This window comes from Silene latifolia, chromosome Y, assembly GCF_048544455.1.
Source record: "Silene latifolia isolate original U9 population chromosome Y, ASM4854445v1, whole genome shotgun sequence".
Lineage (NCBI taxonomy): Eukaryota > Viridiplantae > Streptophyta > Magnoliopsida > Caryophyllales > Caryophyllaceae > Silene > Silene latifolia.
In genome coordinates, this window is record NC_133538.1 from 27,419,120 (window position 1) to 27,563,298 (window position 144,179).

Below are 144,179 nucleotides of genomic sequence, written 5' to 3' on the forward strand. Positions count from 1 at the left end.
ATAAGTTAATTACCCTAACCTCTTAGGACTCAAAATATAGACTTCACTAATAATTTGACCATAATTAACCCATATTTACAAAATTGTTCATAAATGGACCAAAAATTATAAAAATAAGCTATTAAACTTCAAATAAATCCAAAAATTTCAAATAAATTCAAAATTTGAAATTTAAATTCATGAACATTCTGGAAAAATTCCATGACACTCATAATGTTCAAAATCTTTAGGTTAAAAAATTCGAAAATTTACCGGAAAAACAATGTTGCGGTTTATCGATTTATAATAAAATAATCATAAAAACATGGAAAAATAATTTTCATTAACTTTTCAATTTTAGATCTGAAAAAAGATAATAAAATTCAACATTATATGTTTTTCCTAAGTCATAGATTATGTTTTATTAATTTTCACTAATAATGTCACTATTTATGCTATTTTTCTTCAAAAATTCATAAATCATGCAAAAAGACTTCTTTATAGCCAATTATTTTACACACATCTTGTAAAATTGCATGTGACAACATATTAATTTTCTATGACCAGATTCGAAATTTAACTCATATTAACCTATTTTTCACTTAAATCCGAATTTAATAATGAAAAATTCATTTTTCGAGCATAATAAGTCCAAAAATTATGAAAATTTACAGGTTATCTCAAAATAATATATGTGACAACATATCCAAAAACCAAGTGAAAATTCGAAGTATAGCTATTTTTAGACCAAAAATGACATTTTTACTCATAAAATCACATTTAAATGCCATTATTGTAAATTATGAACAATAAAAATCCGAAAAATTAACCAAAATATCCTAAAACACTTTAGGACCAGAAATATTAACATGCATGTAATAATTTCGTGATATATCATAATAACACAAATTTTACAAGTTTTATTTGTTATTCATATAACTTGGAAAAACTTTTAACCAATTTGCATGCAAACAACCGTGGCTCTTGATACCGATTGAAGGAAATGTAGATTCATATAGATACTAACATACTCATATATGTCTAAATAAATTTGTCATAAAATAAAACGGATCTTATGCATGCAAACAATAATATAAATAGAGGAGAAATCATGTCCTTACATACAATATTTCGGTTATATTGGGCACAAGAGAGATCACCTATCTCTCTTGTTCTTGAGCTTTTCCTTTATGGATGAACAAGATCTAAGTATAAGATCTCTCTCCAAGCTTTATACCCAAGGCTCCTCTTAATTTTAATTAATATTACAATACTAGTATAATATTAATCAAGGTAGAAAATTGAACCAAAAATTATTAACTCTTGAATATTTCGGTTTTTAAGAGAGAAGAAGAGAGGATTTTTCTTCTCACTAGAACTCTATTTTGGATGAGTGAATTAGAATGAATAATAATACACTACACTTAGTGTATTATTAGGTAAAATTATAGAGAAAACAATGATCATTTTTGCTTCCCCAAAACCGTGTAAGAGGAGAGATATAGGGGAGCCAATGCATGGAAAAATTGTTCTTCACAATGAACAATAGGCTTGCATGGCTAGGTTTGCTTTTAATCATTGTGTTTTTCCACTAATTACAAACAACTTATAATTAGCTTAAATCCTTCTAATTTTCGGCCCACTCTATAATATGGATTCCATATTATTTTTGTCAATTGTCTATATGTTACATGTCACATGTCACATATATTTGTTATGTATTTTTAACATATTAAAAATCAACGTATTTAATAAAAATACGTCACATACAAAAATTGACTTAGTAATTTCATAATTACTTGTGCCAAAAATTTTACCAATTTATAAATCACAACTGATTGTATTTATAATAATTCATTCAATTTAATTGTTACATTAAACAATTATTTCATCCGAGTAATGATACAATTCAATTACTCAGACCGTATCTTATTTAATCACATTTCAATATGATACGTAAATTTTACTTCCAAAATCGTCCGTCAATTTTCAAATAATTTAATTAACTCGTAACGTTATACGATTAATTAAATAATCAATTAAGAGTGTTGCCCTATAGGTATGACCTAGGGGGTCAATCGATCACCACCGTCACACGACAAAGAATGTCAAACTCTAGTCAGCCAATCATTACCCATATATGTTGACCAGTTGACAGTAACAAAATTACTTCCCAATTGTATTCTTTAAAATGAGATTTAATAATGATATTTAAATCATGTTATCGCACTATTGTTGAGGACACATTTCCCAACAGGGGATACTTCTCTCTTATTGCAACTTCAGCTTCCCAAGTAGCTTCGTCAACATTATGATTAGTCCACAACAGCTTAACCAAAACAGTCTCACCATTCCTTGTCTTTCTCACCTTTCTATTAAATATCTCTTTAGAATCCTTGACATAGGACAACTGTTCATCCACCTCAACTGTCTCAGCTGCTAGCACATGTGAAGGATCACTCACACATCTCCTTAACTGTGAGATATAAAAAACATTATGGACTCTGTCTAAAGCTGGAGGTAGTGCGAGACGATACGCTACTTCGCCAACCCTATCCAGAATCTCATTAGGCCCCATATACTTCTAACTTAATTTTCCCCTTTTCCGAAATCACATCACCCCTTTCATTGGTGACACCGTAAGCAACACCTTGTCCCCCACAACAAAATCAATATCACCCATTTTTAAATCTGTATAGCTTTTATGTCTGTATTGAGCAGCTCTCATCTTCTGGCGAATTACATGAAGTTGTTCAACCATCTCCTGAATCATCTCTGGCCCCAAAGTAACCGCATCAGATTTGTCATCCCAGCACACAAGCCTCCTGCACTTCCTCCAATATAATGCCTCAAAAATTGTCATGCCAATACTAGTATAGTAGCTATTATTATAAGAAAATTCTATTAAGTTCAACCTTTCTTCCCACGATCCTCCAAACACCATCACACAAGCTCTAAGTATATCCTCAAGGGTCTGGCTCGCACGCTCTGTTTGCCCATCAGTAGCAGGATGAAATGCCGTGCTCATCTTCAAAATTGTTCCATCAATGTTTGTAGTGTAAGGTTCATATACCTATTATTATACTCTTCTAATAGTGAACAAATTAATTTGTTAATAATATGTTCGTTAGATCTAGTGCATGCATAAAAAAAATGAAGGATTTATAAGAAATCGATGCCCCTTACATTGTTAATTTCGGTTTATGGGCACAAGTAAGGTCTCCTACCTTCACTTGTTCTTGAGCTATGATGAGTAATAGGATGATCCTCCAAAGACCTCAAGTATAGAAGTCACTCCTCTTGATTGCACCCAAGATTATCCCTTATCCCCACTAAATAATATTTGCTAGATATTTGTTTAGTAGTTTACCTTAAAATTGATTACTAATACTCAAATATTACACTAATAATATTAGTAATCTCATTGAACAATTTGAATCAAGATTTATCAAATTTATGAGAAAGATGAGAGAGTAGAAGAGAGAGGTATGCATGTTATTAACATAAGCATCTTTTTAGAGAATAAGAGAGAAAAATATGAACAACAAAAGTTTTGTCTCTTACCTCTTGTGGTCCGACCCTTTGCTCTTAATAAGAGCAATTTTTTCTTCTCAAAACTCTTTTTCAAATGCTTTATTGATAGTCTCATATGTGGTAGAGTGAGCATGACAAGTGTTGTGGTTGTCATAAGCTTTTAGACAAAATAGAAGACTTAGGACAAGTGTCCTATATGCTCCCAAAAATCGGTGCCTATGCACTTATCATGGTCCATTTTTTTCTTATAATATTTGTCCCACAAATGCTTATAAGTCTTATGTTTAATTATCTTAAATAATTAAATATTAATTTGATCATACAACAATTATGACACAAATTAATAAACATATATTCACTCAACTTATTGAGTAATATTTTATCATTATATCAACATATAATGGGTCCCATAATAGCTAGTTAGTTAAATTCACAACCTCTTGTAAATGTAAATAACTAATTACCTCTACCTCGAAACTTTTCTAAAACCTCAACATAATTTAGTGAATTAACATATTAATCCACTAAATATGATCTTATTTAATCACATTATAATAAGATACATATTTCCTCTCATAAATATAAATTGTTCATTTTTAAGGAATTAATCAACTTGTATCAACATACAATTAATTAACTTTATAGATAAGGGCATCATCCTTTAGGTGTGACCTTAAGGGATCAACTGACCACCACCGTCCCACGATAGTAACGTCAAACTCTAGCAAGCCAACCGTTACCGATTAATGTTGATCAGTTGACTATATAATTGAATCATCCCTTATGTATTCTTTATATGAGATTTAATTATGATATTTAAATCATGTGATCGCACTATTGTTGAGGACACATTTCCCAACAATCTCCCACTTGTCTTCGACAAGTGTGCGTCACCAATTCTCTTGTCCTATTACAATCTCCCACTCAATGTAAGGTGTCTTGCAGGTCGTACTTACACTTGATCATATCTTGAGTGGTTTTCTCGATCCGAGATTAACGTCTGACCGGAATTATCGATCGAGATACCTTCCGAGCGTGGCCACGCATTTCCAGTTAACTACTCCTCGAGTGGCCTTGAGATTTCAAACAACCCTGACAAGGGGTGGACAATTCCTATCGCCCTATTCCCTTCGTTCAGCCACAGTCCATCATAACCCAAAATATACCCAGTTTGACCTCATTTACGAAATCGTAGAGTATAAATCAAAGCTAATCAGAAGTTGTGCCAACTTGGGCGAATAGTCTCTAGTCAAAAGAATTGACTCATAAAAATACTATAGTAGCTCTTGCCACGAATGAGCCTTTTTATGAATTACCGAACTCTATAAGCGGTCATCGCCCGACGTATTGTCCCATATAGTCTGCCTATGTGATCGACTAGTCATCCCATATGACTCTATGGCACTTGAACTTGCCATCAATCGCATCACACTCTAGTCACTTCGAGACGTCACCTCATATAAGTAACTAGGGGCGAATACCATGTCAATCCAGTTCACTTTAATGGGGTTCAATTTGTCTCTACAACCCATTCGGATACGACAAGGTAGCAGGTGAGTTCAATAAAACTCAAACGATAAATGTGATCATCACATATGAATAGTCAATACACTATTACTACTTCATATTCTATAATCTTTAGTGTATTATTAACACTAGTTAGAATGCAATACAAGCTTGGCAAGTGGATATACCCGATATCCATATATTCCAACTTTATTAATTGCTATTTCCTTTCATTCAATGTCATATCTAATGACATGAATTTCTCTAAGTATATGTCTAGACTTCATACTAGACCCGAGCTCTTTAACTTGAAAGAAGCTCCCACTGTTATCGCATAACTTGTGATAAAGTCATTTGTAGAGGGATTCACCCTTAATCCCTACGTTGATCATTTAATCACTATTTACTTAAAATCCTTTTGTAGAATTTTTAATGCGCGAAACTAAAACACCTTTCTTACTCTCTTACTCCTTTGTCAATAAGACATCCTAGGATTTCAACAAATCCCTTTTGGTTTGGAAACTAAAGTTTGCGTATCCCTTTAAGACCTAACTTAGTTTATCATCCAAACATGTGAACGACTCCTTCCTTAATTCTTCTCAAGAATCTCAAGGATGTTCTTTAAGGCTCTCACAAGTCATATCTAATGAATTAACTTATTATTGATTCATAATGTACCTAGCAATGGTACACCACAGCAGGTGCGTCCGTTGGCATACATAATCGTTCTAATGGCGGAAACATTAGTAATCGATTTTATGTAATCAACAACTTAATAGGTTCAGTGAACGACTATGATTCCATCATAGTAATTCCACTTTCATCATCATGAATAAGCCATTCAACTTTGTTGATGTAAAACAAATACGAAAGAACTTATCCTCATAAGACTCTCAACTTTATGGCAATATTCTCTCACATAGATTCAAAATCTAGAATACTTTGCACCCCTTTCCAAGTCTTCCAATTTCTCTTGCTAGAAGAGAGCATTGGTACATAATACTCAATAAGTAATATGTATTCAATGTATAAGACATGGAAAAATAATTTTAGCTCCCACTTAACTTCATGTATATCATGATTCTTGAATCATGTGAATGAAACAATTCACTATAATCACATGAACGAAAAGTATAATCCTTTAATGCTAACTTAAGACCATCTTGTGATCACTTAAGATAGCTATGCATAATATTTTAGGATTCTTAGATCTTCATCTAAGGTTTTGTGTTTTAAACACTTCCTTCTCTAAATTTCCATTTTAGAAAAAGCGAATTTTATTTGCCATTTTTCATTGAAATGCGGCAATTCTTAACACAATTTATCTTGATCAACATCTTCATGTAAATCTTATGCATTTGAGTACTTTAGAGCTCTTTTTACTTTTGAGGAGACCCGCGCCTTAAAGTAAATCTACTCATGAGCAACAATTTTCGGATTGTAATGCTTCGGCTCATATGTAGCAAGGTCATGATACTATCACTTTCACAAAGTAATATTTTAACAATAAGACATGTGCGATAAACTCCCACTGAACTATGCTCTCATACTATCTTCATAGATAATAGTTCAATACCAACTCCCACTCTATAATTCAATTACTTTCACAAAGTAACATTTCAATTATAAGAGAGGTTTGTGACGATTCAATTTACTCCCACTCTATCTCTCAGAAATATATCAATATTCATGGGAGATAGCTTTGTGAGTCACAAACATATATATTTAACGGAGTATTAGGAGTTTACTTAGACTATGTATTAGCATTCAAAAGGCCATCCTAACATGGCAGCTTGATAATATACGAGTCTTATCCATGTCATCTGTTTAATAGACTCTCTATTCTATGTATCTCATGGTTGACCATCCGTTTAGAATTACCTGTCCATTTTGGATTGCAAATTCCCAAAATTTAGTTCATCAACTCAAACCGACTCAAATTAGTTTGATCTTATGGGTAGTGACGCTAGGTCATAATCCATCTTTAATAAATCAAATTTATTACTTAGATCTTTGCCACTACGATTGGGTCGTAATGCTTAGAACTTTATTCAATTGGTTCTCTACATCATTTTAGAAATTTCTCAAATTTCTCAAATACTTCACCTTTTAATTGATTAAGTAAATATACCCTTATCTACTTGAATCATTGGTAAAAGTGACGAAGTAGTCATAAATTCCCTTTGCGGTGATGCTCATTAGAACACATACATCGGCATGTATTAGTCTCAACAAATCACTTGCTTGTGTCCCTTTACCACTAAAGGAAGTACAAATTATATTGCAAAGGAGACAAGATTCGCATATTCCATATGATTGAAAATCAAATGGTTCAATAATTCTAGTCGACACTAGCGTTTAATGCGATTCTCATTTACGTAACTTAATTGAAAAATCAAATGTACAAATCATTTGGATTACCAGTTATGAGTCTTTTGGTGCGTATTATTTAGATATCTTTACTTGAGTTGGAACTGTCTAAAACTTGTGTATCATAGAGATAAGTTACATGGCTCACATCCATGTCTATTTTCAATAAAATACAACAATTGTCTTTGAAGGCAAAATATAAATCCTTTCATGTCTCACATGAAATAATGTTTTAGACTAAGTGGGTACATAATAACAATTATGTAAATTTTAACTCAAAGCTATTTGCTAAAACAAGTATATAAATTTCTCTTCAAATGGCGGCTACCTGAGCTCCATTTCATTGTCGGCGATCCACATCACCCTTGTTTAGCTTCTCCACATTTCCAAGTCCCACTTGGAGTAATAAGTCCAACTTGATATCTTCCAAATACTCGGGGCAAATATGCTTCCATTGGCCTATGACATTAAAATAATGATATTCATGGTAGGATTGGATACCCATCTTGGTTTTGTGGTAGTCTCACTATCAACTTCCAATTCACAATCGGATTTGGGTTTCTTACCTTTCTTTGCTTTTCTTTTATTAATACCAATACTTCATACATTTGCAAGGACACTCTTGCTAGAACTCCCACTTAATATGATATTTCTCCTTGTTTCATCAAACAAGGATATCTTGGAATCTGCGAGATTCCCCTCATATGATCCTCTTATCTGAGAGGTAGGCATGAGTATGTGAGTGGGAGGTGAAGAAGTAGTAAAAAGACAAAGATTTCCATCCTTACTAAAGCCAACGCATAATTCTCTAATCGTATCATTGTCACAATCAGAGCATTTTTCATCGAATGATTGGAGCCATGTTTCAACGGTGATTGGTGTAGGAGTATTAGATGAATTCATTGCGTATTATTTAACTACAAAAATGAAAATGAAGGAAATAAATATCATCTATCGTTCTAATAATACTCGTAAATTTAACTACAAGTATTGCATTTATATAGTGACCTCCACCCAACTACATAAATGATTCCGAGATCCAAATTCATATCAATATGGGTACGGTAAGCCGAGTCATCCCTTATTAATATAACTCGGTGGATTAACTCTTTAATCGATTATACTTTTAGAACTCTCGGTCGATAAAAATTACTCTAATTCTCATCTTTAGCCCGGAACACATGAGACTACGGTCAACAATACTTCTGTTGAGCTCAATCCAAATTTCGATGTAATAACTTTTTACTACCCCACTTCGCCAACGTAACAAGGTTTGTATTACGGTAAAGCCGGCTCAACTCCCTTATGAAATTGGTACTTCGTGGGTTTCTACTATTTGGTAAGGCTTTTTCTCAATTTTTAATATGTGAGAGGTCTTGTCAATTTATTATCTATCACGTTTTAAGTGAACTAAAGCGGTGAACTACGATAATGATAATTGACACGGTCGATGACTCGAAATGATATGCATGTGTTGTTATGGCGATTTGGCAATGCATGCAACATATTAAAAGAAATGCAAAGCAATAAATAAAATTCCTAGTATGGCCTTCCTAAAATAGAAAATCAAATAATCTATTACATATTCAGAAACCAACTCCTTTGGTCCCTTGAATCTTCAAATGGTACGCCTCCCAAGACACCGTCTTTGTCGGATCACCTTTCCGAATGGCACCGTCTTTGAAGATGCTCCATAATTACAAATAATAATAAAAAAATACAAAACTATTCCTATTATACATTTGTAAAATGGAAAAATCAATAAAAATAAAATAAAAGTGATTCGAGATCACATTAAATTACAACCGAATCAATATTCCCTTTCATTACGGGTAATATTAATTAAAACTAAGGCCATACTAAGATAAAATTACATAATTCAAAATTATATAAATAAAAGACATTCAACAATTGAAATATGCAGCATTATAATATGTATTTATCATGCAAAATCATGTGCCTAATCGCCCTATTTAACTTATGTCGTACATATAACCCGGTTTAATGGAAATGCGTGATAATAACCTTTTAAAATCACTAATTAACACTTAAATCACATCTAAGCTCAAGTTAATTATCCTAACACATTTTAGTACTCAAAAATCAGTCATCACTAAATTTTTGACAATAATTCAACTTGATTTAATTTTATGCTCATTTTTGACCTTAAAAACACAATATTTATGAAATAAATCCAAATTAAATCATAAAAGTTTCAAAATTTGAATTTTAAATTTTTGAACATTCTGGAATAATTCCATTACACTCATAATGTCAAAAATCATGGTTAAAATTTTCGAATTAATTTTGAGAAAATATAGTTGCATTTTTATCGTTTTTATCTCATAAAATGTATAAAGTATACGAAAATTAAACCAATAATTTTTACAACTTTAGATCTGATTAGTGGGATATTAATGCAACTTAAAATAATTTTCTCAAGCCATGCAATACGTTTTAGCTAATTTTTGCTAAAATAGTCACTATTTATGCCATTTTTACTCAAAAATCCATTAATCATGCTAAAGAAGATATCTTAATCTAGAAATTTACATACAATCTTTAAATCTTGCATGTGATATCATATTAAAAGATCATTACTTAATTAAAGATTTAACTAATTTTAACCATTTTACCTCTTTTAATCCATTTTTATCTCATAAAAATCATAAAACATGCATTATTAATCAAATTAACACGTCCTTTTACACACAACTTGTAAAATATGCATGCGAGGTCATATAAAATTGCCAAGGTCAGAAACGAAGTTTAACTAATTTTAGCATTTTAATTCCCATTTTAGTCAAAAAAATGTAATAAAATGACCAAAAATCCTTAAAATGAGCAATAAATTTCCATAAATCATAAAAATGACCTAAAAACATTTTAGGACCAGAATATATAACATGCATGGTGATTTCGTGGCTTATATTTACAAATCACAAATTTTATGTTTTATATGTTAACCTTTTAACTCGGAAAAACAATAACCGATTATGCATGCAACATCCTTATGCTCCGATACCACTTGTAAGGTTCATATACCTATTATTAGACTCCTCTAATAGTGAACAAATTAATTTGTTAATAATATGTTCTTTAGATCTAGTGCATGCATAACAAAATGAAGGATTTATAAGAAATCAATGCCCTTTACATTGTTAATTTCGGTTTATGGGCACAAGTAAGGTCTCCTACCTTCACTTGTTCTTAAGTTATGATGAGTAATAGGATGATCCTCCAAAGACCTCAAGTATAGAGTCACTCCTCTTGATTGCACCCAAGATTATCCCTTATCCCCACTAAATAATATTTACACTAATAATATTAGTAATCTCATTGAACAATTTGAATCAAGATTTCTCAAATTTATGAGAAAGATGAGAGAGTAGAAGAGAGAGGTATGCATGTTATTAACATAAGCATCTTTTTAGAGAATAAGAGAGAAAAATATGAACAACAAAAGTGTTGTCTCTTACCTCTTGTGGTCCGGCCCTTTGCTCTTAATAAGAGCAATTTTTTCTTCTCAAAACTCTTTTTCAAATGCTTTATTGATAGTCTCATATGTGGTAGAGTGAGCATGACAAGTGTTGTGGTTGTCATAAGCTTTTAGACAAAATAGAAGACTTAGGACAAGTGTCCTATATGCTCCCAAAAATCGGTGCCTATGCACTTATCATGGTCCATTTTTGTCTTATAATATTTGTCCCACAAATGCTTATAAGTCTTATGTTTAATTATCTTACATAATTAAATATTAATTTGATCATACAACAATTATGACACAAATTAATAAACATATATTCACTCAACTTATTGAGTAATATTTTATCATTATATCAACATATAATGGGTCCCATAATAGCTAGTTAGTTAAATTCACAACCTCTTGTAAATGTAAATAACTAATTACCTCTACCTCGAAACTTTTCTAAAACTTCAACATAATTTAGTGAATTAACATATTAATCCACTAAATATGATCTTATTTAATCACATTATAATAAGATACATATTTCCTCTCATAAATATAAATTGTTCATTTTTAAGGAATTAATCAACTTGTGTCAACATACAATTAATTAACTTTATAGATAAGGGCATCATCCTTTAGGTGTGACCTTAAGGGATCAACTGACCACCACCGTCCCACGACAGTAACGTCAAACTCTAGCAAGCCAACCGTTACCGATTAATGTTGATCAGTTGACTATATAATTGAATAATCCCTTATGTATTCTTTATATGATCGAGATTTAATTATGATATTTAAATCATGTGATCGCACTATTGTTGAGGACACATTTCCCAACATGTAGCTCCCTTCAAAACTTAGAAATGAATCTCGAATCACGATCAGATATTATATCCTTGGGTATCCCATGAAGCTTCACCACGTTCATTATATAACCTTGGCCAACTCCGCCTCGCTCCAAGTATCTTTTATTGGAATAATGTGAGCTGACATAGTCAAACGATCCACAATCACCCTAATCATATTATTTCCCTTCTGAGTCTGAGGCAAGCCAACAATGAAAACCATGGAGATGCTTTCCCACTTCCACTCAGGCACATCTAAAGACTGTACCTTACCTTGCGGTCTTTTATATTCACCTTTCACCCTCTGACAAGTCAAGCATCTCGAGACAAAATCAGCAGCTTCCTTCTTCATCCCAGGCCACCGAAATGTCTTCTTTAAATCCTTATACAACTTATCCCCTCCTTGATGCACAGAATAATGTGTTGAAGGTGCTTCAACCATAATCTTTCTTTTTAGTTCCTTGTTATCAGGAACACACCACCTCCCATCAAACCGCAGACTCCTATCTTCCTTCACGGCAAACCGCATCACCTCGTCTCTTGTCACGGCCGTAAGCCACCGTGACATTCTTGGTTTGTCTTTTTGTTTCTTCTTGATCTCAGCATACAACTTGGGTTCCACCGTCAAGTCCCCAATTGAGTCCCCTTTTCTTAACACAAAAATTCCTATTTTCTCCACTTCCTCGTGTAGTCTCACGCGTGACATAGCTGAACATAGGGCATGAATAGACTTCCTACTTAACGTATCTGGTACAACATTAGCCTTCCCCTCATGGTAAACTATATCCATATCATAATCCCCAATTAACTCTATCCACCTCCTTTGTCGCATATTGAGCTCCTTTTGTGTATAAATCTTCTCTAAACTTTTATGATCATAAAACACTTTAAATGCAGCCCCATACAAATAATGCCTCCCAAATTTTAAGGCAAAAACTACGGCTCCTAACTCCAAATCATGAGTTGGATAATTTTCTTCATACGGTTTCAGTTGTCTTGAAGCATAAGCGATCACCTCTCCCCTTTGCATCAACACACACCACAATCCATTCTTCGAAGTATCAGTATATACGTCAAAATTCTCACTTTCCTAAGGTAAAGCTCGGATAGGAGCTATAGTCAAGCGCTCCTTTAAGGTCAGGAAAGCTGTCTCACAACTCTTATCCCATCTGAACCTGTTCTCCTTTCTAATTAAGGCAGTCAAAGGCTTAGCTATCTTAGAGAAATATTTCACAAATCTCCTATAGTTGCCAACCAATCCCAGAAAACTCCTAAAATTACAAATATTTTTCGGCCTCTCTAAGCTAGCTACTGCTGCAATCTTAATCGGGTCCACTAACACTCCCTCCTTAGACACCACATGACTAAAAAAGGCTACCCTCTCCAACCATTACTCACATTTACTTAGTTTACCATACAAATTGTTACCCGTGAGGTCTACAACACCATCCTAAAATGTTTCTCATGTTCCTCCTTATCCTTGGAATACACTAGAATATCATAGATACAGACAACTATGAACTGATCCAGATAGGGGCTAAACACTCGTTCATCAGGTCCATAAACACCGCCGGTGCATTAGTCAACCCAAATGGCATAACAACAAATTCATAGTGTCCGTATCTATTCCTAAATGCAGTCTTAGGAATATCCTCGCCCTTAATTCGCAATTAATGGTAACATGATCTCAAATTAATTTTAGAAAAGACCTCCGCGCCACTAAGTTGATCAACTAAATTGTCAATCCGAGGGAGAGGGTATCTATTCTTTATCCTCACATTATTCAATTCCTTATTATCAATGCACAACCTCATATTTCAATCCTTTTTCTTAACAAATAACACAGGTGCTCCCCAAGGTGATAAACTCGGTCGTATGCAGCCACTATCCAGTAACTCTTCCAATTGCTTCATTAATTCCCTAACTCCTTAGGTCCCATCCTATAATGTGCCTTAGAAATAGGTCATGTCCAGGTTTCAACTCAATACTAAAATCCACATCCCTCTTAGGTGGTAACCCTGGAATCTCATCTGGAAAAACATCTTGAAACTCACTTATTACTGCAATTTCCTCCGCTCCTTTTCCCGTGTCACGAAGGTCTTTTAAATGACACAAGATCAATTATTCTCCCTTCATCACACATGATTTTAAGGTAGTTTTTGATATAACCTTCACCTTAGGTTTTACTACAAATCCCCTATAGGACACCCTGACTGCCTTTTGTCCCCTCAAAGACACTTTCTTTTGATGACAGTGAATAAAGGCTCTATTTTTACTTAACCAGTCCATCCCGAAGATAATCTTAAAATCACCCAAAGGAAAGTCAATTAAGTCCATTGAGAACAAAACCTCCCCGACCGAGATGGTCAAATTTTTATGCATCTTAGTACAAGGTACTGACTCCCCAGAAGGTATTTCTACCTTATCATTTATTAATGTTGGGTCCGCTAACTCTAATGTCTTATCATGGTCTTTAGATATGAACGAATGAGTTGCTCGCGAATAAAAAAAAACATAAGAGGGTTTTAAATGATTCTGAATGGCACCGGAAGACTACTAGCTGACTCGTGGTGACTCATCCCCAGCTAACCCGCGCGCATCCAAGCCATACCTGCTAAACGCCGCTCACCATCCCCAAATGGATCACCACAGTTTTAAAAACAATTAAACGGGATTAGTTACTGCATACACAATATAAGAAAAAACAACAAACATATGAACAACCACAATCCTCCAACACCGTCACATCACCAATCATCTGGCTACACACTAAAGTGTGTAGCCCTGCCGGAATATCCATCGCAACAGATTTTCCACACCGCCAGTGGGGGACCCTAGCCATTCCCACCTAAGCCCCGCTCATCTCCATCGAGCGAACAACAGGTTCTATGGTTTAATCCCAAAGGGCAAATCAAGGGCGTGAAGCCACTCCCACAAGTGACTCCACTCAGCCGAGAACGCACCTCGCGAACCACAGACAATCAACAACCAATTACAATATTAACAATACCAAAACCAATTACGATATATTCACATGTCAATCAACCACCAACCATCTCATGATCATGTATAAAATAACTGTGTAGGGAAACTCTAGCTGGAATGCCATCAACAAAATCAACACAAGCAGCGGATCAAAAGCGTTCCTCTACGAAATAACCTCCTATCAACATATATTCATACTATTACAATCTATCATCAACAATACTCCCAAACACCCCCAATTCACCCAATTAGGGTTTAACCAAAACTAACGAATTAACATAAAAACGGAACAAGGATCTTACCCACAATATGACGGTCTCAACGGTATACAGAACACCGAAATCGGACGACTCTAGCCCTTGGATTTGATAGCAATGAGAGACAAAGAATCGATGTTGGTTTGTTTTCTTTATAAAAACTTTAGATTTTAGTTAAAAGGTAAACACAACTGATGTAGGTAGTTTATATATCCTTTCACGCATTGCTATTAAAACCTGGCAAAAACCCGTATAAACCAACTTACTCGATCGAGTAACTGGGGTACACGATCGAGTACCGCTTACTCGATTGATTTCCCTCACTCGATTGGGTATCCATCAGGCAGAACACTCTCCAGAACGTAAAACTAACTTACTCGACAGAGTAAGCCTTACTCGATAAAGTACCCAACAGCTCATAAATCTGCAGTATTATAGTCTTCCCTCCTTAAAAATGAACTTCGTCCCCGAAGTTCAAACCCATACCCAAAAACAAACATACTAACTCAACTACGACTCAACAACACAATGAAAACTCAATACCAAAACCCAAACACAACTCATTATGACTAAAAAAAACATTAACTTTACCTAAACTTATACAAAACCGTACTAAATCTTATGCGATCGTCTCCTACCGCCCCTAAAAAACATGGTTACGTCCTCGTAACCAGACATACCTGATCAAAAAGAGACAGGTAGCGGTCCCTTATAGCTTCTTCCGCCTCCCAAGTTACTTCCTAAATGTTGTGATTAAACCATAGAACCTTTAGCAACACTATGTCCTCAGATCTAGTTTTGCGAACCTTGTGATCAAGAATCTCTTTTGGCACCTCTAGATAAGACAAGGATTCATGCAACTTGATGTTCTCCACCTCTAACACATATGAAGGGTCACTCACATACTTCCGTAACTGAGACACATGAAACACATTATGTACACGATCCAAAGCTAGTGGCAGAGCTAACCGATAAGCAACCTCTCCCACACGATCCAAAATATCATAAGGGCCAATGAACATTTTCCTTAACTTCCCTTTCTTACCGAACCGCACTACCCCACGCATAGGTGACACTTTCAAAAGAACCTTATCCCCAACCTGAAACTTGATGTCCCGACGATGTAAGTCCGTATAGCTCTTTTGTCGATCCTGGGCCGCTTTCAACTTTTGCCGAATAACTTTCACTTGTTCTATCGTATCCTGTACCATCTGTGGTCCTAAAACCACTGCCTCCGCACTATCATCCCAAAAAATCAGACTCCTACATCTCCTCCCATACAAAGCCTCAAACGGAGCCATCCTAATACTCGTATGGTAGCTGTTGTTGTAAGAAAACTCTATCAGATCCAACCTATATTCCCAGCTACCACCAAACTCCATCACACAAGCCCTCAACATGTCCTCCAAGGTCTTGATTGTCCTCTCTATCTGCCCATCTGTTGCAGGAAGAAATGCAGTACTCATCTTCAAGGTAGTTCCCATCAACTCGTGCGACTCTTACCAAAACCGAGAAATGAACCTCGCATCCCACTCTGACACAATGTCCTTTGGCACCCCATGTAGCCTCACTACTTTCTTCCTGTAGCCATTTGCCAACTGCACCTTACTCGACGTATCTTTCATTAGAATAAAATGAGCTGACTTAGTCAAACGGTCAACGATCACCCATATCATGTTATTACCTTGCTGGCTCCTCGCTAAACCTACTATGAAATCCATGGAAGTAGATTCCCATTTCCACTCAGGTACCTCAAGAGACTGAATCTTACCTTGCGGTCTTGGCTGTTCCCCTTTGACTCTCTAACAGGTCAAACATCTAGCCACAAACCCAGCTGTCTCTTTTTTCATCCCAGGCCACCAAAAATTCTTCTTAAGATCCCTATAAAGCTTGTCACCACCCGGATGCATTGAATATGGAGTGCAATGAGCCTCTGTCATGATTGTCTTTCTCAAGTCCTCATCCTTAGGCACACACCATCTCCCATCAAGCTGAACACTCCCATAAGAATGAATAAAGAACCGAGACACTGTCCCTTTCTCTACTCCAGCCCTCCACTCATGAATCTTAGAATTAAGAGCCTGCTTCCTACGAATATCATCATAAAGATCCGGTTCCACTGTCATGTCTCCCCTAGTATCCCTCTTTTGAATCACATGTATCCCCATCTTACCTACCTCATCTCTCAACCTCATCAACGATACACTACAAAAAAAAACACGAAAAACTGACGGAAATAATCCGTCAATAAAGCCCTTTTTCCCATCAGAAACACGGGTTCCTGACGAAAAAACCGTAAGGAATCAACCGTCGGTACGATTCGTCACGAAAAACGGATTCCTGACGATTTTTTCAGTTGGAATATGTGTCCTCCGACAATAATGCGATCACAACTGTTGATCATGATGATCACTTGTTTAAGTCTCATTTTATAGAATACAATTGGGAAGTAATATTTTACTGTCAACTGGTCCACACATATCGGTAATGATTGGCTGACTAGAGTTTGACATTACTGTCGTGCGACGGTGGTGACCAGTTGATCCCCTTAGGTCATACCTAAAGGGTAACACTCTTAATTGATCATTTAATTGATCGTATGACGATACGGGTTAATTAAATTACTTAAAATTGACGGACTATTTTGGAAGTAATATTTACGTGTCTCATTGTAATTTGATAAGATACGGTCTAAGTAATCGAATTGTTTTATTACTTAGATGAAATTATTGTTTAAGGAAACAATTGCATTTGAATGAATAAATTATTATAAATACAAGATGTTGTGATTTATAATTGGTAAAATATTTTGGTACAAGTAATTATGAATTACTAAGTCGATTTTTGTATATGACGTATTTTTATTAATGCGTTGATTTTTAATATGTTAAAAATACATAACAATTTTATGTGATATGTGACATATGACAAATTGACAATTTTACAAAGATAAAATGGAGTCCATTTTATCCATGTAAACCGAAATAATGGGGAGTATTAGAAAATTATTATGTTTATTTAGTGAGTGGTAAGTGTTGGGAAATGTGTCCTCAACAACAGTGTGATCACATGATTTCAATATCATTATTAAATCTCATTACAAGAATACGGAAGGGATAATACATAATATATATAGTCAACTGGTCCACACTTATCGGTAATGATTGGCTGGCTAGAGTTTGACATTACTGTCATGCGACGGTGGTGATCAGTTGATCCCTTGAGGTCACACCTAAAGGACGATTCCTATAATTGAAAAGGTTAATTAATTGTATACCGATACAGATTAATTAATTCCTTAAAATTGAACAATTCAATTCGTGAGAGAGAATATTGATATCTTATTGTAATGGGATTAAATAAGATTTATTTTAGTAAATAAAATGCTTTATTACTAAAATTGTTTATTGTTTGAGAAACAATAAAGATAAGAATGAATGGTTGATTATAATTAGAAGATATTGTGAATTATAATTATATGACCCATTTTATTTATGTGATCAAGTATCACGAGTCAATTTGTTGAATGTAATTTAATTAATTTATAAAATGATATTTATGTGATAAATATGCATTTAATTAATTAGTAACATGTATCATACTACATGTGACATATTGTGTGACAAATGACAAATTGACAAAAATAAAATGGTAGTCCATTTTATAAAGATGGACCGAAATAAGAGTGTAAAGGGAGTTAGTGGGTGAATTATTTTATGACATAAAATAAGCTAATGATCACTGACCTACAACTAGCCTTACAAGCCTACAAAAAGAAAAGTGAAGGACCATATATTGGTCCCTTTTGCCTCACCAAACCGTGTGGCCTCTCTTCTAATTAGAGGGCTTTTGTTCTTTTATTATCATCACACTCCACCATTCAAAACACATGCAAAAGGTTCATGAATTATTTCTCTCTTTAATCTTCATCAAAAAGGATGAATTTTTGATTCAAATTTGTTCAAAAGATTACTAAAATTATTAATGTAATATATGAGTGTTAGTAATCAATTTTAAGGTAAACCACAATATAAATATCTAGTACATATTAGTTTGTGAGTTTGAGGGATAGTCTTGGGTGCAACTAATTGGAGGGCTTCTATTTTGAGGTCATGTATGTTCATCCAATATTGGAAAGCTCAAGAACTAACAAGAAGGAGAACTTGTTGGTGCCCATTTAACCGAAATTCATATGGTGAGAAAATGATTTCTTCACTTATTTATTTTAGTTTGCATGCATAAGATCTAGAATTTATTTTATGATTAAATAAATTTGAAACATATAAGAATATGTTAAATAATGAGATATAGATTTATAACAGTAAGCATAATGATTTACCTAAAACTAGCCATGCAAACCTAGTGGTCATTGTGAAGAACACTTTGTTCATGCATTGGGCATCAAAACCTCCCCCCCTTCCACCTGGTTTTGTGATGAGAAAAACCATGGGTTTTTCTTATTACTTTACCTAATATACACTATCAAATAGTCTAGTGTATCATTCATTCCATTTCATCTAAAATTAGAATTTTAGAAAGATAAATCTTCCTTCTCCTCCCTCTCTCTTAACCGAAATAATAGAGAGACCAAATAATATTTTGGGTCATTTTTAAACAAAATTAATATTGTTCTAGTAATAATAATATTAATTTTATTAAGTTGTTATCTTGGGTATAAAACCTTGGGAGGGATTCTCTTCTTGAATCCTTGTTCATCCATTAAGGAGAGCTCAAGAACAAGAGAGTAGGAGAAATCTCTTGTGCCCATATAAACCGAAATCCTCAATGTAAGAATGAAGATTTCTTCCTTATTTTACTTATAGTTTGCATGCATAAGATCATCTTTTAATTTTATGACTAAATTAAAATTATAACATTATGAATATGTTGAGTAAAGAGATATAGATTTATAACAAGCGGTATCAAGAGCCTTGGTTGTTTGCATGCAAATCGGTTATAGTTTTTCCGAGTTATACGATTAAGATATAAAACTTGTAAATTTGTGTTATTATGAAATATCACGAAATAACTTTATGCATGTTAAAGTTTCTGGTCCTAAAATGTTTTAAGGATATTTTGGTTAATTTATGTTTTTTTTTATTGTTCATCTTATATAATAATGGCATTAAAAATATGATTTTATGATTAAAATGTCATTTTCGGACTAAAATTAGCTAAACTTCGAATTTTCCAGTGATTTTTGGATATGTTATCACATGTTTTAGTTTTAGATGACCTGTAAATTTTCAAAATTTTTGGAGTTCTTATGCTCGAAATATGGATTTTTCATGATAAAAATCGAATTTAAATGAAAAATAGGTTAATATGAGATAAATTTCGAATCTGGTCATAGAAATTTAGTATGTTGTCACATGCAAGTTTGTAAGATGTGTGTAAAATAATAGGCTATATTGAAGTCTTTATGCATGATTTATGAATTTTTGATGAAAAATAGCATAAATAGTGACTTATTTAGTGAATAACTGCTAAAACATATTTCATGACAAAGGAAAAACGTCACATGTTACATTTTATTATCTTTTTCAGATCTAAAATTGAAAAGTTGATGAATATAATTTTTCTCATGTTTTTATGTTTTCTTTGATAAATCCGATAAACCGCAACATAGTTTTTCTGATAATTTTACGAAATTTTAACCTAAGTTTTTGAACATTATGAGTGTAATGGTATTTTTCCAGAATGTTCATAAGTTTAACTTTCAAATTTTGAATTTATTTGGAATTTTTGTGATTTATTTGAAGTTTATAGCATTTTTATTGTATTTTTAGGTCCATTAATGAACAATTTTAAGAAATATGAGTTAATTATAGTCAAATAGTTAGTGAAAACTAATTTTTAGTCCTAAGAGATTAGGGTAATTAACTTGTGCATAAATATGAATTTATGTAATTTTTTGTGATTATAAAACGTTGAATCACGCAAATCCGTAAAAACCGTGTAATATACGATATTGGCTCCTTAAAGGCGATTTAGCATAAAATTGGGCATGTTCATACATATTATAATGCTACATTTTATTTATGATTGTCATAATTTTATTTTATGTATTTTTTGAATTATGTATTTTTACTTAGTATGGCCTTAGTTTTAATTGGTATTACCCGAAATGTATGGGAATATCGATTCGGTTGTAATTTATTGTGATCTCGTATCACCGTTTTATAATTTAATAGATTTGTTTTATTTTAATTACATATGTATAATAGGAAATTATGTAATTTGTTATGTAATTTATTTATTTATTTCGAAGTTCCATGAAGAAGTGTCATTCAAGAAGGCGATACATAAAGACGGTGTTACCTCCAGATGCGTGCCACAAGCGAAGTTCAAGGGACCAATGGAGTTGGTTTCCGAATATGTAATAGTTAATTAGATTTTCTATTTTAGGAAGGCCATAATAGAATTTATTTTATGTTTTGCATTTTATTTATATGTTGCATGCATCGCTAAATCGCCATAACTATAACATGCATTGTCTTCATAATCGACTTTATTGACCGTGTCAATTAGAATTATCGTAGTTCACCGTTTTAGTTCACTTAAAACGTGATAGATAATAAATTGACATGACCTCTCGCTAAAATAATCAATTGAGACATAGCCTTACCAAAAAGTAGAAACCATGAAAACCTATTTCGTGAGGGAGTGCACTCGGCTTTACCGGGGTACAAACCTTATTACGTAGGGGAAGTGGGTGATAAATGTCTACCCACCGAATTTATAAAGATGAGGGTTGTTTTCGGCTTTACCAATGCCCAAGTTGATGTAAGTTTGGATCATGGACACATTTATTCAAAATTTGGGTTGAACTCAACGAAAGTATTCTTGACGGTTGCCGGATGTGTTTCGGGCTAAAGATAAATTTTAATGTAAATTTATCGACCAAGAGTTCTAAAAGTAGAATCGATTAAAAGGTTAATCCACCGTGTTATATTGATAAGGGTTGTTTTTCGGCTTTACCGATGCCTAAATTAATATGAATTTGGGTCTTGGAATCATTTATCAAGTTGGGTATAGGTCACTAGATAAATGCAATAAAACTTGTTTAAACTTATTTTTACAAGTATTATAATGAAAACGACATATGTTTTATTCCTTCTATGTTTTGTTTTGTAGACCGCTCTTATTTCTCATAACAAATGGCAAATCCAAACACCAACGCCACGCCTCTCACTAATACTTCTTGGCTCCGATCCTTCATGGATCGATGTAAACATGAAAAGAATGGGTCAAATTTCTCCGATTGGGATGCCCAACTAAAATTAGCCGCCCAAGGTGACGACAAGCTTCGTTACCTCACCGAGGCCTTTCCACCCGAACCTAATACTAGGTCGACCGCCGCCACTACGGAAGCATATGAGGCTTACCATAAGGAGTCCGCCGCAATGAAAAATGTGTTGATCTTTGCAATGGAGGCGGATCTCCAAAGGAGAGCCTTTAAAATGGGCACCGCTAATGAAATCTACTCCAAGCTCGTGACAATGTTTTCACAAACTCCGCGGATCGTCCAATATGAGGCGGCCGCGGCATTCTTCGATCTCGACTTCAAAGAGGGCCAAAAGGTTAGCCCTCATGTGCTCAAATTAATGGAGCTAGTTGATGCGTGTCTTTTATATGTTGTTTTACATCCTATTTTCCACGCATTTCAGAGCTCATTCGCGTAGTTTAAGCTGCCATTTTCCCTATTTCCGTCTACTTTCGTGTTTTTGTACATTATTGCAGAAATGTGAAGAATTCAACGGAAATTGAGCTAAATCCATCCCCGAGTATCCTGCATTGCATTTTGATGTGAAGTATTTACTTAAGGAACGAGCTTGGTGCACAATTCAAGGCCCAAAAGACAAATACACGAGAAATTGGAAGTCAAGTGTCAGCTACTTCAGTCGATCGACCACTGCCTTCAGTCGATCGACAACCTTGCGGGTTCCAGAAGCTACTGTACACTGCTACTCAGTCGATCGACCGCCACTCTTAGTCGATCGACCAAGCCGCTATCCCAGACGAGAATTAAAAGATCGAGGAAACTAAAGCCCATTGTTTTTAGGTTTTGATAATAAGTGTTACGTATATTTTCTATATAACGTAACCTAGAACATGAGATTATATATTCAGTTTTTACTAGTTCTTTAGTTTTCCAACATTCAATAATTAGGGTTTTAAATACTATTTCGTACAATTACTCTCGCATTCGGATTCTGGATCTCTTGCTGCAATTCCAATCGGTATTCTTCTGCTAATAATTCAGTTTGCTTTGTTATTGCTTTGTAGGATAGAATTGCTAGTTAGTTTCCCAAAACCGATTCATCGTTTATGCTAATTGTTTGTTCTATTATTTCAAGCATGAATTCTTCTGTCTATTTTATTAGTTTTATTGTTGTTATCGTTCTTAGTATGAGTAGCTAAATAGTTTGTGCTAGGATGTAGGGGAATTATAGTGTAGGCGGCAATATAATGAACACGGCCTGATTCGCGTGTCAGTCGATCGACTGACGTACTTTGTCGATCGACTGACCTTGTGAGGTTTTCCCTCGTTTTAATTGATTTAAATGTTGTGTTTGACGAATCGAATGCATGGGACTAATTGAATACTTAATATTTGACTGACCCATTAGATCGAAAGAAGGGACAGTTGTTAGATCACCAATTAAAATGACTAAACTATGCTGAGATCGAAAGATAGGTAAAGTTTAGACCGTTAGTCACTTTTCAGGACGAAAGTTAGTATTAGTGATATTAGGGACTTATAGCGAGATCGAAAGATGCTATTTGTTATGAGTGGACCGAGAGGACCTCTTTATTTCCCGCCTTATGTGTTTATTTAGACCTGTTTAGTATGCTGCCGCCGAAACTATAACGAACTGACCATCCTAGTACCCCTTCTCTATCTGTTTTATCTGCTTATTTAGTTTGTTGTCCTTTTATTGCTTTTAGTATAAACCAAATTAGTTTTAAAAGGAAATTATAAATCTTATTTTTGGTACTCACAACGACGGGTATCAAATTTTGGCGCCGTTGCCGGGGAGGCAATTGTTCTAATTTTTAGTTGTTTTTTATTTAGTCTTTCTTTAGTTTAAGGGACTTCCGTTCCTTAAACTTTTCTTATATTCTTTTTGTAGTTTCTTCTTATGCGCAGGTCACAGGGTGGTGAAGTAGTACCATTCAATCCTGAGATCGAGAAATCCTTGTGCGAGTTGAGACGATCACAAAGGGTATTACCGACAGAGGAAGAGCTGAGTACTCTGTCAAGCTACTACGAGAACGCTCTGTTCAAAGAAGATCCACCTACATCTCCTGCTTCAATTTCTTCACCTGAGACAGTCACTTCTCCAGAAATTCCAGTCATGGCTGAAGACGCAACCATTGCCAGTCACTCAGAGCCGACATCTGCGAATCTCTACAAAGGATTCGAACTACCTGGGGAGGCGAGGAAATTCGAGCCGAAGCCTTTCTATATTAACCTGGTTGAGAGAAACCAGTTCGGGGGAGCTGCAAATGAAGATGCAGCCAAGCATATGGAGATTTTTATTGATTATTGCTGCTCTATACCGCCGCCGACCGGTGTGACCCAAGACCAGATCAAGGAGACCATGTTCATTTTCTCTCTTCGTGATGCTGCAAGAGAGTGGTATAGAGATCTGGACCGAGCCGCTCATGGGATCACCGACTGGAATTCCTTAGCCCTGACATTCTATAAAAAGTACTTCTCTGCCTCGAAGACTAATGCCATTAGAGCTCAGATCACGAGCTTTAAACAAGGGCCTGATGAGAACTTTCATGAAACATGGGTCCGTTTTATGAAACTGGTGCGAACCATACCGCACCATGGGTTCGAAAAATGGAGTCTTTGCAATCAGTTCTATGATGGGCTATATGACGATCAGAGGGCTATTTTGGATGCTGCAGCCAATGGCCGATTTGCTGAGAACATGGGAGAGACTAAGGGGTGGAATATCATTGATGATTTGGCCACTCATAAGGCTGAATATGGGAATTCGAGAGGAAACTAGAGGAGAGCTGCTGAATCTTCCTCTGTTGCTGCACTAGAAGCTCTCACTGGAAGGTTTGACAAATATGAGTTGGGAGGAGCTTCTAAAGGAGGGATGTACCATGTTAATGCTATTTCAGACGGTCCTTTCGTCTGTAGAAGATGTGGAGCTGAGGGGCATGTCTCAGCGAATTGTTCTGTCCCTTTTGAATCTTGTGCTGCCTTTCAACACTATAGGCAGAAAAACACGTACTATGAGCCGAATGTCCACCCCAACTTGAGGTGGAGTAGCCAGAATGTCCTGAATCCGACTCAACCTCCACAACAGCAGCAACAGCAAGCCTATGTGCCTCCACATAAGCAGCCATATCAAAAGCCTCTGTATATACCTCAGCAGCAGCAACAATCCCAAAATTCCGAGTTCATCGAGTTGAAGAACTTATTGCTGAAGGAGCCCCAAGCTAGAGAGGTCGGGATGAAGATGCTAGAGAGCCAAATTGCTCAATTGGCTAGCAAGAGTACCACTCGAGCTCCGGGACACTTACCGACTCAAACTGACCAGAAAGAGACCCTAAATGCCATAACTTTGAGGAGTGAGTTCACCCTGGAGGGGCCTGCTATGGTCGAGGATGATGCTGCAAAAGATGAGGCAAAACCGAGTCAAAACAAAGCTGGAACGAGCAAAGGAAAGAAAAAGGCGTCTACCAGGTATATCAGTCGATCGACTGATATACCTGGTCGATCGACTGACGAAGTGCGGGTTACAGAGCTTCGGTCTGTTCAACTCAGTCGATCGACTGACATCACTGGTCGATCGACTGAGATCGCTGCTGATAGTGAGATTTTTCGTCCTCCGATGCCCGACAACTTGAGGGATCATTTGTTTCGGGGTACGATAGTCCCGAAAGTATTGGGGAAAGACCCGAGTGCTGATGGGTCAGTCCCGGCTCCGAAGTATGACCCGATGTCGATCAATGGTTCACATTTGAGACGATCTAAAGAGGGTTCAAGCTTCAACAAGGAGAAAGTAGTGGACTTCCAGCCTAAGTCCACGGATACCGGCATGCGCGATTTAGTGGAGAGGGCTAAGCTACTTCTTACAGCCCCATATCCGGAAAGACTAGTGCCGACGAAGGAACAAGTATCTTTCAATAAATTTGAAAAAGTTATTCGTAGCTTGAATGTACAAGTGCCTTTCCTTGAGTTAGTTAATCAAGTGCCTGCCTATACTAAATTCATGAAACAACTCTTGTCTAAGAAAAAGTCACTTGAAAATGTGCATACTGTCTCATTAACCAAAGACTCATGCTCTTATTTGTCTCACACTGCACCTCACAAGCTAGAAGACCCGGGTAGTTTTTCTGTTCCTTGCAATATAGGTACCTTCTCTATTGAGAAGGCATTATGTGACTTAGGAGCTAATATAAGTGTAATGCCCCTGAGTCTTGCTAGGAAGCTCAAATTGACTAAGTTCGCAGTGACAGACATGACAGTACAGATGGCTGACCGATCTGCGGTCCAGCCAATAGGAGTCTTAGAGGACATCCCCGTGCAAATAGGGAAGTTCTTCTTCCCTGTTGACTTCGTCGTACTTGACATGCCTGAGGATGCCCATATTCCCATTATTTTGGGTAGGCCATTTCTGCACACTGCTGGTGCAGTCATAGATTTTGGTTCGGGTACCTTGACTTTTAAAGTAGGGAAGCATTCCATTGTTTTTGCCCAACCTGCTACGAAGAAAGACCCCATGTGGCCTGTGACTTGCAATACGGTTTCTGAAAAGAAATCTTATTTTATACTTCCCGATATGCCTATCTCTAGTCCCATTCCTGTTGTAACCCCTCCGCCCAGATTGGGAGCAAATTGGAGGAAGATTTGTCTATTTCTGATATTGCAGGAGCTGGTTTGGGGAAGGAAGAATTGCAAGTTACTCCAGCAGCAAAGAAGCCAATCATCTCACGAGGCGGTCTTGGTTGCCTTAGCTATGGCACTGATGAGGAAGTTGATGACGAGCCGGTCAAGGTAAGGGCGTCCGACTTGGACTTTGATGAGCAAAAAGAGGTCATTGACTGGGGAGATGATGAAAGTGTTGATCCGTTGAGCCATACGGACGTGGAAGCTAAGAAGGGTGCAGCTGATAAGATAAGCACCGTTGAGGCTACCTCTAGTAGCCAGAAGCCGACAAAGTGGGCCATTCCGTGGCCGTTCTTGATCAACTACTAGTTGATCACATGTTTTACAAACATTTTATTTGCTTTTGTTAGACACTTTTTATTGCTTTTGTGTGCGCGAAACTTCGCATTTTATTTTGCTTGCTTAGGATTTTATATGCTTTGGGCTTTATTTTGGGTTTTGCGCAAATTTGGGCGCGTATTATTGTGCATTTGCAGGTTTTTAGACCTCATTAGCTCAAGTAATTGAGCAAATGCGAAGAAATCAAGTACAAAGAGATTTTCGATCGATCAAGGGGCTATATAGTCGATCGACCGGTCTGCCGAGTTTCAGAGCTACTGTTCCTTTCACCTCGGTCGATCGACTGAGTGATGTTGTCGATCGACCGACCTGCACTGCTGTATCTGTTACGACCTCTCTCCTGCTATGTTTAGTCGATTTGAGGAATTGAGGGAGTTTTCTACTCCACTTTATCTTCCATCGCTATTTATTTCTTCTATTTTTCTCAATTTTGCACATAATACCGCTTCATTCTTGTCTTTCTCGATTTTATGCATGGTACTTTGCTTGTCTTTTCAGGTACTTATTAGTAGCACTGCTGGCTACTGAAACCCCCCTAGCTCACGCTGGTTTGGGGAGGTTTTCTTTGCTGCGCTTAAAGTATTGTGAGATTCTAAGTCTTTACTTCATGTTTTATTTGTTTAAATTTCTCGCGAATTCCCGTTTCTCTTTTATTCATTACATCATTTTGCACAATGGGGACATTGTGCGATTTGGTTTGGGGAAGGGTTTTGCGTCGCATTTCATTTGCTTGCATTCACGTTTACATTTTCTGCTTGCATTGTTTTTTTTATTTCAAACTTATATACAAAAATCCAAAAAATTCAAAAAAATTTGAAAAAAATTCAAATAAATTGCACGTTTATTTTAGCATGTAGGTTGAGTCGGAACGGTAGTATTTCAATGATGACATTGTATTTGCACCTGTTTTTGCCTAAGCCTTGCTTGATTAACATGTTATTAGTAGAATCATATAAGTGCATACCTACGAGTTTTCGTTAATTATTTGCTGAACTTGAGACTTGACTTAGAATTTTGGCAAGCTACATCATATTTCTTAGATTTAGAGCCTATAACTGGTGACATCTATGACCGGTTTGTTTAGGAATGTGAGTAGTACTCTTTATGAGACATGTCATATCAATTTGCATAAATATGAACTTAATCTGCTTAATACCTATATGCATTCGGTTTGTGGTTAGTTGACACATGTGGTAGAGGTTTTCCTTTATTCATTTTACCCATAAGCTCCACACTGCCAAAAATATCTTTTTTGTCCTATTTACTACATCCTACATTTAGCCTGTCCTTTGTCAAGCTAGTAGTCTATGTTGTTGGGATTGTCACTTCGTTTTTGGTAGCCAATTGCTCTTATTTGAGATTTTGTTGGGAAGATGAAATGAAGGAGGAAAGAAAAGAAACAAAAAGAAAAAAAAATGATTCGAAAAAATGAAAATAAAAGAGTTCTGTACTGTTCATAGCAGTCGATCGACTGGAGTTCGAAAAAAATAAAAAAAAACAATTCGTATAATTCAAGCCTTTATCTTATGGCGATTTTTACTCCCATGTATTATTCATATCTTATGGGGAGTTAGTTGATTACTTTCATACTGGAGACTGTGAGATTGTGCTTGCTATAGCACCGTTTCGTTTGATTTTGAGCAAGAAGAAGGATGTTGCCATATGGTTCCGTTTTGGTACTAGCTTGATCACCTATACCTCCAATTTTCCATAAATGTTTTGCCTCTTCTTACCCATACCTCACATATCCACATATATACCTCGGCATGTGTCATGGTCTTTTGTTGGTTGGAATGCGTATGTACGGTTGTAGAGATTGTTTTCATATTATACTGCAGGCATGTTCTTATAGGTCGTAGTTAGGTGAGAGTCTCTACAAAAAAAGAATTCTTTCTATCCTTTTATATATTCACCTGTGCTTATGTGTGATATGAGCGACCCGTGAGAGTCCGATTTGATAAGTCTCTACAGTTGACGGTTCAGCGGTTTTTAACGACTACATAACTCGTTTGCCTGATTCGCATTACTAATTGATTGTTAGTTATTGCATTAAATTGGTTTAGGCTTTACATGTTGTAATTCGCTCTGAGATTGAACTCGTTCCATTGGGTTTTAGGATCGAGTCTAGTTCTTGCTTGGGGATAAGCAAGGGTTTGGTTTGAGGAAGTTTGATGCGTGTCTTTTATATGATGTTTTACATCCTATTTTCCACGCATTTCAGAGCTCATTCGCGTAGTTTAAGCTGCCATTTCCCCTATTCCCGTCTACTTTCGTGTTTTTGTACATTATTGCAGAAATATGAAGAATTCAACGGAAATTGAGCTAAATCCATCCCCGAGTATCCTGCATTGCATTTTGACGTGAAGTATTTACTTAAGGAACGAGCTTGGTGCGCAATTCAAGGCCCAAAAGACAAATACACGAGAAATTGGAAGTCAAGTGTCAGCTACTTCAGTCGATCGACCACTGCCTTCAGTCGATCGACCAACTTGCGGGTTCCGAAGCTATCAGTGACATCACTACTCGGTCGATCGACCGCCACTCTTAGTCGATCGACCAAGCCGCTATCCCGCATTTAGAATTAAAAGATCGAGGAAACTCAAGCCCATTGTTTTTAGGTTTTGATAATAAGTGTTACGTATATTTTCTATATAACGTAACCTAGAACATGAGATTATATATTCAGTCTTTACTAGTTCTTTAGTTTTCCAACATTCAATAATTAGGGTTTTAAATACTATTTCGTACAATTACTCTCGCATTCGGTTTCTGGATCACTTGCTGCAATTCAAATCGGTATTCTTCTGCTAATAATTCAGTTTGCTTTGTTATTGCTTTGTAGGATAGAATTGCTAGTTAGTTTCCCAAAACCGATTCATCGTTTCTGCTAATTGTTTGTTCTATTATTTCAAGCATGAATTCTTCTGTCTATTTTATTAGTTTTATTGTTGTTATCGTCCTTAGTATGAGTAGCTAAATAGTTTGTGCTAGGATGTAAGGGAATTATAGTGTAGGCGGCAATATAATGAACACGGCCTGATTCGCGTGTCAGTCGATCGACTGACGTACTTGGTCGATCGACTGACTTCGTGAGGTTTTCCCTCGTTTTAATTGATTTAAATGTTGTGTTTGACGAATCGAATGCATGCGACTAGTTGAATACTTAATATTTGACTGACCCATTAGATCGAAAGAAGGGACAGTTGTTAGATCACCAATTAAAATGACTAAACTATGCTGAGATCGAAAGATAGGTAAAGTTTAGACCGTTAGTCACTCTTCAGGACGAAAGTTAGTATTAGTGATATTAGGGACTTATAGCGAGATCGAAAGATGCTATTTGTTAAGAGTGGACCGAGAGGTCCTCTTTATTTCCCGCCTCATGTGTTTGATTTAGACCCGTTTAGTATGCTGCCGCCGAAACTATAACGAACTGACCATCCTAGTACCCCTTCTCTATCTGTTTTATCTGCTTATTTAGTTTGTTGTCCTTTTATTGCTTTTAGTATAGACCAAATCAAATCAACCTCCACTTTCGTTCTCTTAGACTAAATTAGACAATTTTAAATTACATTCGCCTCCTTGTGGTTCGACTAGGGGTGCTAACGAGCCGAGTCGAGCGCGAGCCCAGGGGTGCTCGGCTCGAGCTCGAGAAGTGTGAAGTTGTGCTTGGCTCGAGCTCGAGCTCGTCGAGCTTCAAATGGGTAGGCTCGAGCTTGAGCTCGACATAGTTAATTTGGCTCGAGCTCGGCTCGTGGGCTCGTTTCGAGCTCTGCTCATTGGCTCGTTTCGAGCTCGACTCGTGGGCTCGTGAGCTCAGCTCGTGAGGTTCTTGAATTATATAGCTCGTGACAGCCAGGAATTCATTTAGATTTTTAACGCATTACAATTTTAACAACCAAGTCTCATGCTACAATACGATAAATTAATCGTTTGAGTACACATTTCCGTAGTGTCTTTCTACGTTATTTTGACCAAAAACAATAATTCCCCACAAAGTCTACTAAAAATGTAAATAAAAATTATATAATCCATAACAAAACCATTGTCGCCTCTTCAATCTTCTCATATCCCGTCCCGTCCCTTCTTCATCTTCTACGAGTAATACATTATGACCTCATATGTCTTACCGCATCTCCTACAACAAAGTATACATTACACAAATAAGTTTGTAACGAAAAAAAATAAGTTGAGTCCGGTAAATAATTTTGGTACTATGAAAAGTGTAAATAATATACAGCCATGTCCTCCACTTAAATACTTAACCTATGGAAGTGGGAGATGAATTTCCTTCGGTTGATCCTCGCTTTTGTTCTGAAAAAAAAAAAATATTCACAAATCAAACAACAGCTAAAATAAAGTAAATGAACCAAATAAAATAAAGATGGTTTTCGAACTTATAAGTTTATCACCTTATTCTTTCGTTTCAATCCATATAATGATCGACACCAATCTCCGGTGCATAACAACATTTCTACTGCATCCGAACTCAATGAAGCATGATAAGGATCAATAACTCGACTACCAAAGACTAAACGTCGCCTCGCAAATAAAGTGGTAATGGGAATGCGAGATATCACCACCGAGATAATATACGAAACTTCATGGATTTATCTTTCCACCACGCCAGGGCATCAAAACACTCATCCTCATGAGGAACATAACACCCCTCGTCAAGATAATCATCAACTTGAGATTTCCTCGACTCAATTGTATCCTCACTTCTCACCGCTCGTAAAAGTTCGATAATCCCCCGGAGTGTTGCTCCTTATACTCATAGAAGAGCTACCTTCGGTTTCATCACTCGCCCGTAGAAGAATACATGGTAACATATTCTTTATATAGCTCATACAAGGTCTCTCTTACCTTATTAACATTATCTCGAGCTAAATTACCATCATCAGAAGGGAACATCTTTGGAAAAGTAATCTCCACAACCTTCATTTTCAATCGAGGATCCAACATGTACTCAATTGCCATAAGCAAATTACATTGACCCCAATACTTATCAAACCTTTCTTTCATTTTTTAACTAATTTCTTAACAAATTCATCAAGTGACTAACTAAATGTATCCAACAACACTTTTATTCTATAAATTTCAGCCAAAAACAAATTAGAAGTAGGGTATTCAGATCCTGATATAATGTTGGTCGTATCATTAAACACTTCCAATATCTCGCTCAATTTTTCAATTTTCACCCAATCTTCAGCATTAGGACAATAAGTATAATTACGATCTTCCTGAGCTAGCCTTGCAAACACCTTTTTGAACTTGATTGCACAAGCTAACATTTCATACGTTGAATTCCAACGTGTCTTGCATTCAAGAACCAGTCTTCTTTCTTTAAGGTTGAATTGTTGTACTAGTTCAGTAAACTTTTTGAGTCGTAGATCACTTTGATTAATATAATCAACACTCTCATGAACATTAGAGATAATAGTTTTCACTTCTTTAAGACCATGTTGTACCATAATGTTCAGAATATGTGCACAACAACGAACATGGAACAACTTACCATCACAAACCAACCTTTTAGTGAGAGAGAAAGTGTCCTTGAGAACTTGAATGCAAGTATCATTTGCTGAAGCATTATCAACTGAAATACTGAAAATCTGAAAAATAAAATAAAATTTGATAAGCTATTAATATAAGATGTTCAAGTTATGTTCAAGTTAGTATGAACATGCTCAGTAGAAAATAAATCATAAGAAAAACGAAATATTATAAGGAAAAAAATACTTACTTTATTCTCTATATCCCACTCCTTTAGGCATTTGAATATGCAATTGGCTATGTCTCTTCCTGCTCGGGGAGGAGGTAAATGAACAAAATTCAAGACCCTCTTTTGGAGCTTCCAGTTAGAATCAACAAAATGACCCGTTAAGACCATATACTCAATCTTCTTAGGCTTTGATTTCCATAAATCCGTGGTCAAGGAAATTTTCTCAACACCTTTCAACAATGATTTTAGCTTCTTTTTGTCACTCTCATACACTTTAAAATAATCACTTCTTATGGTATGGCGAGACATACTTTTATATTGTGGCATTCCCCGTTTCATCATCAAATTAAAGCCCTCTTCCTCCACAATTCTAAAAGGATGCTCATGCATAAGTATCCAGTGTGCAATTCCCTCCCTCATCACTGACATGTCAAGTTGGCCATCATGTAAAGCACTAACTAAACCAGGTTGTGATGCACTCGCACTCGAATTAGATGGTAAAAAATTAATAAGCTTTTGCCTCTTAGAAAACAATGCTTTCTTAGCACATTTACTTGAGTGCCTATTAAAATGACTTGTTACCCCGGATTTTAAGTGAGATAAAGCTCTATCACAATACTTACACTTAGATTTCCATATACCCTTAACCAAAGTATGGTTTAAAAAATCCTTCCACACTTCGGCTTTTCTTTCTCTTTTGAAAGGATGGGGAGGTGGGCTTTCCTCAGCAAGCACATCTTCGGTAGAATTAAGATGAGGGTGAGTATCCTCCTCCGTTACTTGTGCCTCCATTTCTTCTTCAATTTCCATCTCATCGTCAACATTCACAAAATATTCTTCCACTATAGGACGAGTGAGTGGAGAGATAGGTTGTGATGGTTCTGCAATACATATAAGTAGACAACAAATAGATCCATGTGATTAAATAATTTACATTGAAATTCAAGTGGAAGACAATTAAACAATAAATAGAGAATTTACCAGTCATGATTTTCTCTGCTTCTCCGACTCTCTTATCCTATACATTAAGAAATTTAAGTATCAAACTCGATTCACAGAAAAATGGTCATATGAGTATAGAATAAATTATCACAGGAGTATAGAATAAACCACTACTACTTAATTCATAACAAACCCACACAGAGAAGAAATTGAGAATGGCCAAAGTACACAATTTTTATTCAGTGATGCTGATTGAAGCTCACAGATGACTTACTATGAGCTAGAACAAATGCATCCTCTTGAGCCTCAACACAAGGTTGTTGGACACGTCTATAGAGGGGCTCTACATCCCACAAAGCACCCTGAATTCCCTTTCTTGGTAAAGAATAGGAAGCTAAAAAGATGGAGCACCTTAAGAGCCTAAATGAAATTTTGTGAAATATTGCAAACTTCGTCTGCAATCTGCATTATCTAAATATGTTCTTGTTCTTGTTATTTTTTATAGGACGACGATTAACAAGTCAATTCCGTAAACCGGGTTCGTTGCGAGATTAACAATTATCAGATTCATGCTAAATTACTAAATGGAATCCAAAAATTAAAATTCATTTCATCTCGAATAACTTTAATCAATCAAACAAAGATGAATTCAAGGGATTGAAAATTAAGACGATGAATAAAAATGAATAAAAACAGGGGCTTATGAACTCCTTTCATATATTAGATGGTCTGTCGTCTGAGAACTCATTTACTCAATCAAAAAGCCAACGGTGAATGATCAATTAATGGAGTTGGCGATGATTAATAACATAGGGCGATGAACTGAGACCAACGAATATGATGGAATTTGGGTAAAAAAACATGACCCATAATTCCAGAATTTACTCAAAAGACAAGAAAGAATGAAGTCATTATCCATAAATAGAGTACCTGGCTTGGCTTGAATGTGCAGGCGTGACTCGTGAGTGCGTGAGGGTAAGGAAGAAGATGACGTAAAATTCTAAACAATTGGAATTTAGAACGGCAGTGAGCAGTTCAGCAGAATAGTAGAAGACGGTAGTTTAGGTTTTTTTACTGCTATATGTGAATTATTGGTAATTGGCTAATGGACTAGGGCCTTGGATAAGTGGAGTAGACGTGTAGTGGGTAAGAGGTTAATCAATTATATTGTATAACGAAAGATATTACTAAGAGCCTAAGCGGTTAATCAATTATATGATTTTTTTAAGAATATATATATTTCTACTATATTTTAAAAAAACGAGCCGTTCGCGAGCTTTTCGAGCCGAGCCAGGCCTTGCTCGGCTTGGCTCGAAAAGAATTCGAGCCGAGACCGAGTTCGAGCCGAGCTCAAACGAGCCAAGCTTTGACCGAGCTTTGACCGAGCCGATCTCGAGTAGCTCGCGAGCTGTCTCGGCTCGTTAACACCCCTAGGTTCGACCCTGTTACCACTAGCCTAGGTTAGTTTTAATAGGAAATTATAAATCTTATTTTTGGTACTCACAACGACGGGTATCACTAGTCGAGACCTTGAAGATTCAAAAGGTTGAAATCCCCAAAGAACTCATTGTAGATAGGATTCTACACTCCTTATCCAAGGTCAAAGCGTATGTTCAATTCCGGGTGAATTTTAACATGCAAGATAAGAACGTGTCTCTTGAAGAGTTGCACAAGCTACTTGTGCAAGCCGAAAGAGACATGGGGTTAAATGTCAACCCACCCAAGGATGTGCTTAACATTAGCACCAAAAGAAAGGGGAAATTCAAGAAGAATGGGAAGAAGGGTAAGAAGCAAGCTCCCACTTTCACCAAAGCTAAGACTTATGAAGCTAGCACTTCCAAAATCAAGAAGGGTCCTCTTGATAAATGTCATTATTGTAATGGTATTGGACATTGGAAAAGAAATTGTTCCAAATACCTTGGTGATATTAAGGCTGGAAAGATCACTCCAGTAGGTAAATGACTATCCTTTCTTTTATTTTTCTAATTCAACTATGGTATTGTGATACAAAGTTGTGATAATGTATCCCCTTTTTATTGTAAATAGGGTCTCCACCAAGCAAGGACAAGGGAAAAGAAAAGCAAGCTTGAGAAACCATCGAGAAGCTAGGAATAGCTTCCATGAAGCTTCGCTTTTTATTTTTCTATTTTAATTATGTTTTGGATTTTAGAACCTTTTGATTTCCGTGTTCGACATGGAAATGTATTTTGGATAATTGGTTGTATTTTGGATAATGGTGGCTTGGTTTGCAACCCAAGTCACCCGTTTTATCTTTTTTATCCTTGTTCTAAAATTCGTCTTTACATGCTTGCTCATAGAAACATATGATTATTCACTTAAAGTAATCTAATAGACAACTATAATGATGGGATTCATTATATGACCACAAGCTAAAGACTTGTGTATGATCATTTACAAAGTGATATTGAGTTAATGAACTCTCTTAAAGGAAAGTTAATCACCAAGTACACTTACGAAATCTAAAACTATTAGTCAAACTATAAGAGAGTTCTCCTTATACTTCAAAAATCATTATTTGTGTCTCATATGCTATCTTTGAATCACTAGTGTATTTATTCTAGAGATAGAGTGGGAGAAAAATGAGGACAAAACACCAAGATAAATTTGTGTACTTGTGTAAATGAGATCTACGCAAGGGAGAATGATTTGAATAAAGGTATATCTATTTAAACGGTATACACGAATAGATGAGATCTATGGTCTCGAATAGAACTACATGACAATAGAGACCAAGTGAAGTAATCAAAAGAATATTTTCTCATGATAACTACACGAGGAGACCAAAAGATAGTTTTGGAAGAAAAATGACTAATGTAAAGTCTTAACAAGAGTTTTGACTAGTTTATGATAAATTTTGACCAATAGTTTCAACATTGATATTTACTTCAGAGCCTAAATGAATCAAAGTTACATCCTAGAAAATAAATGAGATTTATGACTAGAAGTTGCAAATATTGATATACCGATATCTTCAATAGCTAAGTTTTAACCACGCTAATGTCATTACTTAACCTCATTATGAAAATAAATTGGTTAAACCTCCTTCCGAAAAGGGTATTTTGAAGAACGTGTATTAGGTATTATTCATATTTAAATAATGACATTACCACGAATCATTATAAAATGAATGAATTGGAGATTAAGATCTCTTTCCATAAGGTTGAGATTGAGACCTTTTCAAAATAGGTATTTTGAAAGGATATGATGGGAACATATATGGTTTCATCTTAACAACTTTGCGAAGCAACATATATTCCAATTCTTGAAATGTTTCGATTGAGTAGTCAATTTCGAAACATGTGGAATTAAGTGGGAGTTTGGAAATTATCATGTGAAGACATGGAATTTAGTGGGAGCAATCATCTTGTAAAAATTTACAACTCACTACTCATTGAGAATGACGAGCTAGTACTTTCTTTCACAAAGAAGTATTTGAGTTTTCAATTCTGGATGAAAATGGACTATGATGAATCCAATTACATCATGAGATGTTGGATAGGTATTGAGACATACACATCGAATCAACGAGAAACGTAGGTTATTCATGTAAATGAAAATGGAATTGCCATTAGCAGTCATGGTCGTTCCTTGAACCTAAGAATAGTTGATGACATGATTAAAGGTTACTAATGTTTCCGCCATTAGAATAATCATGCACATGTCCAAAATAAATCATATGCTCAAGAGCATGATGGATCATTGGGAAGCCATAGAAGAAACGTCATGAATTCTCGAGGAGAATCCGATGAGCGATTTCAGTGTTTGACATAAGACTCTGTTGTGTGTCAAGAGGTTGCACATATTGCAGTGCAAACACATGTAAGGATTTATGAAAATCCTAAGCTTTTCAAGCTAAAAGGAGAAATAGGAAGTTTGGAAAGATACTTAGTTGAATAAGAAGTTACTCAAAACTAATCTTTCCTAATATGCTAGGACTTGTGAGAAGTGCTACGCTAATCATCTTGACAATTGTTGCAAGATACAACAAAACATATACCTAGTGCATTGTGTGTGGGTGGAGTACTTGATCAGTGCAAGTTATATCAATCACCACAAATTCGTTTGTTATGTGATAATCGACAAAGAAGTTCGTTCATGAAAAAGAGCCGAAACCGAGGTTGTGAACCTAGATGTGTACTTGGTAAGGTTCATGCTATGATAGATAACATGAACGTAAAGGAAAATGCGATAAAAAGAAGTTTGAACACATGGACACATGATATGTTAAACTTCTATTGCAATCAACAAGTGTTTACACACTTACGATATGCATCACAAGGTTGAAATATGGTATTGACTACCCGAGTGTGATGTCGACATTTGTCGTTTGAGTTATTATTAACTCACCTTATACTTTGTTACATCCAACGGGTTGTAGAGACAATTGAACCTCGTTTAACTGAACACGGATTAGCATTGTATTTGCCCATAGTTACTTACATGAGGTGACGTCTCGAAGTGACTAGAATGTGATGCGATTGATGGCAAGTTCAAGTGCCATGGATTCAAATGAGAATGACTAGTCGATCACATAGGCAGACTGTTAGGAACATTTTGTCGGGCCTTATGACTGCTTATAGAGTTCTGGCAAATTTATATAGCCTGATCGTGGCGAGAGCTGCTATAGTATTCTAATGAGTCGATTCTTTTGACTAAAGACTATTCACCTAAGATGGCACAGTTTCAGATTAACTTTGATTTGTGTTACTACGACCTTCGTAAATGGGGTCAAATGGGCATATTTTGGGTTATGATGGTCAAGGCTATTCGAAGGGAATGAGTGCGATAGGAATTGTCCACCCCTAGTCAGGGTTATAACAATATCTCAGGGCCACTCGAGGAGTAATGAACTGGAAATGCGTGGCCACGCTCGGAAGATATCTATGATATATAAATCCGGTCAATCAATTATTCTCCTGATCGAGGAAACCACTCTTGATATGATCACTTGCAAGTACGACCTGAAAGACACCTTGTATTGAGTGGGAGATAGTAATAGGACAAGAGAATTGGTGACGCACACTTGTCGAGGACAAGTGGGAGATTGTTGGAATATGTGTCCTCCGACAATAATGCGATCACAACTGTTGATCATGATGATCACATGTTTAAGTCTCATTTTAAAGAATACAATTGGGAAGTAATATTTTGTTGTCAACTGGTCCACACATATCGGTAATGATTGGCTGGCTAGAGTTTGACATTACTGTCGTGCGACGGTGGTGACCAGTTGATCCCCTTAGGTCATACCTAAAGGGTAACACTCTTAATTGATCAATTAATTGATCGTATGACGATACGGGTTAATTAAAATTGACGGACGATTTTGGAAGTAATATTTACGTGTCTCATTGTAATTTGATAAGATACGGTCTAAGTAATCGAATTGTTTTATTACTTAGATGAAATTATTGTTTAAGGAAACAATTGCATTTGAATGAATAAATTATTATAAATACAAGATGTTGTGATTTATAATTGGTAAAATATTTTGGCACAAGTAATTATGAATTACTAAGTCGATTTTTGTATATGACGTATTTTTATTAATGCGTTGATTTTTAATATATTAAAAATACATAACAATTTTATGTGACATATGACATGTGACATATGACAAATTGACAAAGATAAAATGGAGTCCATTTTATCCATGTAAACTGAAATAATGGGGAGTATTAGAAAATTATTATGTTTATTTAGTGAGTGCTAAGCATAATGATTTACCTAAAACTAGTCATTCAAACCTAGTGGTCATTGTGAAGAACACTTTGTTCATGCATTGGGCATCAAAACCTCCCCCCCCCCCCCCCCCCTCCACCCGGTTTTGTGATGAGAAAAACCATGGGTTTTTCTTATTACTTTACTTAATATACACTATCAAATAGTCTAGTGTGTCATTCATTCCATTTCATCTAAAATTAGAATTTTAGAAAGATAAAATCTTCCTTCTCCTCCCTCTCTCTTAACCGAAATAATAGAGAGACCAAATAATATTTTGGGTCATTTTTACATAAAATTACTATTGTTCTAGTAATAATAATATTAATTTTATTAAGTTGTTATCTTGGGTATAAAACCTTGGGAGGGATTCTCTTCTTGAATTCTTGTTCATCCATTAAGAAGAGCTCAAGAACAAGAGAGTAGGAGAACTCTCTTGTGCCCATATAAACCGAAATCCTCAATGTAAGAATAAAGATTTCTTCCTTATTTTAGTTATAGTTTGCATGCATAAGATCATCTTTTAATTTTATGAGTAAATTAAAATTATAACATTATGAATATGTTGAGTAAAGAGATATAGATTTATAACATTTTCGTCAGGATTTCAAAACTCTGACGGCTTACTGATGCTAATTCCGTCAAAACCCTAATCTAGGATGGGCCAGAAAGTCAACATTTTGTTGACCTTTCTGACGGAAAAACCGTCAGGAAATTGGAATTCCTTACGGAAAATCCGTCAGGAAAGTCAGCAGAGTGTTGACTTTCCTGACGGAATTTCCGTCAGGATTTTCTAAAAGTCTAACGGTTTTTCCGTCAGAAAAGTCAACAAAATGTTGACTTTCCTGATGGATTTTCTGTCAAGAATATTATAGGCAGTGGCTGGAAACACCAGCTTGCTTCCCAGCCACAATGGGGAATTTGGATTGTTTTACACACCAAACCTGCAAAAAACCATATACAACCGTCGACCGCCAAGCGGGAATCCATTTTCATGTCGACCGTAGGTGCGGGAATCAAGAGTAGACAACGAAATTATCGATAGAAAAACGAACACGATTTGAAGAACGAAGTTGTTACATAGAAACTAAAGGTAAAATTTGTACATGTCACATATAACAATGTCTTTTACATACCAACTAAAATACTAATACACAATCATAAGTTTCTAACCTAAGATAACCTTAACATACTAACATAAGATAAAGACTAACATAATAACATAGACGACCAACCTAGAGGCTCAACTTTTTCACTACCAAAGCCATGCCCGTCATCCGCATTGTCGTCTCTACGAAAAGGGCGGGGGAAACCTGAGCACGAGAGAGGGGGTTAAGATTGCCGAATCTCAGCCAAAGCTTTTTCCATGGCTGCCATCTGCTCAGCTTGGAGACGGATTGTTTCTTGAGTGGTGCGCATTTGTTCCTCAAGAGTTTGTCGTGCGACTCGCTCATGGTTCATTTCGGTGGCAAATTGAGAAACCATGCTAGGAGTGTAAGAGAATGATCGACGAGCACCTTCGTTACATGGACGTTCAAACCAAACTTTAGCCCCTACATCTCCGTTCCCGAATATTCTGCCACGATTGTCAAAACCATTGATAGTGGTGTAGAACGAACGGTACTCGTCTGGAGCCTCTCCAGTGGGCATTGGTCGACTCATATCTTCCTTATAAATGGCCTAAAAGAACAACAAATAAGGAAAAAATGATGTTATATTTAAAAATGAGGAAAATACAATAAATATTAACATTTAAAATTAGAGAAATACAATAAATATTAACTTACGTCGGTCTTAGCTGCTCGAAGATTAACCCACTCCCCCTTCTTATTTTTCTTGGTCTTCTCAAACAACTTGTAGGGTGTGGCCGACTCACCCTGAAAGTTGCATAAAAACATAAATTGATTATATTCGGCAATCAGTAATTCTAACCAATCTGTGAAAATAATAAATACAATACTTACCAATTCCTTGGAAGCATAGGAGAAAATCTTACGGCCTAGAGTATGGGTGCCTAATGCTTTCCCGTCTTTAGCACTCGACTTTCTATTTGCCGTGTTTATTTTAGAAATTTTGGCAAATTCAGGATCTTTTTCTTCTCTAGACTTGAGATTCACCCACCAAGTGCCGGGGACCCAATCGGGTTTTTTCTTTGAATATTTGAGTCCATTAAGAAGCTTGGTAATCCGCCTCGTGACCGCCTTTTGCCATTCATGCTTAGTGTCGTAGCCTTCATCGAAGGACGTCACATGTTTCTATTTCAAAAACAAGTGTTTAATTGGTAATAGAAGAGATGACTTTAATTACAAAAATAAAAAAAAATTTATTAACGTAAAGTAAATAATAGGTAACTTTCAAATTACCCTAAACCAATTCCACATCTTCAAGCGTTGTGCGTGGCTCGCCTCACTCCATTTGGTGAATTACTCATCATCTGAAATGTTATTAGTGAACAACCAACTGACATATGATTTAACAGACTTGTCACTCCACCTGAAAATTAAAACATACATAGATATTGGAAATTCAAATAAAATTATTTGAACGATATATTTTTCATAAAGGTAAAAATAAAGTATTAGAATACTTACCATTGACCACCTTCTTGCTCTTGTGAGAGAATGATCTACATGTTCTCTTGTGCCGGTGCTATGTTCTGAACATCCTCGTCATCATCATTAGCCTCTTCGTGCTCCACGTCACGGCGACCTCCCCTACTACCGCTCCCTATCATCCTTCAAATGAAACCTGCCATATACTAATTATAAACAATTCAAATTGTCAGTCCAATAAAATCGTTAGTACAAATTGTTAGTCCAAAAAAATGGATTGTCATGAACACTAACTATGAACAATGCAATCAAACAAACTCCTTACAAGTGCTTCAAATTTGATTGAATGATTAAAATTCATACATAAAAATGATTTTATTAAAATTCATACATTAACATTGTAGAATTACAATAACTCCCATCACTCATCACTATCACTACGAATCAAAAGAGGTTCATCATCTGAAAAAAGCATTCCAACTTCTTCCTCTTCTTCCCCATTTTCCTCTATTCTATTTTCTTCAACTTCAACTTCATTATCCTCTTCTTCTCCGACATCCCCGTCATATTCCATTTCACCCATTTCCACAACCACTTCATATTTTTCTTCACTTTGTGACTCTTCCACCAAAATTGGTGAAAATGAGTGATCATTGACAACCACATCCTCTTCGAAGACAATTTCGTCAACAGGAGCATCAACACCTGATCTTGCCCTGATTTTAAAAATCGCGGACCATTGATTACCGTTCTTAGTGGTTGGATAAGGAGCATAACAAACTTGATCGACTTGAAAAGTTTCCACGAATGGGTTATGTCCATGAAATTTCTTTTTTCTCATTTACATCTTCAAGTCCGTATACCTTATGGATATTAAGTCCTTGTTGGGAATTATTAAACCAATCACATTTAAACAATATCACCCTATAAACCCTTTCCTCGGTATAATAAGAAAGCTCAATTACTTCATTTAGGGTTCCATAGTAGTCCAACCCTTCTGTAGAATTCACACAAACCCCATTACTTGAGGTAGCTTTCGAAAGATCAACTCCCTCCTTATAAGCTCGAAATTTATAGCCATTGATAAAATATCGTCTCCATGTCTTCACCTTGCTACTAGGACCTAATGTTAGAATTATTATTAAAGGGTCCTTTAATCTATAAGACTATCAATAAAACAATATGTTAATTAAGGTGTTATATATATTATTCTCCATAACTAAAGATATGGACAAATAAAACAAATGCATTGGTATATGAGTATGAAGCAAACGTATTACTTACTTCATTTCGAAACCATTTCGGATAACTTTTGTTATGTTTGCTCCAAACATCATCAGAGGACGTGACATCAGGAAATGTGAGTTTGATATGTGTCTCAAATTTCCTATATGTACCAAAAAAATGTTTTAATTATGTATTACCTAAAATTTTGATCTAATCTGATAATTAAAAATGTATTGAGTAACGACGAAGTAATAACTTACTTTTCATGAGACTCTAAAAATTTCCCACAATTCCTTAGCACATAAAAATGAGCTTCTTCATACTCTTTCTCACCCAAGTACCTCTGAATACATTTCCCGGTTGTAGTTCCCATGTCAGCATTGAATAACTCGGGTAATTTTATTGAATCCAGGCCGTCATCGGAATTCACACCAACATCTAAGTCTATCGCTTTTATGTCAATATGACTTGAAATATAGGGAACAGAAATTTGCAATTTCCTCTAACAAAAAAGAATTGCATATGGAACCCTCCACCCGAGCTTTGTTGCCAATCTTTCTTTTTATATGATTAAGAAATCTCTCAAATGGATACATCCATCGATATTGAACAGGTCCTCCAACCTTGGGCTTCATAAGGTAAGTGAATAGGCAAATGCTCCATGGAATTGAAGAAAGACGGGGGAAATATCTTCTCTAACTTGCATATTATGTCCGCAATGTTATTCTCTAGACGTTCCATAGAATCAACTCTAATCGTAGAAGTACACAGGTCTCTAAAAAAATGGCTTATCTCAGTTATTGCATTCAAAGAACCAGTCGAGAGAAACTCTCTCAAGGCAACAGGGAGTAGCCGTTCCATAAAGACATGACAATCATGACTTTTCATGGAATGCAACACCATATTTTATGGTCAACACACTGACTCAAATCTGAAGCATAACAATCCGGGAATTTAAAATTAGCAACCCATTCACATAGAGCCTTTTTCTCCGCAGTTTCTAAAACAAACCTAGATGATATGGGCTGTTTATAACAAAGTTCATTAAAGTCAAATTTATCCTTAGGGCCAAATTTAGTTTTACCTGGTATATCCATCATCGTGTTGATAATCTGTTCAAAAATATTTTTCTCAATGTGCATAACGTCTAAGTTGTGTCGAATTAACAACGTTTTCCAGTAAGGAAGTTCCCAAAATATTCTTTGTTTCCACCAACCTTCATTCTTGTCTTTCAATTTTTTTCAATTCTTGATCAGAAGCATCAACTATATTTGGCAAATCTTTTACGGAATCCTACACTTCATCACGCGTTAATTTCGACGCGGCTATGCGATACTCAGTTTTTCTGTTCTTTAGAAAATGCTTACAATTGTTGCGGAAAGGATGATCAGATCTTAAGAACTCACGGTGACAATCGAACCAACACACCTTTTGCTATTTTTAAACCAAAAAGATCTATGTTCTTTTTCTTGACAGTAAGAACAAGCACGGTACCCATTTGTGGACCAACCGAAAAGCATGCCATATGCCGGGAAATCATTGATCGTCCACATTAATGCAGCCTTTAATTGAACATTTTGTTTCTTAGAAACATCGAAGGTGTACACGCCGGTTTCCCAAAGTTCTTTCAACTCTTTGATCAACGGTTGCAGGTACACATCCAATTTTGTCTTAGAGTTCTTAGGACATGGAACAAGTACAGATAAGAACATAAATTGTTGCTTCATGCATAACCAAGGAGGTAAGTTGTACGGAGTGACGATCACGGGCCAACATGAGTAATTCTTCCCAAATTGCCCATAAGGGTTAAATCCATCTGTACACAAACCAAGCTGGACATTACGAGGCTCACTTACAAATTCTGGATGCTCTCTATCAAAATGTTTCCGCGCTTCTCCATCACTTAGGTGTGCCATTGTCTCCCTTTCTCTTAATCGAGAGTTTCTATAATGCCAATTCATCTCACCTACTATGTGCTTGGTTGCATATAATCGTTGTAACCTTGGTGCAAGCGGGAAATAAGTTAACAGTTTACAAGGAATTTGCCTCCCACCTGAATTTTTTGTATTTTTATTCCGAGATGCATGACACTTTGTACATTCCTCAAGATTAGCATTTTCCTCCCAGAAAAGCATGCATCCAGTAGGACATGCATCAATCTTCCCGTGGGGTAGTTGGAGTCCCTTAAGCACATTCTTAATCTCATTAAAATTGGGCGCCATTTCATTATTCTTTGGAATAATGTCACCTATGAACGACACAAACCCATTCGCGCATCTAAGAGATATGTTATTCTCACATTTGAGTGCTACCAACCTAGCTGCCGCTTGCAACAAACTCATATTACTTCCCTCATACACTGGTTGTTTGGCTTTTTCTAGCATTTTATAGAAGGAATAAACTAGGGGGTTTGGGGTTTCATAACGCACTTCTTCATTGCTAAGGTCGTCGGGATTGAGTTGCTCCTCCAATTTTTCTTCAACATTATCACTTAATGCATTTTCCACGAGCTCCCGGTAAGGATTCTCTCTAACTACGATACCAGTTGAACTTCCTTTGGTAGTCATTTCTTCACCGTGATACGTCCATACATAGTAATTATCGGCAAAACCATTCGACCAAAGATGATCTTGAACTTCTTTCTTCCCCTTAAAAGCTCTGTTATTGCATTTCTTACATGGACACCTCATTTCACCAAAATTCTTATACATACTACTTTGTTCCATGAATTCAATAAACTCCTTCACCCCCTTTGCAAATTGACGCTTGGGTTTCTTTTTTTTTTGTCTTATCTTTCATACATCCATTATCGTTCTAATCTTTTCATGTTTTTATATATCTACAATTCAATTTGTTTGTATATATGTCATAAAAAACAATAAGAACCAAGAATAATACTCAATAAACATTATCACCAACAAATAACTATTGTCAACAAGCAATATTTCTTTTTTTGAATTGGGTCCTTATCACTCCAACCTAAACCCATCAATGTACGTTTAAACTCACTAGTAAACACACACTTGTAATTTATTAATGAGGAAAAAATTCGGCAGCAATTCCCCCCTGTTCTCCAAATACACAATGTAGAATAAATAATTACTCCACATATGCATTCAGAGAACATTAAAGGAATTGTCACCGAGCTCTTTCCTTATTAACAAATCACAAGTACATGTTTACTACCTAAGTGACTTGAAACGTACAAAGACAGTCTCAAAACGGGGACTATTCAAGAATTACTCCTAATGAATAATTTTTGAACGGGTACTAAGTCAATATGAACATTAATTTCAATAATACTAAAAAAAACATACAAAAATGACTACTTTCCTAATAATGTCAATTAACAAAAACTAAGTAACATGACTAATTTTTCATATTAAATATCTAATCTAATTAACATTAAGTCAAATTATCATTTTAAAAACAATAACATTTCACAAAATTTAATACTTCACGAAAATTTTAGCAATATGATTAACACTTGACAAAATTTTCACAACACAACATACATTTAAATAAAATGGCTTCTATCCTAATTCAACATGCATCAACACCAACTACTACTAATTAAGCTAATTAAAAAAAAAATTAATTAAAAGGAGATTAAAAAATACCTAATTAACTTCACTAATAATTAAAAAGAAAGGATGAGAAACAAGGTGGAGAGCAGCAGTGGGTGGCCGACGGTGGTGGACGGCGACGGACGGCAACGGTGGAGGGCGACAACAACCTATACAAAGAAAAACAGTAAAGAGAAGACAAGGAAAAGGAAAAGCAAAAGAAAAAGGAAAAAGAAGAGAGAAAGGACATACCTGGGGCGGAGATGGCGGTGGTCGGAAGAAGAGAAGGGTGGTGGTGGTTGTGGTGGTGTTGGATTTGGATTTGGGGGAAAAATTGAATTAGGGAAAAAACTTGTGCGATGGAAGAATGACGGGTTGTTCCCGTGTTTTTTTTTTACTTAATAATACTCCTAACAAAATTTCCGTCAGGAAAGTCGATATTCTATTGACTTTCCTGACGAAAATTCCGTCAGGAGTGTTAAAAAACACGGGATCCTGACGGTTATTCCGCCAGGACTTTCCTTTCAATTATTGGCTTCTGTCCAATAATTGAAAGGAAAGTCCCGACAGAATAACCGTCAGGAACCCTTGTTTTTAAATACTCCTGACGGAATTTCCGTTAGGAAAATCAATATTCTATTTACTTTCCTAATGGAAATTCCGTAAGGAGTATTCAAAAACAAGGGTTCTGACAGTTATTCCGTCAGACTTTCCTTTCAATTATTGGACAAAAGCCAATAATTGAAAGGAAAGTCCTGACGGTTTGTCCGTCAGGATCTTATGTTATCTGACGAGATTTCCGTCAGGAGTACTGAATATCTGACGGAGATTCCGTCAGGATGGATTACCACCGTTGCTTTTTTAAGCGCGCCAGTAACCTGTGACGAATTCTCATGCGATTTCCGTCAGTATTGAATTACTGACGGAAATCCCGTCACTATTTCGTTAGTTTCCCTAATTATCTGACGGTTTTAAATTCCGTCAGAATTTCCGTCAGTTTCCCGCATTATTTATGTAGTGATATAGCTGTGCATAGAGAATGCACACTCTTCCTACTTAACGCATCAGCAACCACATTTGCTTTCCCTTCATGGTATATGATATCCATGTCATAATCCCCGATAAGCTCCATCCACCTCCTCTGTCTCATGTTCAGCTCCTTTTGAGTAAAGATGTACTTTAAACTCTTGTGATCGGAAAACACCATAAAGGTCGCCCCATAAAGATGGTGCCTCCAAATATTGAGACCAAAGACAACGATATTACCAGTAAGAAAAAGAGAAAAAAAATAACAGTTACTCTCTATTAGATTATTGTTAGAATTTCATCTCTGTATTGTGATGAAGATTGGAACTTCAACTTTCGTTCTTCCTTTCATTGCAATTAGACTAAGTTCTATTTAATCTCTCTTCTTTTTACTATTTCAATTATGTTTATCATTGTTATAATCATGAGTAGTGAGTAATTATTTTTTCTAGAGTTCGGTTGAACTTTAATATGAATTAATCAGCGCAATTTCTAGTTATGCCTTGTTGAATTATCAAATTCGATTTGGCAATGTTATGCTTAATTGTTGATTTTGTTAGATTGAATGCATAGAATTGATTCTAGGGTTAAATTGCTATGAGAATTGGGTTTTCCCTTATGAATTGATTCTAAAGTTTGTATCTTGCTTGATTGATTTTTACTCAGTTTAAACTACAACGATAGTTGAGTTTATTCTTAGAGAACTTTGATAAGTTTGGATCTTTCCCATGAAAATAGGGTTAAGTGATAATCGGGACATGTTAATATCGATTCTTAATACATCTGATTATGTTGTATAAGCCATGAGAATAGAATTTACAGCAAGTTGGGTAGACTTTTTATATCGTGAAAACGGAATAATTAGTAATAGGTTCAATAGGATATTAGTCTCATCGGAAATGATAATTTGACAAGGTATGCAGTTCGTTCATGGTTAGGCGTTGATTGATTCATGTTAATGGTGATACCATTGCTCTAGAACCTTTCTTTTATTGTTTATCACATTTAAGATTTTATAGCATTCAGTATTAAATTTGTTAGATTAGTTATTCAATTAGACAATTCTTATTCGACGTAGATGACTTATAGTCGGAAATTAACTAGTAATTAATTAATCACCTCCCTGAGATCGACCCGTATGCTACAATACCCGTACGCGTGCGGTTCTTTAAAATAAAACGTAACAAGTTTTTGGCGCCGTTGCCGGGGAAGTAACGGATTAATATTAGTTTAGTTTACGATTTGTTATACTGCTTCATTAGTTATTTTCAATTTAATCATTGTTTTGGATTTCTGTTGCAAGTATTGACAATTCTGATAGTTGTATGCGCAGACGAGATTTTCCGCCAGCTTATCCCATTGATCCTGAGATCGAAGCAACTGCAAGGAAACGTAACGCTGCAAAAAAGAAGAATAATCAAAAGCAAAAATCCGAAACCAGTAATAGTACTACTGTCCAACGGGAACTTACACCCGAATTTGACGCTGTAATTCACGATATTCCAATGGCATCAACGATTCTTGAAGATAGTGCTCCAAAAGTTGTGCTCAACTCGAGCATTAAGAGGCCAGCAATCGCCGCCAATAATTTTGAACTGAAAACCTCTTTCATCCAATTCATACAGCAAGACCAGTTTAGTGGGTCTCCGACCGAGAACCCAAATGAACATTTGAACATATTACTTGAAAATTGTGATAATGTGAAAATTAATGGGGTGACAGACGAAGCTATTCACCTGAGACTCTTCCCTCATTCACTACGAGGTCGGGCCAAGGAATGATTGAGGAGTTGTGAGCCTGATTCTTTTGATTCTTGGGAGACACTATCAACTGCTTTTCTCCAAAAATTCTTCCCACCAGGCAAAACAGCGAAGCTCCGTAATGATATCACAGGCTTTGTTCAAATGGAACATGAATTCCTCTATGAAGCCTGGGAACGATTCAAGGACCTCCAACGTCAATGTCCACATCACGGAATCCCTTCATATCAACTTATAATGACTTTTTACAATGCAATCAAACCAGAATTTCAGATTGGTTTGAATGCTTCAGCTAGTGGTCGTATCGACGGTGTTTCTTGGGCAAAAGCTAAGGATCTTATTGAAAATATGGCAGCCACTACTTATACATGGGGTGCTGATTGTCATAATCGAGGAAGCAAAGTGAATAATGATACAGTTCATAATATGAATGCAAAGATTGACGAGCTCTCTGAACAAGTTGCTTTATTAAAAACAGGCCAGTCTAGTTCCTCTATGCAAGTGTGCCAATTCTGTGGTGTAGAAGGACATGGTTCCAGCGATTGTGAAAATGTTCCAATGTCGGAGCAAGTGAATGCTATGAATGGTCGGCAACCTTTCGACCCATATTCCAATACCTACAATCCAGGTTGGGCGCACCATCCTAGCTTATCATACGGTAACCAGCAAGCTCAAACCAATTCCCAATCACAAAATAGGTCCTTCAACCAGCCACCCGGATTCCAGCCAAGAATGTATCCACACAATCAGCCCAGACCACCTTACCAAGAACCAAAACCAAATTTCACACAACAAGCACAACCACCTCCCAAGTCCAACATGGATATAGTCATGGAATTTCTAGCTTCTCAAGCTAAGCAAAATGAAGTTGTCACGAACTCTTTACAACAAATGTCTTCCCACCAAAAGCACATGGATACCCAATTATCTCAGCTTGCCCAAACAGTCAACAACCTGGCTAAAACTCCTAATCAACTCCCGGGACAGCCAGAGATGAATCCTAAGGGGCATATAAATGCATTGACATTGCGGAATGGCAAGCAATTTCTAGAGATGGTGAAAGTTCCAACAATACCACCAAGTGCTGCAGAAGAAACAATTGAACCTACTGCTGAAAAGGTTCAAGATGATATTGGGGAAGAAAATGTGGAAGAAGGTGAGAAAGAAGGGGATGTCTCAAAAACTACAAGGGTTTATTATCCTCCTATCCCATTTCCTCAACGGTTGGCAAAGGAAAAGCTAGAGCAAAGATATGGCAAGTTTATTGACATATTGAAGAAACTTCATATCAACATACCATTCTTGGAGGCTATTTCTGAAATTCCGTCATATGCTATGTTTCTCAAGGACCTCTTATCGAATAAGAGGAAGCTAATGGAAGAGGACAAACAGATCCCTATTATACTTGGACGACCATTTTTAGCCACTGCGGGTACACTTATTGATGTAAAGGGTGGTAAACTTTCAATGAGCGTGGGTAATGAAAAGGTGGAGTTCAAGCTTCAACATTTAATGGGACAACCATCTTTGAAGGAAGTATGTTATCGGGTTGAGGTTATTGAAAGCTTATTTGAAGAAAGCGCTTTGGTTGATGTATCTACTGACCCGCTACAAAGCTGTCTAATTGGGACCAAAACAGATGACAAGGAAGTGATCTCTTATTCTAGGATGCTTGATTCTTCCCCTTACTATGATCGTGCTTCTCCATTTGAGGTTTTATCAGTTCAGACTACACCCAAGGTATGTCCCTCACCTCCTAAAGTAGAATTAAAACCCCTTCCCTCAAATTTGAAATATGCCTTTTTGGGTGCAAATTCTACATATCCAGTTATTGTTAATGCCACACTTGATGACACTCAACTTGAGAAATTGCTTACTGTTCTTCGTAAATATAGAAGTGTCATCGGGTATACCATTGATGATATCAAGGGAATTAATCCATCTTTTTGTACACACCGTATATTGCTTGAGGATAATCATGCCACCTCTGTTGAATCACAACGACGCCTCAATCCTAACATGAAAGAGGTTGTCAAGAAAGAGGTTTTGAAACTGCTTGATGCTGGCATCATATACCCTATCTCCGATAGTGCGTGGGTGAGCCCGGTTCAAGTGGTTCCGAAAAAAGGTGGCATGACTGTTATCAAGAACAATAAGGATGAGTTGATTTCTACTAGGACGGTCACGGGTTGGCGCATGTGCTTGAAAGGTTGTCAAAGCATTCTTTCTTTTGTTACTTGGATGGTTTTTCTGGTTTTTTCCCAATTCCCATTCATCCAAGTGATCAAGAGAAAACAACATTCACTTGTCCATACGGCACATTTGCTTATCAAAAAATGCCGTTTGGCCTATGTAATGCTCCTGCCACCTTTCAAAGGTGTATGATGGCTATATTTTCAGATTTTGTTGAACACATTATGGAAGTTTTTATGGATGACTTTTCAGTCTATGGCTCGATTTTGACAGAGTTGTTTGCAAAACTCCGACAAAAGTGCTTCACAGGTGTCAAGAGACCCACCTTGTTTTGAATTGGGAGAAGTGTCATTTCATGGTACAAGAAGGGGTAGTTTTAGGACATATTATTTCTAATCGGGGTATTGAGGTTGATAGAGCGAAAGTGGATGTTATCGACGGACTACCACCCCCAACTAATGTAAAAGGGGTGCGTAGCTTTCTCGGTCATGCAGGCTTTTATCGTCGATTTATAAAAGATTTCTCAAAAATAGCCCGCCCACTTACGGAACTATTAGCTAAGGATACCCCTTTTGTGTTTTCTAATGCGTGCCTTGAGGCTTTTCACAGGTTAAAACAGGCACTTACATCAGCACCTATTATCCAGCCACCAGATTGGACCATTCCATTTGAGTTGATGTGCGACGCGAGTGACCATGCTGTTGGGGCTGTATTAGGCCAAAGGAAAGATGGCAAACTTCATGTCATTTATTATGCTAGTAAAACTCTCGATCCAAATTTCAAGCTAATTACACCACAACTGAGAAGGAGTTGTTAGCAATTGTGTTTTCCATTGAGAAATTTCGGTCCTACCTAGTAGGTTCGAAAGTGATAGTGCATACAGATCACGCTGCACTTAAATACTTGTTGAATAAGAAAGACGCTAAGCCTCGTTTGATTCGCTTGATCCTACTACTTCAAGAGTTTGATATAGAGATTAAGGATAAGAAAGGTGCCGAGAATGTAGTGCCTGATCATCTTTCCCGCCTTTTATTGGAGAATGAGTCACAGTTGCCTATTGATGATTCCTTTCTAGATGATCAATTATTTTCTATTGTTGTTTCATCATCTGAAGTGCCATGGTTCGCTGATATAGTGAATTACCTTGCTTGTGGGATTATACCCAAGGGTCTCTCTTCTTATCAGCGCAAGAAATTTTTCAAGGATGCAAAACATTATTATTGGGATGAGCCATTCCTTTACAAGTCTTGTGCTGACGGGATTATTCGACGATGTGTGCCCCATGAAGAATTCACTTCTATTATCTCTCATTGTCATGATATGCCTTGCGGAGGGCATACTAGCACCTCCAAAACTGCTGCGAAAATTCTGCAAAGTGGTTTTTATTGGCCCTCCATTTTTAAAGACGTGAATCAATTTGTGAAATCTTGTGATAGATGTCAACGGACTGGCAATATTTCTAGGAGGAATGATATGCCTTTGAATTTTATTTTAGAGGTTGAATTGTTTGACGTATGGGGAATTGACTTTCAAGGACCATATCCTTCTTCTTATGGCAATATGTATATCCTTGTCGCTGTTGACTATGTTTCAAAGTGGGTAGAAGCCATTGCTACCCCTACTAATGATGCTAAGGTGGTCACCAAGTTCTTTCAAAAGAATATATTTCCTCGCTTCGGTATCCCTAGAGTGTTAATAAGCGACAATGGAACTCATTTCACTGAAAAGAAGTTTGAGGCACTTTTAAAGAAATATGGGGTTCAACATCGTTTCGCCTTGCCATATCATCCTCACACTAGCGGTCAAGTAGAGATATCTAATCGTGAGCTTAAAGAAATTCTTGAGAAAACAGTTGCTAAGTCAAGGAAGGATTGGTCACTTAAATTGGATGATGCGCTTTGGGCTTACCGTACTGCTTTTAAGACTCCAATTGGCATGTCGCCATTCAGGTTAGTCTATGGGAAGGCCTGTCACCTTCCATTTGAACTAGAACATCGTGCATGGTGGGCTGTTAAAGCCCTTAATTATGACTACAAGAGTGCGGGTGAGCGCCGTCTTATGCAACTAAATGAGTTAGATGAGATTCGTCTTGATTCCTATGATAATTCTCGTCTCTACAAAGAAAAGACAAAACAGTGGCATGATAAGCGCATCCAAAGGAGGGAATTCCATGAAGGAGAACTTGTTCTTTTGTATAATTCAAGGCTCAAATTATTTCCGGGCAAGTTACGATCCAAGTGGTCTGGACCATTCCGAGTCACCAAAGTTTTCCCATATGGAGCAGTTGAAGTTTTTACTGAAGAGAAAGGATCATTTAAAGTGAATGGCCAGCGGCTGAAACATTATATTGCCGGCGAACCATTTGATGTGAAAGTTGTCTATAAACTATCTGTCACTCCACCATCTTCTTGATCTCTACAAAGTCAGGCTCGCGACGTTAAACAAGCCCTTCTCGGGAGGCAACCCGTGTTTATTTTATTTTCACTTTATTTACTGATGTTGTATTTTATTTGGTCATTTATTTTTATAGTAATTTTCATGTGTTTGTAGAAAAAAAAGTAATGATATCAGGGGCTCTGTAATTGCTGAACAAGAAGGCGTGTATACATGGTTCGCTATTAGCGGACCCAATACTCTTTCAACTCTCGCTATTAGCGGGCGAACCAGGAACAAGTGGCAAGAAGGAAATCTAACCTCGCTAGCAACGTATGTTTTCGCTAGTAGCGGTTATCGAAGTATACAGGTATGACTTTTTCTTGAAAGAATGGAATAAAAAAGAGATTTTAAAATACAATAAAATAAGTCTTTTGAGAAAATAACATTTCCCGACTCTTTCCCTTCCTTGTTTCCTCATTCCATCTCACCACTCCATACCTAAATCTACTTCTCCTCTCACCCACCACCAGAAACAATATCCACCACCACTCACCTGAGCGCCGCACAAGCACCATCGTGACCACCAACCCAACCACTACACAAAAGACACAAAAAAAATCGCCACTGTCAAAGAAACCCTAATAATTGGGCGTTTTTCAATCCCGGCTGATTTGGACGCAAGGTAGTCTTTGGGTGTTCGGGAACGCAAAAATTGGAGTAATCATTCAACATTTAAGGGTTAATTGAAGGTTTGACTTTGATCTTTAGCTTTATTACGTATCACCTTCACCTTTGATTAGCTTGCCTTTTCCAATTGGTTGCTTATCTTAGGCCACTTAAATGTTGTCGTAAACTCATTATTGCTTTGTGATACTGTGTTGATTGGCTGCTAACTTGTCTAAAAAAAAACAAATTGTGGGAATTCTTGTTGGTTATTCTTTGCAGTACCGAGTACCAAGGGTGTATAGGAGTTTGTGAGGCAGTGAGTTTGCTAATTTGTGAGTTTACGAGTTTGTGAGTTTGTGAACCCGACCTTACACTCCCGAATGGCTAAAAAGAGAAAAACCACTACCACCGCATCTACGTTAACCGCTCCCGTACCAACAGGCCTTGCTTACTTGAAGGGTACTGAGGCAGAAACATTAGCCCGTCTTAATATTCCGTCTCGAAAGGTGCTTGTGACTAAATTCTTTGACGTACCAGCCCTTGAAACCCTTGGTTTACTTGACACAATGAAGGTTCTATTGATGAAAGTGGTATTAGAAAATTTTTTAACTCGCAATGCCCCGACTTACGAAAGGTTCACTCTTGAATTTCTTGCTACATTTCAAACTGGTACAACTGGTCCTAAAGGTGAGAAGTTCATTTCCTTTCGTCTGAACCAAACCCAACGTCAACTTACATACAGTCAATTTAGGGAAATCTTTGGTTTTGTTGGTGAGGGTGTGAAAGATTGGAACCCGTTACGTGGTAACGACTGTGTTATTTTTTGGCAAGCTATTACTGGTCAGCCCTTTGCTTTGAAGGGTGATTTTTCATCTGCCTTTGCTCATCCAGCTTTGAGATTAATTCACCGCGTCTTGGCCATGAGTGTTTTTGGGCAAGGGGGACCTACAAAGATAAATCAATTTGAAATGAGTTGTATGTGGGCTTTCATGCCTGAAGCCACTGTGTTCCCAGATTGGATACAAATATTTCTCGGGGCATGTGAACGTTGTATAAAGAACAAGACCTAAGTTTTGGTCCGGTGGTATGGTCACTTTATTGATGAGACACTTTGGTGTTAAGATTCCTGCAACTGTGGAACCGCTAAAGGGAAGTCCTCTACTTGATTTGCGTACTCTTAAGCGGCTACAAATGATCCAGTGTACAATTGCTGACAATAAATATTGCTGGAATCGTTGGGCCACCAACATTGGATACTTGATCTTGCCCCGCCCCGAAGGCCATTCACTTCCTGTCGGCCCTACTACTGCTACATTTCACATCACAGCCGACCCTGATGTAGCTAGCTACTTAATTCCTAAAAAACAAGGGAATGTAGACGATGATGGTGAGGAGCATGAGGATGACGGAGATGCTACTGGTAATGATTTTCAGATAAGGGAAGAGAGAGTAGCAGCACCAATCACTTAGCAACAACGAGTTGAATCTCGTTTGGCTATGAATGAAGATAAATTAGAGGAGTTAGGAGATGATGTCGAAGAGGTCTTGTTACTTTGTCGAAGCCTGCATACTTTCATTGCTGGTGGTATGCAACCAGGTACTTATAAACCACCGCAAGCTCTTGCTAAACTGAGTAGGAAGAGGAGTGCCCGAGATGTTCGGGGCGCTCACTTGTCCACCCGGACGGCGAGTCCTCTGAACCATGATTTGGTATGTGTCTGTTTTCCCCTTTATGTATTTGTGTCCTAGTAACATTGAGGACAATGTTTCGTTAAGCATGGGGGAGAGTAGATTACATCTTTTGTACATGTATTGTATTCCGTTCATTACAGTAAGTTCTATTAAAAAAAAAAAAGAAAAAGGCAAAAAAAAGGAAATCCCCGCTAGGTTGAAAACCCGAAAAGGGCGACCTAGCTAAAAATTGGGGGGCCTAGCTAGAATGAAAACCCACAAGGATGGGCATTCTAGGCAAAAAGAGGCTAAATGTGAGAAAAGTGAGATGAAAAAGCCATAAAGAAAAAAAAAATATGAGAGAAAAAAAAAAGAAAGAGCCGCAAAAAGAAATAAAAGGGCCATAATATCCCGTACTATGGGCAAAGAGTAGTGAGTAATTATTTTTTCTAGAGTTCGGTTGAACTTTAATATGAATTAATCAGCGCAATTTCTAGTTATGCCTTGTTGAATTATCAAATTCGATTTGTCAATGTTATGCTTAATTGTTGATTTTGTTAGATTGAATGCATATAATTGATTCTAGGGTTAAATTGCTATGAGAATTGGGTTTTCCCTTATGAATTGATTCTAAAGTTTGTATCTTGCTTGATTGATTTTTACTCAGTTTAAACTATAACGATAGTTGAGTTTATTCTTAGAGAACTTTGATAAGTTTGGATCTTTCCCATGAAAATAGGGTTAAGTGATAATCGGGACATGTTAATATCGATTCTTAATACATCTGATTATGTTGTATAAGCCATGAGAATAGAATTTACAGCAAGTTGGGTAGACTTTTTATATCGTGAAAACGGAATAATTAGTAATAGGTTCAATAGGATATTAGTCTCATCGGAAATGATAATTTGACAAGGTATGCAGTTCGTTCATGGTTAGGCGTTGATTGATTCATGTTAATGGTGATACCATTGCTCTAGAACCTTTCTTTTATTGTTTATCACATTTAAGATTTTATAGCATTCAGTATTAAATTTGTTAGATTAGTTATTCAATTAGACAATTCTTATTCGACGTAGATGACTTATAGTCGGAAATTAACAAGTAATTAATTAATCACCTCCCTGAGATCGACCCGTATGCTACAATACCCGTACGCTTGCGGTACTTTAAAATAAAATGTAACATCTGCTAAATTATTTGCTCACCGACATAGTTTATCTCACATGCTAGGATTAATTTGTGGATGTTGCATTGCATGCATATAATCGACAACATATCAACTATGAACAATTTCTCTAATCATTAGTAGAGGTCGCTATCGAGGCGGGCGGGATTAGGTGTTCAATAAAAGGACTTCCTAATACGTACACTCACCCCTTACTCCAGATCTTTGTGAACATCCGTGTTCATTGGCATCCACGAGAGTCATTCTAGTCATAGAGTGCTAAGGCTAACGAGTTCTTAGTGTTCATGTCACTACTTTGTGTCTTGACATGACACGAGATATTCAAACGGTTTCCAATTTTCCACAATAAATTGGTGGCGACTCCACAAATGCAAACGCTTGTCCCAAGCGCCCCCGTGGCCCCATGTCCATGAAGGAAAAGTAGATCTATATACTTACATATTCATATATGATTTAATTTAATTTGTCATAAAATTAAATATGGATTTTATGCATGCAAACAAAAGAGCAAAATAGAGGAGAAATCATGTTCTTACATTGGATGAGTCGGTTTTATGGGCACAAAAGAAATCTCCTTTTCTTTTGTTCTTGAGCTTTCCTTTAGTGGAAGAACCAAGATCCAAGTATAGGACCTCTCCCTAAGCTTAATACCCAAAGCTTTCTCTTAATTAAAATTAATATTATAGGAACTAGTACAATATTAATTTGAAGAAAATTGAACCAAAATATTATGTAACACTTTGAATATTTCGGTTTATTAGAGAGAAGAAGAGGAGAATTATTTTTCTCTCTAGAATTATATTTTGGATGAGTGATAGAATGAATTAGTAATCTACAACCTTTTGTATATTATTAGGTTAATTAGATTAAAAACCATAATGGTTTTCTCTCTTAAAAACCGGGTGGAAGGGGGCTTTTTGGGTGAGCCAATGCATGCAATTGTTGCTCTTAACAATGTTAATAGGGTTGCATGACTAGACAATTAGGTAATCATTGTGTTTACTAATAAATTAATCAACACAATATTAACCTAATACCCCCTTTATTTTCGGTACAATCATAATATGTAGTCCATATTATTTTTGTCAATTTCTCAATATGTAACATGTCACATGTAACATAAATTTGTTATGTATTTTTAACATATTAAAAATCAATGTATTATTAAAATACGTCACATACAAAATTGACTTGGTAATTTCATAATTACTTGTACCAAAATGTTTTTCCATTTATAAATCACAACTGATTGTATTTATAAAAATTCATTCAATTTCAATTGTTTCTTTAAACAATAATTTCATCCGAGTAATGATGCAATTCGATTACTCAGACCGTATCCCATTTAATCACATTTCAATTTGATACGTAAATTTTACTTCCAAAATCGTCCGTCAATTTTCAAGTAATTTAATTAACTCGTAACATTATACGATTAATTAAATAATCAATTAAGAGTGTTGCCCTATAGGTATGACCTAGGGGGTCAACTGATCACCACCGTCGCACGATGAATGTCAAACTCTAGTCACCAATCATTACCGATATATATTGACCAGTTGACAAAGAACAATATTACTTCCCAATTGTATTCTTTATAATGAGATTTAAACATGTGATCATCATGATCAACAGTCGTGATCGCATTATTGTCGGAGGACACATATTCCAACAATCTCCCACTTGTCCTCGACAAGTGTGCGTCACCAATTCTCTTGTCCTATTACTATCTCCCACTCAATGCAAGGTGTCTTTCAGGTCGTACTTGCAAGTGATCATATCGAGAGTGATTTCCTCGATCCGAGAATAACCGATTGACCGGACTTATCTATCATAGATACTTTCCGAGCGTGGCCACGCATTTCCAGTTCATTACTCCTCGAGTGGCCCTGAGATATTGTTATAACCCTGACTAGGGGTGGACAATTCCTATCGCACTCATTCCCTTCGACTAGCCACAGCTATCATAACCCAAAATATGCCCATTTTTCCCCATTTACGAAGGTCGTAGTAACACAAATCAAAGTTAATCTGAAACTGTGCCATCTTAGGCGAATAGTCTTTAGTCAAAAGAATCGACTCATTTGAATACTATAGCAGCTCTCGCCACGACCAGGCTATACAAATTTGCCAGAACTCTATAAGCGGTCATTAGGCCCGACAAAAAGTTCCTAACAGTCTGCCTATGTAATCGACTAGTCATCTCACATGACTTTATGGCACTTGAACTTGCCATCAATCGCATCACACTCTAGTCACTTCGAGACGTCACCTCATATAAGTAACTATGGGCAAATACAATGTTAATCCGTGTTCACTTTAACGGGGTTCAATTGTCTCCACAACCCGTTTGGATATAACAATGTACAAGGTGAGTTAATAATAACTCAAACGACAAATGTCGACATCACACTCGGGTAGTCAATATCATATTACAACCTTGTGATGTATATCGTAAGTGTAAACACTTATTAATTGCAATAGAGTTTTAACATGCCATGTGTCCATATGTTCAAACTTCTTAAACTTGCAATTTCCTTTGCATTCATGTACTCTCTCATAGCATGAATCTTACCAAGTACACATCAAGGTTCCCGACCTTGGTTTTGGTTCTTTAACTTGAAAGAACTTTCTTATCAATTATCTCATAACGAACGAATTTGTGATGAATGATATAACTTGTACTGATCAAGTACTCCATCCACACACAATGCACTAGGTATATGTTTTGTAGAGTCTTGTAACAATTTGTCAAGATTATTAGCCTAGCACTTCTCACAAGTCCTAGCTTAACTAGGAAAGATTAGTTTTGAATAACCTCTTATTCAACTAAGCATCTTTCCAAAACTTCTTATTTCTCTTTCTAGACTTGAAAGATTTGGGATTCTCATAAATCCTTATATGTGTTCGGATTTTCTATAATATGTGCAACCTCTTGACACACAATAGAGCCACTACTACAAAACTCGTTATGGACATCAGTCGATGGACATCGGATTATCTGGAAAACCGATGTACATAACATGCACATCGGTTGTTTGCAAAAACCTGATGTGCATATAATTATATGTACATCGGTTGCGTTAAAAAACACATGTCCATTATTTCTGATTTTAAAGGACATGTGATATTTAATAAAATCCATGTCTATATAAAAGTCATGGACATGGGACATTGCATTTAACCGATGTGCATCTAAAGTGAAAATTATAGGCAGCAAAAATATTTACCTCACCGCCATCACTTATAATTTGGACTACATACATTCTTTCCCAAATCCTCTCCCTCACTCTCACTCCCAAACCCTAACCCCCAAAACCCCGTACTCACTCTCCCTCCCTCCGGCTACCAACCCCGTCCTTAACCCCATACTCCCTCCTCGGCCTTAAACTCACCTTCCGTACTCTTTCTTTCTCTCCCTCACTAGTAGATAAAGTAGAATAGAACACTCCCTGCATCTCTAAACACGGCCTATTAGCAGAACACTCCCTGCATCTCTAAATCAAACTTCACACGCCCATTTTTGATATCACCTTGACATCTATTTCCGTACATCCTCTTCTATTAATCAATCTCACACAAATTTCTTCCTTAAACCTTTCATTTCTACTTTCAGATTCCTCTTCTTCCTCCGTCTAATTTACCCCCAATTTCTCTTTGTTTTTGGTATTTTAAAACAATCTTATCACGATTCATGTTTTCTAGGGTTTTAATGATGTGGAAGCAGTGGAACTGACCAACCCGATGGTGGTGTAACCTTTGGTGCCGCCAGGTTCTGCGATCTCTTCACTTTATTTGCGATTTTTTGCAGTTTGACGGTGAAATTCGAGCAGCAAAGGAAATTGGAATTGATATTTCTCGATTGTTCCAATTGCTTATGATTTCTGATCCGCAAAGGTAATTGCTTTTCTGATTTCTATCAAATTATGTTAGTTTTGTTTGATTTTTTACTTTTAGGGTTTATGTTAAACGCATTGTTATTTATAGACTGATCTCTTATGTTAGGTTGCTTGAAAGGCTTTGTATTTGTAGTGGGATTGGAATTATTGCTTTGTTGCTGCCACCCCAAACAGATTTGGGACTTTCAAGTACAATTTTTATCTAGCTTTTCGATTTGGCCACACATCTGATGCATACTCTCCTTTGCTGTATCTAGCCTCACTTTTTTATTAGAATCGCTTATCCATTGATGATAGATAACAATAACTTAGCAAATTATAGAATATGAGGCTGTGTCTTCAATTTTGACACTCTTATTAGCTACTTTGTACAAGTATATAATATTGTTCAATGACGAATAATTTTTTATTTCTGTTAAGTTTTCACATTGAGATTCAGCCTCGTTGTTCTTGTTTCTTTTATGAAACAAACTATCACTCTCATTACCTTATTGGTACAGAGTACATGATTTGGGTATTTGACCCTTAGTAAACAATATTTGTATAGTTTATAAGACAATTTTATTTTCTAAAAGTTGAGTGCTATTACAGTTGTTATATTTCTTCACATTTTATGTATGTCTTTTTGAAGATTCTGGGGTGTATGTTGTGTATCCGTACTTGTTTGATGCATTCGTTTCATGTCTTACTGATTGACAAGTTTCAAAATATAAATGTTTTCAAGTGGCTGATTTTATTCATATTTTAAGTCAATTTTAATACAAACTTGCAAGTGATCGCTTTGGAATTCTAGCTAAAGTGGTTTTGGGTTGAGATGAAACATGCATAAGTTATTAAGTTACTCTGATTCTATCAAGGATCAATAAGAATAGGGATCGTGTAGCTAAAGTTTGTATTTTCATAGCTTGGCTTAATATGAATTTGCCAATGCTACAGTAGTTTCATACTTTCATATAGTAGATCTCGTAGAATTAGACGTTCCATTAAGAGATTATATTATCTATATGATTCTGTCCTTTTCCGTGACTTATGATTATTGCGAGATATGCTAATATGAACGCTTTCTTGTTGCAGTGACAGTTTTTTGTAGAACCAACCATTCCGATAATGGTAACTAATTATCAAAATTGGGTTATTGAGCTACTGAAAGAGTATCCTCCAGCATATCCATGGATCTCGTGCACTTCAGAACTAGGTACCGTCAATATTATCCTCTGAATTACTGGCCGTGTTAGGGTCTTCATGATTGTAGAATTAGGTTCATTTCGAACTTGTCTTGGTCAATGAGCATTAGGGACCAAGTTATGATGCTAGACTTAGAAATAGATGGCGATAATAAACACTTGATTGTGAATGAGTTAATCAGCAAGCTAACATTTGCTAGACGTAGCAAATAGATGACGATAATAAACACTTGATAGTGAGTGAGTTAATCGGGCCAATATTTACTACACCATGTTAATGAACTTAACATTGCTTTCCGTATCTGCAGTATTAACATACTTTAGGCTTGGTCAAGTATTGCCTTATCTCAGAGATGAAATATAGCTTGCTTGTACAGTTTGTTATACATCACAGTCGTTGATTTTGAATGCATATTAGTTTTGTGCACTTTGAGAGCGAATTCAGTCTGTCATAAGGTTTATAAATTTTGTTGGGATATAGGTCATTTCTGTTGTTTTTCTTATGTTGTGAATGTTTAGGTGTGGGATGATGCTGCTGGAGCTAATTTTTGGGAAAATGCATCTGTTTATGAACCTTCAGGAAAAACCCTTGTCGGTATGGCAGAAGTTGAAGCGGTCATACAGGAAATGTTCCAAGCTCCTCACATTCAGGTGAGTGTATTGCTAGTAGTTGTGATACTTAAAATACAGTAATGTATGTGTCTCGTTAGTTATATAGGATCTTCTATGTTGATATTTTATTTTCTCGTTAACTTTGTTGTGTTGAACCAGATTCTCTTGGTAATATGCCCAATGGGAGATGAGCAAATCTGAGGCTGCCAAGTAGTCTCGTCTCTTCGGCCTTTTTTTTTAAACAATTAGTCAGTTTACATATCGGTTTATATTTTTGTATAGGTTAGTCGTTTAGTAAATTTGACACATTATGTAGATGAAATTTTTTTGTAATTGGCTTTGGATAACCGATTGATTTTATACAAATATTTTTGTTGATTATGGAATAATTTTGCATTGTCATCATGTGTACGACTAATATGGGCAACAACGTAATATTTTTTTTTTATAAAAAATAATAATTATAGACATCGGATTTTTGCAAAAAAATGATGTCCATTGATCAAATAGACATCGGTTTTCCTAAAAATCCGATGTCCATTGATCAAATAAACATCGGTTTTCCTAAAAATCCGATGTCCATTGATCAAATAGACATCGGTTTTCCTAAAAATCCGATGTGCAAATTTTAATGGACATCGGTTTAAAATCCGATGTCCATTAATCCACAATGGACATCACCAAACTCTACATCGGTTGTGTATCCGATGTCCATATAGCGAAAAGTCCGATGTCCATCACAAGTTTTGTAGTAGTGAGAATTCCGTCAAACACTGAAATCGCTCATCGGATTCCACTCGAGAATTCATGACATTTCTATTATGGCTTACCAATCAATCATCATGCTCTCATGCATATGATTCATAATTGGACATGTACATGATCATTCTAATGGCGGAAACATTAGTTACTAATAATCCTGAGATCAACTGTTCATAGATTCAATGAACGACCATGACTGCTAATGATAATTCCATTTTCATCTACATGAATAACCTATGTGAATGTTGATACGATGTGTATCTCTTAATACTAATCCAACATCCCTTGATGTAATTGGATTCATCATAGTCCATTTTCATCCAAAATTGAAAACTCAAATGCTTCTTTATGAAAGAAGGTATTAGCTCGTCATTCTTTAATGAGTGATGAGTTGTAAACATTCAAAGGATGATAGCTCCCACTAAATTCCATGTCTTCACATGAGAATTTCCTAACTCCCACTCAATTTCACACATTTCGAAATTGACTTCTCAATCGAAACTTTATCAAGAATTGAAATATAAATTGTATTGCCAAGTTATTAAGATAAAACCATATATGTTCCCATCATATCCCTTCAAAATACCTATTTTGAAGTGTTCTTATCTTAACCTTACGGAAAGAGATTTTAAATCTCCAACACCCTCATGTCATAATGATGTGTAGCAATGTCATTATTCAAATATAAACAATATCTAGAATACGTCCTTCGCAAATACCCTTTTGGAAGGAGGTTTAACCATTTCATAGTGAGGTTAAGCAATGACATTTGCGTGGTTAAAACTTTGGCCATTGAAGATATCGGTATATAATCTTTGCAACTCGTTCATAACTAGTATGTTACTATGATTCATTTAGGCTCTTAAGTAAATCTCAAGGTTGAAACTATAGGTCAAAATTTATCATATAGAACTTAGTCAAAAACTTGTTAAGACTTTACATTAGTCATTTTTCTTCCAAAACTTTCTTTTGGTGTCCTCACGTAGTTATCTCAAGAATATGTTCTTTCGATTACTTCATTTGGTCTCTTTAGTCATATAGAACTTACTTGAGACCATAGATCCCATCTATTCGGTATACAATTGTGAATAGATATACCTTTATTCAAATCATTCTCTCTTGCGTAGATCTTTATTTACACAAGTACACAATTTTATCTTGCCTTGTGTGTTGTGTCCTCATTTTCTCCCACTCTATCTTTATAATAAATACACTATAGATTCAAAGATAGCATATGAGACACAAATAATGATGTTGAAGTATAAGGAGAACTACCTCATAGGTTGACTAATAGTTTTAGATTTCATATGTGTACTTGGTGATTGACATTCCTTTAAGAGAGTTCATAGACTCAAAATCGCTTTATAAATGATCATACACAAGCCTTAAGCATGTGGACATATAATGAAACCCGTCATTATATTTGTCTATTAGATCACTTTAAGCGAATAATCTTATGTTTCAAAGTGCAAGCATTTAAAGATGAATTTTAGAACATAAAAGGATAAATGATAAAACGGGTGACTTGGGTTGCAAACCAAGTCACTATTATCCAAAATGCAACCCATTATCCAAAATACTTTTCCATGTCGAACACGGAAACCTAAAGTTCTAAAATTCAAAACATAATTTAAAATAAGACAATGAAAAGCAAAGCTCCATGAAAGCTATCCCTAGCTTCTTGATGGTTTCTCATGCTTGCTTTTCCTTTCCCTTGTCTTTGCTTGGTGGAGGCCCTATTTACAATAAAAAGGGAGATACATTATCACAACTTTGCATCATAATACCATAGTTGAATTAGAAACATAAAAGAAGGATAGTCATTTACCTACTGGAGTGATCTTTCCAGCCTTAATATCACCAAGGTATTTGGAACAATTTCTTTTCCAATGTCCCATACCATTACAATAATGGCATTTATCAAGAGGACCCTTCTTGATCTTTGAGGTGCTACCTTCACAAGTCTTAGCTTTGGTGAATGTGGGAGCTTGCTTCTTGCCCTTTCTCCCATTCTTCTTGAACTTCCCCTTACTCTTGGTGCTTATGTTAAGCACATCCTTGGGAGGGTTCACATTTAACCCCATGTCCCTCTCGGCTTGCACAAGTAACTTGTGCAACTCCTCAAGAGACACATCCTTGTCCTGCATGTTAAAATTCACTCGGAATTGAACATACGCTTTCACTTTAGACAAGGAATGTAGAATCCTATCTACAATGAGTTCTTTGGGGATTTCAACCTTTTGAATTTTCAAGGTCTCAACAAGCTCCATAAGTTTGAGCACATGAGGGCTAACCTTTTGGCCCTCTTTGAAGTCGGGATCAAAGAATGTCGCGGCCGCCTCATATTGGACGATCCGCGGAGCTTGTGAAAACATGGTCACAAGTTTGGAGTAAATCTCATTAGCATTGCCCATTTTAAAGGCCCTCCTTTGGAGGTCCGCCTCCATCGCAAATATTAAGACATTTTTCATTGCGGCGGACTCCTTTTGGTAAGCCTCATATGCTTCCCTACTAGCGGCGGTGGACCTAGTAGTAGGTTCGGGTGGAGAGGCCTGGGTAAGGTAACGAAGCTTGTCGTCACCTTCGGCGGCTAATTTGAGTTGGGCATCCCAATCGGAGAAATTTGACCCATTCTTTTCAAGTTTACATCGATCCATAAAGGATCGGAGCCATGATGAACTAGCGAGAGGTGTGGCGTTTGAAGTTGGTGTTGGTGTTGCCATTTGTTATAAAAAAGAAGTGGTCTACAAAACAAAATATAAGGAGTAAAACAAATGTCGTTTTAATAATAATACTCGTAAAAATGTATGATTTAAACAAGTTTTATGCATTTTTCTAGTGACCTCTACCCAACTAGAATAAATGATTCCAAGACCCAAATTCATATCAACTTAGGCACGGGATAGCCGATGCAACCCTTATTAATATAACTCGGTGGATTAACGTTTAATCGATTCTACTTTTAGAACTCTTGGTCGATAAAATTACTCTAATATTTATCTATAGCCCGGAACACATGCGACTACGGTCACGAATACTTCCGTTGAGGTCAACCCAAATTTCGAATAAATGTGTCCATGATCCAAATTCACATTAATTTGGGCACGCGATGGCCGATGAAACCCTCATCAACACGAATTCGGTGGATAGACATTCATCACCCACTTCCCCTACGTAACAAGGTTTGTACCCCGGGATGGCCGAGTCCACTCCCTCGCGAAATAGGTTTTCATGGTTTCTACTATTTGGTAAGGCTATGTCTCAATTAATTGTTTTAGCGAGAGGTCATGTCAATTTATTATCTATCACGTTTTAAGTGAACTAAAGCGGTGAACTACGATAATTTTAATTGACACGGTCGAAAAACTCGATAAAATAAGAATGCATGTTTTAGTTATGGCGATTTAGCGATGCATGCGACATAAAATAAAATGCAAGCATAAAAATAAATAAATCCTAGTATGCCCTTTCCTAAAATAGAAAAAAAAAACTATTTAACTATTACATATTCGGAAACCAACTCCATTGGTCCCTTGAACTTCGGTTGTGGCAGGCATCTCGAGGTAACACCGTCTTTATGTATCGCCATTCTTGAAGAAATCCGTCTTTGGGAACTCCGGAATGAATAAAATTACATAATAAATTACATAATTTCCTATTATACATTTGTAACTAAAATAAATCAAATCTATTAAATTACAAAACGGTGATACGAGATCACAATAAAATTACAACCGAATCGATATTCCCATACATTTCGGGAAATACCAATTAAAAATCTAAGGCCATACTAAGTATAATTACATAATTCAAAAATTACATAAATTAAAATTATGACAATCATAAAGAAAATGCAGCATTATAATATGTATGAACATGCCCAATTTTATGTTAAATCGCCTTTAATTAGCCAATATCGTATATTACTTGGTTTTTACAGATTTGCGTGATTTCAACATTTTACAATCACAAAAATTACATAAATTCATATTTATGCATAAGTTAATTACCCTAACCTCTTAGGACTCAAAATTTAGTCTTCACTAATTATTTGACCATAATTAACTCATTTTTATAAAATTGTTCATTAATGGACTAAAAATTACAAAAATAAGCTATAAACTTCAAATAAATCACAAAATTTCAAATAAATTTAAAATTTGAAATTTAAACTCATGAACATTCTGGAAAAATACCATGACACTCATAATTTTCAAAATCTTAGGTTAAAAATTTCGAAATTTTTCCGGAAAAACAATGTTGCGGTTTATCGGTTTTAACTAAAATAATCATAAAAATATGGAAAAATTATATTCATTAACTTTTCAATTTTAGATCTGAAAAGGATAATAAAAAGCAACATTAGACGTTTTTCCTAAGTCATAGATTATGTTTTATTAATTTTTCACTAATAATGTCACTATTTATGCTATTTTTCTCCAAAAATCCAAAAATCATGCAAAAATACTTCTTTATATCCAATTATTTTACACACATCTTGTAAAATTGCATGTGACAACATATTAATTTTCTATGACCAGATTCGAAATTTAACTCATATTAACCTATTTTTCACCTAAATCCGAATTTAATAATGAAAAAACCATTTTTCGAGCATAACAATTCCAAAAATTATGAAAATTTACAGGTTATCTCAAAATACTATATTTGACAACATATCCAAAAATCAATGGAAAATTCGAAGTATAGCTAATTTTAGACCGAAAATGACATTTTTACTCATAAAATCATATTTAAATGCCATTATTGTATAATATGAACAATAAAAATCCGTAAAATTAACCAAAATATCCTAAAACATTTTAGGACCAGAAATATTAACATGTATGAATTAATTTCGTGCTATATCATAATAACACAAATTTTACAAGTTTTATATGTTAATCTTTATAACTCGGAAAAACTTTTAACCGATTTGCATGCAAACAACCATGGCTCTGATACCGATTGAAGGAAAAGTAGATCTATATACTTAAATATTCATATATGATTTAATTTAATTTGTCATAAAATTAAATATGGATTTTATGCATGCAAACAAAAGAGCAAAATAGAGGAGAAATCATGTTCTTACATTGGATGAGTCGGTTTTATGGGCACAAAAGAAATCTCCTTTTCTTTTGTTCTTGAGCTTTCCTTTAGTGGAAGAACCGAGATCTAAGTATAGGACCTCTCCCTAAGCTTAATACCCAAAGCTTTCTCTTAATTAAAATTAATATTATAGGAACTAGTACAATATTAATTTGAAGAAAATTGAACCAAAATATTATGTAACACTTTGAATATTTCGGTTTTGTAGAGAGAAGAAGAGGAGAATTATTTTTCTCTCTAGAATTATATTTTGGATGAGTGATTGAATGAATTAGTAATCTACAACCTTTTGTATATTATTAGGTTAATTAGATTAAAAACCATAATGGTTTTCTCTCTTAAAAACCGGGTGGAAGGGGGCTTTTTGGGTGAGCCAATGCATGCAATTGTTGCTCTTAACAATGTTAATAGGGTTGCATGGCTAGACAATTAGGTAATCATTGTGTTTACTAATAAATTAATCAACACAATATTAACCTAATAACCCCTTTATTTTCGGTACAATGATAATATGGAGTCCATATTATTTTTGTCAATTTCACAATATGTAACATGTCACATGTAACATAAATTTGTTATGTATTTTTAACATATTAAAAATCAACGTATTATTAAAATACGTCACATACAAAATTAACTTGGTAATTTCATAATTACTTGTACCAAAATGTTTTTCCATTTATAAATCACAACTGATTGTATTTATAAAAATTCATTCAATTTCAATTGTTTCTTTAAACAATAATTTCATCCGAGTAATGATACAATTCGATTACTCAGACCGTATCCCATTTAATCACATTTCAATTTGATACGTAAATTTTACTTCCAAAATCGTCCTCAATTTTCAAGTAATTTAATTAACTCGTAACATTATACGATTAATTAAATAATCAATTAAGAGTGTTGCCCTATAGGTATGACCTAGGGGTCAATCGATCACCACATCGCCGCACGACGCAATGTCAAACTCTAGTCACCAATCATTACCGATATATGTTGACCAGTTGACAGTAACAATATTACTTCCCAATTGTATTCTTTATAATGAGATTTAAACATGTGATCATCATGATCAACAGTCGTGTTCGCATTATTGTCGAAGGACACATATTCCAACAGTCCACAGTTTGACGACTCCGCTGGGAAGTAATACACTTACGTGTTGCCAAGGGTGAAACTTGAACAAGGTTAGGGAATAGTTTATATGAGACAGTTGTCGGTTTTCATTAGTCGATCTTCTTAGATTGTTTTATTCGGCCTTCCTAGGCCCAACCCAACCCATTTGACTAATCGTCCCGTTTGGACGGTCCAAATACTTATCTGGGCCTAAGGATGGATAGCGATTGACGTCTACCATACCATGATGCTTACTCAAGTTTGTATCAAGGGCTTTCACTACTCAAGGGAATGGACTAGGAACCGGCCTTACTCTTGTTTGGCGCGGACCTCTTCACAGACCCGGGTTTGATTGCACGGTATGGCAACCCACCCTTTTAAGCCAAAACCTTTCTAAATGCACTCAACATACCGTTATAATGCCTATATAAATGCTTGTATCATATGTGATCACCATTTTCTTTTAAACGAAACCATGACGAATTTTTTAAAATAAAAATAAAAACCTTTTAAGAATGTAAATCTTTTTAAAAAATGGCCTAAAATAGCGCAAAATAAGCCAAAACTCTGTCCAAATGTCAAGTCAAACTTTGGGCCTCAAACCCATTTCAAAAAAAAAAAAACAAAAACCAAAAGAAATAAACGTAAAAAAGTCCAAAAAATTAAAACATTTTAAATTGAAAATATTTTCAAACCATGTAAATGTAGACATGTAAATTCAATTGGGCGAAGTTAGAGTCAAAATCCAAACCGACCATGTCCTAGTCGGAACTCTGTCGAGTAATAAACCCGTCTTCCTTTACATTTTGGGGTCTTTTTAAATTCGAGTCAAGTCCTAAGGCGTCACGCCGTCACTTTGGACCCCCTAACCCCAATTCATTTAGGATCTAAACATTTCCACACCTTGACTCACACACTTAAGGCTAACACGTCGAGTCATTCCAAAATCCGTCTCTCGAATGACACATTCAGGACACTCATACCCGAACCTCGAGTCAAAACACACGTTTTAGAATCACGTGTCATCAATCCCGTCAATAAGGTCAATCATATAAGGGTCACTCCGTCAAAGTCAACACTCGAGTGTGAATTTAAAGTCAAGCACCGTGAATTCAAACCCAAGAAGTCGCTCACGACATTTCCTAAGTTCGCAAGTCAAGTCTAGATTTGTCGTTCTATCCTCGTGATTACTTATCCCTTCCTGCGTTTGTTGCTTATTGCCTTAGTATGCCTGATCCCATGTCGAATTGAGTTGTAATGCGCGTCGTTTCTGTCAAGTAAGAATCGAGCAAGTTCCGTCAGTTAGCAAAGTCACGAAGCAGCTCAAGCCACAATCACCGTGTCTATCCAAGACGTTTATGCCATGGTCCTACAAGTTCAAGCTACAGTGGAAAATTTAAGCATTTGCGTCCTCACCCTTGAAAATGGGAGGGTGGAAAAGAACACGCCACCTAGAGAAACCTCTAGTCTAGGTCATCCAAAGCTTACCTCTCGCAATAACTGTCGCCCTAAAAAGCCGAAGATAACCGAAAAGAAACCTGGGAGGCATCAAAGGATGCTTTCTGATTTAGGCATGTCTTATGCCGATGCTTTGAAGAGACTTTGTGCCCAAGGTAAGCTACATCCAATAGGTCTGACTCCGGTTCCACCTTTAGAGAAACAGGTGAACCTCTGGAAAGGCAACAAATATTGCCTATATCACCAAGGTAGAGGCCATGATATTGAAGAGTGTTTTCTCTTGAAACACACCATCCAAGATATGATCGAAGAGGGCAAGCTTCCAGTGCCACCTTCTGTCGAGTGATCCAAGAAGATCAACCCTCCTGGGTCTAGCAGCACTAAACATGATGTAGAACCATCCCTAGATTGTTCTCATCTCCTCGATCCTCGTGATGACGAAGAAATCAATGTCCTCGAAGACGATGATATCCAAAGGGGAATGATCATGATTTACATTGCCTTCAATAATAAATTTTCCAAGTTAGAGGGAGCCCTTGGTAACCTAAACTCTCGGCTTTCCAACATAGAGAATCAGTTTGCTGAAATGGCTAAGAAGCTTGAGATGAAAAGTGTCTAGACAAACCCTCAACCTAACAATCCTAAAGCAACAAGCGAGCAATCTATTCCTAGTTATTCTTATCCAGGAATCAAAATCAGTAAAGGCAACCTCATGAAGCCTTCGTCAAAGAAACCTAATAACCCTTCCAGGCTATTCACAAGTCTAGGCATACCTTATGCCCTAGCCTTGAACAAATTATCCTCTCTAGGTCTTCTTCAACGTATAGGATCTACGCCTGACCCAAAGAAGAAGTCTAAGTTATGGGATGAGAATGCCTACTGTAAGTATCATAGAGGGAAAGGACATGATACAGAGAAATGTTTCAAATTAAAATATGTCATTCAGGATATGATCGAAAGCGGGAAGTTGTCTATCTCAAACTTTTGCCCACAAGGCAGCTTAGACAATCCTCATGGATATACCATTTATCAAGAAACTCTTCTTGATTGTTATCCTTCCAGTGTTTCCAATGATGAGGATGAGGTGCTCAAATGGGTGAATGCTCAAAGCCAGATGCAGAAGCCAGTTGATGGAAAAGAAAATGTTTGAGCATGGGCCGATGATTACGAGTCTGGATCTAAGATGGAATCGAAGTTCAAGTCCGAGTCCTGGGCTTTCTTTCCCATAATTTTTCTAGTGTCTTTCTTTGTGTCCATTTCCATTCCGAGTGACAATCTGGGGGCTGTCCCACAAGTTACATGTAATACTCCGTATTTATGAGTCTTTGGGTACTCTATCGAGTAGGCCTTACTCTGTCGAGTAAGGGTAAGTTGCGTTTTAGAATAGTTTCTGACCTGTTGGGTACTCGATCGAGTAGCTGGGGTACTCGATCGAGTAAGGGGGTACTCGATCGAGTACCTTGGGTACTCGATCGAGTGTCCGGTTTTACGGGGAGTTTTCTCGGGTTTTGTTAATTATGCGATTAAGGTATTTAAACATATTCGTCATTGTTTTATTCACTTTTACAAAACCTAAAACCCTGTTTAAGAGAGAAAGCAGCCACTTCATCTTCCTAATCGCATTCTCGAATTCCGAGTTCGACGGTCGGTTCTTGTCGTTTTTCATGTCGTTGGATTCCTTGCGTCGAGGGTAAGCTTTTAATATAGTTTTTATAATGTTTTGTTAAGATTGGTTAAACCCTAATTTAGGAATTGGGGGTTTTGGTGTGTAGTTTGTGATGTGTAGTCTTTATGTGCTGTATGATAGGAGGAGAATTCGTAGAGGAGCCGTTTTGATACAAATTTAGATACCGTCTGCCTGTTGTGCTTTCCAGGTAGGATTTCCTACTCAGTATTAGTCCCATAATGGGATATTGGTGATGTGCTGTAGTTAGTTGTTTGATATGATGATTGTGATTGTGATTGTGATTGTGATTGGTTGTCTATGGCTCTCGAGATGCGTTCTCGGCTGAGTGGGGTCACTTGCGGGAGTGACTTCACGCCCTAGTTTCGCCCTTCGTGGAACCCGCCACGGGAGGGGATGTGCACATTAATGGGACAGGGTTATCGCTCGTACGATGAGCGGGGCTTAGGTGGGAACGGCTGCGGTCCCCCATCGGCGGGCTGGTCCGGCGGACAAGATTGAGACGATGGGAGTTGGTGGTGTGTGTGTGTGTGTGTGTGTGACAGTTCAGCTGTCTGTTTATCTTATTGTTGATATATGTATTGAATTGTGTGATTAGTACTGACCCCGTTTAAATGTTTTAAAAACTGTGGTGATCCATTCGGGGGTGGTGAGCAGTTATTGAGCAGGTGTGATATGACGCGTATGGGATAGCCGGATGAGTCATCACGTGGCGCTTAGAAGTCTTCCATTTGTGTCGACGAAGTCTAGTAGCTTTGATAGTTTAGTCAGAGACCGTATGAGAACCTTGTAATTCCTTTTATTAGTTTTGGTTTTGGAACCCGTAATCACTTAATCTATAATTACTTTAAAAGTACGTTTCTTTATTGTCTTATGATATTCGCACCGGCAACCGAGATGGTAGTATCCTTATACCTGAGTGGTCCTGGTAAGGCACTTGGAGTATGGGGGTGTTACAAATGGTATCAGAGCGACGATTTTGGAACCTGTAACTAATGAACATAATGAACATAGGGAGTCTAATAAAATGAACCTGGTGTATGTGTAATGGGAGCCCCGGCTGATGCTAGGTTTTGGGTGAGTAGGCGCCCTCACTTCAAAATCTTGGCCCCATGATACTTAAGCCAGTCACATGGTATGGGAACGTGGAGTCCGTGTGTATATGTGCGACGTGTATGTTAATTGTGCTGTATATGGTTTGTTGAAAGCATGTTGCATGATAGTTCGTTGACATGTTGGTTGGAATCGTTGGAAAAGTATATGAGAATGATGAATGATATGGTAGAAAAAGAAAGTAGTTCGTATATGATGATGTGTGATGAAGTGGATTTGTAATGTTGTTGTATTAGCAACATGGGAATAGGATTTGTAGTGTATGGGTGTGGTTTGTGTTATGAAAAGTTATGAAAATTTAAAACATGCGGGTAATACATGATTGAAAGTTGAATGTTATATGAGCATGATAGATGGTAATGTTTGGCTTTTGGTGAGTAGTAACATGAAGAATAGAGGTTCAATGATATGTGTTTTGTATAACGAATTGGATGAAAAGCATGATGGCTGTTTATAACGTGGCACTTGATAACACGAAGTAGATTATTTTGTTAATTGTATGAGGAGTCGCGCAGATTTGAATGCGTAGTTGTAATCATAATGTTGAAATAATAATGAATGCATAGTACGTTGGGGTATGTGAGATAACATGCGGGTAGTATTCACGAGTCTGCATGACTCGATCGAGTGGGTTTGATTCGATCGAGTGGGTACTTGTCGTTATTTTGACCAGAATCGTGTTTTTGGGCACTCGATCGAGTACCTCTGGCACTCGATCGAGTATGGGGTCACTCGATCGAGTAGCCGGGCTACTCGGTCGAGTAAGTCGTAGATCGAAGGTCTGTTTGGGTTCTGAAGTCGGGGCACTCGATCGAGCATGATTGGGCACTCGATCGAGTAGCCTCAACTCGATCGAGTAGGTTCTCGTACTCGATCGAGTTGGGTCCGTGCGGCAGTCATATGCGTATTTCGGGTCATATGTTTGTCTTTTGACATTCGTTGCATATGATGTTTAATTCAAAGGTGTTGTATTACTTCTTTATGCATTGTTTTACGTATGTGTTGGTCCTGAAGCGTAAGTTACCCAATCTTATGATGTAAAGAGTGGCACTATGATGAGTATGAGTCCGATGGGGAGGACATGAGTTATATGTGATTATGATAGATGGTGGAAAAAGAAAAGGAAGATTGGTATAGTTTATTGAGGCATGGCGCACGTTTTGCGAGACGGGATGAGTGATATGATTGTGTGTTGAGTAAGGTAAAAATAAGTGAATATAGGCAAGGGATGATGTGAGTATAATGAACGTGAGAATGAAAAGGTTGAAAGTAAGAATGTGGATAGTGGCAGCTTGAGATGTGTAAAGAGTTATGGAAGGAAATGGTTAGGAGTCGTGTGGGTTATGGATTTATGTAGTGAAAGTTCGTTTAAAGGGGTTGAGAAGAGTAATATATAGTGAACTTTGTGGAGACATGTCGCGAGGTGTATTTGTAGACAGTGAGTGAGTTTAGGAGGCTTGGTTTATTAAAAGATGAAACTACTGTGTGATTTCCTTGGGTAATTAACGGTATTAAATGAATTCTGATTTCTAGAGATGTAAAAAGGGGGATGCAATTGTTTGAACATTAAACGTTGGTTCTATGGATAGATTAGTGGCAAGTATGAGTGATAGCATAATAAGAGAAGATCCATGGTAAGAAAGAGTGAGATGATGTCGGTAGAAAATAATGGAATTGAGTTTTGGAGCAACGAAGGGGTAACCAGATTTCTAAAGAGTTAGCTAGAAGGAATAAGGAGTTGAACTATTAATTGGTATTATTGAGTGTAAAGAGAAAAGAAGGATAAAATTAAGCTGAGGAAAATGTTCACCGGAGCTATGTGATATAAAGATAAGGAATCATCGAAATGTGTGATGGTATCACGAGAATGTTAGCTAAAGGTTATATAGGAGTTTCAGGACAACATGATTGATAATGAGTTTCGAGGAATTAAGGGAGTAAGAAGTTGGTGGAGTATTGGCACGATACGAGGTATTTGGTGGAGAGCTGGATGACAACACAAATAAGATAGCATTGGGAATAATGTTGAGGTAATTTTGTGGATGGGTTTGATGTTCGTTATTTGCAATGTTAACCAAAAATAGGAGAAAAACCATGTTATTTTGGTATGAGTGTAAGAGATTTGATATACGAAAGCAATGGGCGGCATTGTGTTGTTATCACTAGTGGATAAGAGTGATGGTATATTAGAAAGGTAGCAATTCTAAAGAGGTTGATTTGGTAGGGACCTGATTGTTGTGTATGATTGTGAGAGGGTATAAGATGTGGTTAGATGAGGCGGACGCTATTAGTTGAATAGTGAAGGTATGGTTATATTTGGCAGGAAGTGATGGTTGTGCGAATGGGGGAATATGTTATGAGGGGCATATGAGTTAAACTCGGGCAGCAGGTAACCTTTTTCGAGTGGTAACTTACGTGGTCAGGATTGACTAGTTGGTTGTGATTACGGGTCTATGATATGTGTAAATGTTTGTGTGAGGTTCTGACCTCACAAGAAGTGGTATGGTATGATAATTATAAAATTGTTTTATGAATGTTCGGTAATATATATGTTGGACACGGTAATTTAATTGAATGATATCCAAAAAGGTAATAATTTGATTGATTTGACATGGCTAGTTATAATTTTATGTGTATTGATAACACATGAGTATTCCTGAAATGATAGAGATGATGTTCATGAGATGTTATCTGTTTCTTGTTTGTCCATATAATATGTTGCGTGGTGATTTAATAAGGTGGATTTGAGTAAGTTTTTCTTGTCTGAGAAGTTATATGCTGAGTTAGTATTTATGGGAATTGTATGCAGTTGTGATGTCTATCGGTGTGGTTGTGGTGCCTCGGGTGGTGATCCGGGCACGGTACATAGTCTTTGTGATGCGGGTATTTTCGCACTACGGTGTGGTGTTGGTGGCGGTGTTGTGATGCCGTCACCGGTTGTGGTGGAGTAGGCGGGATGATTATGATTCGAGTTTCAAAGTACATACCATTATACATAGATTGTTGTTTTGTTTGATGTTGCTCTCTGCGAGTTTCGGTTTGTCTTTGATAGACGTTGTCTTGCTTATTCATGTTTTCTTTACCAGGTTAAGTTGGGAATGAGGTAGAGTATGATGTGAAATAGAGTTGTAATATGTTTCGTTGTTGTCATGGGATAGTGATAATCTGTTGATGGGACACGGTTGTGAGAGGTTGTTACGGTAATTTTGATCTTGTTTTCAGATGAGACATCGGTAGACATGGTAATGGAAAATAATTCGTGGAACATGTGTGGTAATGATCTGAAAGCGGCAGGTAGTTCATAATCTTTTGTTGAGACAGTGAGTGTAGGGTGTTGGGGAAATTAATGTCATGTTAAGTTGTGTATGAATTTTGCGGTAATGAAAGAAGGAACTTGAGGATCTAGTGTGCGTGTACGTAACGAGTGCGGACCGTGAGTTATGCTTCTGGGAGATAAGTGCCTTACGTAGAGAGTTATGTTGTGTGGCAGTAATAATGAAGAGTGGGTATGGTGATTTGCTACGAGTTTATGGTATAGGTTAGGTCCGTTTGCCGAATGAGTTGAGGAATGGGAAATGTTTATGTATGGGAGCCTTGGATATAAGAATGGTGAGTGTTTGGGTTATAGACGGTTATCTTTGACATGTGGTGGTACAGAGGGTAATGAGATATAGATATGGTTTGGTATTAGTGAGTTACGAGGACGTAACGTTTGTCTTAAGAGGAGTAGGATGCGATAAAACAGATTTTGATGGTTGTACATATGGTAATATATTCGGAAGTTGAGTCTTGATGTAGAATAAAAGATCGATTCGTGTTGTGGGTGATTTTATTAAAGGTCATGACCGTGCTTGTAGTAGCGTGATGTTTAGGAGTGTGAGAATATTTCGCTAGTGTTGACAGTTGGATGATGAGGTTACGAGTGTGAGTAAACTTCGAGGACGAAGTTCCTTTTAAGGGTGGTAGAATGTAACATCCCGTTTGATGTCTATGAGTGTCTTGGTATTGGATTTGATAGTGGATGATATTATGGAGCTAGCAGCATTAGAGGATGGTAGTTGGTTATGTATGGGGTTGGTATCGTGAGAGATATATATGTGGTAGATACGGTATAGTGAGTCATGTTGTGGAAGTAAACATAGTTGGTGGAGTGGGTGTTAAGAGTTCATGTTCTATGTTCGGTCGAGTTCTTGAGTCCTTAGCTAAGTTGTTGTGTCTTGGTCGAGTCAGTATGGTTGTTTTTTTATGTATGGGTTGAACTTCGGGGACGAAGTTCTTTTTAAGGAGGGAAGACTGTAATACTCCGTATTTATGAGTCTTTGGGTACTCTATCGAGTAGGCCTTACTCTGTCGAGTAAGGGTAAGTTGCGTTTTAGAATAGTTTCTGACCTGTTGGGTACTCGATCGAGTAGCTGGGGTACTCGACCGAGTAAGGGGGTACTCGATCGAGTACCTTGGGTACTCGATCGAGTACCTTGGGTACTCGATCGAGTACCTTGGGTACTCGATCGAGTGTCCGGTTTTACCGGGAGTTTTCTCGGGTTTTGTTAATTATGCGATTAAGGTATTTAAACATATTCGTCATTGTTTTAATTCACTTTTACAAAACCTAAAACCCTGTTTAAGAGAGAAAGCAGCCACTTCATCTTCCTAATCGCATTCTCGAATTCCGGAGTTCAGACGGTCGGTTCTTGTCGTTTTTCATGTCGTTGGATTCCTTGCGTCGAGGGTAAGCTTTTAATATAGTTTTTATAATGTTTTGTTAAGATTGGTTAAACCCTAATTTAGGAATTGGGGGTTTTGGTGTGTAGTTTGTGATGTGTAGTCTTTATGTGCTGTATGATAGGAGGAGAATTCGTAGAGGAGCCGTTTTGATACAGCTGTAGATACCGTCTGCTTGTTGTGCTTTCCAGGTAGGATTTCCTACTCAGTATTAGTCCCATAATGGGATATTGGTGATGTGCTGTAGTTAGTTGTTTGATATGATGATTGTGATTGTGATTGTGATTGTGATTGGTTGTCTATGGCTCTCGAGATGCGTTCTCGGCTGAGTGGGGTCACTTGCGGGAGTGACTTCACGCCCTAGTTTCGCCCTTCGTGGAACCCGCCACGGGAGGGGATGTGCACATTAATGGGACAGGGTTATCGCTCGTATGATGAGCGGGGCTTAGGTGGGAACAGGCTGCGGTCCCCCATCGCAGTGGCGGGTCCAAAGGATGGACGGTCGATTGAGACGATGGGAGTTGGTGGTGTGTGTGTGTGTGTGTGATTTCAATTTGTCTGTTTATCTTATTGTTGATATATTGAATTGTGTGATTAGTACCGACCCCGTTTAAATGTTTTAAAAACTCGTGGTGATCCATTCGGGGTGGTGAGCGATTATTGAGCAGTGTGATATGACGCGTATGGGATAGCCGGGATGAGTCATCACGTGGCGCTTAGAAGTCTTCCGTTTGTGTCGACGAAGTCTAGTAGCTTTGATAGTTTAGTCAGAGACCGTATGAGAACCTTGTAATTCCTTTTATTAGTTTTGGTTTTGGAACCTGTAATCACTTAATCTATAATTACTTTAAAAGTACGTTTCTTTATTGTCTTATGATATTCAGTACCTCGGGCAACCGAGATGGTAGTATCCTTATAGCTGAGTGGTCCTGGTAAGGCACTTGGAGTATGGGGGTGTTACATTACATGTCTTCTCGAGTCTATACATTTATTATTCATTTCAATGAAAGTATACTTTTAAATCCATCCTATCTTTTCCTTTACCCTTTTCCTGTGACAACAAGAATTGATTTGAGATATTTTATAACGAACAACACATGACAGTCGATGTTAGTGCACTTAGATGTTGTTCCATTCCGAGTTGTAGATGACCTGAAACTCCGTGTTCTTTTCTTACCTATTCCATGTCTGGAAATAGAAACCTCACTATACCCCAGTTTAGGTCGAGCCCAACTCAAGAGATTCTAGGACAAATCCAGACCATCTCCCTTGTTAACGATCTATGACGGAAGGCAAGCCCATTCCCCACAATAAACAACCTGTTTACTCAAGACCAACCCGTTTCACACCAAAGGTGCTAGTCTGACCCAAATCCATTGTAACAAGCAAATTGAAGACGATACGAGTTATGATCAAAGAACAAGGCTCAATCAAGAGAAACTAAGATCAATATCCAAGACAAAAGAGTCAAAAGAAAAAGGCTCGATCAAGCAAGTCAAGTCAATATCCAAAGTCAAAGTTATCTTCAAAAACCTGAATCAAGAATCTGAGCAAAAGACGAGTCTGGATCAAGAACGGGTATGAAATCAAATACTAAACGGAATACTGATGAAGTCTATATAGACTCAAGACGTCGATGAAGATGGTCAGCTAGCACCCTCACTTAGCCTTTCACACACCCTAAGTCCTTCTCGAGACCGTTACAGGAGATAGTTAGGAATTTTGAGAATCCTCTCAAGCTTGTCAAATATACCCATCCTTTAAGGCCAAGACATGGAAACTTGATCCCACGTCATTTTAACCTACCTTTATGTGCTCAGGCTACATCAAGCCAGGAGACTCCATTTCCAACCCATATTACAAGCCATAACCCCATGAAGCCGCAACTCCACAAAATCAAGCTCTAGAGTTTTGCTCATCAAAGCCTCGTATTTCTGAGCTACACATCCAAATATCCAATCCAGTTTCACCTTGACCCAGACATGGAGTCTTCAAATACATTGCTACCCAGAACGGAACATACCCCATTCATCCTTAGGGTCCACCAAGTGTGCTCACATGACAAGGAAACTTTTACAAATTTAGTTATACCTCTTTGATCTATAATCAGAGAGAGTTATCTCAAATCATTTCTTCGAGTCACCAAAGGAATATTACCCTTGTGACCCATGCATTTTAAGGTCCTAACAACATAGCTTAGGCACACACATGAACTACGAGCATGGTTTGATTTCACCTCTTCAGGTGAATACGTAGGCAGTCCTTTCTTACACAAGAAGGATACAACCACAACACCTAAATAAAATTAACCAAACCTCAGAACTACGATCTGGTTTGATTTCACTTCACGTGAATACGTAGGTAGTCCTCAAGGACACAACCATCCCAACTTTCAACCTCAATTATCAACCACCTCGCTTATCAACTTTGAACCTCAATTTCAACCATCCTCACCACAATTTCCATTTATCCCTCTTTACTGGGGGCTTCTTCTTGTCGCCCAGTCTTCTTTTTTTTTACCAAATTCCAGAGTCACCTTCTCATCCTGGGGGCTTCTCTTCCGAGATGCCACCCTTCCTTGACTCCTCTCTCATTTGACTCAAGCTAGTACTCGGTCCAGGCGATGATGAGGTCTTAGATCGATTCTCAAAGTTATCGTGCCTCAAGAAGTATCTCTTTTATAGCATGAAAATGTCAAAAGACTTCCAAGTAGACAGCTGACCATGGCTCATGCCTTTCATTTATATGCCTTCATCATTCTCTCAATTATTCTACCCTTTGGAACTGATACGCATTGTCACCCACACTTGGCTAGGGGTTGCGCATACTTAGGCAAAGTCTGTCAAGGTCATCCCCTGTGTCGCGTCAAATCTAAGTCAGTGTTGTTTCAGTCTATCGTCTTGCATCCTAGTGAGTCGATGTCGTGTCAAGTCCTGTGACTAAAGCCCATTGAATGTGCATAACACATTACAAATAACAATTTTTCTTTGAGCAAGTTTTAAATAACTTTTAGAGAAAATTGTTGATTACAGCCTTTTAAAAATCACTTTTTGAAAATTACAGCCTTATATAATTTTTTTTGAAAATTACATCCAAAATATTACTTTTCTTCTAAAATTGCATCAACTTGAGGTTTTCGGTGAATTTTGATGATGTTTTTATGATGTTTGGGGTGATTAATTGGTTTGTGTTAAGGAGAGGTAAGAAATATGGGTAAGTAGGCTCTCAAATAATAAAGGGTACATCATAAAAACATCATCAAAATTCACCAAAAACCTCAAGTTGGTGCAATTTTAGAAGAAAAGTAATATTTTGGATGTAATTTTCAAAAAAAATTATATAAGGCTGTAATTTTCAAAAGGTGATTTTTAAAAGGCTGTAATCAACAATTTTCTCTAACTTTTATAAAGAAATTTTTTTTGCAAAACCTATATGCTTCCTAATTTGAGGTCCATGTGTTAATTGTTTACGTGCTTATATGCTATGAGCTAATTGCCTATTAGATTGCGTTCTTGTGTGGCTACTAACCATGCAGGTAAGTATCAGAAGCATTGCTCGCTCCAACTGGGGGCTTCACTCAAGTATACATTCTTCCCATGACGATCAAGATGTTCCTAAATCGTCAATATATTCCCCAGCGAGAGTTTATGACAGCCGATTGCACTTCTAGAGAGACGAAGTTTGTTTGAACACAGATACAAGCAAATTTCCCAGAAATGATTCAATCAGACAGAGTCATTTCCCAGCAAGAGTTCGCTTGAGACCGACGCAAGCAGATTCAACCTCAAGTTTTTCCCAGAGTTCGGTTCAGACCAACGCAAGCAGATTCCCCAGTAGTTTCTACCGACGTCCTGCTACCCTCAATATTATTGTTTCCTCACGGAGTTGAGCAAAGGTGTCGTTCTCCAGAATTTCCCAAACAAGCGCCTTCTTCCTTAGGTTCGTAAACCTAAAGTTAGGATTCTTACCCCTAGATTCTTAGATCCCAAAATGGCTTCCTTTAGGTTCATAAACCTTTAAGCTCCCACACCAACGTCCTTAGGTTCATAAACCCTTAAATCCTTTTGGAGTTCTCATACCTCAGAAAGCTCATACCGCACACGTTTAAAACAAGAATTAGTGACCCAGTAGTTCCTAAACTTAACCCTAGGATCCCCATTCCTCTTAGGTTCATAAGTCTTTAAGTTCCCATACCAGCCGTCCTTTTAGGTTCGTACACCCATGTTCATACGCCTAGCTCTTTAGGTTCCCAAACTCCCTAGAGTTCATACACTTCTACCCTTAGGATCATAATCCTTTAGGATAACCTTTTCCCTTTAGGATCATATTTCTTTAGGATCACCTTTTCCCTTTAGGATCATATTCCTTTAGGATCACCTTTTCTCTTTAGGATCATAATCCTTTAGGATCACCTTTTATTAGAGTTCCTACACCCAAACCTTGGTTACCCCTTAGGTTGAACTTATATTTGGCCTACTTCCCGTCGATGTTTTCCATTAGGGCCCCACACCCTAACATAATCCTTACATATCTTTTAGGTCTTAACCTTAGCTCCTACACATATCCGGAAACATCTCGAGAAAGAAGTCTCAGGTATGGTTTCTTCTTATGGCTGGCGAGCTTCCTTACGTAGTCTAATGGACTTTAAATGACCCTCCCCGATAGTCGACATACTCTAAAATGTTCCCGACGACAGTCCCTTGGCTCAGACCCCTTGAGCCGCCTCACGTCGTCATGGTCTTCAGGTTGTAATCATCGATTGACCTGATGGCTATACTTTAAATTTAGCCTTGTCCAAGCCTCAATCAAAGTGGAGGCTCTGTAGATACCTCGTTTCTGCACCTCTAACCAAACACCGAGTGATGATTGGGCCGCATGTTTAGCATATGTCGCGATTTTATGACGTTTCATAAATCGGTTAATAAAAGGTAACTCATGCACTCTTGTCTACCTTTTGGTTGTCGTCTAGGTGTCATTACGGTCATTTTGAAAGTAATTAAAGTACATTTGGAGTCCGGGTCAAAAACCGTCTTCATTTCCTAAAACCGTCAAATCCCGAGTCAAAAAGCAATGTGCTTGTCTACCTAAGGTTAGGATAAAATGTTATGAGTATTTCTCATTTTGAGTTCCATGTCACTTCTTTGGGATAAACTTTTAGTTTACATTACAAAATGTGCATTTCATTTATCTAAAATGACAACCCGACCTTTAGGCCCGTTTTACGAGGTGATAACAACTTTTTTGGGTCAAGCCTATTGCACAGAAAGTTCTAGATTTTTCTCTTAGCTTTCCAACGCCACTGAAATCACCTTAATCCGAGTCTTGTTGAGAAAGTTATGCCTAAAATACGACAGGCTGTCCAACGCGCTTTCTTGCGCAGGAGGAAACCGCTGGGGAAATGACGAAGCAGGTGTTGCGCCTCTTCCAAGAGCCACAGTACTTGTTGCGCCTCTTCTCCAGGGTAGCTTTTATCTGACGCAAGCTCTGCATCTACGCGCTTGCTTAGGGAAGGGTCTATCTTTCCTATTTCCTTTCCTAAACCCTTATTCCGTGATTAGTATAAATATAGGCCTTTGCCTCACATATTTTTCACGCGAGTGTCCGCCCTTCTCTTCTCCCTTTGAATTCTAAATCCTTGCTCTAAGCTTTCGACGCTTACGTGCTTGATCAATCGACCACGTAAGCTCAGATCATTCTGAGTACCAGTCACGTTTGTATGACCGATCAATTTGACCACTACACCATAATTAATCAATATTCAATCTTTTAATTCTTTTTTCAAGGGCACTTTCATATTTGCATAGATCGACTCGAGTCACCCCTAAAAACCGATTAAGTTAAATCTTGCGACGCTAACATGCAAGTCTGAGGGTGTAAAATCCCAATTTTATTTATTGTACTTTTTATTTTGTAATTAATGTACGAGTTTATGTCATAAGCACGCTCAAAACCGTCTTTAAAAACCATCTTTAAAACCGTATTTACAAATCAGTTGAGATCTGACGTCGAGAAGAAACGCAGAAGCAGCTGCGCCTCTTCTAAGAGTCGTAGTACTTGCTGCGCCTCTTCCTGAGGCTGCCGCTGCTTCTGCTCTTCTTCTTCTTCCTCGATCTTCTGCAACTTTTTCTATTTTTCTTGTTCTCTCGTTTCTCTTGTGATTTTCAGTATATAATCATGTTATAACCAATCCTTTTCAAATTATAATGCTTAATTCGACATAAATCCCTTATAATTTAATATTTGCGGGTTTTCGTCACAAATGCGAACCCGGGTTTAAGAGGCTCGATTTGTTCATATCAAGTCCCTTGAATTCGTCTTTGATACATGTTTCAATTCTGTTTTCGTCTTTGATTCTTAATCTTTAATTTCCGCCTCTAATTTCAAGTCATATAAACTCGTTTCCGACATTGTAAATAATATCTAACTTATAATAATTCGTTTCAATCCGTTTTTATCATCTTATAACAATATTAGTATGTATGTAATCTGTTAATCACTTCAACTCGAGTTCTAATCGGCCTTAAAATTACTAACAAACATTAACAACCCACGAGTATGACTTCCACAGTCAAAATCCAACTGGAGAACAGACGCAAAAGTGCTGCGCCTCTTCCAGAGGACGCAGCAGATGTTGCGCCTGTTCTAAGTTGGCTTCTGCCTCTGAACTCTTCTTGTTTTCACGTAGGGTTTCTAATTAGGATTTTAATTAACTATTATTCTTAGTATCACCATAATTCGACATATTTTCCATATAATTCGTATTTTCCATATTTTCTATTTTATTTTTATTTCTTTATTTTTTTTTATCTTCCTAGTTTATTTTATTTCCTAATTTCTCTTTATTTCCTTATTTTCCAAATTTTCCAAATTTTCCTTATTTCCCAAATTTCCTTATTTTCCAAATTTCCTTATTTTCCAATTTTCCTTATTTAAATCAATTTTCAATTTTCTTATTTTTCAAATTTTGTAATTTTCCTTATTTCATTTATTATTTTCTTTTCAAACTCTTTTGGGCATGTTTATGACGTAAGTTCAAGTTTATCAAATATAATTTATTTCTTTATTTCATATTTATTTTGTATGATTTATTTACTTGTTTTTCACATGTAATTAATCCTAAATCCAATTCGACATAATTGTCTGCTAAATTATTTGCTCACCGACATAGTTTATCTCACATGCTAGGATTAATCTGTGGATGTTGCATTGCATGCATATAATCGACAACATATCAACTATGAACAATTTCCCTAATCATTAGTAGAGGCCGCTATCGATGCGGGCAGGATTAGGTGTTCAGTAAAAGGACTTCCTAATACGTACACTTACCCCTTACTCCTGATCTCTGTGAACATCCGTGTTCATTAGCATCCACGAGGGTCATTCTACACATAGAGTGCTAAGGGTAACGAGTTCTTAGTGTTCATGTCACTACTTTGTGTCTTGACATGACACGAGGTATTCGAACGGTTTGCAATTTTCTACAATAAATTGGTGGCGACTCCACAAATGCAAACGCTTTTCCCAAGCGCCCCCGTGGCCACATATCCACAGATTCTTGTAGGGCACGATTGAAATCGAGCACATACGCATACACTAAACATTATATGAGGGCGACTTGCAGTTAAATAAAGAAGTGAGCCAATCATACCTCGATAATTTATCTCATCGATAGACTTACCGTCTTCATCCTTAGTCAACTTCTTCTCTGTAACCATAGGAGTTGGCTTAGAATTAGAATTTTCCATACCAAATTTCTTGATCAGCTCTTTGATGTATTTCTGTTAGTGTATCATAATTCCTTCAGTAGTTTGTAGAATTTGAAGCCCAAGGAAGTACTTGAGTTCTCCCATCATGCTCATTTCGAATTCAGAGGTCATCAATTCTGAAAAGTACTTACAAAAACGATTATTAGTTGAACCAAAAATAATATCACCAACATAAATTTGTACAACTAATAGATCGGAATTTGTGGATTTCAAGAATAGGGTTTTGTCGACAGATCCTCTTTTAAAACCACTTCCAAGAAGATATTTTGACAATCTGTCGTACTAGGACCTAGGAGCTTGTTTCAAACCATACAAAGCTTTATCTAATTTGAAAACATGGTTTTGAAACTTGCTATCGAGAAATCCTAGAGGTTGCTCAACAAAAACCTCGTCATTCAAATAACCGTTAAGAAATGCTATTTTAACTACCATTTGAAACAGTTTAATTCCTTTGTGAGCTGCAAAAGCTATTAATAGCCTAATAGCCTCAAGTCTGGCTACAGGAGCGAAAGTTTCATCATAGTCAATTCCTTCTTGTTGATTATACCCTTGGACGACCAATTTGGCTTTATTTTGTACAATAACTCCCGTATCGTCCAATTTGTTTCTGAAAGTCCATCTTGTACCAATAACAGTTAGGTCTTTAGGTCTCGGAACCAAATGCCAAACTTTGTTCCGTTCGAACAGTTGTAGCTCTTTTTGCATAGCAACGATCCAATCTGGCTCTGCAAGTGCTTCTTTGATATTTGTTGGCTCAATGGTTGAGAGGAAGGAGTAAAATGAGCAAAAGTTGTTAAGCTTTCTACGAGTTCTAACTCCTTTATTTAAACTGCCTAGGATGGTTTCCATTAGATGAGAATTCTTATATCTCTATTTCTTAGAAACAGGAGGCACATCGTCATTTGAACTTGGCTCGCCTTCTTCAAATGATAGAGGTTCAAGTGTCGTTCCCCCTGAATCCAATCCCGGGGTTATAACAGAATCAAGTATAACTTTGGATCCTATTCTTTGATTTGGATTTGATGTTATAACATCATCAGCTATAACTTCAGTTTCCAATTGCTTGGATTGAGAATTGGTTATAGTATCATCAACTATATTCTCAGTTCTCTTTCCTTTCTCATTCGAAGGGCTTCCTTGTTTATCATTTGTACCCCCAATTTCTTTTTCTTCCTCATCCAATTCTGGAAGATCATCCCTAGATAGTCGGAAATCCGGTTCGTTCAAATCTTCTTCCTCATCCTGTTCAACTTTATCGAACACATTATTCTCATCAAAAATAACATGGACACTTTCTTCGATGCATAGGGTTCTCTTATTAAAAACCTTATATGCTTTACTGTGATTAGAATAGCCGACAAATACAGCTTCGTCACTTCTGGGATCGAATTTGCTTAATCTATTTTTACCATTATTATGGACAAAACATTTGCTACCAAAGCAACGTTGATGTGATATATTAGGTTTACGTCGGAGTCTTCTTGAGAATTGGTCTATTCAAGGCACAATTGTGTACATAGCATGCAGTACTAATAGCTTCAGCCCAAAAATTACGAGGTAGACCGCTACATGACAACATAGTGCGTGCCATGTCCTCCAATGTTCTATTCATACGCTCCACGACACCGATTTCTTATGGGGTTCGTGGTGTTGAGAAGTTATGCCCAACACCATTCTCCCTACAATATTCAATAAAGGCATGGTTATCGAATTCAGTGCCATGATCTGTGCGAATAGAAATCAATTTTGATTTATACTTATTTTGGGCAAGCTTCATTAGAACTGCAAACTCTTCGAAAGTTTCATCTTTTGAATTGAGAAATATTGGCCAAACATATCTAGAGTAATCATCAACTAGAACGAAGAAATACCTGGATCCGCCTCTACTTCTTACCTTCATTGGGCCACATAGATCCATATGCATGAGTTCTAGTGGTTCATTGGTGTTTACCATTCTCTTGGGTTTGAACGATTATCTCACATGTTTTCAACGAGCACACGAGTCACATATAGTTTCTTGATCAAATTTGATTGAGGGAAGTCCTTCAACCAAATTCGATATCTTTAATTCATTCAAAGTAGTTGAACTAATGTGAGAAAATCTTTTCTGCTAGAGACAAGGATCATCTGTTATAACTTTCATGCATGTGAACGAGTTAGTAGGAATATTATTTAAATTAATCATATAAACATTCCTTTTACGCTGACCTTCAAGCACAACATTACTTGTTCCTTCAATTATTATCCGACAAGTATCTAAATGAAAGACAACTTTATTTCCCTAGTCACATAATTAAGAGATACTCAGTAAGTTGTGTTTGAGACCCCTAACATTATAAACATCACTAATAGCATGAGAAGAATATATGCCAATGACAGGGCAGTCGTATACCTATAAAAAATAACCAACTGGCTCTAACTAATATAGCTAGGGAAGTCGGGTCGATCTCCACAGAGAGGCAAAAATGAGATTTATCTGTTTTAAGTTAGTCTAAGAGTAATGGGGGTTTGAGTACGATTTCTAAACTAAGAGAGGAGACAAGAGAAATTGAGCGATAAAAATAAAGGGATTAACAATAAAGAGAGAGAAATAGGATTGTCGGGTCATCAATGAATGTCAGATAATTGCAGCTAAGGTCACAAATCGGTCGCTTGTATCGGTCTAAGGGGCAACGAAAATCTCCTTCCAGTCTTTATTCGCCCTAAAATACTATTAGCTTAGCTTCCGCCCTCACTAAAGCATCCTAATGTTCATTGCTGGTCTCACCCCTTCCAACCTTCCGGTCTAGGTCAAGGCTTACCAAGATTAATTATCTAGTTATGTCGACTCAAGTAGACAAGAACAATTATATGCAGTGATTAACAACAAAGACATGATTTAAGCAACAGATCTGCAAACCTAATTAGCAACTAACATCAATTCATTGAATCCCCTAAATCCTAGCAGAATAATTAGCTAAACATAATAATGAATAAAGCAAAAGAAAAGGAAGAAGCAAGAACAAACATAATGAAGGAATAAGCAAAAGAGAATTAATAAAAAAAAGAGAGAAGAAAGGTTACAGAAGTTTAGAATCCGGCAAAAGAATAAGGTAGAAGCAGTGATTAAGAGTAAAAACAGTGATTAAGAGTATATGAGATGTGATAAGTCATCATTATTAACCTAATGACGACTTCCTTATATAGGGAAGTGAAAATAAACAAAAGATAACCTAAACACGTATTAAAAATCACGAGTATAATAGCTAAATACTCGATCGAGGACTTTTATATCACTCGATCGAGCAAATCCAAGCTAAAACCTCTCAATCGAGTACTTTAGGTACTCGATCGAACACTTATTAAATAGGCACTACTCGATCGAGTAGAAAAAGGGGTCGATCGAACACAATTGTACTCGATCGAGTACTTTCCAGCGCACAATTCCTGCTTCGCGCACTGAATTTCAAACGGCTGCCATTTCTTCGTTACTTGGGTAAACAGGGCGTTTCCGGAGGCGTTGGAAAGCTAAGAGGACAAGGTTTCATGTCCAATAGGAATCATCTGAAAATCGGTTGTAGAACTCGAGATATGTCTCTTCAAAATGGGCACTAGTAATTTGAAGTTCTTCCTTTGCTCGCCTAGCTAACTTACTTCTTTGCGCATCTCAAAATAGTAGTCTTAAGGCTCCGACTCAACTAATCTCCTAAATGCCTGCATAAGGACAGGTATTAAGCTTGATTATGCTCCTATTTGGTTCATTTCTGCAAATAAGACAAGCGAAACCAAAGTAGACAATTCGGGGGACAGTTGTAGCTAAACACTACACAAAATGCATATAAACGCGTGCAAATAAAGTACGAAATACCTATATAAAATGCACGCATCATCCAACTTTACCAATACCAATAACCTTACCCTTCTTATTGTCACCAAATATAACTTTACCTTCATCGAAGGGTTCAAATGAAAGAAATAAATTCACATCTCCAGTCATGTGCCTTGAACATCTACTATCAAGGTACCATAGATTATTTTCTTTCATTATCACCTGCAAAAAAAATTAGATACAGTTTTTAGGTACCCAAGCTAATTTAGGTCCTTTTACGTTAGTCACTCTAAACACTAAATCTTTTCTAACCCAAACTTGTCTAATAATCTTTCGTTTTGGAAACGAATAGGCTTGTCTGGGGACCGACTTTGGTTTTGTTTTGGATATTTTTTGACGTGGTCTTTCAGGTTGTTTTGGGGGAGCTTTAGTTTTGAAAGGTTCTTTAGACTTAGGTGATTGTTTTGATTCGGTAGCCTTCTTAAAGTTAAAACTCATATCATAGAGCCAACGGTGATTATTGTTACGTTCTTCACTCGTACTAAGTTCAGATGAGGGGAAGTCATCATCCTCTAAAACAGTGTCGGTTGCTTTAACAAAGTTGATTCCTTTTCTTAAATCCTGACCGTATTTGACACAGTTTTCTTGGATGTGACCCGTATGACCATAGTAGCTGCAAATCAAATATTCTGGTAGATTGACATATTTTCTCTTCCTGAAATACCGTTCGGAAGGAGATGATTTGCATGTATAGTGGTCTCTATGTCCATAGCACTCATGTCCTAATCCCATCTTCATATTATTGTCTGATTGCTCAGTTAAGAAATTTAGGACATGTGTGCTACCTTCCCACTTGTCGTGGACCTTTCTAGCATGTAAGAGTAAGTCTTTTAAAGACTGAATCTCTTTATCGCATTTGGAATGGTCTGACTCAACAACCTTGGGAGGATGAGTCTCTTTATAATTGTCACGAATGTTTTAAAATCTCTCGTTGAGAACTCGTACCATCTCAGTATGCGTTCTTTTTATATTTACAAGAACAGTTTTAGATTCCTTTAATTGCCGAGTTAGAGAGTCAATTTCCTTCTTTTGATCTGAGATCACAGTCTCTCTAACTGTAGCCTTTAACTCAAGAAATTCTTTGACTTTCCTCAATTCTAAGGTTATAGCTTCTTTAGCTGTAACCTTGGCATAAAGATGCTTAATGTTAAGTTTCATATCTGAGGTTATAGCTTCATTATCTATAACTTTAGACTCAAGAGCCTTTTTCTCAGCATTTATCACATCTGAAGTTGCAGCCATATTGGCTGTAACTTTAGATTTGAGCTTCTTGCCTTGGGTTTAAGGAGATGATTATCTTTAGCAATATCGAAAATTTGTTCTTTTAAATCTTTCAACTCCAAATATTGTTCATGGCATTTATCAAGAGATTGCTCAAAGTATTCAATTAAAGCATTCTTAGGTAATTTTTAACACTTTTCTTAAGTTTAAGATAGCTTACCTCTTCTTCTTCTTCTTCTTCTTCTTCTTCTTCTTCTTCTTCTTCTTCTGAATCTCCTAGAAAGCAGCAATAGGAGTCCACGCTATGTTTATCATTGTCTGAAAATAGGTCAAGGCTTACGTTGCTTAGGCATAGGTTAGCAACTTCTTTTTCAGATCCTTCGTCGTCCTCCGTGTCAAGATCTCCCCAGCATGATGCCATCATTACTTGTTTGAACTCTTTCTTAGTTTTCTCACGCTTTGCTTTGTCTTTAATTTGCTCCCATATGGGACAATCCTGAATCATATGACTGGATTCTCCACACTTGAAGCATCCTCTATTAGCAAACTTATTCTTAGACTCAGAAATTTTCTTATTATAGGACTTGTTGTTATTAAACGATTTTGCTTGCTTATTTCAAAAAATTCTTTTATTGAATCTTTTAGCAAACAAAACCATTTCGTCCTCTATTTCAGCATCGACATCTTCCTTATCAGAAGCTTGTAGAGCCATGCTCTTACTGTTACTAGACTCGGCTTCATAGTCATCCAGGATGAGTACATGAGCCATAAGAGCTCCAATAAGTTCTACATAAGGAAGAGAGGTGAGATCTCTAACTTCCTCCATAACGGTGACCTTGGGACGCCATTTCTTGGTCAAACTCCTAAGCACTTTCCTAGCAATATCCTCGGAGTTAAACGTTCTAACAAGATTTCTGAGCTCATTAATGATAGTATAAAATCGTGCTGACATGCTATCGAGTGATTCATTATTTTCCATTTTAAAAAGTTCGTGTTTGAATCAGCAAGTCAATACGATATTTTCTAACAGCTGATGTTCCTTCATAGGCCAATTCAAGACCATCCCATATTTCCTTGGCTGATGTGCAAGAAGAAAAACGATCGAATTCAGTCGATGTCATGCCGTTATGCAACAGTCTTATCGCCTTCGAGTTTTTCTCTACCTTCTTGTAATCAGCCTCAATATAGTCTTCTTCCTTTTTCTCATAGGTAGTGTCTTCCGAATATCCGACAAAAAATTTGTGTGGTCCATTCTTAATAATCGTCCAACACTCCCAATCATGTTCTTTTATGTAGTGTGTCATCATGTTTTTCCATAGTCCATAATTCTTCTCATCAAAGATATGACACTTAAGATACTTGGAATCCATTTCACAGGTATAAGGCAGCGGAAAATAAAATAAAATAAAAAGACAAAATGATAGATGGAACAGCCTCTTTGCGGTTAGGCAATCAAGAGCACGAGGCTCTGATACCAATTGAAGAGTCTATCCAAGTTAAAATACTCGGGGGGGGGGGGGGTGAATTGATTATTCAAAAACTTATGCCCACTTTTTATTTTATATCTAATTAATTAATTATTTAAAGTTTATTGATTAAACTTTAACTAATTAACTAAACGATTTATAAACGTAATGAAATGAACGATAAGGAAAAATACAAGGACACATGATATTTGAAGTGGTTGAGCTTCACACGTCGAAGCCTACGTCCACTATTCTCGATTAATAATTTTAGTACCTTTCTCCGGATTACAAAATTATCAACCCACTCGTATAACTAACTCTAGCTATAACTCGATTTGAATATCACTAGATATTCGGTTTTGACTATCTTAAGTTACTAAGAAAGCATTTGATTGTTCTTCTAGGTGTTCACACAATTGAACGAGTAGAAACAATATGAAGCACTATTATCCAATAACGTAATTTCAAAACTAATTGCAATAAAGAACAACACGAATTTCTAAAACAGTTTTCGATTGCAAAATAATGATAAACTTAATTTGTTTGCAAGGATATTTTAAAGCTCAAAGTTGAAAAGTGAGTTAAAAGAATGAATAAGTGCTTGTATTTATAGTAGAGAAGAGATCTAGGTTTCTTTCCAAAATCCTAGATTTGTCGTGTTGATTAATGTGCAAGAAAGAGATCTATTCTCTTCATTTAATCCAATAATATCTTGGCAAAAGATATAGAATAAATATAAGGAGATAAAATATCTCTAACAAATATTTATCTAAGATCTATACCTAAACCCTAGATATCCGTGGATCTCGTTTGAAGTAGAGAGCAAGAAAGCAATCTAATATTCCTATATTTAATCCAACAATATCTTAGAATATAGGGAAGAATAAATCAAATAATATAAAGAGATAGATTATCTCTAACAAATATTATCCTTGAGATTTACTCAATATTATTCTTCTATCTTTACAACAATAATCCTAAAAGATAGGAAAGAATAAATCCTAATAATATAAATAAGATAACAAATCTCTAATCAAATATTATCATTAAGATTTATTCCAAATTCTAACTTTTACAAGGAGTATTCGAACAAGGAGGAAAAACGGCTCATAAGTCGGCCACCCAACTCGAAACCCTAGGTAAAATATTAGGTTAGATAATTAGGGTTTAGATAAGAGTAGAAGGAAAACCCTAGATAGCATAACAACTAATAATTTGTTTTACTAATCAATAGGATAAGCTCAAACTAATTCGACTTAATCATGTGCCAAATCTCACTCTACTATAAGCACACTATTCTTTAAAGATTTTATGATTTAAGCTTTGAAAAGTATATATTAAAAGCATAAAAACCGTGTTCTTCATATTGCAGCTCAAAGTTGTAGTAGAATCACCTATAACTTTGAGTTCAACTAGTAAAGTTATAGCTAAAACAACTATAACATTACTTGTCAAAATTACTTCTAAAATAACTGTTATCGAATGATGACCTATACTATCTAATCTTCCTAGAGATCATCTGCAGTAGGATCATCTCTTCATCTTGATCATAAGCTCTTCACTTGAGCTTCTTATAGACTTGATCATGCCTTTTGCTTGAGTGATCATCATACTTGAAACTTGTTACAGTTACTATGACGCTTTAAGAATCTTCAATGTTATAGCTCAAGTCGACGTAACATTACTTGAACGTTGACTTTGCTACTTGATCATGAAATCTTCTTTAATATGAACTTGAGCTTTACTTGAGACTTGTTCTCAAATGATCTTGAAATAGTAGCTAGATGATGTGTGTATTTTATATAAAGTTTTTACCTAATTTTTACACGCATTTCTGTGCTATTTATGTAGCATATGGCTACAAATACCCCCGAATAGTCTACTTTGCTTTGTCTTGTGTAAATTTCAAGTACGGACCAAAAAGAAGATAAATCGGGCGTAAACTTGTCTCATTTGTATGCATATGTGGAGAATAAGGAATTGGAGCTTGGAATCTATCGCTTAAAAGACGCGTGAGCTGATTTCGGACAGTGTCAAGATGTCTTACGTGCCAATATAGCTCAATCGACCACTTTTCAGTCGATCGAATGCTTTATCCTTTGAAGATTCACTCAATCGAGTTATTTTCATACTCGATCGAGATGGAAAATATAAGAAGTCCTCGATCGAATGGTTTGTTCTGTTCGATCGAGAGGAATTGCCAGTTATGTCTTCGATCGAGTGGTTTTATTCCACTCGATCGAGACGTTTCATCCTGTAATCATGTTTTTGCCTTATTTCGAGTGGGCTTTGTAATTAGCATTTACATTAGGTTAAGTAGGACGTGTGTTGCGACTGCTTGATCATTCCGGGGACTACGATACTTCTCTCTCCCTCTCTTCCTCTCTACACTCTCTTACTCTAGACTATTGCTCGGATTTGAATATTGTAATCGGTATCACTACTCTCTTTTATTTCTTAATCCTAATTCCTTTATTGTTCTTTATTTCTTCTCTTTCTTTTTTTACCATTGCTTTATTTCAATCTCTTCGTTGCATTATTACGATGTTTAATTTCTCTTGTTTATGTATGATTGTTGTTAATTCAATAAATAATGCATAGCTAATTTCCTTTTCTAAGACTCAGGGAATCCATGATTATGAAGGAATTGTAAATCGAATTATTAGGTTTAATACTTGTGTAGTTTATGTTGTTAATCGCTACATTTAACTGTTTCTGTCTAATTGAGTCGACGCAATTAGTCATTAAATCGCAGTAAACCTTGACCTGGATCGGAAGATTGAAAAGGGTGAAACTTGTAGCGAACATTAGGGCACGTAGTGAGGGCGGAAGCTAAGCTATTTGTGTGTTAGGGCGAATTGAGACCGGAAGGAGATATTCACTGCCCCATAGACCGTACTTGCATTAACCTGAGACCTAGATTGCTCGATTGAATAATCATGGTGAACCGACTGTCTTAGCTATTTTCTCTCTATTTGCCTAATCTTTATTCCTTTGCCTTTTCTCTCTCTCTTAATCTTACTAGATTATAACAAACAATTAAAATCCCGTAGAACTGTTACCTAGAGGACTTGATTAAGCTGACATTTTCCCATCTCCCTGTGGAGTTCTACCCTACTTACTGCTAGCTTCTATTAGTGTATTTAGGATTTATTTTTGGTACCTGACGACGGTATCAAATTTTGGTGCCGTTGCCGGGGAGGTGGCATAATTTTGTTGCTTTATTTAAGTTTGTCTCTCGTCTCAAGGAATTTATTCCTTGAGACTGATCTTATATTTTTGCAAGTTTTTGATTAGTTTTGCAGGATATCTGTTCTAGAAGAGAACATTGTCGACCTACTTCACTGTAAATTCTATCTGCTAGGATGCCGAATATAGCCAGTCATTCAGAGCCGACGGTGGATTCCCTTTCAAAAGGTTTCCTATTACCCATTGCTGACTCGGGAACCTTTGGAATCCACCCATCTTACATACAACTGGTCGAGAGAAATCTCTTCAGGGGGGGTACCTAGAGAAGACCCGTGCAAGCATATAGAATTATTTACAGAATATTGTTCCACCATTCCTCTTGCTGCTGGGGTGACTCAAGACAGAGTGAAGGGAGTCCTTTTTCCCTTCTCTTTAACTGATGATGCCCGGGAATGGTTGAGAGATTTAGACAGGGAAGCTGCCGGTGTAACCGACTGGAATTCCCTTGCGTTGGCCTTTTACAAGCGATATTTTCCACCACAGCGCACTAATGCGTTGAGAGCTCAAATTACTGAATTTGAGCAACTACCTACTGAAGACTTGAATGGGGCTTGGACTAGGTTGAAGAAGCTCGTCCGTTCTGTACCTCATCATGGTTTCAAGCGCTGGTTCTTATGTACCAAATTCTACAATGGGTTGTATCCGGACCAGAGGGCTATTCTTGATAATGCAGCCAAAGGGAGATTTCAGAAGAACGTAGAGTATAGTCAAGGGTGGCATCTTATTGAGGAGATGACCATCCATGTTGCCGAGTATGGAAATCCCCGAGGAGGTAGGAATGTGAACGAATTGGTAGTAGCTGAAGTGGAGAGTCCTAGCGGAAGTCTAGGTAGTCCGGAGATTATAGAGACTGTTAATGAGCATGCACAAGTTTGTGTTATTATTGAGCACGAAATAATATGTGGTAGATGCGGCATGGAGGGGCATGACCCTATTGGTTGTATGGAAAATGTAGAGCGTGTTCTTGCTTATCAAAAATTCAAGCAAGGAGTTCCTTTTTCCAAATTATATGAAGACTTGACCTCAACGAGTGCGTCTACTCCTTCTACACCAACGCCCCTACCGGATTCCTTTTCTATAATAGGGTCTTAGCCGAACTGAAATCCTTGGTTTTGAACTTAACGCAACAGCTTGGGGAGAAATGCAACAAGGATAATACCGCTATTGTGGAGTTAAGAGAGCAAGTTGTGCAACTAACACTCGTGCAACACCAAGTTAATCATCCACCCCCGTGCGACCCAGTCAATGCCATTAATCTCCGAAGTGCCCTTGCTTATGATGGGCCAAAAATATCAGAAGACGGGGTTGTGACAGCTGATGATGCCTCGGATAACGAGTTGGAAGAGCTTATGGACGATATCACTGTTGAATACTGTCCTGATACTCAATCGAATTAAATCTTTCTTCGATCGAGTGAATTAGCTCCTCCCACTGCTCGATCGAATACAATTCCCACTCGATCAAGAGATGCCCAATTAACAGACTTCGATCGAGCAGCTTATTCCACTCGATCGAACACTTTGGCAGAAGAAGTTACTCGATCAAGTGATTCTGGAACTCGATCGAGAGAACCTGAAATTCAAGAACTCGATCGAGAGGTTCAAATGCCTCGATCGAGTAATTCTCAAGATAAAACCACTCGATCGAGTGAAGAAAATGCTTGATCGAGTGCCAGAATCAGCGAAGCCTCAATTTTAACATCTAATTCCGCTACCGTGTCAACTTCCCCTGCTGCAAAGACGTGACGTGCTGATAAAGGTAAAGAGAAAGTCGCGTGTCCACTCATTGCTACCAGAGTACCCTATCCAGGACGTCTGAAGGACGCCAAGGTTGAGCGACAGTACGGTAAGTTTGTGGACGTTGTCAAGAACCTCCAGGTAACTGTCCTTTTTACCAAACTTATTACCCAGGTACCTACTTACGCTAAATTTATGAAAGATATTGTGACGCGTAAGAGAGAGCTAAGTGAATTTGAGACTGTTGCTTTTATGGAAGAGTTTAGTAATTTACTTTTAAATAAGGCTCCACCTAAAATGAAAGACCTGGGTAGTTTCTCTATTACCTGTATTATAGGCAATGAAGTAATAGATAAGGCTCTTTGTGATTTGGGAGCCAGTGTCAGTGTCATGCCTCTGTCGGTCTGCAAGAAATTGAAAGTGGGTCACCTTAAAATAACTAATATTACATTACAGATGGCTGATAGATCTATAAGACGACCCTTGGGTATCTTAGAGGACATGGATGTGAAAATAGGAAAGTTCTTTATACCAGTAGACTTTATTGTTTTAGACATATCTGAGGATACTCGGACCCCAATTATACTAGGAAGACCATTCTTATGTACAGCTGAGGCCATTATTGATGTCAAACAAGGGCGTTTGACTCTTGCAGTGGGGGATGACGCGATTATTTTCAGTCTGCCTAGTACTTTGGCTCGGCCAATGATAGAGGATACATGTTATTCTATTGATATTGTTGACGAGTTTGTCTATGACTTTTGGTCCGGTTCTCTTATAAAGGACCCACTAGAAGCCCTAATGCTTTTGGATGAGTGTGCAGATGTGTTGGAGCTTGTGTCCTCCACAATTAGTGTGATAACATTTATAAATATCTTATAGGTTCACAAGGGTATACTTAGTATTTTATCAGTTGATTAACGATTACCTAATAACGGTTGGCTTGCTGGAAAGTTTGACGTTATTATCATAATGATGGCGGTGATCAACTGGTCCCTAAAAGTCACACATAAAGGATGTGTTTGAGAGATGTGATTATGAAAGTAATGACATTGATGCCTTATATGACTAAAAGGTTAGTCCATGTATTTGACTAAACAGTTAGTCAATGTGATGATGAGACGATTATTTAATTCAATTAAATAATATTAGCTGAGACGAATTAACTGGCAATTTTTAAATTGAATATAAACTGTTATATTTAATTAATGTATATAATGTTAGCTTAAACGAATTAAGATGTTAATTCGTAATTAAACGTAATCAGTTATATTTAATTAGCAAATTATAAATATGCAATATTTATAGTTAATGTATATATTATACGATATTGTCATGATAAATTATTACAGACCGGCATTAATAAATCGACTGCAAGCTGTTGTGTGTAGACTTATTAATACAGAATAAAATAAATGACAATTTATAAATTATACACTTTATATACATTTTGTAAACTACCAAAATAAGAAGATTTAATCTCATTATGTTTGGTAGGTGGAAAAACCGAAAATAAGAAGATAATTCCTCTTATTTTTCTGTTGGATGGGCCGAAAATTAGGAAAGAAAAATCTACCCTATTTCTCTCCTAATACACGGTTTTATAAGGGAAGAGGTAGATCATTTTCTAACCTAATTTTTAACCTAGCATTCTCTCATCAAACAAAAACACAAAACCCTAAATTAATTAGTAAAATTTGGGGATCTCATTCTAGCAATTTGAGGGGCATTTCTCGGAGCATCTTGGGAGCAACTAATAGGCGAATATCATTTTGATATTGTTCTTAGGCCATTATTGCTAGGACCGAAGGTTGATTCTTCATCCCTATTCTATTTTGTTTATGCAATTCATTTATGACAAGTTTTCATATATTATAATTTCGTTATAATCCTTAATTTTAAGGGAAGTATACCAATATTTCCTACAATTGGTATCAGAGCCAAGGCCACGAAATTATTTTTAATGATTTGCATAAATGAATTTAAACAAAAATTTTGAAAAAAAAAAATTTTGGCCGAGTAAAATTTTTCTGCCGAGAAATTTTTTTTTGCCGGATTGTTTTTCGGTTTTTGATGTTTATATTTCCATTTTGATTCATTCATTTTGTTGTTTTAATAAGTAAAAATGATTATATGATGAATTTGTAGATGTTTGATTTAATGAGGATTAAATTAAAATGTAAATGGAAATTGTTTCTTTGTTGATAAATTGTTTTTGCTATATAGTTTTGGCATAGAAGTTAATTTAATCATGTTCAAATCAATTGTGATGAATCATATATACGGATAATCGATTTTGTCATAATTTGGATATTTATTTTAAGAGGTTAAATTGAATTATGAAGTTTAAATCCATGTTTAAATTAATAGATGATGTTTATGTCAATCATGTTATATTAGCAACATTAAACTTTTTGTCCACATAATTTTTTCTTTCGAGAAAAGTAAGCATAAAACGGCTGTTAGCCGTGAGCTTTAAAAAGAAAAAAAAAATTGTTTTTGTTTTTAGGTCAAATTTGCCGAGAGCACAAGAAAAAAAACTGTTTTTTTTGTTTTGCCGAGAGCACAAGGAAGAAAAAAAAATTTTCTGGTTTTCTTGTTTTGCCGTGAGCAGCTCTACAAAAAAAAAAAAAAAAATTGTTTCGGTTTTTTGAAGAAATGCCGAGAAGAAAAAAGGTTTCTGTTTTTGTTTTTGTTTTTTTTTTGTTGGAATTTGGCCAATTATAATTATGCATTAATTTTATAATGTATAATTGTTTGTTGTGAAAAAGTTCACAATTTTAAGATACCCAAATTATTTTAAAGAGGTTTAAAATATTGATGGATTAATTCATATTACAAGATTAATGTGAATTAAGATTAAAATTATTGTGAGTAATTGAGGAATTGTCACATAATTTGATCATTTAAATCGGTGGTTTGGATAAATTACTCTACATAATTAAGGAATTATGTCTTGAATGTTTAATTTATTAGTTGATGCATTTTTATTTAGTGGAATGAATTGTTGAATGGTTTTATTTACGTATTTTTGCAATCGGTTGTAATTTGTAATACCTAATGTGGCCTTAGTTAAATTATGTTTTCGTAATGATGGAAACATAATTTTTAATGTAATTTGAGATCTCGTATCTCCGTTTGGTTTTCTTTTATATTATGGTTTTTAAATTAGAATGGAAATAGGTTTATTATGTAATTTTTTAATTGTAATTTTGAGAAGACTAAAGATGGAGATTGGATTGCTCACTCCCGCTACATGGACCAAGATGGAACATCAAGACAAGCTTCTCGGGTCCAAGGATGGATTCCAAAGTTGTATTTATGTTCATTTTGGTAGATAGGCCACACTAGGACTTTATTTTGTTTTTACGTTTTTCATTCTCGTTTGTTTTCATTCACATGATAGTTAGTGCATCATATTCCGCCTAAACCAAACCACCTACTAAAATGCATGAAAATTAACTCATATAGGTTGAATGTTAGTTTTCATAGACATACAGATGTCACACAATTTTAAGCCATCACCTTAGTTTATTCATTCTTGCATGCTAGATATTAGTTCATTTAAAATGAATTAAAATAAAGTTGATGGGATCTTCCTCTGAAACTGAAATTGAGACTAGTCTTTATAAGGGCAAACAACTATGAATCCCTTCTTCGTCGGTACGCATATAGGACCTTACTCTCCATATGACCCCTTCTACGTTGGGTAAGTAGTTTATGTTGACTTAGTTTACCTCAACATTATAATCCGAAGAGTTTCTCGTGATTATGATGGACTAAAGATAGAATTTACAGAAATTTATCGACCAAGAATTCTAATAGTAGAATTAGCCAAGAGGTTGGCTTATCAATTTACAGAAAATTGAGTCTTTGGATCATTTATATAATTCTTGAGGGAGGTCAATTGTATAAATGCTTGAGTCTTCGCGTTATAAAAGTATTGCATTAGACTTAAATCATAACGATGAGTATGCTTATTATATTTATTCTTCTTTTCGCAGTGTAGAATACATTTATTTTGATAATACTTTTACAACAAATGGCTGGAAATAACGAAATCCCAATGCCAAGTGCCACACTTGGACGCGAGTCCTGGCTGAAAGCTTTCATGGACCACATGAATAAGTTCACACGTCTGAAAAATGACGGGTCCAACTTTGCGGACTGGGAGGCATCATTGCGGAATGCTGCCAGTGCTGACGGTAAGCTCAAGTACTTAACCGAGCCAATACCGATAAACCGAGGCCCCAATGCAGGAGTTACCGAGTCACTTGCCTATAGTGACTTCGTCATGGAAGCGGGTGCGATAAAGAACGTACTCATCTTTGCAATGGAAACCAAATTGCAGAGACGCTTCATTGCGCAAGGTGCCAACAAGATTTTCACCACGCTCACTAACGAGTTCTCAAAAGCACCGAGAATCGTTACTTATGAGCATACCTGTCGCTTCTTTGATGCGAAACTCCAGAAGGGCCAACCGGTTAGCCCACACATTCTTAACATGATTGAGAATGTCGAGAAATTGGAGGCACTTGATTACAAAATCAGTGAGAGCATAGTCATTGACCGTATGCTTCATTCACTTCATGATGGTTTTGCCCTTTTCAGGGCAAATTACTACATGAATGACATGAAGAAAAGTCCTTTTGAGCTACACTCACTTCTCGTACAGACCGAGAAGGATATGAAATTGAGTGGGAGCATGAAGCAAGACGTTCTCATGATTTCCAACAAGAATAAAGGTAAGGGCAAAGCTCCCGGCGACCTAACAGTAGGAAAGCCAAAGTTTAAAAAGCCAGGAAATGGTAAGAGTGGGCCTGGTGAGACTAGTGGCTTATAAGGCAAGGCAAAGAGCAAGGGTGGTGACATTGAGTGCCACCATTGTCACAAGACTGGACATTGGAGGAGGAACTGTCCCGTGTACCGTGAGGACATAAAAGCAGGCCGCGTCACTCATGTTGGTATGCCATCTTATATTCATATGATTGAGATTAACCATGCAAGTTTCGGAACTTGGGTACTTGATACTGGTTGTGGTTCTCATCTGTGTAATCATTTGCAGGGCATAAAAAACATCGCACCTCTCAGAAAGGGTGATGTGGACCTGCGAGTCGGGAATGGAGCTAGAGTTGATGCAGTCTCGAAGGGAACATATGTAATCCAACTCCCTAGTGGTTTTGAGTTATATTTATATAACTGTTACTATGTACCCAGTTTGTCTAAGAACATTATTTCTGTTTCCGTATTTGATAAAGACGGCTTTTCATTTTCAATAAAGGATAATAGCTGTATTTGCTCTTTTAATGAAATGGTTTATGGCAAAGCAGTTTCCATGAATGGAATTTACATCTTAGATCAAACCACGGATATATTATACGTGAATAATAAGAAATTAAAGGTTGGTGAAAAAGATCAAACTTATCTATGGCATTGTCGAATGAGACACATAAATGAAAAACGTGTAAAGAAACTCGTCCAGAATGGGACTATTCCCGCATTCGATTTTTCTACATTTGGCACGTGTGAATCATGTCTTATCGGCAAAATGATTCGAATTTCCTTCAAAGGTGTTAGAATGCGCGCTAGTGACCTATTAGGACTCATACATACTGATGTATGTGGACCTATGTCAATTACCGCTAGAGATGGCTATAGATATTTTATCACTTTCACGGACGATTTGAGTAGATACGGATATGTCTACTTAATGAAACATAAAAGTGAGTCCTTTAAGAAATTCAAGGAATACCAGAATAAGGTTGACAACCAACTGGGTAGAAAGGTTAAAGCACTCCGTTCAGATTGGGGTGGCGAATATCTTTCAAATGAGTTTGATATTCCACAACCAACTGTGGAATCGTTTTACAGTTAACTCCACCTGGAATAGCTCAATTAAATGGTGTGTCCGAACGGAGAAATCGAACACTACTTGACATGGTTCGATCCATAATGAGTCACACGGTAGTACCTGATTCATTATGGGGTTTTGCTCTTTTCTCAGCTGCTCTTATACTTAACCGAAGTCCGACTAAAGCTGTCGACAAGCCTCCATATGAAATGTGGAAGGGAACGGTACTAACTTGTCCTTTATTCGGGTTTGGGGCTACGAGACTTACGTCAAGTGGAGACACGAGGATAAGCTCGGCCCGCGATCGGTCAAGACATACTTTATTGGTTATCCAAAAGGAATGTATGGTCATCACTTCTATTCGCCTACCGAACATCGAGTTTTTGTTGCGGCTAGTGCAAAGTTCTTAGAGAAAGAATTTCTCGAGAACAAGACAAGTAGTAGAACCTTCGAGTTATCGGAGATTTAAGAACCAACAACCGAGGAACAGATGGAGGAAGTTGTTCCTCCAACTGGTGATACGGTTAATATTCCTCAGGAACCTAGGAGGTCGGGTAGAGTCTCTAATCCTCCGGACAGATACATTGGTATGGTCGAGGAGAGTGACGTTTTGCTCCTAGAGTAATGAAACTGCTACCTATAAAGGTGCCATAACCTGTTCCGACGCAAAGCTATGGCTTGAACCCATTCAATCCGAGATGGACTCCATGTATGAGAATCACGTATGGGATCTAGTTGATTTACCTAATAAGGTAAAACCTCTACAGTGCAAATGGCTTTACAAAATAAAGCGTTCTGTAGATGGGTAACCAGATACCTATAAGGCACGACTAGTGGTAAAAGGTTTCACTCAAGTGCACGGATTGCATTATGATGAAATTTTTGCACCCGTAGTAATGTTGCGTTCCATTCGGATAATCTTAGCGATTGCCGCTTTTCATGACTATAAAATTTGGCAAATGGATGTGAAAACCGCCTTCTTAAACGGTTATTTGGAGGAAGAGTTGTACATGGTACAACCCGAAGGTTTCATAGATCCTGAAAATCCTAAGAAAGTGTGCAAGCTTAAGCGTTCCATTTATGGACTTAAGCAAGCTTCTCGGAGTTGGAATGATCGTTTCTACCAGGTGATAAAAGAGTATGGTTTCACTCAATCGGTCGAGGAACCATGCTTATATATCAAGTCGAGTGGGAGCAAGATTGTTTTCTTGATATTGTATGTCGATGACATACTCTTGATTGGGAATGACATTCCTCTCTTATCTTCGGTTAAAGGATGGTTGAAGAACCATTTCCAGATGAAAGATCTGGGTGAGGCACAACGCATATTGGGAATCCGTATCAACCGAGATAGATCACGACGGACGTTATCATTGAGTCAGGAGTCTTATTTGGATAAGATTCTTGAAAGGTTCAGCATGACCAACTCCAAGAAGGGGAACCTTCCAATGACGTCTGGGATGCAGTTGAGCAAGTCTCAGTCACCCACGACGCCTAAAGGAATTGAGCGCATGAGTCGTGTTCCTTATGCGTCAGCTATAGGATCAATCATGTATGCCATGATATGCACACGTCCAGACGTGGCATATGCATTGAGTATGACGAGTCGGTACCAAAATAATCCAGGTGAAACACACTGGATAGCTGTTAAAAACATCCTTAAGTACCTACGGAGGACTAAGGATAGGGTATTGACTTATGGAAGAGATACTAAGCTATGCTTAATCAGTTACGCAGATGCTAGCTTCCAAACGGATCGAGATGATTCAAAATCTCAGTCCGGGTTCATCTTCACTCTTAATGGTGCTGCGGTCAGCTGAAAGAGTTCCAAACAGGATGTTGTAGCAGATTCTACCACTGAATCTGAGTACTATGCCGCTTCGGAAGCAGCAAAGGAAGCTATATGGATGCGTCAATTGTTTTAAGGGCTTACTATAGTTCCTAGTTCGAATGACCCGATCACCATCTATTGAGACAATAGAGGTGCCATCTTCCAGGCTAAGGAGCCTAAGTCTAGCAACAAGTCTAGACATGTACATCGGAAAGCTCACCGGATCCGTGATTACGTGGAGCAAGAGGAAATAGTGATTGACAAGATAGCTTCGGATGATAACATCGCGGATCCTCTCACTAAATCGTTGAATTATGATAAGCATGAAGGGCACGTTATTTCCATGGGAATTAAACGTGTTCCTGAGTTGTAGTAGTTGATTATGAATTCGATACATTATCTTTTTCATATACTATTTATAACTTCATCATTTTATATCATATTTTGTTTTTCATGTGGATTGTACTGACAACATTGAACGCCACAAAGTGAACTGAATTACATTATATTTGTTTTGGTCCGTAATCGCCTACATAAGCTGATAACTCTGGCTATTATATTCTGCAGTCGATTGATGGTGGGTTCAATTAGCCATAAGTCAAACAGTTGGCTGATCGATCACAGATACGAGTTATAACGATACCTCGTAGGACAATTTTTGTGACGATGTAATGGAGTCCTAAATGTTTAATAAAATTCGGTGCCAGGTCGTGGATTGGACGTCCATTGTGTTCCTAGAGTCGATTCTTTTGACTATCGAGTGTCTCTTGAGATTAAGGCAGTTTTTGGGTGACTTTGGTTTCTTTCTCATGGTCTGCCGTAACAGGAGGCTAAGCAGATTTTTTTTTGGGTCATTTCATACTGTGCTTATATCTGCAGGATTCGAGTTGAAGAAAATATCCAACCTTTATCAGGTTTAGTTATTTCTCAGGGCCACTCGATGAGTTGTAACTGAAATGCATGGCCATGCTCGAATGATGATTCGTTTATCAGTTAAGTTACTCTCTAGTCGGGGAAACCACTCTTGATATTGATCACTTGTAAAATACGACTTTTGTGAATACGGGATTTGCAAATTGTTTTACATTGAGTGGGAGAAATTTTTGGATATGAAAATCGGTTATCGCACATACACTTGTGAGGACAAGTGGGAGATTGTTGGAGCTTGTGTCCTGCACAATTAGTGTGATAACATTTATAAATCTCTTATAGGTTCACAAGGGTATACTTAGTATTTTATCAGTTGATTAACGATTACCTAATAACGGTTGGCTTGCTGGAAAGTTTGACGTTATTATCATACTGATGACGGTGATCAACTTGTCCCTAAAAGTCACACCTAAAGGATGTGTTTGAGAGATGTGATTATGAAAGTAATCACATTGATGCCTTATATGACTAAAAGGTTAGTCCATGTATTTGACTAAACATTTAGTCAATGTGATGATGAGACGATTATTTAATTCAATTAAATAATATTAGCTAAGACGAATTAACTGTCAATTCGTAAATTGAATATAAACTGTTATATTTAATTAATGTATATAATGTTAGCTTAAACGAATTAAGATGTTAATTCGTAACTAAACGTAATCAGTTATATTTAATTAGCAAATTATAAATATGCAATATTTATAGTTAATGTATATATTATACGATATTGTCATAATAAATTATTACAGACCGGCATTAATAAATCGACTGCAAGCTGTTGTGTGTAGACTTATTAATACGAAATAAAATAAATGACAATTTATAAATTATACACTTTATATACATTTTGTAAACTACCAAAATAAGAAGATTTAATCTCATTATTTTTGTTAGGAGTTAAAACCGAAAATAAGAAGATAATTCTTCTTATTTTTCGGTTGGATGGGCCGAAAATTAGGAAAGAAAAATCTACCTTATTTCTCTCCTAATACACGGTTTTATAAGGGGAGAGGTGGATAATTTTCTAACCTATTTTTTAACCTAGCATTCTCTCATCAAACAAAAACACAAAACCCTAAATTAATTTGTAAAATTTGGGGATCTCATTCTAGCAATTTGAGGGGCATTTCTCGGAGCATCTTGGGTTCAACTAATAGGCGAATATCATTTTGATATTGTTCTTAGGCCATTATTGCTAGGACCGAAGGTTGATTTTTCATCCCTATTCTATTTTGTTTATGCAATTCATTTATGACTAGTTTTCATAGATTATAATTTCGTTATAATCCTTAATTTTAAGGGAAGTATGCCGATATTTCCTACAAGATGACCAGATAACAATGACGCTCTGTTGGATTTACTTGAAGCTGCTTTAGATGAGCGTGAACTCACCAACGCTGAGGGAGAGAATGTGGAACAAATGATTAGTACCCTTTGCTCCATATAGGTAAAGGTACCTGAGCGTAAGCCTCTTCCCTCTCATCTAAAATATGCTTTCCTAGATGATACCGAGCAATATCCAGTTATTATTAGTGCTAAGCTTGACGATGATCAGCTGACTGCTTTGTTAGCTGTGCTTAAGGAAAACAGGAAAGCTATGGGTTATTCTTTGGATGACATCAAGGGGATTAGTCTCGATATTTGTATGCACATGATTGAGCTGGAGGAAGATCATGAGCCTTGTAGACAGAGTCAGCGCCGGCTGAACCAAAAGATGCAAGATGTTGTGATGGCTGAGGTAATGAAGCTGCTTGACGCAGGTATTATATACTCTGTGGTCATTCTAAATGGGTGAGTCCACTTCAGGTAGTTCCTAGGAAAGGAGGGACTACTGTGGTCAAGAATGACAAAAATGTGTTAATACCTACTTGAGTAGTAACTGGCTGGCGGATGTGTATACATTACAGACAGTTGAATGCCGCCACCAAGAAAGGTCACTTTCCCCTTCCTTTCATTGATCAGATGGTAGAAAGGTTAGCTTCTCATAAGTTTTTTTGTTATCTGGACGGATACTCAGGGTTCTTTCAGATCCATATTCATCCGGATGATCAGGCTAAGACTAATTTTACTTGTCCTCAGGGCGTTTTTGCTTATCGCAAGATGCCCTTTAGTTTGTGTAATGCCCCTGCTAACTTTCAAAGGTTCATGATGGGGATATTTTCAGAGTACATTGAGTCTATTATGGATATTTTTATGGACGAATTCAGTGTCTATGGAAGTGATTTTTCTAATTGTCTGTCTAACCTTGATAAAGTGTTGCAGCGGTGCATTGAGGTTAATCTTGTGCTTAACTAGGAGAAGTGCCATTTCATGGTAAAAAAGGGAGTTATCTTAGGGCACTTAGTTTCTGACAGGGGTATAGAAGTTGACAAATCAAAAGTGGAAGTGATTCAGTAATTACCTCCTCCTGTTAATGTTAAAGGAGTGAGGAGCTTCCTTGGTCATGTTGGCTTTTATCGCCGGTTTATTAAGGATTTTTCAAAAATTTCTATATCACTTACACAACTGCTGCTTAAGGACGCCCCTTTTGTATTTACTGATGAGTGTCTTTCTGCTTTTAACAGGTTAAAGCAGGCCTTGGTATCTGCGCCGATCATACAGCCTCCTGACTGGGATTTGCCGTTCGAAATTACATGTGATGCTAGTGATTATGCACTAGGATCAGTGTTAGGGCAAAGGAAAGACAAGGCTTTAAATGAAATTTACTATGCGAACCAAACTCTAGATGAGGCTCAAGTGAAGTACACCACTACTGAGAAAGAGCTGCTAGCTGTGGTTTATGCTTTATAAAAATTTCGTTCTTATCTGATAGGGTCAGAAGTTACTGTTTTTACTAACCATGCAGCGCTGAGACACCTTCTTGCTAAGAAGGAAGCTAAACCACGGCTATTGAGATGGATACTCCTTCTTCAGGAGTTTGATTTGCAGATAAAAGATAAGAAAGGTGCTGAGAACGTTGTAGCTGATCATCTATCAAGACTGTCACAGCAAGAGGGAGAAGATTCTTTACCTATTGATGATTCTTTTCCTGATGATTCTTTGTTTGCTGTTTTGTCTTCTATTGTTAACCAAGATCCTTGGTATGCAGATTTAGCTAATTACGTTGTCAGTGGCACGCTGCCGCCTGACCTTTCTCATCAGCAGAGGAAGCGTTTTCTGTATAAGACCAAGCAATACTTCTGGGATGATCCTTATTTATTTAAGGTATGTGAAGACGGTCTCTACAGACGGTGTATCCCGTAGTGGGAGACCAAAGTTTTCTTGGAAGGCTACCACTCATCCTCTTATGGTGGTCACCACGGTTCATCGCGCACCGTGGCTAAGGTCCTTCAGTCTGGTTTTTACTGGCCTTCTTTGTTTGCTGATGCTAAGACTTTTGTTTCCGCTTGTGATGCCTGCCAATGATCAGGGAAAATTTCAAAGAGAAGATATGCCACAAAATGGTATCTTAGAGGTTGAGGTCTTCCACGTCTGGGGAATCGATTTCCAAGGACCGTTCCCATCTAGTAAAGGTAACAAGTATATTTTAGTAGTTGTTGACTCTGTGTCTAAGTGGGTGGAGGCAATTGCTTCACCTCATTGTGATGCCAAGACCTTGATTAAGATGTTTAAAAAGATTGTATTTCCCCGATTTGGTGTCCCTAGGGTCGTCATTAGTGATGGGGGAATGCACTTTAAAGAGAAGAAACAAACTTCTATTTTGTCTAAGGTTTGTGTTCAACACCGGCGTGGTTTGGGGTATCATTCCCAAACTAGTGGTCAGGTCGAGGTCTCTAATCGCGAGATTAAAGAGATCTTATCTAATGTAGTTTCTAAATCACGGAAGGATTGGAGTCTTAAACTAGAAGACACATTATGGGCTTATAGGACTGCCTTTAAGATACCGATTGGTGCATCACCTTATCGGTTAGGTTATGGGAAATCATGGCATTTACCTGTTGAGTTGGAGTGTAAAACTTGGTGGGCAATTCGTGAACTTAACTTTGATCCTAAGTTGTGTGATCAGAATCGTCTATTGCAGCTAGATGAACTGGAGGAGTTTAGGCTCAACGCCTATGATATCTCACGGATCTATAAGGAGAAGACGAAGAGATGGCATGGCAAAAGGATCTTATCTCGTGAATTTCATGTTGGGCAGAAGGTGTTGCTGTTTAACGCCCGACTGCGATTATTTCCTAGCAAGCTGAAGTCCAGGTGGAGTGGCCCCTATACAGTGACATCCATCACTAAATTTGGGTCTGTTGAGCTAGAAGGTTCCGAGGGAAATAGGTTCAAGGTGAATGGGCAATATGTGAAGCATTACCACGAATCAAATGATACCGACAACCGTGTTGAAGTCTTATACTTCGACGAGCTTGAGGAGCCAGCTAATTGAAGCCAGAAAGGTCGTGCGGGACCTCTTAAACGTGCGCTTTTCGGGAGGCAACCTGGACTGTTTTGTTGTACTTTAGTTAAACTTATTTCCTTTCTTTTAGCTTTGTGTTGAACTTTGAACGCCGAACTATGCGTCTCTCGTAATTCCTACACTTCTTATATGCGTTTTGCAGGTGAGGTAGCTCGATCGAGTGGTTTTTCTACTCGATCGAGAACTTTTGCTAAGAATTTCACTCGATCGAGCATCTGCTGCTCTCGATCGAAATGATGCATATCCACTTCTCTCGATCGAGTAACATATCCTTTCGATCGAGTCCTTTTGACACCCAATCCTCCCAATCGAACCGTTCTACTATGTTCGATCAAGCAGAATCATGGTCCAGCTACTGTGTTTCGACCTTTGAGCTACTGTGTGCTTACCCATGACCTCCCATGTTCATGGTCGGTTTGGGGAGGTCCCTCCTTACGACGTCTTGTAAGTTTTCCGACTCCCGCTATCCTTTTGTCCTTAGTTTGCATTTTGTCCTCTATTTTTGGTACAATGATGGCATTGTACGGTTTGGTTTGGGGAGGTATGCATCCATATCTGTGTCTGCATGTTTTCTTGCATTTTCGTTTGCACATTTATTCATTTTCGCATGCATCGTTGTTTTTAAGTCAATTTTTTTTTTTTAAAAAAACTCACGTTTATTTCGAGTCGGAACGCTTGAACTTTGACGCTACTTTGAGTCCTTACCCTTGCCCTGCATATTCTTAATATTTTGTTGGCATGGTAATGTGCATAATCTACGAGTTTTTGTTTCTCTCTTAACTGAACGAATAGACTTGACTCACGTATTGGCAACCTACTTTACATTCTGAGGTTAGAGCTTTATAAACTGGTGACATTCATGACCGGTTTCATATAGGATGTGAGTAGTTCTGCCTATAAGGCATGTAACATCAATTTGCATAAGTATGAATTTAGTCTTCTTAATACCTATATGAATTCGGTCTGTGGATGGTGACACATATTAGGAGAGGCAGTTCCCTTTATTTCACTCTACCCTTGAGCCTCACACAGCCAAATTTCCTTTTTGTCCTATTAGCTACAATCTATAATTTTGCCTACCCTAGCCAAACTAGTAATGAGTAGCTGTTTGGGAAGTTTTATTGCAGTTTGGTTACATCTCTGATTGTAGAAGTCGGTACAAGAGTTGAAGGGAATGAAAAGAAAAATTGTAAAAAGTGTGTGAAGAAAGGAACAAACCAATAGAAAGAGTTGAAAAAGAAATATGAGAAAGAAAGAAAAAATCATATGCGGAAAAATGAAAAGTTGTATAGATGATTTTTACTCCCATGTCTTATTTGTATCTTATGGGGATTTGATGAGTTTATGGTGTATTATGAGCTGAGTGCATCCAATTTGCACTGTTTTGTATTGATATACATTGAGTATGAAGCTGGGATATTTCTCTAGTTTGGATCCGTTGTGGCTAGCCTGGCTATTAACTCCACAATTCCAAATTCATTTTAGCCCTTTCTACTCATTAACTCACTTACCCAAATGTAAGTCCTCGGCATATGTCTTGGTCATTAGTTTGGTTGGAATGCATATGTACGGTCGTAGAGATTTTATTCATGTTAAACTTCATGCATGCTCTTATAGGTCTAGTTAGTTGAGTGTCTTACTTATTTCTATCTTTTACTTATATACTCACCCTGTGCCTAGTTTGAGTGATGAGCGACCCGTGAGAGTCCGATATCTATGAGTCTTGCAAGGTCGACGGTTCAGTAAGTTCGAGACATTGATTTAACTCGTTTGCGCTTATCACTTGCCACCTTGTTAGTTGCTGCATTAAACTGGTTTTGGTGGATGATTTGTAGCTGATGAGTTAGTCCCGTTCCACTATCTGTTCTTAGTTGCATTCATAGTTTGCTTGGGGACAAGCAAAGGTTTGGTTTGGGGAGATTTGATGCGTGTATTTTATATAAGGTTTTTACCTCATTTTTACACGCATTTCTGTGCTATTTATGTAGCATCTAGATACAAATACCCGCGAATAGTCTACTTTGGTTTGTCTTTTGTAAATTGATGGTACGAACCAGAAAGAAGATAAATCGAGCCTAAACTTGTATCATTTGGATGCATATGTGGGGAATAAGGAATTGGAGCTTGGAATCTATCGCTTAAAAGACGCGTGAGCTTATTTCAGAAGGTGTCAAGGTGTCTTACGTGCTAATATAGCTCAATCGACCACTTTTCAGTCAATCGAATGCTTTATCCTTTGAAGATTCACTCAATCGAGTTGTTTTCAAACTTGATCGACATGGATGATATAAGAAGTCCTCGATCGAATGGTTTGTTCTGTTCGATCGAGAGGAATTTCCAGTTATGTCTTCGATCGAGGGTTTTATTCCGCTCGATCGAGAGATTACATCCTGTAATCGTGTTTTAGCCTTATTTCGAGTGAGCTTTGTAATTAGGATTTATATTAGGTTAAGTAGGACGTGTGTTACGACTGCTTGATCATTCCGGGGACTACGATACTTCTCTCTACCTATCTTCCTCTCTACACACTCTTACTCTAGACTATTGCTCGGATTTGAATCTTGTAATCGGTATCACTACTCTCTTTTATTTCTGAATCCTAATTCCTTTATTGTTCTTTATTTCTTCTCTTTCTTTATTTAACATTGCTTTATTTCAATCTCTTCGTTGTATTATTACGATGTTTAATTTCTCTTGTGCATGTATGATTGTTATTAATTCAATAATAATGCATAGCTAATTTCCTTTGCTATGATTTAGGGAATCCTTGATTATGAAGGACTTGTAAATCGAATTATTAGGTCTAATGCTTGTATAGTTTATGTTGTTAATTGCTACATTTAATTATTTCTGTCTAATTGAGTCGACGCAACAAGTCATTAAATCGCAGTAAACCTTGACCTAGATCGGAAGATTGGAAAGGGTGAAACTTGTAGCGAACATTAGGGCACATAGTGAGGGTGGAAGCTAAGCTATTTGTGTCTTAGGGCGAATTGAGACCGAAAGGAGATATTCACTGCCCCATAGACCGTACTTGCATTGACTTGAGACCTAGATTGCTCGACTGAATAATCATGGTGAACCGACTGTCTTAGCTATTTTCTCTCTATTTGCCTAATCCTTATTCCTTTGCCTTTTCTCTCTCTTCTCTCTCTCTCTCTCTCTCTCTCTCTCTCTCTCTCTCTCTCTCTCTCTCTCTCTCTCTCTCTCTCTTAATCTCATTAGATTGGAACAAACAATTAAAATCCCCCAGAATTGTTACCTAGACGGACTTGATTAAGTTGACATTTTCCCATCTCCCTGTGGAGATCGACCCTACTTACTGCTAGCTTCTGTTAGTGTATTTGGGATTTATTTTTGGTACCTTACGACGGTATCACTAGACCATCCATAACTTTACTTCAAAAATCTTCAAAGTTATAGCTAAACCAACTATAACTTTGCTTGCCAATGATGTAACCATGCTTAATCTAACACGACTAAACAAACGATTACGAGCACAAGTATATATATAATTAAGCACGCTTGTCATTATCAAAACACAATTTTATAACTATATGGTCCAACAGATCTCACCCACAATACGACAGTCTCAACGGTATAAAGAACTCCGGAATCCAACGACTCTAGCCCTTGGATTTGATAGCAATGAGAGACAAAGAATCGACGTTGCTTTGTTTTGGGTTCCAGAATCGTCGCTCTAATATCACTTTGTGACACCTCTACATACTAAGGTGCCTTAACAGGACAACCCTAGCATGAGAGACCGTCACCATCTCGGTTGCCCGAGGTTAGTATATCAAAGTTACCAATCCAAAACATAATTATTAAAGTATAAATGATTAACTGGTTACATAGTTGAAAATCCAAAAACCACAGTACATGTGTCTAGTGTTTAACAACTAAAACTGAAAACTAAAAGCTCTTGACAACGGCAGCTAGACTCGAGTGATGACTCCCTATGACGACCCTATAGCTAAAGCACATCATCACCTTTCACAATCTTCTCACCATCCCCGAATGGATCACCACAAATTTTATAAAACAACAACGGGGTCAGTTACTGTATAACCAAAATAAGACAAGTACAGAAAGGCAAACTGCTGATCATCACACCTCCAACTCCCGATCTCACATAGTAACTGACTACACACTAAAGTGTGTAGCCCTGCCAGATTACCCATCGCAACAGGTAATCCACACCGCCAGTGGGGGACCGCAACCAATCCCCACCAAATCCCCGCTCATCAATGAGCGATAACCCTGTTCATTAATGTGCACATCCCCTTCTGTGGCGGGTTCCACAGAGGACAAAACTAGGGCGTGAAGCCACTCCCGCAAGTGACTCCACTCAGCTGAGGACGCGCCTCGCGAACATCATTAACAACCATCACATCACTAACATCAACTCCAACACACCAACAACGATCAGCAGATAAACAATCGTACAACAATACAAACATATACTTATAATGATTAAACAGTAAACCGAGTAGGGAAACCCTACCTTTTCGCAATCCAAGCACACACAAGAAATCAATAGCGATACTCCATAACACCGTCACCTACACACGAATAAACACATAGCATCACTATAAACCCTTCCCCCAATTTAACCCAAATTAGGGTTTGCACAAATTCTAACAATAACAATGATAAACTGATTAGGAATACTAGAGACTTACTAACACCGACGACACAGACAACGAGATCCAAAAGCTCACAATCGATCACCCTTGACTTAGGAAGAGATGAAGATGATTAAAGAAGTTTAGAGCATCGTTAGGTTTTATAAAATAATGATTTAGAATCAATTAGAAACTGATCAACACGATATTTATACTTCTCTAATCATTTTAATCAAACCGCGGAAATATTACCCGTCTGACCGAATACTTGGTCTAGTATTAAGAATACTCGGTCTAGTATGCCATACTCGGTCTAGTATTAAGAATACTCGACCGAGTATTCCTGGACAGTAGCCTGACCAGAAACACGCGACGCATTACTCGACCGAGCAAGCCTTATTCGCCCGAGTAACAGACTTAGGAAAATCGTAGTATTACAGGTTGGGTCGACCATGGTGGTGGTGTAGGGGTGGTTAAAGGCGGTGTTTCGTGCGGTGGTTACCGGAAATTTCAAAACTTGGTTGTCTGTTGTGGGGGGTTGTAAAACCGGTGAGTAGTATAAATTGCATCGGTCTCGTATGTTGTTGTTGCGAGGTTATGGCAAGCGTTTAGGGGGGCTCGTGTGGAGGTTGGTCGGTGTTGGTCTGGGTTGGTGGTGTCGTGGAAGGTGGGTGAGTGCGGTGGCTGGCTAGGTGGTGGTTGGGTGGTGGTTAGGAGTCGGGATTGTGGAGTTGTTGTGATGTGTGTTGTCGTTGGTGTGGGGCTGCGTTGATGTGGGTTTTGTAAGGGGTTGATTTTACACGTGACCCTTTAACATTATTATATTGTTGGGGTTGTTAGACGGGTTTTGGAGATGGGTTTATTTAGGTTTTGACACGTGTTTTGGGAAGTCGGGATTTAAATATAATAACTCCATATTAGGTGTATAATCAATTTGAAGAGTTTATGGATTCTAATTACCTAAGAGGGGGAAGGGGTGAACTAGGTACTGTTTTAAAAATTTTAACTAAACTTAAGTGATTTAAGTTAGTCAAATGAAATGATATCTCAAGTATCTAACAAACACCCCATTTAAATGAAAGTTAAAAGGCGTATTGTTGACCTGACTAGAGGAACAGTGAGACAGACTGTTACTAGTTGGCTTTACAAATGTTGTAAGCAATTGACCAAACCGACAGTATCGCAGACTGTTATGCTTAAGAACAATGATAGAATTTAATTAAAAATTTCAACTTAATCTTTATTGTTTTAAAGTAAGTTGATTGACAATATGAATGTTAAATGGATACATCAAATAAATTGAATGATTAAGATTGTATCACGATTCCCAAAGTAAGTTGTTGCAATCAGAAAGCGATAGTTGTTCTGAATGTTACTTGTTTGTCTTAGCAAGTGAAGCAAAAGCTACTGACCAGAAGTAACAGTATTCAGGACTTTTGCTAACTAAAACTTGAATGAAAAACAAATAAGATAAATTACAGCAGAATTAAAAGCGAAGTGAGATCAACCCAATGATTTTTGAATTGGTTCGACAATAACTCAAGTGCCTACGTCCAATCTACTTTTTATTGATTGATTAAGTGATCTACTCCGACTACTAAAAACCTGTACAATAAAAAGAACTCGCAACCTACTCCGGTTGCCACATAAGTTCAAGGACTACTCCGTCCTAGAAATCGACAACTCACAACCTACTCCGGTTGCCACAAGAGTTTGAGGACTACTCCATCCTAGAACTCAACAACTTACAACCTACTCCGGTTGCCACAAGAGTTAAAGGACTACTCCGTCCAAAAACTCTACACTCTAACTTAGAACGTTTACAAGGATCAAGTTTTCACGGACTGATTCTTTAACAAGAATTGATATGGACAACTTACAAGATCAAACGGTTCATAAGTGAGAGAGTTTAGTACTTAAAGCAACAATGGTTACGATTGTAACACTTGAAGACTTTGAAAGCTTTCCAAAATATCAAAATGATTTGAAAACTTGAAAACAATTTTGCATACTCTACACTCTAGCTAGAATGTATACAAACCAAGTTTCCTTAGACCGATTCTTAAAAAGAATTGAGAAGTACAACTTATTGGTACAAACGATTCTAGATGAGAGGGTACAACACTGTGAAGTAACAGTGATTTTGACTGACTCACTTGAAGACTTAGAAGATTTTTTGCAAAGAAAATTTTGAGTTCTTCAAAACAGATTTTGCAAAAATACTTTTGATTTCTGTGAAAAGTCTTGCTTTCAAATTGAGGAGAAGGGTTCCTTTTATAAAGAGGGTAAACAAGGTAGTAAAATTCACACAAAGACTACATGCAATTAATTAAACCAATTTGTAACCTTTAAGTTTTTCAAATTGTTCTCATGCAAGTGGTTTAGTAAATATGCCGGCAATTTGATTTTCGGTTTTGCTAAAAATAAGTTTAACATGCCCTTTTTCTACGTGATCACGAATAAAATGGTGACGAATCTCAATATGCTTAGTCTTAGAATGTTGATTCGGATTTTTGGAATATTTATTGCACTCGTATTATCACACATGATGGGAACGGAGTCGTAAATAATTCCAAACTCAAGAAGTTGTTGTCTTACCCAAAGAAGTTGAGAACAACAATGTGCGGCACTAACAAACTCACTTTAGGCCGTTGAAAGAGCCACCGTATTTTGTTTCTTTAAGCCCCATGAAATGAGACAAGGACCCAAGAATGTTGCAATCCCGGATGTACTTTTTCAATCTACCGTGCAACTTGCATAGTCTGCATCCGAAAAGCCTATGAGATCAAATGGACAATGTAAGGGGTACCACAAGTAGAGATCTTGTGTTCCAATCAAATACCAAAGAATTCGTTTAACGACTTTAAAATGGGATTCTTTCGGATTTGCTTGGAACCTAGCACATAAACAAACACTAAAGAGAATGCCGGGACGACTTGCGGTCAAGTAAAGAAGTGAGCCTATCATACCTCTATACACCTTTTCACTAACATTCTTACCGAGTTCATCTTTGTCCAATTTGGACCAGGCTACCATAGGTGTATCATGAGACTTCCCATTGGTCATCCCAAATTTATTAAGCATTTCCTTAAAGTACTTTTGTTGATGGATCATGATTCCATCCTTTGATTGCTTGATTTGGAGCCCAAGGAAAAATCCTAGCTCACCCATCATGCTCATTTCAAACTCCGATTTCATTAGTTCCAAAAACTACACATAAAGGAGTTCATTGTTGGCACCAAATATAATGTCATCGACATATACTTGGACAACCAACAGTTCAGCAGACTGTGACTTTAAAAACAATGTTTTGTCAATGGAGACTCTTCTAAAACCATTTTCAATAAGAAATTTAGACAATCTATCATACCAACACCTAGGTGCTTGTTTTAAACCATAAAGAGCTTTGTCTAATTTGAAAACATGATTAGGCAAATCATTGTCCTTAAAGCCCGTAGGTTGCTCCACAAATACATCCTCTTCCAAATATCTATTTAAGAAAGTGGTTTTGACATCCATTTGGAAAAGTTTAATGCCTTTGTGAGCCGCAAAAGCTATAAGTAATCGTATGGCTTCAAGTCTAGCTACCGGTGCATAGGTTTCATCGTAATCAATACCCTCTTGTTGGTTATAACCTTGCACCACTAGTCTAACTTTATTCCTTACGATTTCTCCGGAATCATCAAGCTTATTGCGAAAAACCCACCTAGTACCAATGACGGTGCGGTTAGGTGGTCTAGGGACTAAGTGCCATACCTCATTCCTCTTGAATTGATTGAGTCTTGCATAGCTATTAACGAGTCAGCATCAGTCAGGGCGAGTGTCACATTGGCTGGTTCCACTTGAAAGAGAAAAGCATTATGGGCACAATATTCATCAAAATGGGCAAGATTGTTGAGAGAGGCTCTTGTTCAAATTCCAGAATTGAGATCACTTGTGAGATTTGAGAGTGGAAGGGATTTTTCATGTTTTCACTTCTTTGGAACAATGGTTTCTTGTTCCCCCTCAGCAGTAGTAGTCTCAGTGACTGTTTCCTCCTGATTAGAGTGGTCATCCTCAACACTATCCTGAGTTGCTTCATTTCTGGAAGTGGGGGCAACAATCATTGGATCTGTTGTGTTCAGAGAAGAAACAGTGACAGTATAGTTACCACGTGTTCCCCCTTGATTGTTTCTTTCATTTGAAGGTAATAGTCCCTGAGGTTGTTGTAGATCAGGACTGGGGACTTCAATGGGGTCTGAATGCTCGCCTGTGGTGACAATGTCTTCCACTGTTGATGTTCTGGAGGTGGATGCAACAACGGTTGAGTCTGTTACTGCTTGAGAGGAGGAACAGGTAGTATCAGTGTTACTGACTGTTCCCCCTGAATTGTTGTTGACATTGGCAGGTAACAGTCCATCTATCTGTTGCAGAGCGTCATTGTTGGGAACTTCCTCATACGCAAACACAAAGTCTTTTCTCACAAGACCAATCTCAAATTCATCTTCATCATCTTCATCCTTATTTTGTACCTGTCCAAGAATCGTAGATTCATTAAATTTGACTTGTACACTTTTTGGATTTAAAGGGGCTTCTAACATGTTTGCATCTAGCACATTCATCACATAACTTATCAAATTCAAACTTCATGTTACGAAAACCTTCAACTAGGTCAAGTCTTCTAAGAGTATTGAAAGTTGTAGCACTAACATGTCCAAATCATTTGTGCCACAACCAAGAGTCATTTTTCATTACACTTATGCAAGACATAGTATGACCGGATAGCATGTTCAAATCGGTTAAGTAAACATCTTTGACACATCTACCTTCAAGAATAAACTCATGGGTTGTAGTATCAACAATACGACATAAATTAGCACTAAATTCAACAATATTATCCTTATCACAAAGTTGAGAAATACAAAGGAGATTATGCTTCAAACCTTTGATAAGCCGCACGTTGTCGACACAAAGTAACGATAACTTACCAACCTTTCCAATGCCTATTACTTCTCCTTTTTTGTTGTCACCAAATGTTACCGTGCCACCATCATAAGCTTTAAGTGAGAGGAATTGGCTTCTATCACTCGTCATGTGACGAGAGCATCCACTATCCAAGTACCAATTGCAGCCACCTCTCACCAAGCCCTACATAAGATTAGACTTTGAGTTTAGGAACCCAAACAAACTTGGGTCCCCTTTTATGATCAACATATCTCACAATGTCTTTCCTAATCCACATTTGCTTTACAACTTTAATGTGCTTGTTAATGTCATTATGTATTTTCTTGCAAGCATTAAAGACATGACCCTTCTTACCACAATAGTTGCAAATAATGTATTCGGGAAGACCAACATATTTCCTTCTCCTAAAGTCGGATTTAGGCTTCTAGATGTAACAGTCGGACTGACTGTTTCATTTAAAACCTAGACCAGCAACCTTATCACATCTTTTGGGCTGATTTGTTGGAAAGTTTAAAACATTTTGGCCACCTTCCCAATTCTTTGAAACATTCTTAACCTCAACAAGCTCCTTGTTTAGTTCCTCGACTTTGAAGTGAGATACTTGTTTCTTTCTTTAGAGCTTTCAAGCTCCCTTTTCATTATGTCATACTCGGATTTAAGCTCCATGAAAGTTATATATTTTTGTTGAACATTAAGCTTAAGACCCGAGATGCATTTATCTAGGTGAATGATTTTAGAACTAGATGAACTACATTCGGGAGAATCATGTTGAAATTTGATAAATTTTTCGTGAAGCATTCTAATTTCCCTTTTGTAGGCATCTATGTTAACCTTAAGACATTCATTCTCCTTGGATAATTTAGTGACAAGTTAATTTGAGACTTCATTGTTATCTTGTCGAGAGGTGACAATCCGAGACATCATTACTTTAGGTTCTTCTACCTCATCAACTAGGTCATTAATGACGCCTTTGAAGACAAATTTTTCTTTTAAAAGTTCATCATTCTTTTCAACTTCTATAGACAATCTTTTTTCCACTATAAAGTCATGAGTGTGAGCATTGAGTTTCGACACAAGGTATCCGATTCTTTCTTTAGAATCCTCATAATTAGATGTCATTTTATCAAGACGTTTGTTTAGATCAACGAATTCCTCGGATCTTTTGTAAGCGTTAGACTTAGAAGTGCTACAATCGGGCATACCCTTTTTGAAAAAGGCAAGCTTTTCATGAAGAACTTGTATTTCTTTCTTGTGATCACATAATTCAATTTTTAGACGCTCCTTTTCATTGACAAAATGTTTGACATGTTCATTTGACTTAGCTAAATCTTTGTTGGAAGCAACAGTTTCAGATATTGTTTCTCTTAAGTCAATTATCTCAACCACTAGGTCATCCAATTCATCTTTGAGAACATCTTTGTCCTTCAAAAGGTCATCACGTTCCTTGGTTAACAAGGAAACTTGCATCACCAAGGTGGTGTTGACATTTTCAAGGCCAGAGACATCCGTGGGGATCATTTTAAGACACTCAAGTTATTTAGTCAATTGTTTGTTCAATTTGTTGACTCTTTTTACTTCATCATAAGCCTCAGAGGTGATAGTGACACTGTCTATTGCTTTTAGTTCATTTTTAAGGTTAAAGTTTTCTTGTAAAATTTATTCAATTTCGTCTTGCATGACATCAAGCTTATCACTTTGTGAACGACACTTATCAAAGAGTTTGTCAAGAAGCTTACATACCTTTTCTTTGGAGTAAGATCTAACCTTGGCTTTTAGATGTTTTAGCTCATTGTCGGAGTCCGAATCGGAATCATCGGGGTGAGCCATGAGACATCTAACATGTTCAATTTTAGAAGTTTTTGAGACTTTGTCCTTGAGATGACTTTTAAGACACATTTTAGCCTCTAGTTGCTCCTCGATGAGTTCCTCATCTTCCTCGGAGTCGGACACTCCCCAAATAGCGCTCATGACTCTATGTTTGTAGTCATTTTTAACTTTATCTCGTTTTTCCTTTGATTTGATTTCATCCCACATTGGACATTCTTTAATTTGGTGAGTTTTATCACCACAATTAAAGCATCCCACGTTGGAACTAGGTCGTTTCTTAGGAAAGCGTTTTTTCGAGTAATTATTGTTGAACCTTGGAGAGGACGTGAGAGCGAGACTCCTTCCCTTTGAAGACTCACTAGAATGCTTGTCGAGATTGAACTCGTGAGCCATTAGTGATCCCATTAGTTCATGAGGAGATAGGGTTGACAAATCTTTGGCTTCCTCTATAGCGGTAACTTTGGGTTGCGACTTAGAGGTGAGATTCCGAAGGATTTTCCGAATGATGTCCTCGGACTCGAAATTCCTTCCTTGACTTTTTAGCTCATTAATAATACAAGAAAAACGTGAAGAAAAACTATTTATGGACTCGTCCTTTGACATTCAAAACATCTCATATTGTTGCATGAGAAGGTCAATACGGTAGTTTCTAACTTGGGAAGTCCCCTCATAAGCAAGTACAAGAAAGCCCCAAATAGATTTTGCCGTAGGACATCCATAGATTCGACTAACTTCCCCCTCACCAACACAACGTTGATGTATAGACATTGCCTTGGAGTTCTTTTCGGCAAGTTTGAAGTCATTTTAATTGTAGTTTCTTTCCTCTTTGGTTATAGTGAAACCGGTTAACATGTCGGTTTCTTCAATAACAAGAGGTCATTTTGGATCATGGTCCAACATTGATAGTCTATACTTTTGATGTAATGTTCCATTTTGAGTTTCCACCATCCAAAATTCGCACCGGTAAAGACCAGGATCTTGGAGTGTTTTTCGGAATCCATTACCCAAGAATCAAACTCTAAGGCGATTAGCCTTGATCAAGAGCACGAGGCTCTGATACCAATTGAAGAGTTTATGGATTCTAAGTACCTAAGAGAGGGAGGAGGTGAATTAGGTATTGTTTTAATAATTTTAACTAAACTTAATTGATTTAAGTTACTCAAATGAAATGATTATTTCAAGTATCTAACACACACCCCTTTTAAATGAAAGTTAAAAGGCGTATTGTTGACTAGAGGAAACAATGAGACAGATCACACTAGTTGGCTTTGCAAATGTTGTAAGCAACAAAGTAAACCGACAAAGATGTCATGAGATGTTATGCTTAAGAACAATGAATGAATTTAACTGAAACTTTCAACTTAATCTTTATTGTTATAAAGTAAGTTGATTGACAATATGAATGTTAAATGGAGACATCAAATAAATTGAATGATTAAGAGTGTATCACGATTCCCAAAGTAAGTTGTTGAAATCAGGAAGCGACAGTTGTTCTGACAGTTACTTGTTTGTCTTAGCAAGTGGAGTAAAAGCTAGAGACCAGAAGTAACAGTATTCAGGACTGTTTCTACCTAAAACGTGAATGAAGAACAAATAAGATAAATTGCAGCAGAATTAAAAGCGAAGTGAGATCAAGACAATGATTTTTTAATTGGTTCGGCAAGAACTCAAGTGCCTACGTCCAATCTACTTTTTATTGATTGATTTAGTGATCTACTGCGACTACTAAAAACCCGTACAATAAAAAGAACTCGCAACCTACTCCGGTTGCCACATGAGTTCAAGGACTACTCCGTCCTAGAACTAAACAACTCACAACCTACTCCGGTTGCCACAAGAGTTAAAGGACTACTCCGTCCTAAAACTCTACACTCTAACTTAGAACGTTTACAAGGATCAAGTTTCCACGGACTGATTCTTCAACAAGAATTGATATGGACAACTTACAAGATCAAACGGTTCATAAGTGAGAGAGTTTAGTACTTAAAGCAACAGTGTTTATGATTGTAACAATTGAAGACTTTGAAAGCTTTGCAAAATTTCAAAACGATTTAAAAACTTGAAAACAAATTTTCAAACTCTACACTCTAGCTAGAATGTTTACAAACCAAGTTTCCTTACACTGATTCTTAAAGAGAATTGAGACGGACAACTTATTGGTAGAAATGATTCTAGATGAGAGGGTACAACACTGTGAAGTAATAGTGATTTCGACTGACTCACTTGAAGACTTAGAAGATTTTTTGCAAAGAAAATTTCGAGTTCTTAAAAACAGATTTTGCAAAAATACTTTTGATTTCTGTGAAAAGTCTTGCTTTCAAAGTGAGGAGAAGGGTTCCTTTTATAGAGAGGGTAAACAAGGTAGGTAAGCTAGGGTTTGTGAGTCAAAAGTCTTCACATGTGATGAAGACTCACTCTTTCCCAAACTTGCACAAAAGAGGGCACTCTTTTAAGAAGCAAAAGAAGAAAAGAAGGTTTGTAATTTATCCAAAATAAGCCTTTGATTTTTCAGAAAACAAAGAGTGGAAAACAAGTCATAAGATGACAAGCATATACAAAAATGACATAAAGCAAACTTTGTTTTATAAAAGACCAAGGAAACAATTTGAATTGATAATTAGCTAAACCTCTTTTCTAGAAACCCAACTCTTAAAAAGAAATCTGAAAGTCATCATTTAAATCCAAGCCATTTAAAAGATAAAAAGGATTTTCGAAAGATGAAATCAAGTTTCAAGTGTTACAGACCATGGTAACAGTCGAGGCTATCGTTACTTGCAAGAGTAACAGTAGTCTTGATTGTTGTTATTGCGTTTAAATACTCTACTCCCTAACTTGTACATTAGATGACACAATTGACTCTAAATCTTTGGGTGATCAATAATTCAACACATCTTAATCCAAGCTTGAGTTGTGCATTAAGCCTGAAAAGGTGCACTTAGAAACACAATTAAATTGGGCATGTCATCATCAACAAATATGTCCTAACACAATTTATAATTAAATTTAATTGTATTACATAACTAGTAGATAGTAATTTATAATTATTATTTATCAATAGGTGACGGACTTGTTTAACGAGTTTATTGAAGAATACTTTTAGTAGATTGCATTATTTGGAGTAATTACTTGCCAGGTAGGAAACTACTTAATCGAATGCTATTGTTATTGTCTTATTCCTTGCTTGGCATATTGGATTCAATGGTTTCTATGTGGCATGATATTATTGGCATAATTTATTATAATTACTTTATTGTTTTATCCTGCCGGAATACTTATCTTAAAGTTGTATTCTTATTATGAGTTCTTATATATTGTGGAATTATTATTGTCTTGCTGGATTCTATTGTTGTTGGAGTTGGAAGATGAGTTTTGTTGGACCAGGCACGGGGATGTGAAAGGGTCGTGGACCTGAGGCGGGACGGTGTGTCTAGTGGCTGTGTATCCAGATTGTGTGTCTGAGGCGGGACTGTGTGTCCTGGAGTATGACTTTGTGTCTAGAAATGGAGTATGACTGTGTATCTAGAAGTGGAGTATGACTGTGTGTCTAGAAGTGGCTGTGTGTCGTGGTGTGAGGTGAGGTGTATGGAATGCTAATTGTGGAATTTATTTTTGTAACAGTGTTATTGAAGGTTGCTTTGTTCTTATTAATTGTATAGTTTTCTACTCAACTGTTCGGTTGACCGTGTATTCATTAAACACCTGCGATGACCCAATTATTGGGAGCAGATTGACTGATAGGTACTTGAGTTAGCTGATTTGGGAGTTCATAGGGATGCGTGAGGATTTCGGCCAGTCTACTTAGAAGTCTAGATCACATAATTTTATTTTTCAGTTTATTTAATTCCGCTGCGAGTTGGAATTAATCTTCTTTTTAAAGTTTATTTAGTATTGGTTAAATTGTAATAAAACCTTTATTTGTTAAATTTTATATAAAGTACTTTGGTTTGTTTTACTTTGTTATTCACTGCCTCGGGAAACCGAGATGGTAACATTCCTATTTACTTGGGAGGCCTAACTAAAGGCACCTGGATAAATGGTGGTGTTACACGGTAACACCCATAACATTTGTCCATCCATAACATACTCCAATCACATCCACTCCTCCAAACTCCGTCTTAACGCTGCCTCGGCTCCGAATGTGCACATCTCCCTAGTAGTGAGCCTACTAGAGAAGAGACTCTGAGCGGCGACCACTGATCAACTGACGTCACAAGGACTAGCGCTTACTCAGACCGGTCCCTTCAAATAATAACCAAGGACTAGCGGTATATCGGTCCCATCAAAGAATAACTCACAAGGAGTATTAGTTTGGTCCTTTCCATCAAATTACAATATGCACCAAAACTCAAGTAACCAACAATGCACATAATTAACTCAACTACACTATCTCAACTCACCTCCGTAGTCACAATTTCAATATATAAATCAACCCCCACCGCTACCCTCCCCCCACAACACACACACACACATAAAGAATTAACAACCACATAAATAGAAGTTGAGTACGATAATCCATACCTTTTAGCAAATCCGAACGCCGAAACCAAGTCAATAGTGATCCTCTACGAAGTCGGATCCTACAATTGTAACATATATAAATTAATAACTAAGCTAACTAATTATAAACTAACTTATTTATGTCCCACTAACTAAACTAACTTATATTATAATATATCCAATTATTATTATTATATGAAATACTCTTCTTTTAATAGCCAATTAAGGCATGACCACGTACATTATTGATAAATCCAACGCACAACCTGACTAAAGACACCAGCATAGCACCTGGCATAGCCCGATATATCCACACCTCAACCACCAACACTCTCCCACACCACACGAGTCAAACACGGCGCAAACAAGCTGAGTTCCACACTACCGCGATGGTGTCAAAACAGAGTAACGAAATCAACCCGAAACAGAGCGATACTTTGCTCTCGGCCAGCAGCAATCGCGACCCTTTGCTGCCCTTAAAATAACTTTAAAACGTCAGTACATTATCATTAAAAAAAGCCCCATCGATGCTCTAACAACCAACATTATCATACGTATAATCCGACTCCAAATCAACTCAACACGAGCCCAAAACACGCCTAAAACAGTACAGTACAAACCCGACTAAAAATTCGATATCCCCACAAGGAAAACCAATGGTCCAAGCTTTATAATTATACTAACACGTCCCAAAAATTTCACAATAAAGGGAGCTAGAACGAATCCACAAAGCTTAGCGAATTTTCCGACATCGGTGTAATAACCGAGTAACCACTGCCGCTATTGTCCAACTCCTTTTCCTTTGTTAAAACAGCCTCTAAACCTTCAAAACAGCGCCCTAATTACACCCTACATGACCACAATAAATCGGTATTCAAACTAGCTAACAACTCGACTCTTACACGACCTATGGTTCCAACGATTCCTCGCCGAAACCGTAACCAACAGGGCACCCTACTGCCTCTACCCCTGACCCAAACACGTCCCCTAGGATGTCCTATATTCAGTACATTAAACTATATGGCATCGACAAATAATTTTGTCTTTAAGCTATTTATTAAACAATAACGTATTCAAAAGAAAAGCATCGGTACAATACGTTAATTAAAATAGAGGAGGGTGATGACCAATGATGATGACGTAACTAGGATATTGGAACAAGGACGATGGACTCGTAGATGCCGCAACCGTCAAACGTAGTCGAGTTTTCGCTCTCTCTTCTCGTTAACCCAATTCTATTTTTTCTTTATTGTTCGATCAGGCCCGTCTAACAGGGGGCGCTCTATGTGCATTTGCACTGGGCCTCAAATTTTTGGGGCCCAAACTTCACATTACCCATAAATTGAGTAATTGAAAAAAAAAGGGAAAGTAATGAAGTAAAGAAGACAGAAGGCACGCATTTATCAATTGAAGTAATGAAAGTAATTGAAAGCATATTCCAAATTCCAATCCACAATCTTCTCCTTCCCCAAATATAATTAAATTTATTTCCAAAAAAAACTAAACTTGCTCTTTAATCCCATAAACCTATCTAATCTTTTTTTTAATCTTTAAATATGATTACAATTCTTCACAAATCATTCCAAGTTTACAACTATAGAGATTAGAATCAAAACTTTGTCACTTATCAGTTTAAATCGTCTACAAAAATCTTATATTTACAGTTGGGTTTCATTGAAATCGAAATAAGTACTATTTCTTCTCAATCTTAAATTCTTAATGAATTTTAATGAATTTAATTATAATTTTAATGAATTTAATAATAATGTATTTGCAGCCATTGGAGGTAGGACAAGGAGTCGGAGATCAATCGATCGGACAGTCGTGACTCGTGAGTCGTGACGCCGACTATAGTTCTGAAATTCGTTCTTTGATTTTCTAAATTTGAGGCCTCAATTTTTTTTTTGCACCGGGCCTCCACTTTTCTTGGGACGGCCCTGTGTTCGATACAAATGGAATTGACGGAAGTGTAGTCTCGGCTAATATGGGTAGGGTACATGAGTTATGAGTTTGGCATTATTATTAGTATTATTATTATTATTATTATTATTATTATTATTATTGTTGTTGTTGTTATTAGTCTTGTTCTTGTTATTATTATTATTATTACGGTTTTTTTAATGCGTGCCTATAGGCACACATTAATACTTACTTAGGCACGCATTAAGTATTAGCCATGCTAAAGATTTTTTAATTACCTTAATTATCTCTCCTAAATATTCTTTTATTATCTCGTACTTCTCTCTGCTAAATATTCTTTTATTATCTCCCTAATATTTATCTTCTTCTATCATTCAATTGTTATTTTCTACAATTTACAAATCTAATAAAACTCAATTTTTCTTCTATTCCAAATCACTGATGAGAAATTCAATCAATTCTTCTGCAACGAAGTCTCTTCATGCAAGGTATGTGGTCTTATTCTCACATATTTGGTTGTTTTTTACTGTAAAATTTTGTTTTTATTTGTTTTTATATCTAGATTGAAATATTATATCGTCATAATTGAATTGTGCCATAATTATAACAACCCGACCCGCCACCGTCCTAACATAACCCCAATAAGATGGGATGTGTACCTTTAGGCCCATTATTTGTCCTCACTTAAGCCCAAAAGCACAAGGCCTTGTTACTAAGTGGCGAGTGGAAACACTTATAAACATATCACAAGGTCCATATTTTCCCGATGTGGGACAAATTACTCTTAATCACCTCTTCGGATGTTACAAACTCCCCCACTTAAATAACACAATGTCCTTGTTGTGCCCAAAGGCTGACCGCAGCCAAGCCCATAAACCACCCCCGCTAGATGTGTGACCCGGGTATAACTCCCGACCAGAGGCTCACGACACGGTCGCAGGGTTGCTCTGATACCATTTATAACAACCCGGCCACCATCGTCGTAACACAAACCAGTAAGATGGGAGGTGCACCTTTGGGCCAATTATTTGTCATCACTTAAGCCCAAAAGTACAAGGCCTTGTTATTAAGTGGTGGGTTGAATCGCTTATAAACATATCACAAGCTCCATATTTTCCCGATGTGGGACAACTTACTCTCAATCATCTATTGGGGTGTTACAAACTCCCCCACTTAAATAACACAACGTCCTCGTTGTGCCCGGAGGCTGACCGCAGCCAACCCTAGAATCCTCCCCCGCTAGGTGTGTGACCCGGGTACTCCCGACCATTAGCTCACCACACGGTTGCAGGGTTGCTCTGATACCATTTATAACTACCCGACCCGCCACCGTCCTAACACAACCTCAATAAGATGGGATGTGTACCTTTAGGCCCATTATCTGTCCTCACTTAAGCCCAAAAGCACAAGGTCTTGTTATTAAGTGGCGAGTGGAAGCCCTTATTAACATATCATAAGGTCTATATTTTCCCGATGTGGTACAAATTACTCTCAATCATCTCTTCGGGTGTTACAAACTCCCCCACTTAAATAACACAATATACTCGTTGTGCCCGGAGGCTCACCGCAGCCAAGCCCATAATCCACCCCCTCTAGATGTGTGACCCGGGTACTCCCGACCACAGGCTAACCACACGGTTGCAGGGTTGCTCTGATACCAATTGTAAGACCCCTGATTTTCGGCTAAATTAAAACTAACTTTTACATATAAAATTCGCCGAAATACAGAGATATTATAATTAATATACAAAGTCTCTTTTTACAAATGTTTAAAATAGAATATACAAAGATAGAAAATGAAATAAAACTTTCTCAAAGTCTTTAATAAAAATCTTGACTTGAAATAAAATCCATATGAAAAGCAGCGGAAGTCACCTGAAAAAAAGATCAGAAGACAGAAAGGAACTACCCCCATGACGAGTTGCTCAGAAGGGAGAAAACACGTCAGCCGGAAAGTTGAGCAACAGATAATACCTTGGTATCACAGCAATCCTACGACCGTGTGGTGAGCCTGTGGTCGGGAGTACCCGGGTCACACACCTAGCGGGGGAGGATTCTGGGGTTGACTGCGGTCAGCATCCGGGCACAACGAGGACGTTGTGTTATTTAAGTGGGGGAGTTTGTAACACCCCAATAGATGATTGAGAGTAAGTTATCCCACATCGGGAAAATATGGAGCTTGGGATATGTTTATATGGGATTCCACCCACCACTTAGTAACAAGGCTTTGTGCTTTTGGGCTTAAGTGACGACAAATAATTGGCCCAAAGATGCACCTCCCATCTTATTGGGTTGTGTTACGACAGTGGTGGGTCGGGTTGTTGTAATAATATTGTTAGGCGACCTTTAACGGATCATATTATCGTCACGATTAGCATGTGTGTTGCGTTTCTATGCTTTATAATTAACAATTGATATCGTGAAATCGATAACACAGTTTAAAAGGATTGATAGAGTCTGATGAACGTAATTTAATCCAATCATTTGCGCCGCTTGCCTTATAAAACCTTGGACATGTTATTACCATGCACACACCTTCGCATATGCATGCCTGTCCAGTCCTCTATATGCACAGTTTCTCATTTGTTAACATGTATTTTGATGAATAACCAGTCTCTCTTGTAACGGACATACCCATGTAATATCTATGTGGGTAGATATGACAAAACAGATTTCTACTCCCTACGCATTCTGTTTTTATCTTATCTATAAGCTTGCGGCGGATATGCCCGTCACAAATGAAAATTTATGTTTGACAAATTATACTATCGTCACTGAAGAGAATGTGTGTTGCTTTTCATGTATGGTTAATTACTTACCCACACCTGTATCCTTCCTTTATTGTATTGTTATTGTTGTGACTTAAATAATAAGATAAGTATGAAATTACCTCTTCTTGGTGCTCAAGCCACAGGTAGTGTAGTCTCTGTTTCTTGTCTACGCTAGCAAGTGCATTTGTTTTAAATTTCTTTCTTTGGTCTCGTGGAACGAGCGAGCGAAAGTATGTTGCCATATTACATGGATATCGCCTTCCATTTCTAGAATGAGGATGCAATTGGATTTAATATACTAATAGTTTTCAATGATTTGTGTATGTAGGTCAAATGTAATTAATTTGTTTGACTTGAACAATGAACTAGAAGATGAATTATGTGAGTTGATTAACAATGGAGAAGGAAATATTGATTGAAACTCTTTTGAACCCTTTGTTGGTCTATGTTTTCTAAGTGAAGAGGAAGCTTATTTGTTTTATGAGAATTTTGCTAGAAAAAGTGGGTTTTCAATTCGCAGAGGTTGGTTTGAAACCGAAAATGGAAAAATGGTTAGACGAGATTTTTTTTGTCATCGAGACGGATTTCCGAGAGTGAAAATGGTGGAGTCTTCTAAGGAGCAGTGAAACAGACCATCAACGAGGTGTGGTTGTAACGCTCTCATGCGAATAACTCTTACAAAGTCATGGGAGAACTATATTGTTTGGTTGTGCATGCTCTTATCCGAAGAGAAACTCAGGCTACATTTTGTTGGGTGATGAAGGTAAACATGTTCTATAAATATACACTTTTTTACTATGTTGTAAAGTTATAATGTTATACTCCGTATATACTTCTTACGTATTCTTTGCTGCTTGTTAGACCTTGGTTACACTAATGAAGAAGTCGCCAATGACAATTACTACTGATCAGGATCCATGGTTGTCAGAAGCAATCTCCATAGAAATGTCATCTACAAAATACGCTTATTGCATATAGCATATTACATCTAAATTTCTTCTTGGTTTACGGCTCTTCTTAGAAATCGATATTCAGATTGGTGTTCTGAGTTTTATAGACTTTTTAAATTGGACAATGTTGATGATTTCGAACAAGAGTGGCTTCTTCTGGTATCAAAGTTTAATATGCAAGAAAATAAGCATGTACGTGGTTTATATAAGATCAGGCGAAATTGGGTGCCAGCTTACCTTCGTGATTATTTTTTTGGTGATATGACCACAACAGGAAGATGTGAGAGTGTCAATAGTTTTGTTAAACGATTTATATCTTCACGGTCATGTTTGACTCAACTTAGTAGCCAGGTAAATATTTGAAGCTTTTTATTATTGTACACTTTTAACAGTATTTCTTTTTATGTATGTTGATACATTTCTAACTGATTTCATATAAATTGGCACATGTGCAGATTGATCTAGCAGTTGAGGATATTAGGTAAACTCAACTACACCATACCATGTTGGATACATATAGAGGATCTTCTTTGCGTACTTTATCCCTGTTAGACGAGCAAGTGTATAAAATCTTCACATCGTTTTCTTTCAAAAAGTTTCAAGAAGAGTTTGAAAGGACTACATAATATACGGTATGTGAGGATGATCACATTCATGTTATCATTGTTCAGCATTATAAGGAGCTATGTACACAAAAGCATAACGTCGTTTGGAATTGCGACAATATTAGTTGCACCTGTAAACTTTTTGAGTTTTGGGGTATTCTTTGCCGCCATTTATTGTCTGTGTTCATACATAAAGACTGTTTTGAAATACCGGTGAGATATTTACCCTTACGATGGTGTCGTGATGAGTTCCATACCAGGGTAATCGTTCCGCCACTCAATCAAAGAATTTCAGATAGTGAAGTATTGGGTTATGAAATCATTAATTTGGGCCAGGATAATCAGATTCGTAATCCTCCGGTTTCAAAAACTAAAGGTCGTCCGAAATTCAGGCGAGAAATAGGTGGAAAGGAAGCGGCACAAAAGCAATGTAGAAATTGTTCTTTTTGTAAACAGCCAGGACATAAAATCACAATTTGTCCGAAAAAGGAGAACATTCATGTAAATACTGTCCCGGTTGTTGCTAAGAAGAGGAAAAAAGACTCCCAAACAAGAGAAGGCTTAAATCCCATTTTTTGTTTAAAGGAGTAGAATAAATTTAGAGACTTTATTATATCCTTTGAAATTTTAATTTTGTATCTTCAAATTTATTTGAGTTGTTTAAAATTGTTTTAAGTGATTACGACATTTATTGATTATGTTCATTATACTTAGTTACTATTATTTTAGTGTGAATATATTCTAATTAATTGTTTATGTAGTTGATTGAGAAGAATAGTGGTGGGTAGAATTAAAAAGAAAAAGAAAAAATCAAACATAAATTGCACATGAGAATGACGCAGGGAAGGAATATTTAGGAGAGAGGGAGAAAAATATTAGGGAGATAATAAAGAATATTTATGAGAGATAAATAAGAGATAATTAAGGTAACTAAAAAATCTTTACAGTGGATAATACTTAATGCGTGCCTAATTAAGTATTAATGCGTGCCTATAGGGCATGCGTTAGAAAAACCATATTATATATATATATATGTAGAAATTGAATCATGTGAGGCACCCTTCTTAGGGTGAGGTAGCTGTACCCATTATAAACCGTTGGATCTAAAAACTACATACACACCAGATTTTGACACGTGTCCCCTTAGATACCTCCTAAATCTAACCAACATATTTCCCCTCATACAATCATTTACTCCTCTCACTTTCTCTCTCTTCAGTCTGTCTTCATCCAAGCTCCGTCTTCGGCATTCACTCAGATTGCCACGCCATTTTTCGCTGAGCTTCCATCCGCCATTATCACTAACCTTTTCAACCTCCATTATTATCTGCAAATTAGTTAATTTCAATCACCTAATTTTTATTTCAATTCACTAAGCTTTTCGACCTCTATTATCATTCCGTATTTTTTACCCTAATTTTCAATCGACTTATTTAATTCGTTAAATTATCGTTGTTCTTATGCATGTTTTGATTGTTTTCTTAGCATAATCAAGCACAGTAGGAACGCATACAATATATTGAAGTCGATTTCTCCGCTTCTTAGTATGTTCATTTCCGTTTCTTTACTAGATTTTCATTTTGTTGCTTATTTAGTTAAATTTTTAGTTATACTTATTTAATAAGTTTAGTTACTCAGTTTTGCTCTTGCTTTTCTATTTTCCTTCACTCGACTTCCATTGATTTCTAGGTGTTCCTTTTCTGCGCGGTTATGCTCGCAATTGAAGTTTCATTATTATTGTTCACTGTTAGTTATGACCGATTTCAGGCAACTTAGGTTTGTGACGAAACTCTCATTACGAAATGTTGCTCATAATATCTATGTTTGTGAGGACAAACCTCACTTTTGCTGTTGTTGCTTCATACTTAATTTTAGTAGTTTCGGTTCTATTTTTCGAGATTTTGGATGCTTGAGTACGATATTTTGTGATTACCTTGTCATTCTTTGGATGCGTGTTTCATTTTTGGAGTGTCAATTTCAGTAGCTACTCTGTGTTTTTAAATGTGTTGTTGCTTGCATGTTTAGTAGCTACACCTCATTTGCATTGTTCCACCTAGCATTTTGCAGGTGTTGTATATACTTCGAATGCGTTTGCATTGTTCTGCCTAGCATTTTTTTTGTTGTGGTGTGGATCTTGTTTCCTTCTTAATAAGTGCTTTTACGCCTTCCATATACACTATTTAGTTTCACTAACCTACTGAGGTCCAAGTTTCACAAAATAACCTTCTAGTTTCACAAATTAAGGTTCATGATTCACACAATAAGAAATAAATAAGTTTCACAAAATAACCTTCTAGTTTCAAAAATTAAGGTTCATGATTCATACAATAAGAAATAAATAAATTTCATAAGTAACCTTCTAGTCATGGAAAAAATGATTTGTCATGAATCACCGGGTTACATTAATTTGAATTCTACTCAAGTGAGTCCATTGCAATTAAACAGCTACTTTGTTTTACATGAGATAAAATTAGAATTTTAACTTAGGTATTTTCAGTTTTATTGTGTCTAACTAATCGTCTTTTACTAACTTAATTAACTGTAGGTCCATTCCATTTAAGTGTCAATTAAGTCTACATAAAATAAACATCTACGGAAAATTGGTGCAATAAGTGGGTTATGATTGTGTAATAAAGCAAGTGCAACCCTTTTGATTAATTTTACTACTACTGGTGTAGGATTAATGTTGTATATTATTTTCATTGACAGTGATACCCGTCGTGAGGTGTCAAAAATAAGATTTATAATTTCCAACTACAACTATAGCTAGCGGCAGTCGGGTCGAACCACAGAGAGGCAGATGTAAATTCTAGTTGTCTAAATTCAGTCTAAGGTAACAAGTGTGGCGGTTGAGTTGAATTGGTCTACAGCTAAGAGTAAATAATAAACTAGAAAGACGGATTAAACAGATAAAGAAGAAGTACTAGGATGGTCGGTTTATTAAAGCTTCGGCGGCATCATACTAAACAGGTCTAAATCGAACACAAGTGAGGCGGGAAACAAGAGGTCCTCTCGGTCCACTCTTAACAAATAACATCTTTCGATCTCGCTATAGGTCCCTAATATCACTAATACTGACTCTCGTCCTGAAGAGTGACTAACGGTCTAAACTATACCTATCTTTCGATCTCAGCACAGTTTAGTCATCTTAATTGGTAGTCAAATAACTTTCCCTATCTTTCGATCTAATGGGTCAGTCATAAATTAAGCATCTAACTGGTCGCATCCATTCGATTCGTTAAATACAACATTAAAATCAATTAAAACAAAGGTTAACCTTACGAGGTCAGCCGATCGACCGAGAATGTCAGTCGATCGACTGACACGCGAATCAGGCCGTGTTCAAAACTTTGCCGCCTACGCTAAAATTCGCCTACATCCTAGAACAAATAATCTAGCTACTTATGCTAAGGGTAAAAACAGTAATAACAACAATGAAACTAACCACTGAATTCATGCTTGAAACGACAAAGTAAACAATTAACTTAAACAAATGAATTGGCTTTGGGAACTTAACTAGCAATTCTATACTAATTAAAATAAAGAAGAACTAAAATTAGGGCAGAAGAATACCGAGATTGCAAAGGAAAGATTAGGAATAAGAACTGAAAATCCAATGCTCAACAATAATCCAAACCCTAATTCTGATATTGAATGTGAAATTTAGATCCGAAACTAGATGTAAAAACTGACTAGAAAACTGAATGTTTATGTTACGTTATATAGCAAACATACGTAACTTTTATTTCCCAAACCTAAAAGATAGAGGGCTTATGCTTCCTCATACTTTTAATTCTCGTCTGGAATAGCAGTTTGGTCGATCGACTGATCATGGTGGTCGATCGACTGGTCTTCAGTAAACAGTAGCTTCTGGAACCCGATGGTTGGTCGATCGACTGATTGCATTGGTCGATCGACTGCTCTAGCTGCTATTTGACTTCTGAAAACTCGTGGACTTGTCTTTTGGGTTTTTAATTGCGCACCAAGCTCGTTCCTCGGGTAAATACTTCATGTCATATGCAATGCAGGATACTCGGGGACGGATTTAGCTCGATTTCCGCTGGATTCTTCACATTTCTGCAATAATATACAAAATTACGGAAGTAGACGGAAATAGGGAGAAATGTAGCATAAACTACATGAATGAGCTCTGAAATGCGTGTAAAATGGGATGTAAAACATCATATAAAAGACACGCATCAAACTTCCCCAAACCAAACCCTTGCTTGTCCCCAAGCAAGAACTGGACTCGATCTAATGACCTAATGGAACGAGTTCAATTCAGAGCGAAATGCAACATGTAAAGCCTAAACCATTTTAATGCACAACCAACAATCAATTAGCAAATGAATCATGCAAACGAGTTATGGAGTCGTTAAAACAACCAAACTCAGTAGAGACTCATCAAATTGGACTCTCACGGGTCGCTCAAATCACTCAATAAGTACAGGTGAATATATGTAAGATAAAAAGAAGTAAATGTAATGACGCTCACCTAACTACGACCTATAAGAACATTCCTGCAGTCTAATATGAAAATAATCTCTACAACCGTACACACGCATTCCAACCAATAAGAGAGCATGACACAAGCCGAGGTATATATGTGGATATGTGAGATATAGGTAAGAAGAGGCAAAACGTTTTATGGTAAAGTGGAGGTACAGGTGATCAAGCTAGTACCAAAACGGAACCAAATGGCAACATCCAACTTCTTGCTCATAATCAACAGAAACGGTGCTATAGCAAGCACAAATCTCACAATTTCCAGAGATAAAAGTAATCAACTAACTCCCCGTAAAATATGAATAACACATGGGAGCAAAAATCGCCAAAAGATAAAGATTGAATTATGCGAATTTGATTCTTTCTCTTTCTCGAACCTCGGTCGATCGACCTATAAGGGCAGTCGATCGACCGCTTAAACAGTACAGAACTCTTTTTTTTTTTCTTTTTTTTTTCTTTCGAATCATTTTTCATTTTTTCTCTTTCCTTTTCTATTTCTTTCTTTCCTTCTTTTCATCTTCCCAATATTATCTCAAACATGAGCATATGCCACCAAAAAGGAGTAACAACCCCAAGAACACAGACTACTAGCTTGACAAAGGACAGGCTAAATGTAGGATGTAGTAAATGGGACAAAAAGGGATATTTTTGGCAGTGTGGAGTTCATGGGCAAAACGAGAAAAGGAAACCTCTACCACATGTGTCAACTAACCACAGACCGAATGCGTACAGGTATTAAGAAGATCAAGTCCATATTTATGCACATTTATGTGACATGCCTCATAAGGAGTACTACTCACACCCAAGATAAATTGGTCATGAATGACACCAGTTATAGGCTCTAAATCTCAGAAATATGATGTAGTTTGCCAATTTTCAAAGTCAAGTCTCAAGTTCAGCAAATAATTAACGAAAACTCGTAGATATGCAATTACGATTCTACTAATAACATGTCAATCAAGCAAGGCTCGGGCAAAAACATGTGCAAATGCTATATCATCCTTGAAATACTACCGTTCCGACTCGACCTATATGCTAAAATAAACGTACATTTTATGGAAATTTTTGAAATTTTTCAATTTTTTTGAATTTCATATATATATAAAATGAAATGAACAATGCAAAACAGAATGTAAACGTGAATGCAAGCAAATGATATGCGACGAAAAACCCTTCCCCAAACCAAATCGCACAATGTCCCCATTGTGCAAAATCATGTAATGAAGAAAAGAGAAATGGGAATTTGCGTAAATTGAAATAAATAAATAAACAAGACGTGAAGTGGAAATCGGGAACTTACAAGACTTTAAGCGCAGCAAAGGAAACCTCCCCAAACCAGCGTGAGCTAGGAGGTTTCAGTAGCCAGCAGTGCTACTAATAGGTACCTGAAAAGTCAAACAAAATCCACGCATAAATTCGAGAAGATAATTTGAAGCGGTAAAATTGTGCACAAATGAGAAAATAGAAGAAATAAATAATTGGACGGAAAATAAAGTGGAGTAGAAAACTCCCTTAACTCCGCATATCGACCAAACACAGCAGGGGAAAGGTCGTGAACAGGTACATCAGCGTCCTTGGTCGATCGACTAAGGACAGCAGTCGATCGACCAATGTGTCAGGAACAGTAGCTCCTGGAAGGTGCAACTCAGTCGATCGACCAATGTGGCCAGTCGATCGACTGAAAGTACTGCTGTACTCCTGATTTCTTCGTATTTGCTCAATAACTTGAGCTAATGCGGTCTAAAAACCTGCAAGTGCACAATAATACGCGCCCAAAATTGTGCAAAACCCAAAACAAAGTCTCAAACGCATAAAATCCTAAGCAAGCAAAATAAAATGCGAAGTTTTCGCGCACACAAAAGCAATAAAAAGTGTCTTAACAAATGCAAATAAAATGACGTTTATGAAGAGCTCGATCAACTAATAGTTGATCAAGAATGACCACGGTATGGCCCACTTCGTCGGCATCTGGCTACTCGAGGTAGCCTCAATGGTGCTTATCTGAGCAGCTGCACCCTTCTTAGCTTCCATGTCCGTATTGCTCAACGGATCAACTTTCTCATCATCTCCCCAGCCAAGGATCTCTTCGGGCTTGTCATAATCCAAATAAGACTTTCTGGCTTTGACCGAGTCGTCATCAACAACTTCATCAATTCCATAGCTCAGGCAACCAAGACCTCCTCTTTGAATGATAGGCTTCTTCGCAGTTGCAGTAACTTGCAGCTCTTCCTTCCCAAACCAGCCCCTGCATTATCAAAAATAGACAAATCTTCCTCCAATTTGCTCCCAGTCTGGGGCGGAGGGGTTAACACAGAAGTAGTAATAGAGACAAGCAATTCAGGAAGCACAAAGTACGATTTCTTCTCAGAGACCGTATTACAAGTCACAGGCCACATGGGGTCCTTTTTCTTAGCAGGTTGGGCAAAGACAATAGAATGCTTTCCCACTTTGAAAGTCAAGGTTCCTAGACCGACATCTATGACTGCACCAGCAGTGTGCAGAAATGGCCTACCCAAAATTATGGGTATATGAGCATCCTCAGGCATGTCAAGTACAAGAAAGTCGACGGGGAAAAAGAACTTCCCTATTTGGACAGGGATGTCCTCTAAGACCCCTATTGGCTGGACCGCAGATCGGACAGCCATCTGACCTGTCATATCTGTCACTGCAAACCTAGTCAATTTAAGCTTCCTAGCTAGACTCAAAGGTATGACGCTTATACTAGCTCCTAAGTCACATAATGCCTTCTCAATAGAGAAGGTACTTATATTGCAAGGAACAGAAAAGCTACTCGGGTCCTCTAGCTTATGGGGTGTAGTGTGAGACAAGTAAGAGCATGACTCTTTAGTTAAAGCGACAGTGTGAACATGTTCAAGCGACTTTTTATTTGACAGGAGTTGTTTCATGAATTTAGTGTATGCCGGCACCTGGTTAACTAACTCAAGGAAGGGTACCTGAACATTCAAGCTACGAATAACTTTTTCAAACTTACTGAAAGATACCTGTTCCTTTGTTGGCACTAGTCTCTCCGGATATGGGGCTGTAAGAAGTACATTAGCCCTCTCCTCTAGGTTACGCATGCCGGCATCCGTGGACTTAGGATGGAAGTCCACTGCTTTCTCCTTGTTAAAGCTCGAATGCTCCTCAGACCGTCTCAAATGTGAGCCATTAACCGTCGTCGGATCGAACTTCGGAATTGGAATGGACCCATCAGCACTTGGGTCCGGCCCTAACACTTTCGGAGCTGTCGTGCCCCGAAACAAATAGTCCCTCAAGTTATCGGGCATCGGAGGACGAACAATCTCGCTATCAGCAGTAATCTTGGTCGATCGACCACTCTCCTCAGTCGATCGACCGGGGTGCACAGTTCCAGAAGCTCCTGTAACTCGCATATCAGTCGATCGACTGGGTGTATCAGTCGATCGACTAATATACCTGGTAGACGCCTTTTTCTTTGAATTATTCGTTTCAGCTTTCTTTTGACTCGGATCTGCCTCATTCTTTTCAACAGCATCCTCGACCATGGCAGGCCCCTCCAGGGTGGACCCACTCCTTAATGTGATGGCGTTTAAGGTCTCCTTTTGGTCGGTTTGAGTCGGCAAGTGTCCCGGAGCTCGAGAGGTACTCTTACTAGCCAATTGAGCAATTTGGCTCTATAGTAGTTTCATCCCGGCCTCTCGTGCTTGGGACTCCTTTAGCAAAAAGGTTTTGAACTCAGCAAAATCAGAACTGTGAGATTGTTGTTGCTGCTGCGGCACATAAGGAGGTTTCTGATATTGTTGTTGCTTTTGATGAGGGGGCACATAGGGTTGCTGCTGCGGAGGTGGAGTGGGATTTTGGACATTCTGGCTACTCCACCTCAGGTTGGGATGAACATTAGGCTCATAGTAGGTGTTTGTCTGCCTATAATGTTGGAAGGCAGCACAAGACTCAAAGGGACTTGGGCAATTCTTCGAAACGTGTTCCTCAGCTCCACACCTTTCACAGACGAAAGGACCGTCTGACACAGCATTTACTTGGTACATCCCATCTTTAGAAGCTCCTCCTAATTCATATTTGTCAAATCTTGCAGTGAGAGCTTCAAGTGCAGCAACAGAGGAAGATTCAGCAGCTCTCCTCTGGTTCCCTCTGGAATTCCCATACTCAGCCTTGTGGGTAGCTAGATCGTCAATGATCTTCCAACCCTTGGTTGCTCCCAAATTTTCAGTAAATCGGCCATTGGCTGCAGCATCCAAAATAGCCCTCTGATTGTCATACAGCCCACTATAGAAATGATTGCACAAGCTCCATTTTTCGAAACCATGATGCGGTATGGTTCGCACCAGCTTCTTAAATCGGACCCATGCCTCGTGGAACTTCTCATACGACCCTTGTTTGAAACTTGTGATTTGGGTTCTAATAGCGATCGTCTTTGAAGCAGAAAAGTACTTCTTGTAAAATGACAATGCCAAGGAATTCCAGTCGGTGATCCCATGAACGGCTCGGTCCAGATCTCTATACCACTCCCTTGCAAAGATCACGAAGGAGAAGATAAACATGGTCTCCTTGATCTGGTCTTGGGTCACGCCGGCGGGTGGGGGTATGGAACAATGAGAGTCAATAAAGGTCACCATATGCTTAGTCGCATCTTCATTTGCGACTCCCCCGAATCGGTTTCTCTCAACCATATTGAGGTGTGAAGGCTTTGGTTCGAACTTCCTCATCTCCCGGTAATTCAACCCCTTATATAAATTTTCACCGTCGGCTCGAATGACTAGCTATACTTGTTGGAGCCGTGTCCTCCGATTCTTTGCGGATAACGTTATTACACATACACTTGTACGGACAAGTGGGAGCTTGTTGGGGCTGGTGTCCTCTCGATTAGTGCAATAACATTTAAATCTCTAAAAGGATCAAAGGGTATACTTTTGTATTATTATCAGTTGGTCCACGTTTATCAATAACGGTTGGCTTGCTAGATAAGTTTGACGTTATTGTCATACTGATGGCGGTGATCAACTGGTCCCTAAAAGTCACACCTATAGGATACGTTTGAGAGATGTGACGGTATGAAAATACAGTCATGTTGATGCCTAATATGACTAAGCAGTTAGTCGGAGTTATTATTGACTAATAATTAGTCAAACGCGATGTTGAGATATTTATTTAATACGGATTAAATAATAATGGCTAAGACGAATTAAGCAGTTATTTCGTAAATTAAATATAAACGATTATATTTAATTGATGTATATTGAATTAATTATACAATATTGTCTTTGTCGGACATGTATTAATATTTCGACTAATCCATGTTATTAGTCGATGTTTTAATAACCGATAACCGATGACGATTTATAATAAAACCCGTCATATATATTTTATCTCAACACTATGGTCACTCGTACGATCCTGTGATTATGGTGGACTATAGATAGGATTTACGGAAATCTATCGACCGAGAGTTCTAACGGTAGAACTAGCTAAACAGTTGGCTTATCAATTTACGGAAATTGAGTCTTGGGATCACTTGTATTATTCTTGAGGGAGATCAATTATGCAAGTGCAATGAGTCTACACGATTAAAATGAATTTTAAATAGACTTAAATCACCTCGATGAGTTGCTTATTTCGTTTTGTTTTTCCTTTCTTTTTGAGTGTAGATCACAATCTCTTAAACTGCTAATAACAAAATGGCTGATATCCGTATAAA

General features: G+C 37.1%; 1 protein-coding gene, 1 long non-coding RNA gene and 1 other non-coding gene across 3 annotated transcripts; 1 reads left to right on the forward strand and 2 right to left on the reverse strand.

Moving 5' to 3' along the window:
- Positions 1–32,270: 32,270 nt before the first annotated feature.
- Positions 32,271–33,923, reverse strand: LOC141627755 (zinc finger BED domain-containing protein RICESLEEPER 2-like). Its single transcript, XM_074440977.1, has 3 exons — positions 33,917–33,923; positions 32,957–33,816; positions 32,271–32,825 (listed from the first exon to the last, which is right to left on the reverse strand). The coding sequence occupies exons 1-3, from the start codon at positions 33,921–33,923 to the stop codon at positions 32,271–32,273; spliced, it is 1,422 nt and encodes a 473-aa protein (XP_074297078.1).
- A 15,938-nt stretch (positions 33,924–49,861) lies between these two features.
- Positions 49,862–49,968, reverse strand: LOC141635673 (small nucleolar RNA R71). Its single transcript, XR_012540343.1, has one exon. It is a non-coding gene; the product is annotated as a small nucleolar RNA R71 (small nucleolar RNA).
- Positions 49,969–62,754: 12,786 nt separating this feature from the next.
- Positions 62,755–63,868, forward strand: LOC141627453 (uncharacterized). Its single transcript, XR_012537014.1, has 3 exons — positions 62,755–62,939; positions 63,448–63,579; positions 63,700–63,868. It is a non-coding gene; the product is annotated as an uncharacterized LOC141627453 (long non-coding RNA).
- The last annotated feature ends 80,311 nt before the right edge of the window (positions 63,869–144,179 follow it).

Coding starts and splice junctions, on each gene's coding strand:
- LOC141627755 (XM_074440977.1), bottom strand. Junction 32,826..32,956: donor AGTGGGATATAGAGAATAAA/GTAAGTATTTTT, acceptor TTTATTTTTCAG/ATTTTCAGTATTTCAGTTGA.